The following is a 144,179-nucleotide window of genomic DNA, read 5'->3' as shown; positions in this document are numbered from 1 at the left end:
GTCCCCGGTGACCCCCTGATTGTCCATGTTTTTGCTCCCCCCCAGCTCCCTGCCAGACAGTCCACATTGTTGTTCCCTGGAGCTGGGAGGGACATGATCTGTTTGGGGGTCCCTGAAGGCCAGGTTGAGAAACACTGAGTTAGGTATTCCCAATTTGGCCACTAAGGGTGTGTGTGTGTGTGTCTCTATATATATATATATATATATATATGGGTATGTATACACATAGGGAGCATTGTGTGTTTTCCTCTTACATTGTCCTTGTTAGCAAGACTAGACTGACAGCTGTGTCCTTCCCAATGAAAGCAAAGTGTCATGTTTTAACATTGTTTACATTGTGGAGGAAAGCCATACAAATGCTTGTGATCCCTAGTGTATGACAACCTGACATTTTTGCTTCCCGGGTGTAAAATATTATTGAAAGCCGAAAGAAATGCTCCTTCTGCTCTGAGTAGGCGTGTGGTGAGCCGGCCGGGCTGCCCCTGTACTCTGCCCCGCCTCGCGGGGTCGCTACCGGGCCCTCCCCACCTCAGCTAAGCAGGATCACAGCTGGGACCTGTACATATTGTGATATTTCTCAATAAAGAACAAGAGTAATGGAAAAAAACATGTTTCACAGCTCTAAATTGCTAAGAACCCAAATGTTGGTGCCCCATTTCAGGGGTTTGGACTGGAGCAGCTGTTCTTGACTGTCCAATGAACGGAAGATTTGGGTGAAATGAAGGAAGAGTGCAAGGAGGAAAGCGCCATGTCTATACGACTCTCATTGCCAGGCTCTCCAGGTACCAGGAAGTCTGAGTAACGGAGTGGAGTGAGCGACTCACAGGGGAGACTCCAGTAAAACTGCTGCCCCATTTTCCCTCAGTCATAAGGGCAACTGCTGTTCTTCTCCTCCTGTTGTATCACATTTAAAAATATAGTGAGTCCGTTGGTCATACCTACAATTACATTTACATTACAGTGTGTCAATTACAATTACATTACAGTGTATCAATTACAATTACATTACAGTGCACCAATTACAATTACCTTACAGCGTGTCAATTACAATTACATTACAGTGTGTCAAAGGTAACTATGATGCATATCAGTTGGCAGTAAAAATAAAGCCATAGAATCAAGGGTGATTGCACATAGTAACAATAATTTCAGGTGTGGGCTTGCATTTAAGAATCAATATTGTAAGTTTATTTTCATTCAAGGAGATGCATCTATTTCCAAGCAACAAACACTGAACTGCTGCATGGGCTGTGATTCGGGGATCAGCGTGGATTAAAGTCCCAAGCTCTTTATCTCCAGATGAGAGTGCTGTTCACTTCGTTGAGTGTTCCATCTTTAACCCCCTTCTTAAAAGCACAGGATGGAGTGACACGGCGTTTACCTCCGCCGTAATCAACCTGCTTGGCACCCGTAGACGCGGATGGAAATGCGCAGGTGGGCAAAGTGCCTTTAAAGTGCTATTTCAACTCGGCGTATCAGAAATACGGCATATCGTCATTTGGAGCTCATTCTCGACCGGACGTCAAAGTCAAAAGCCATCATTGGCGGATTCATGAGACGCTCGCCCAGAAAAACAAAGGCTTCCGCTTCTCCATCCCCATCTCGCATTACATTGCACTGACCTTGGCATATGTGACTCACTGCTTTGCAGTTTTGGGCCAAAATTGAAGAGCTTAGACATAAAAATAAATAAAATAGAATATAAATTGCCTCTGCCACAGAAGCTGCTATCAGTGGAAATATAACGGCCGTGCAGTTTCAGAATTTCAGTTTAGCGTCCGATTAAGGTAAGTCCTGGCATTTTATTCCCTACATCACTATGCTCCATAGCTTTCAAAGACTGCCGGGTAACTGCCTATTATGAAACAGTTCCACTCCACTGACCTCTCCAATAAAACTTTTCATATCCTTATAAACGAACTAGATTGCCGTGTTATAAACATTTACACTGCGCTAACAGATCATCTCCGCACATCAGAATTGGCTAAATTTCTTTTTCCCAATGAATATATTGAAGGAGATTAGAGATATGATAGCTTTTCAGATTGCTGAACCCAAAGAAATTAGTTTAGCGAGCGTTTACAGAGGCTAAATTGGAACCATTAAATAGTGGATTAAATTGATGGTACTTTCATTGTCTGTCCTTCGGTATCGCTGTAAAATCAATTAACCGTCACTCTCCCATTCTCAATAAAGTGTGATTGTCACTTGGAGGGACAAATGGGAGAAGCTGAGTATCAGTCAGAACAGGATGCCAACTGGAAACAAATTTATATATCTTGCGTTTTTTTGTGGGTGGGGGGTGGTTGGTGGATAGAGCAAACATTACTGGCGATTGTGATTGGAACTGTTCTTGTTTTCATCATGAACTTAATGAGCATGGAATGTGTTCTATTAGTCTGAGGAACTGTCGGACTCCATCCGGCCGGAGAACTTCCATAAATTGCCGCGCCCCTGGGCTGATAAAGCAGGTGCCTTTATTGATTCTTTATTATTGTATCTTCTAAGTATAGATGGTCGTAGAGAGGAAGCTGTTACAATTTCAAACAATCTCTGAGTTGTGTATGAAAGGCTTTACCTTTGCCTGTTATGATAAAAGTAAAGCAATACTTTATATGTATTTTTTAAAATACATTATGCATTATGAGACTTTAAACCCATTAAAACCAAGCCCTCCTACAGATTGAAGTGCATTATCTCCAATTCAGTTTTTCTCTCCCTATAAATCAGGAAGCATTTATCTATTTCCATCATTTAAACTAATTCATATAGAGACTAAACAGTATGCTTCAGATGACACTATATTAGTCATTTAATAAATTGCATTTCACGAAAGAAAGGCTGCCTTAAAATGCATTTGCCAGCAATTAAAATCTAAAAGCAATATCACAAAAATACTCTTTCATTTATTAAATGAATGCATTTCTGTCCTTTTAAAGCTTTGAGAATCAGCCCTGCTTTTCCCAGGCTCAAATTGGCACGATGTCACCCTGTCCTTTGATAACTGATCACTTATTACTGTTATATTTAAGCTCAGGGGATGTTCTGAGACTGACTATTGTCTAACTAAATTTGAGCGACTCCATTATACAGGAAAGACACTAATTTACTATTGGACAAAAAATTGTGTGTTTTACATTTTTTTATGGAGTACAACTAGGACTTACAAATTGCAATTATATTTGAAAATAGTTTGTTCATTCTTTTTAAAGATAAAGCTAATATTGTGTCATTTAGGCCCTGGCTTTGCTTTGAAAAGTAATTTTTAAATTGAGGTTTGTGTTACTGAGGATCTAGAACACTGAGACCCTAAAAGGAACTTCACAAGTGTGTGTGTGTGTTTAATTTTGAAAGGGAAATATTAAGCAACCGTGATTTAAACTATTCTGTTGTAAAGCTTAACACAGAGACTCTTGTAAAAAAGATTTTTGTCTATGGAGTTATAAGTTGCTCCTAAGTTCCACAGATCCTCGAAGGATTTGTGTCTAGATCGGAACCTGATTAGTAATTACTATGAATAACATCTTTCTGGATGAAGTAGCGCTGCCGGACATTGCCACTGTGCCTCGCGTTCGCATGCAATTTATGGTAAGTGCCTGGAAAAGGGGAACATATGCACACAATAACAAAGCTCTTGACGCTGTTTGTGACGCACGTGCAAAGGCCTGCAGTCCACTGTGTCCCTTCCATTGCTCAATGGTGGATCTCTTGGTCTCGCCTTGCTCTGTAGTCAGTCCCCTCCAAGAAAATGGCATGATGAAAAGGAACATTGAACATGTTACTTCAAAAATACTTACATTGAGAAATAATTTCCAAAAGGCTCTGGGAAGAATCTAGAATCTAGAAACTAATTTTGTGTTGTGTTATTTGAGAAAATTGCATACTTTTATGCATTTCCTGTTCAAAATGTTGCAGACATATTAGCCCATGTTCCTACTGTACTGTGCTATAATTTTAGTAGCTTATATTTTATGGTACAGGAGGCAGGTTTTATACATAATGTCAAGGAAATACAGTAGGTAATGTTTAAATAACCTACACACAGGTTGATGTCTTTTAGAATATAGAAGCAATAAAATATCAAAGAATATAAGTAGAAAACAAAGCAACAAATTAACCTTTGTTTCATCATTTGCATTGCGTGCACTCAAAATATTGTATAAGCACCATCACTGCCAACAGGCATTGCTAATGAGCACAATGTGTTTAAATTATTTCACTGGACTATGGGAAAGTAATGTTTTCTGTACTACACAAATACACGCCCAGCCACTGAGGTAAATGAACTGGAAACTTCTCTGTGTCAAAACGGCACCGGATGATCTGAGCATATACTTGGTCTTGGGAGGGTATTTGCTGCCGTATGGTATGACCCAGAATTCCTCCAGGCCTCTGACACGGGAAGCCCGTGCAATGCGAGACACGATTATGAATGCTGCATTTTCTGTGCTAAATGTAACATTGGCAAGTGCTCCTCATAATTGAATTGCAAGGCTCGCGTTTTGGCAGCCCTGCCCGTTGAGGGGTCTCCGCCGATTCTCCCAACGCTGACACCGCTGAGTCGCTACTGCTGCCGCCGCTGCATTGAGGACTCCTGCGAGTCATCCTGGCACGTCGGGCCGCTGTGAGGCAGTGCTGAGCCCGGCGCTGTACCACTGTATGGCGATGGCCTGATCACCTGACACGCCGGGCCCTGTGACGCGGTGTTCAGTGGCGGGATGCTGAGCCCCGGTGGCGTGTGGCCCGGCGCTGTACCACTGTATGGCGATGGCCTGATCACTGTTCTAGCAGACACCGATGATTTCTTAATGATGCCAGAGCATAGCAATAAACGTGCTAAATAGCTAAATAATAAATACTAACCAAAAAATCAAAAAGGAATGTGCATATGTACATATGCATACACACACATATATACTCTAGAAAAAAGGAAGAGACCACAGCCCAATATTTTTGTTTCATTAGTCATTTCTCAGTTTATATATATATATATATATATATATATATATATATATATATATATATATGGAGCCTGGTTCTTCCCTGTTTCTCATTAATTAAGGGCTTCTTCCTTGCTTTATGGGCCTTCAGTCCTGCTTCTAACAATCTGAAACAATTTAATATGAACTGTCCATGCTGTGCACTTCACACCTGAACTTAATGTTTCCCGTTCCTTTTGAAGGTCACTTGAGGTCACCCTCCCATTCATGTCAGATAAGTTAATGGTCATCTCTGGCATTAGAAAGTCACTTCTGCTCTCTACCTGGCTGGTTTCTGGTCGTTCCCAGTGTCTCCTTCTTCACTTTATTCTTGTGTACTGCTGTCTTAGACATTTTGAACCTTGAAGCAGCCAGACACAGTGTAGACTTATGCCAACAGAACCACGATCAAACCAGGATTTTAAAATGCAGACATTAAAAAAAAAATGTAGAGTGGTCTCTTAATTGTCTGCAGAGCTGTATGTAGTAGTTATAGTATAAATTGTATTTGCAATAGAAATTCTGTAAAATACTAACTAACGTGTTTCTGAGATGATATTGAGATAATAATGATCATGGTGATGATGATGAGTGTGAGAGGTGTGTGACTCTGTGGTCTTCATGAATTTACAAGGTACATGTTGCTGTGAGCTGTGCAAATGATCTGTGCTTCCAATTACAAGTCAAATACCATTGTTCCGAAAGACACACTTATTCAATCCAGTAAAAGTGAAATAAAAAATATTGTGGGTGGGAAAGGAACCAGGAAGGAGAAAAAATCAGGTAGGGTGAATGGCAGCGAATCAGAGAGTAAGTAAACAAAGAACTGAACTTCAGCATCCAAATGCAGGGGGCCAAGGTGTTGCTGTAGGCAATGACTTTTACATATCTCATTTGCTTTCTACTATTTATTAAAATGCAGATTGTAATTAGACAATTTTTAAATTGATTTCTAGAAGTACTTTGGAAATTGTACCAAAACACAAGTGCTGCCCCTAAGGCACAACATCCTTTATAGCAATTCCACGTCAAGTTGTTTTGACGTGGTAGATTTTCGAAAGTGTCTCTGAATTTATTCTGGAAATTCTGGCATCTGTAGGACTCAATGTTCTAATGGAGGAATTTAATAGCAGACGGAGGCATGGCCCCTACACATGGCAAAATCATAAACACGACAATTCCATCGCTTTCGAGGAGAGCAACGCAAAGACTTGCCGGACAGTTTAGCTACCAGCCTGTAGTTTGCAGGATAGGGTTTCACCTGTGATGGAGGAGGGGGGCGTTTGACAGGGTGGCAGTAGTGGGGTGGGGGGGTCTTCAAAGGGTCAGGGAATAACTCAGGCTGCAAATCGTCCCTGGATGAGAAGGTGAGAAGGGGCCTGAGTGGGTTTTCCCATGAACCTGGCTGACCTGGGGGCCGGTGGCAGGTGCTGGGGCATCATTGCGAGGCGACAGCTGATGTCCCTGGGAGAGGCGGGACCAGGCGCCGTTCACAGGTGCGACGCAGATGCCCATCCCGCGATGCCGCCCCTACCCCAGGCGGCCAGCAGGCCCGCCCTGCCTCTCGCTGAGCACTCACATCTGTTTCATTGTTGCTGAGGAGCGGTCTCTGCACGGGGGGGTGTGGGGGGGGGGGCAGATTGCAGTTTGTAAAAGCAACGGTGGTGTAAATAGTCTGGGGGGAAAAGAAGGATGGAAAACAGTTTTTGATGGCGCTAAACGAATAATTAGATTTTAAGACGGCGCGAACAACTTCGAGAATGGATCGCTCTTTTTTTTATTGACTCGCACATTTTTTTTTCTCGAAATCTGAAAAGGTATTAAACATAAAAGGAAGAGAAGAAGCGAATACGTACTTTAAACATTAACACTCCTCTTCAGAGCGCTGAATTTTTTTTAGGACACATTGAATGATGAATTATTGATTCTATTTTCTGCATAGAGATAAAAGTACCATTGTGCTTTATATTGTTTGATATTCTAAGAATAAAAGTAATATCTGTCCAAAGAAGAGGGACAAAAGGTTAAAATCAAGTAATGGGAAATCTGTTTGGTTAGGTGAGGACTGTAATAACTCATTGAGCCTAATAAACTATAACCAATTTAATCTGAGACTTATCAGACTGAGATTTCAGCCTCTTCTGTTTTAATTGGCTATTTTGTAATCCTGGTTCCCAGCAGAGCTGATGGTCTGTCTGTCTCTCTCCAGAGACTTTGCATAAAATTGGTTTGAAACGGTGTGTCAGTTTCTTTCTGAAGTGGCCATCTGGCCGGTGGACTGAAGTCTAGGATGAAATCCTGACCCACAGAGAGCGTGTGCAGTAGCCTTCAGCTGATTTGCCCATTCTGAGCTGACAGTTATATTATACCAACTATCATCTGCACTAATGTTTTCTCTGTTTTCAGTGGCTTAGTTCAGAAGCACTCAAAATTCTCATATAAACCTGTAACAGGAAACAGACAAGAACAATAATAATTATATCAGTAATACTCCAGTATTTACATAACCAATAAAGGGGTCTATCAAGCCTCTTGTTCCTCTCCATTTAAGATTTATTACATAGTTATAACGTACTCTTTACATGTTCAAATAATGCAATACTGACAATTTCCTATGTTGGCAATTAAATGTATTAATGTACATACAATCTAGGCCCAATAAGCTCTTTTGTGTGTTTGGTGTTTTTGTTGGGCTTCTGATAATTAATGGTTTTATCTGTGGTTTTACACAGCTAAGAAGTGTAATATTACTGCAAAAAGATGGTTGCTAATAGTCCCTTATAGTTGTAATGCAGAACAAGGGTCCAATGCAAATCTTTGATTTTTATTTGAAATGTCCATTTACTCAAAGGAAGGGGATTGAAAGGTTTCCTATCTAGAAGTCAAAAGGCTTCTGCTATTTTTAATTACAGCTGCCGTTTTCCTGTGCAGACTGGAAAAAGCCTGAGAAAGATAAGTTGGGCGAGCTGTCCCAAGATGACAGAAAGGGACTGATTGTTTATCACCCTTTAAAGGGCGAGAGTGCCGGGGGTCTGAGCGGTGCGAGCCGGCGTTGGCCCACACCGCTCCGCAGCTTCGGCTCACTTTCCCACCGACTCAGCTCCTTCACACAGGCTTGGAAGGCTTTATTTCTGTAACTAATTGATTTCTTGCCAGTCTGCTACCTTCCACCGATGCTGTGCTTATTACCCTTAACCAGAAGCAGGTGGGGCTCTCAGTAAACACTACCCCCTTCCTCGGCCCACCCCCTGAGAGACTTGCAAGGGGACACTTCTGAGCATCCACTCGCAGCTCGATTAAAGAAAACTTTCACCCAAATTCATAATCAATGTAAGAAGGGAAGAGAGGAAAACACTGAAAATACACGTCTCAGCAAGAGGTAGGAAGTTGTCAACAACTCCCCGAGACATTTACCTCCTGCTGCTCAGCTCTGGTCCATACAAAGCAGGACTGGAGATACTGAGGGCCTAAAACCCACAACTGGATCTAACGTCTCGTTTTGCATGAGGTCATTTTTGCTTACAGTTTTACAGATATTGTTTTATGCTCATCTGTAATTGAGTATTAAATACTGTACAAAGATTTGCACTGAAACCCGCTGGAGCGGCAGCTTTGTTTGACAAATGCTTCACGAGAGTCACGTCTCTACACTTAAAACGGGGAACCCCTACCCCCGAATATGATACCTCCATTACACCCGCTATTTGTTTTGTGTGCAGAAAAAACTGTTCACCTGTGGACAAAAAAAAACAAACAGCAAGAAACATCTGGCAAACAAACAAATGAATGAAAAAAAGAATGGGTCTCTACAGCATTGTACTAGAGAGATCACCATGAACCGCAGGAGATAAGAATAATTATTACAAACAAACCAAAAAAGGCAAACAAAAATGTGACATAGGACCATAGTTCCCCAATTTGAGTGTTGGATTCAGGCCCTCCTGGACCAGAATTGGGGAACCTTTATCGAAATATCATATATGTATGTTATACAAGACATATAAAGACCTGTGTTTGTAACAATTTATGCCTTTTAAACATTGTTCAGTTGACTGTGGCCTAATATTGACAAACTGACCATCAGCAGACATACTTACAGCCCCAGTGGTTTCGTTTGCCAAAGCTTCCTGCTTTTCAGGGTTATAATGCATCCGGTTGTTACGCCATTGGACTCCAGATCCGCCATCCAGCCCAGCACTTCCAGTACGCCCAGCTCAGCTCTCCTGTGCCCTGCCTCACCTGAATATTGAGATCACCTGTTCCTAATTAGTCAAACACATTCGGACACCCTCTTCTTCCCTTTGAATTTTGTGAGGTGTTGTGCACTCATCATTACTGGACTTTCAATGTTTTGCTTGACTGCCTGTTCACTGATTTGTTTCCGTTTATTGATTCTGATTTTGGATTTCGTTTAGCATCCTGTTTCGCCTGCCTGTTTCTTGACCGGTTTCTCTTATTAACTCTGCATTTGGTTCTACAGCTTAAACTCTGTCAGCTTGCCTGGTTCTGGCTGGTGTTTTGACTACTGCTGTACACTGTATCAATAAAGAAACCTCCACCATCATTATAATAATGTCTATATTCTAATCATATGCCAGAGATACATAGAAGTATAAACTAAATAAAAAAATAATACAATAAACGGTCATTATCGGTCATTAAGCATTGAGAATTCCCATGGTTCAGATCCCGATTCCTCCAACACACTGTAAAAAATCTCATATTTAATAATAATAATGCATTCGGATGGTTTTTCTGGCAATAATTAACTGGATGACAAAGTGCACATATGTCCAGTGCTTCCTCCCCTGCCAAAGTAATCAAGAAGGACAAAGAAATTCAAGGTTCACTTGCGGCATTGTTAAACAAATCTGGTTAGCATTGGAATAACAGTCTATTTCCTTATATTATTATAAGCCCTTTGTGGACTTGACAGCTGTAACCATTCAGTACCAACTGGCTGGACAGTACAAGCTATCTGGGGAAAAAAGAAACAATGCCGGCATGTCACACAAACAGCAGAAGAGCGATCCGTGATGCGTCTGGATACGTCCCGGTTTAAGCATCGTTAAACACACATTCCGTTGTTCCGTCTTGCAAGGGCCCCAAGTCCACTCTTGCTCAACTGGGAAAGCAAAGTTAAAGGAAAATACTGCCCCATGTGAATACTGCCCCGGGTAGATTTATTTATTTTATTTTTTTTATTGAGAGAGCCGGTAATAGCTGCATAAGTGAAAGTATTCGGTCTCGCATTGCCCTGGAAGTACATAGCTAATGTGTAATAAAAGCACTGAACCAGTAGCGCTATCATTTCATAAAGCTAATTCACCACAGGCTAATGAGGTAATTAAGACCCTACACTGCTGATCCAGGCCTATCAGCCAGGTTTCAAATCAAATAAAGATCCATTGATTTTTCAGTGTGGATGCCAGCTAAGCTGACGACACGTTACTAACTGTCACCCAGAATAGAAGGGAGGGAATAGGGGGAGCAGACAGGCCCACTTAGCCCCTTTGTATCGTACTGGAAACTGTTTAAGGGAGACGTTGGCCCTAAAGTGATTAGACTCATCTATCTTGTCCTGACAGATTCCCATTATGCAGGTGACTCTTTCATTTAATTTACCCAACTTGTTAACTGTTCACTGTTTAAAGCTGTAAAAAAGGCTGACTTTGAAAGTCTACCTCCAGAGCATTAAATATCCATCAGATGGCTAAAATTCACAAATAAGTGGATCATTTTTGCTGCACGGCCAGGTCCCCCGGGGATGTCCATTGGCGAGAGTGCGGGGTTAAAAGATTGATTGGGAGTTTTGGCTGCTTTCCAGCAAAAAAACGTATCAAGGAAGAGAAAGGAAGTGACATCAGACGTTTGTGACACAGGTAAAGCATGAGCTGGTAATGCAAACATTTCTCTTTGTGAAGAGAGAGAAACTCCGCCGTTCAGTCCCCCACACACACCTCTGCTGTGGAAACATGGAATGACTCTTTACACCTGATCCAATTACAGCAGAAGGTAAACAGGCACAAATGTGTTTGCTCTTTGTGCTCCTAGAGCTGTCCGCTTTATGGGGGTCAAGGGGGTTAGAATTCCAGACGTTAGTTTTGCTATTACTACCAGTATTGTGGTCTCACAGTGGTATGACATCTATATCATTTTAATATCTGATTAATGGAAATGCAAAATGATGATGCTTATTCTTGTAGAAGTACATATTTAAATTATATATTATATACTGCATGATAGTTTACCAATTTCTTAGAACTGTGAAACCGCTAATTGTTATGTGATAATCAGATTGTGTTAATTGAAAGTAGTGTACTACAGCAGCGATGCTCAACCTGTGGGTCACGACCCAAATTTCGGTGGCGGCAAGTTCTGAACTGGTCGCGAGGAGTTGGAAATGTTAGTATTTTAAAACCAGCAAGATCCTATGCTGATCCAGGATCAGATTTCCCAACTCCCAGGTCTGCAAATGCTTAGCACAAAACTCGTGAACACTCATCCAATCCAAGCAGCCAAACCACAGATGCTTAATTTAAAATTCATTGGCGCATCCAATCAGATTTGTGCAATAGGAATTGATTGGCGTAAAACGCAGAGTGCACTGCCTGCTTGATCATACCGTTAATTTAAACCTATACCTGATATGGGGTAGCGACTGAGCTGGTGTGGTAAAAATTGGGTCGCGGTGCAATAAAAGAGAACCACAGTACTGCAGTAATATTCTGGAGGCAACTTGTTTCTTTATACATAAAAATTGTGCCATAACTCCCGGAAAAATCAATCAACTATATGAAACACGTAACAAATTCCTGTCATTTACACTATAGGACAATTGTGTTTTTTTGTGAGGAACTTGCTATACAGAGTTTGGGGCAGGATGATGATTTGAGGTTAGCTTGGGTCAGAATGGGCCAGACAAACCCCGATCATAACTAAGCACTTACAACAAATGATTGCACAAGGATGTCAAATATGAACATTTACTTTGGTTCATTTAATGCCTAGAGCATAAATACTGGGTTAGCGATAAGTAGTAAATAAAACACAAAAGAACACTCGGCATGATAGCTAAAAAGAGCTGTATCAGAAAACGGAAAGCGTGACAAAGCAATTTTCGACAAAAATATCTGAGGCACAACCGGAACGGCACGTATGCATAAAATAGCAAATTGATAACGATTAAAAGCGGATTCAAAAGATAGGACAAGATAATGTCAATAGATATATTTAGAATTTGTAAGCAATTACAGAAGCAGTGTGACTCCCGTGCTTGTGAACAAGCTCTTAAATATGACGGGGGAGACGTTTCGACACTCCATAAATATCAGAGATAGGGATGATCAATTTCCATGTTTTATCGCCTGGCCACATCTGAAATGGAAGACAGTGAGGTTTGTTTTGTCGCTGCTGTGAGAACCTGTCAGATCCCATCCTGATCCTGCACCCTCTAATGTATTACTCATATAACTAGTGAACCCGTGAGGCATAAAATTACTGCATTCGAAAGGTGATTTATGAATCTTCCACCGTCTGCATTCAGAATATGCTTCTGATTGCCGTGCATGGAAGAGTCGCGCAAGCAGGCAGGGGCTTCAGTCCCAGTGCCGCAGATGAGGAAATAGACTCCACTCTCACGGAGAGGCGAACTCAAACAAACTCGTCGATAAAAGTCAATAAAATGTTGTGTCTTTTTATACCTCGTGTGACTGAAATGTTTCTCGGATTCATTCTGGATTTCGTCAAAATAATTATGCCGGCTAATTTATCTTACAGCACAAAATAAAACTGCAAATGACCACCGGTGTTTCATGCTGATGTGTGCATGCATTGTAAAATAAAAAAATTAACTGACTTTCACGTCCTAGAGTCGCTGCAATGTAACGTAAATGATAATTATCTTTGGAATGAAAATGCTTCCATGACTCCGGAACATTTTTTAACAGTTGCGACCCTGTGACCTGACAACTTCCTGGGATCATTTAATTTAGCGCGCCATCTTCTTGAAGGAGGGGGAAATCAGATGCAAAGTACTGCATCACTGGACTCAGCAGATTTGAAATAGGCCTTCACACTGCCAGTTGGGGTAGACCTCACGAGACCCTTTCTGGACTAGGGATGCATATCTGAGTTGTCCAATATGACAGAAGGGGGGATACTTTGGAAGCAGGTTATCTGGATCTCGAAAGGTAGGATGTACGTCTCTGGGGGACTGTAGAAGCCCAAGACGCTACATCAACACCCAAAGCAAATCACTTTGACAGACCTGAAACAACACCAAACAGACTCAGTAATATCATTGGGGGATTTTTTTTTCCTCTTCAAAGGCAATGAAAATTTTCAAAAGATAGAGGTCAGTGAATAGTCCATTCCTCCGAAATTCCTCCGCCGAGGAAAAACAGGAAACATTTACAGAACAATTCTGCATGTAAGCAGGTCAAACTTTTTTTTTTTTTTCGCTTTAGTTTGTCACAAGTTGGCATGATCAGAAAAGGTATTCTTTCATTTGTTTACTTATATATAGGTACGTTGAAATGCATTTTAAATCCCGTCTTGCTGTATCGTACAGAAAAACAAAGACAGCTGGCTACATAAGAGATAGGAATTCTTGTAACTGTAACTGACCTAATTTTTTTTTCAGGCATTACAGGTTCAAGAAATAGAGATCAAAGGTGATCAACCCAAATTCTTCCTGTGTGGTGTAACCATATGACTCAACTCCTATGATTAACAAGAGGAGAGCCTAGAGCATTTGATGGCACAATTCACAAATTAGCCACTCCCAGCTTTATACTTCAAACAAATGACCTTGATTCAGCTATATATATATATATATATATATATATATATATATATATATTACTCAGGATTCTTTGGAGAGCTACATTTGTTGATATTAAAACCAAAGAAGGGCATCTCATGTGCATGTTCCCAAGGATTAAGGCGTATTAAACCCCCAACCGTTGATAAAGACCAGTAACAGGTGTTTAAGCATCACCGAGAGAGAGCAGGCAAAAAACGAAAAGAGATTGTCGGGCTGTATAAATCATAGACCTACTCTTTCACTGTCGTGTACATGCCCCCTGCCCCACATTGATAAATTGTCTGACAACTGCTGCGGAATCGTTCAGAACAGGAGACAAAAACCTAAATCTGACATTATGGAGTGTTGAAAGGAAAAATGTCTGTTTTCATAACCTACCACAGCTATAATAAACACCAGGATTCACATTAACCTCCCCTTCTAGGCACAATAACTGGCTTTGTGTTGCATCAGGCAGGTCGTGTGCAATTAGTGCACAAAAATGGTTTCTCCTTCTCCTTACACAGTACAATACATTTAGCACAGGTCTGCAAGCTTTTTATGCTTTTAGTGGGAGAATTGAAACATCAAATGGAATTTGCTCCCAAAATCAAGCAAAAAATACTCTGAGCCAAGTCTAAAGGACCTGGTTTCAGGAAACCGTCTCCAGGAGATCCAGGTCCATGAATGTTCACATTCCTCTGCCAGTGACAGGTGGGATCTCAAATATTTGGCGGCGTATTTTGTACACTTCGAAGCTGGATGTGATACAGAAAATCCTTCAAGGCAAATTACAATAGGATTGTGAAAAATAAAGGAATGGAAAAATTCAACAGATTATTTTATTTATTACTTTTTTGTCACCATGAAAAGGATTTTAAAGCTTTTTTTTCTAGAATAAAAAGCCTATTTCACTGCAGAATGTAAAAACTTTATATAGGTGCACGACAAAAAAAAGTAGTTAAATATTTATTTTCCTTCAATTTTTTTTCCCTAGGCTGGCTGCATACCTTTAAGTGTATACTGTTAGAAAGTAATATTTCAAAGACTTTCGCGGGGAGCATATATTATCCCACTTTTTTAAAAGTGCAACAATTTAGTGGGTTAGTGCTGGTTTGTTGTATGCATGCACAGCGAGAATTTCAGGAAGATTTTTTAAGAGGCTTAACCTAAAATAGGTGTGTAGAAAGACTACACACTATGGACTGTGAGGGATTTTGTTTCAGGACAAAGTCAAAGGATGAAATGAGGACCAACCACATCGGCATAAATCATGCACGGCAGTCAAGAAGCTGTCTGATTGATAGTAATTGCCTCTAGGATTTAATTACAGTTAAGTACGGGCTGGAGAGTTGGCCACCACTCAGGTTACATATGGTACAAAGAAAATTCGGGGGCTGAGGTGGATCTTAAAGTAATTATACACAAGACCATGTGAATATTGTTTTTCATTTGATTTTTAATGAACGAATAAGTGTGGCGGCCTATCAATCCTGCCCTCTGCTAGGAATTCCTGGGGGCTGCGAACGCGCGACTCGGCCACAGCGGGGGCCTAACATGCTCCGTCATTAATCACGCCGTTGACAACGACGACAACGACGCAGACTTCCTTCCCCGCGTCCCGCCCGACGAGGGGCAGCCGTCCCGCCACCGCGCTCGTCCTGCCAGTCACCTGGAACTGCTCCCAGCTCCCCCAAACAGCATGAATGGCCATTAAGTGGCACGGATCGCCGGGAAAGGTCTGTAAACTCCGGATGCGGCGCGAGAGGCTCGCCGTCTGCTCGTCACACCTCCGTGCCGCCACGCCGACCGAGAGGAGTCTTCTAGTGCAAAACGCAAACAAAAAGCCTCTCACAACAAAGATAGATCTTCCAGACTTCCTAGCAGGTCTCAGACCAGACCTCCTCACCATAGAAATCATCAAAACATCACAGTCCAATGACTCAAAGCACCATCTTTGTTATTACTGAACAAATCACCAGGAGGGGCCCAATCTTAAATTATTGCCTTCCTTTAATTACCAAAAAGTGCAAACAGCTCAAGGGAAAATATATCTCGCTAAAAGAAACGTTATTTGGTGAAAGACACAAGAAGCCTATTTAACTACCTGTATTATCGAAGCTGTTTCCTTTATCCGTCGTCTAAACAGATTAACACAAACAAGGATCCGCAGAAGCCTTACAAGCCCTGAATTTAAATTTAATTGTTTTATATTCTCTCTCTTTGGTAAGGGCTGTGAGTTTGAACAGATTAGTTTGTCCTGGTGTGTAAGTGCCCTAATTTTTTGGGGCATTTTGGTCCAACCTTCACAGAGGTGAACTTGTTCATAGAGAATATAAAACATTTTAATAGCCGAGCACGACTTAATTTCATTCCTTGCATACAGAACATTTGTGAATAGAAATGAAATGTTTTGACGAGAGTAAACTACAACATTTAAAAGGTTTATCCAGAACTTAACCTCGAACATCAAGCCAACACATTAAAAAAGAATTTACAACAGATAGAAGCCAATAAGCGCATTTGTCATTATTGAAAGGAGAAAGTGTTTATGTCATCTTAAATGTCAAGTTGGTTGATGGTCCTGACTGATGTGTTTTTACACATTCCAGGGGAAATAGTTCTCTATATTTCACTCAAATCTCTCTGCCATGAGAAGTGTTCTTTCCATTTCTTTAAAAAAAATACATATATGCCCTGATTAGCATAATAGAGTAGAACCGAGAAAACAGACAACTGGCGTATTAAGTTATCAAACAATTTGCCCCCAGAGCCAGATATAACAGTCTTGTTTTGTCATTTATTTCAGACGCTTGCTTTGCCTTTTCCACCCGGAAAGGAGCTGAAAGCTTAAAGGCAGCTGATTGCGGCATGCACGCGTGGGATTTTACAGTGAAGGCAGACAGGCATCTATCACAGTTTTAGTGAGAGATTAATAGGAGACGTGTGAGGGCAGCGCATCAGATCCAGCGCGAGGAATCAGGCATCGGGACGATCGGGTGGCGAGAAATGGGACGTTAAGCGGAGGCTGGAAACGTCCCACAATAAGCCAATAAGTACGGTGCAGTCAACTGAATGTCCCCTCGGAGCATTCTTGTCACATTTTCTCCAGCTTGTTTCATTAATATGGAATAACAGCTAAATATCTTATGTGGTTTCCAAACATTTTGTTATTATGGGAACTTTAGAAAGAGACGGCTCACGTTGATTTCCAGATTTGAATGAATTAGTCCCATTTAGGTTTGGGAAAGAAGTGGTATTTTAGCTGAAAGGCAGTTACAGTTTTTAGAGAAGGAGTTAACGTACATTGAACAGCGTCACGAAGTGATGAACCGGAAGCTTAGGACTATACTGCAACGGTCTAAGGAGCACTGCATTTTTCACTGGGTGCCACTGCCGTTTTGGAGGCATTTAACTCAATGTCTCAGAATTATCGCTCCCAAGTAGAGAATGCTTTAATGAAAGCGGGATTATGCCAGATAAATAAATGCAGACTTTCATGCTTTAATTCAAAATGTACCACTAAAAGGAATAATTATGCAGTTATAGTTTAAGAAAAAAAAATGTGAATACAATTAAAGACCGCCCATTTTATTAATAGATATTGCAAGATTACAAGTTATATTTTGTCATAAAAACAATTAAAAAGTGAACAGACAGATTTAACTGGAGAAAAATGATTCTAACATTAGCAATTAATGGTAATTATTGATACAGAATCGCTCTGGTCACGTTGAGGGTATTAAAGGTGATTGTTATGGCAGGCGTTGTCAACATCATCAAGCAGCTATCTTGGCCTGCATAATAGATTATGAAAGCATTTCCCTACACAATAGTCTCCTGCCTCTTTATTTAACCACATTCCCACCCCATATTCTTACTTTCCCCCTGATAACACCCCATTAACATCACAATGGGACATGAATAATGGGTCAGCCCATCTGGCAATAAGTCAGTGCGAGTACAGACAATGCTATCGACAGGAACAAGCCATCAACAACCGGGAGGAACAATGCGAGGCTCCAAATCCTTTACCTCTGCTTGAATAATGCATCCAGGGTTTAAAAAAATGACATGCTACATGCACGCAGGACATCCCTGGCAGGCTAATCACGCGGTCCAGTTTCAGAATTATTCACTGGCGTCAACTGAAAATTACTCACACTTAACCTTTTCATCTGTTTACTGCCTGCCGACCCGATTTAATAAAAGGGGGATTCCCAGCTGTCCTTACAACAGTCTGGCACCACTAATATGTCTCTGTGTGTGTATATATATATATATATAAATGATAGCATGCCACACCTTCATATCACATCTTATTTCCAGTCCCTGGCTTCTTTTTACCTCACACTACTGAAGAGTCTGCAAATGCTTGACAGTTCATGTATCAAGGGAGACTCTCAAAGCGTTCCTCTCCCTTTTTGAAGCGTGGGGTAAGTATTTAATTAGTTGACTAATTGTCTGAGTAATTGGTAGACAACGTAGCTCAAGGAGTAATCAATCTCAACAGGGCTGTGTTCTATCACATCAAAGAATCAGTAATTAATGTTGTTGACAGTGGGATGTTCGAGAGCCTTGGGCCCATTGGACTGCATGGTTACTCAGCTTTCTTTCATAGCAGACTCTCTGGTGGGGGGGGGGGGGAGGGGGGGGAGGGGCTGCTATGGAGCACTGAGGTTGATGGGAAAAAAAGGCCAGTGTTACAGAGTGTTAAGGCTTGAGAACTAATATATTTGTAGCTCTTGATCCTTTCCTTCATATTCTTTTGCCTTGTGCCCTGTGCTTTCCGGGAGAAACTCCAGCACATGAATGATAAAATCACTTCCAAGGGAAGCATGAGCCAATGATGCACAGTGACTCTCAATGGGGGGCATACAGAAATGCACTGAGGGACCCAGAATATATCACAATGCATCTGTCTCTGGAATTCTGGGAAAGGGGTCTCCCCACAGAAGTATTTTTGCATTTTACCCAAAGCAACTTGCAACAGAAGAGTTACAAGTCAGGTATGCTCCCTGGGACTTGAACCCACAACCTTCTCAGTATCAGCACACTGCTTAACAAATTCAGCTACAGAAACCAAGTAGCCGCTAGTACTGAGGATCAGGCGAGCAAGCATCGGAGTATGCCATAACCTGACTCGCTCCGTCATTCAGAAAGACCGGCCCACCATTGATTTGTGCACGACGGAAGCATTCGAGTCTCTTGAGTGGGAATCCCAGGCTCCAGACTCACACGCTCACAATCAGAAGACACACACACACCTTCCCATGTGGCTGACACTGTAAAGCAGCCTTCCAGTGCTCTCCACAGGTGAGGTCTTTCCTCAGGAATGGCAGATGTAAGAGCAATTCACACTTAAAATGAGAGCCTCGTGGCAGATGATTCACAGTAATGAACTGGTGTTAAAAAGAAAAGTTCCTGGTCAAGTAATTAGTTCTCTGAATGTATCATCATGCCGCCCTAATTAAAGTGAATATTCTAAGCTGAATATTACATCATTATTTCAAATAACTAGCCATGTGGTATTTACATACTTCTCTGTAATCTTTATAGTCTTCCATAATCTTCATACTTTTCTTAATGTAAGGCAAAATCAACAAACTTTATGTTGAATTGTGTGGGAATCGAATTTTCTAGACTTTTCCTAAATGATGACTTTCCTAAAATCTATTGTCCTTTTCGCTGTGTGGAGTAAAATTCTTCACTTACGAAAGCAAATTTCATTTGACTAGTACATTTCACACATGGTGGTAACTCAAACTGTTTTACATGAACATCGCAAAATGCAGGTCAACTTAAAACCACAATTTAAAGGACAGATTAAAGGCTCATTAAAAGACAATTAATATACTTTTAAAAGTATTGAATGTAGTGCAGATATGGAGAAAAAAAAACCTGCTGGCATGGTCGTGGATTTTGCTCCTCTACTTAGAATATTTATTTATATACTGGGTTTCACAGGAACCCTAATTCCTCCAAGGGTCACCGTCTGATTCAGCAGGGAAAGGCTGCAACATTATTAGCAGCCGATAGAAAAGTGAAAAGTTCCCTTAAAAAAGCAGGTGCATCAATAGTGTGTCCTCAAGGATAATTACCTGCCGGCCTTTGACATCCGTCAATGCTTCCCCTCTCCCTCGGAGCCCTGTGTTATTCCACACCCGCATAATTGCACGATCATCGGCGCTTGTTTTCCGCACTGTAACAGGTATCGGTGAGGGCTCTGTTTTAGTCATTAATTGTGCATCAATGTGATTATTGTCTCCTCCGGTGGGCTCTTTGCCTGCGTATCTCATTAGCAGCGGCCTGGACGCATCCCGGCACTGAGCCGCTGGGAATCACGGCACTCAACCTCCCTTCTTACTCAACCGTCACACTTCAGAAGAGCTGGAACGGGATGTCGGTGAAGCCCAGCAGGAGCCGAAAGCCACCTTGGAACACGTGCAGGGGACCTCTCAGGGTCTAGGCCAGGGCCCTCTGCCTTGGGAGCCACAAATCAGATGTGATTACTCCCCATCTGCAGAAAGCACCGGAGAGGTTCGAGCAGAAGCGGAACGGGGCCGGGGAGACGGTTCACCAGCTGACCCCCACACAATCCCAACACGTGCTCCTTATCATCGACTGTCCATTGACTCTGAGTGAATCAGCGTCAAAATGATTATATTTCTCTTCAGCCGCCCCCCCACCCTCACCCTCAGACATCTGAAAATGCATTGAAATAGCCATCAGATCTTTTTATTCAGCATTTTGCTGTGTTAGCTTTGAAAAACCAATCCATTCCATATTTCCAGTAGGATTTTTTTTTTATAACATCAGCATGTCCCATTGTGGGAATTTTTCTTAAGTTTTTTTTTGCTTGGTATTGTCCAAATGTCAGATGACAGTAGACTAATTAAAACTAGTAACTTGCACCTTTGCTACAATCATCAATTCAAATAGAAAAATACAATTAAACACTAGCTATCCTTATCTATGTATAAGGATTTACCCTTAAGTCATAACATCAAGAGACCGATACTTTCTTAAGTAAAAAAATCACATATATATATATATATATATAGTTTCTTGATTTTTATAGAAAAATTATAGATTTTATTAATTCCATGGCCAAACAATCTGCTAACGTGGTGAAATAAACTAGATTTTTGTATGAATAAATATACTTGATCGAGAGTTTCAGCAGGATAATATGATGGATGCATAGATATGTCATGCGTTCATCTTAAATAGCAAAAGTTCCGCTGAAAATACAAATATAAAAGTTTAATCATTTCGTTGATTCTCAAAAGGACTTTCTCTAAAAATGATCACAGACTCAAGGACTGCAAATAAATCCTGACTGTCAGTTTTTGTGCCACTACGCGGACACATTTGTGGTATCTCTGCCTCCTTGGCAGAGTGATTGACAGGCTCAGGATAACGCCATTCGCTCGCTCTGTGTGTCTGCGAAGGTGTCATTGTGGAGACTGTTGTCCGATCTGATTAAGCAGATATTTTTCAAAAAGTCCGATATTTTTTGTATTCCTCAGCAGCCGGTGATAAGTATCTTCTCCAGCAGATTAAAATGTCTTTCATTGCGTGCATGGATTCTGAATATTGATTAAATGTACACCAAATGTGGAACTGCCCAAAGAATGGAGTATTTTGCATTGACTTTATACACTCAGGGGGAAAAAAAACAAAATAAAACCACTTTCTATTTTGCTAGGAAATCCCATTAGTAATACTAAAGGTCTCTGCTGACTACAATGACACATACCTTAACAGGCTGAAATTGCATACTTTCAATTAACAAATCATCATCTTGTCTTACTTCAGGGACACGAACTGTGCATGTATTACTGTACTGCCCCTTGAAAATAAAAGGGGAACGAAAACCTTAAAAGGTCATGTAAGATCAGCCAGAACAAATAAGCGAGTGGCTTGTTTTATTAGATAAACATATAAACACAGTAGAAAGGGGCCAGCTTTAGGACAAGCTCTGTTTATAACACCGTAATCTGTCTCCCCTGCACTGTCCAGTGGTGAACCTTGTCTTGACAGATTGACAGATAAGGTTAATAAGTGCCTTCCCTTTCTCCTCCAGGCTAATTAAATATTAATCCGTGAGTTTGGGTCAGCGAAAAATAACAAACAATCGGCAGGATGAAATTCATTTAATTAATTCTCCTGTGCAGCTTTGGAAACCAATTAAATTCGCCATTGTAGGTCTGCACAGTGCAGAGAAATGAGATCTCCTTTGTTTTTAAGATTCCCTTTTCCCCTCTCCCGCCCATCCCCCCCTTCCTTCTTCCCCATATTAAGTTCTGAACATTACCTTTGACCAGTATATCAAATGTTCAAGAAACTCATATCTGCATAGGAAATCAGAATATTCATAGAGTAATCTCAAGTTTGACCAGGAGTCAATTAAATCATAAGCACCAGATTTCTGCAGCTGACTTAAGCTTTAATTTACAACACTGATGAAGAGTTATACAGAACAATATGAATATTTATTATAATTAAGTTCTTTCAGTCTTACTTATTATTCAATATATTCACATTTCCTAGCAAAGCGTAGTACACTATTCTGCCGGAAATTGGATTCAAGATTATAGTTTAGGCCAAAACTTACAGGATTTAGTATTAACCTGTATTATTTATTATTTTCATTTATATAGTCATAAACTGATATCGTGTTAGCCTAACATCATCTTAGTTTTGTGTGGGAAGCAATAACTATAAGCTATAAAATATTTTATTGCATAATACAAATGTTTGCCTCAGCTTTTAAAAAGAAACCGCTACGTTTTTGTTTTAAACATTATAGCCAATTTTCAGTGAAACGTATGATATGAAATTGTGTTGAGTGTAATTACCGTAATATTTACCATCTGGCAGAAAGACCTGTAGAAAGTATGCGTGTCAGGGAGAGAGAAGCATATAAAATATACAGCCTTTTCGTAAATTCAATTTTCTTTTAGCTATACAACTGTAGCGTGAACAAAATATCTGAATATAAGGTATTTCACCCTTATGGGAATAAGTTCAACTTTAAACTATTTGCAGAAGTAGTGACTATAAGGGAATACTACTACTATAAACGGTCTTGGAATAGGCAGATTGTAAACTAATTTCATGTCAGCTAATTTGCTATCGGCGTATCGGTTGTTATCGTTTTAGGGAAATCTTAAATGGTGTTTCCATCCAGGACGCAATCCCAATGGAGGAGCCACTGTGACATCACAGTAGTGCTGTTTCATCAACAAATAGAACGGATGTGAATGCAGCCGAGAAAGAATCAGCTGTCAGACACACAAAAACATTCTACAGAATACAGGTCACCAGGCCATGTAATGCATATTAAATTAATTATTAAATTCATTAATTCTGGCTTTACGTTATACAGTATAAGTGCACGTTAAAAACAAGCAAGTCCATTTAAAAAGGAATTTTACAACCTTATTACAATAATATTTCACAAAGCATTCTTCAGGCCCCCAAAATATTAAATTGTGCAACTATACATTGGCCATACAGTATTTTGGCAGTGAATTTTGGCAAACTTAACTCTAAGTTAAGAGAATCACACAAGGCCCAGTTAAATGGAAAACATTGATTTTATAAATCATGTTGGAAGTGAAGGGAGTTAACCAGCCAGTGAACTGTATTTATCATCAGCATACTGACTTGTCACGTTGGAATTCAACCCTCTAAGCCAGAGTTTCTCAATCTGGTCTTCAGGGACCAACAGCTGGTCCATGTTTTTGATCCCTCCAAGCCCCCTACTAGATAGTCCATGTTTTTGCTCCCTCCGAGCCCCCTACTAGATAGTCCATGTTTTTGCTCCATCTGAGCCACCTACTAGATAGTCCATGTTTTTGCTTCCTCCGAACCCCCTACTAGACAGTCCATGTTTTTGCTCCCTCCGAGCCCCCTACTAGACAGTCCATGTTTTTGCTCCCTCTGAGCCCCCTACTAGACAGTCCATGTTTTTGCTCCCTCCGAGCCCCCTACTAGACAGTCCATGTTTTTGCTCCAAGTAGAGTCTGTAGGTCCCCGAGGACTGAATTGGGAAACATTGCTCTAACCAAAAACATTTTTGCACACCGCTTTCTTTAATCTCAGGCAACTTGGACGTCTCTGAGCCCAGTGGGCTATATCCAGTGCCTATCCCTTCCGTATGCATGGCGGTAATTGGATTTGGGGTGTATGCACTGAGGACGTATCATACAGTACACTCATTTGCACCATTTAGATAGCAGCCAGCTCTGCTATTCCGGTGCATGTCAGTAACTTTTAACTGATGTGTCCTGGGAAAAACAACAAAGCCTCTCACAGAAAGTGGATAGGAGGGAAATAGGAACTTCACAGAGGGTATAAGACACAAGGCAGGAACCACCCTGGGTATGAGGCCAGGCCATTGTGTGGCAGCTGCTACGGCAACAACAAAAAAAACAACAATAATAAGAAGAAAAAAGAGGAATAAACATTATTTATGAGAATGAATATCTATATACCCTTATAATAGAGCTATTCAAAACTCCTGTTTATTTTTATGCTGTCGGGTTACTTTTAAGTTCTCGGGCATGGATACTCCATAACGGCTTAAAAAGTATTTATGAGCTTAAACTTTTCAGGTTTTTCGATCAATTCTTTTTATAGCATGGGAGGGAAACCATGAACATGAGATTATACCACAACTTAGAAGTCAACGCAACTTTAATATACCATTGCTTCGAGGGGGGAGAAAAGGCAAAATATGCATGAGTAACATGTATGGGTCACTTAATTTCAGGAGAAAGTTACGCTTAATATCTCGTACCATACTGTTTTGCGTTGCTTGATGTTTTTCCTACACATTGTATAACCCTGAATTACTTCTCTAAACTTCTCTAATAAATTCATTTTTTGGCCAAAAAAGAATCGATTATTCAGGGTTGGGTACATCATAAAAGCATTGTTAGGACCCCAGGTCATAGGGCCTTGTTTAGACAAACTTTCCACATGGCTTTTGAAGAGACGTTCTGATTTGCTCAACGGAAAGAAGTCCCGCCTCACTCAAGGAAATGATTGGCTACTTATTAAAATAAAAGAGTTGAACAAAAATCCCCTTTTACAATTCTGCATTTTTAAAAATATATGCATTAAAATATAAAAACAAGCAGCTAGAAGATAATTGGATGGGTGACATAGGATTGCTCACGAAACCACCCTAAGAGATATCGGGGAAAAAAAGCTGAAAATGCAACCTTTCATGGTTATCACTAATTCATATTATTTGCACATTTGGTAATACACCTACACAAATGTACCTTAATAATTACTCATCTTAAAATGGCATTGATGGAAGCCCGATTCTCCCTGCGAACATGTTCGTGTGCTTGGTCACACTCTGGCAGCCTTATCATGTTCTGTCTTTCATTATTTCTTATTTCTGTGAACAAGGCCGTTTCTCTGCAGCATTCCGTTTTTCATTCGTCTTTTTGTCCTATGCCGTCTTCACATTGATGCGTAGTTTTCTAATTTCAGCTCCTCAAATCAGCGTGTAACAGCGGCTGCCCGTGCGCGCCGCATCCCCAGTGCCGTTATCTCCTGCAAAGTGCATTTATCAAATCCCACCTCACCTCACTATATATATACATTAAATATTGACTAAGTAGCACTTGCACAGTATGATGAACATTTCCACACTTCCTGGCCCTAAATGCATTTCTCGGGGAATCACAGGAAAACTGTGTAATTGACTTTACCTCTAATAGTATGGAACAAATTCAGCTAAGGAAAAGAAGTCCACAAACTTCACTCAAAAGCAGGAAGTCAATTTGCCTTAGATTGGATATGAGCACATGTCTCTCTCTATCCCCTTAACGGCTTGAAAAGTTTAATCTGCAGAACCTGCCGCTATACCAACAGCCATACACATGCCCTGCATATATATGCTACCTATACACACAGAATATATATTCAAGGCTGATACATATAGTCATGTGGACAAATCAAATAAAAATGTAATAATTTATCTTATTTAAGCACTGCGTACTGTATAGTGATTTTTTTATTCAATCATTCACCGACTAAGAAAAAATGAGGCCCAAGTGTTGCCCGGCAGCCTAACAGAAGCCTATTATCACTGGAAATCAATGCTTCAGTCAGCATAACATGCAAATGTCTGGCGCGCGGCTAAACTGATTTCAACACGTATTAAAGTGGATATTTTTACATGTAAATAGGTTTCGATCTGAGCCAGGCGAAACTGTGTAAAATACGCCGGAAATGCGGTACAAATGTGAACATCTATCTGCCAAGTTACAGTTCCTAGTTATTTGCCGTATTCTCTTTGGAAAGCGGGCCTTTGGCAGCTAATCCTGTTTTTAGCCTCACCCTTCTTGTATCAGACTTTCAATTTCACTCACTACTTCTTTTGTGCGTGTTTCATTTGATCTAGGTTTAAAATTCAGAATCTATTCAAGGATGTTTAGTTCGCTTCATGCTGTTGTGGCGAAACCTTATTTATATATCAGATTTAGTATTGCTGAGCACTCATTTCCTGCGAAGAGGAATGTAGATTCAACTGTCCTCAGTTCTCCCCTTTATGATAATATAGGTTTAAAATGTAAACAGGAAGGCTTTAGTGATTTGATTAGCCGAAGTTTTGGCGTAGTACTTTGTTAAGGTCTTCCCAGGGCTTCCGGCTCTTTAGACCCAAACTCTATTTTGTTGTGCCAAATTATAATTTAAATGGGCTACAGCCGACGCAGATGGTTTAATTGTTTTAGAGCACTAATTAAAGACTGCAGTAGAAAGTACAAGACCATTTGGAGTATTGTAGTGTTGTGAGGCGGGGTCTTATTTTGTCCCATGTTTTGAAACCTGACGATAATTTTTTATTTTTTTTTACGTTTTTTAAGAAATGTTAAACCGCTTGAACAAGACATTAAAATCATAAAACCTAAGTGTTGTCTTACCACTGCGTCAATGGATTTTATGTGAATTTATATGATAACTGTCTACTTAACTAACAAAGTGTGGAATTCGGTCAGTCCTAGAAAAACATGAGGAAGCAGTATGTGAGAAACGGTAAATGGAGGGAGTAAGAATGATCCGTGAAGGTGTGAGTGGGACGTCCTGGTGTTGAGTTGCCCCTGATTCTGTCTTTCCCACCGACATGCATCCTCGGAAGACCTCCCTGGGAAATCACTTCAAAGTTCAGAGTACAAGTATTTGTTTGAACTCTGACTCGGCCCACGGACCACATAGACTGTTAACGAGATTAATGGCAGAGCGGGCAGGGCGGAAGGGAAAGGGAACAGCTGCGAGCGCGGCCGAGCATGGGATAATCGATTGTTTTCACCAGGTACCTTAAGATGGGAGAATACATAAAGAAAAACAATGAAGCGAGATGCCAGGTGAACGGAAAAGGAAATGCGAGTGATAATCGGCAGTGTGGAGAAGCTACGCAGGTCGTTTCATTCCCAGCCTGTTACGCAAAACGTGAAGTCAGCATCCATCGGATTATGATTCCGTGCTCCCGCAGGCAGCAGAGAAGATGTAAAACAAAAGGGATGCATATGTGCACTGCGCGCATTCCAAAGCGTCCGCAGTAGTTGTGTACAGGCCCAACTGAAATGCGGCAACTAATTTCAGTCAGTGTTTAAGATATTTATTTTATTTGTATCATGAGAATGAAAAACAGATGCAAATTATCCAAGAATTGCGTAATTGAATATTAACTGTATGCAGTTTTCCTATATTCCTACTGTACCTTAGACCATGTTAGTAGAATTAATAAAAACAAACAAGATTGGGAAAAAAGTTCATGAATGTATCTAAGCCAAAGATGTTAACAAGTGATTTGTTTCAATCATTATTCGAGAAAAAATCACATCATCCTGTAGCAGAACAACAATGGGCAGTTACGTATAATTACACAAAAAGTAAATAAACCTTGATTTCTGTCACTGAAGACTATTTTTTTTCATAATATGAATTTCACTATGGGAGTTTATTTCCATGTTCCTAATTTACTGCTTGTATGTCAGAAGCTGTACCCTTATCATTTTGAAGTAAAACTATTCCATATGTCTAGTGCTTTTCATTATACACACCTCTCGTCACGCATAAAGTCATACATTAACTCGGCACTAGAAGCAGCTACCGGATTTATTTTCCCAGCAGATGTTTGAGTGCCGGTGTTGAGAGTCTCTGAAAACTTATAGCTAGTGGATAATGTGCGTCTTTATCTATCTACTGCATCACCATTATCTGCTATTATCATAACATCAAAGAACAAAAACAATAAAGTCAGAAAAAAAGCATTGAATGCTGACTATGACTATGCAATCTATGCCCAATTAAGAGGAAACACCGCTTAAATAAACATATATCAATAATAATTAAAGACACACAATCTATTTTTGACAGCTGTTTAATTACATAAAAATAAAGGAATAATTAAAAAGGTAAATTAGGAAACCATAATTTAGAAGTGTGATTTAATTGAAAACCTTATTTCTTTTGCATATTCGACGAATCATATAACGATATCCTTACCGCATTAAGGATAGTTAACTTGTTAATTTAATAGGTGTTGCCCTCTTAATACATACAGACTCATAAAGGAATTACAGCACGTTGTTCTTCTGAATTGAGTAATTTGATTCTGTCTTGATATCGTTCACATAATTCCAGTTAATAAGGATTTGAAAAGGAATGAAGACCATTAGCTGGAAATCTAAATAAGCACTGGAATAATACAAGCCAATTGGTCTGTTTTTTCAGTACGCCAGGTGCTGGGAAGCCCAGCACTACCACTGTAATCTCACTTGCCAATTTCAGTTATGTTAAGTGGAAAAAAGAGCATTGATGTTTCTTAACTGCGCTACTGTGAATGCTGGGTAGTCTAGGTTTGTGTAAGTACACTCTGTGATGATCTCACAGCGATGAAATCGCCTAATGATGCATTTATCAGAATGTATCCCTGTCATTAAGCAACACATGACTGTATTGATTCTAGTACAAGAAACTTCCTTGTATGTACATACTGTACATTACGTATACTTTATATAGCAGGGTGGCCAACTCTCACACTCACGCAAGAAATCTTATGGCAGATCTATATAATTCCATCATAAACCTAAAGTTGGCTACATCTAAAGCGTTTGCAAACCCTACAGATTATTTACAAGGTAATAAAACTGTTATATACATGCAAATGTGCGTTCCGGAGTACAGACTTGTCTCGAACTGAAAATCTCACGCCAACCAGCTGACCAAAGCCAGTGACCCTGATACAGGATTCATCGCATTTTTATGGCCCTTGAGATGCTATCTACAATTCTAACCTTTTTTTTTTCTATGTCCTAAATTGTTAAAGAAATGACTGCTTCTGCATTCTTACCGCACTTTGTGCTGATGAATTCAGTTGGCCACCATTCAGACACCCATCAAATCAGTTTTGTCAGACAGGAGCAGATGGAAGGGAACCATAGCAAAACCCTCACTGTATATCAGCAGAAGTGAGGCTGATTTAATTAGAGGTCATTAGCATCCGTTTTTTTGACAAATAGATGGAGATAAGAATCTGAGTTGCCATTCGGGGTGTTAACTTTGCAATGAGCAGGTAAATGGTTAACTGCCAGCTCCTTTTATCCCTTCGGCTTTTGGGAGCGTTGAGTGTTCCAACTTTCGCTGCGATGGGATTGGAAATGCAGCTTCACTTCATTAGCATAACCATATGCAAAATATTTCATGTCCAGAAATAAGGAATTAAAGCGACAGTCTGATAATGACTAATTACTTATTTTTTTTGCACTTTGTCCACTAGAAATGCCTGAATAGGTGGATAAGCTAAAATGATGGTTACCCACCTCGAAATACCAAGAACACAGGATGACCAGGGTTGCCGACTCTCACGCATCTGAGCCTTTAGACTGTCGTGCTCACGCAAGAAATCTTACAACAAATCTGTGGTATTCCATTATAAACGAAAATTAAGTGCATCCAAAGCGTTGGGGTGGTGTGCAGAGCCTGTAGACGATTTACAAGGTGATAAAACTGCTTCATACGTGTGCATGTGTGTGCAGACTTATCTGGAATTGAAACTCTCATACCGGCCAGCCGACCAAAGTTTGTGGAAAAACAGAAAGTGAAAAACATCACCATAATAAGAGTAAATATAAGGACTTACAATTGTTTATGAAGGATCATCATGGGCAATCATCAGACCTGGGGCTATTACTCATGGAGATCATGCTGGAGAGTCTTATTGGCTGTTTGTGACCTGCATTGCTTCTTGCAGCCCAGTTCAGACCTTCCACAGAAATCCCATCTGTATCCCAGTCTCTGGTCGTCTTTCCCACCAGATGTCTTCGGTGCCCTCTCTATGGCAGTTGCACAGAGGTCAGGGGAGGGCACCAAGTGCACAACCCCCCAAGTCTCCCCCAGCCTGTGAAGGTTGCCCTTCGCATGCATAGGGCCTGTTTGGGAATGCAGCGTTCAGTGGGATCATATCCGCCAGCCCTGGCCGGGCTGTGTGTGCGTTGCCCCATTTGCTGTGCTAATTGTTTTTGGACAAGGCAACCTGAGACGGTTCCCGGAAAAACAGAAAGCGGAGAGCATAGAGGCAAGCCGAGTCCAATAAATTTTCGGGGCGGCGGATATTCAGTTTCCGTCTGGGGTCTGTCGGTCTGTAAAAAAACAGGTGAACTGGAAAGACAAACATCCCAGTGTCCTGCCCTCCCAGCAGGAGAGAGGGACCCCTGCACTTTCACGTGCGGGGAGAATCAACCTATCAAAACAAGCCGTTGGCAAACAAACGCCGCAGCTTGCCTGACTAGCTAGTCGGCTTAGGAAATTGAGAGCGGCTCACTTACACGCACAGCAGGGTCCCAAATAGGGCCTTGTATACGGCTGTGAGTCTCTTTAAGCCTCGCTTCACGACATTATCAGTGGCGATGGCATTACTGGTTGGCCTCGCTTTGTTTCGTTTTGTTTTGATTGTGTCTTTTCACAGCTTGTGAAGCTATCAGAGGCACGGTGATGGTTCTCACGGACCATTGGAAACGCGCGGATGGTCTTCCCTCCTCAGTCTTCCCTCTTCGTCCGGCTGACTGTTAACAAAGCGCTAAGCGGGGGGGGGGGGGGGTGGTGGTGGGAGGGGGGGTCTGCCTGGAGTATGTTTAAAACCTAGTGCTGACCCGTGGATTACATTTAAGTCGCCTGTCCTAATTTAGCCTAAGTGCAACTTGAGGCAGCGCTCTGAAAAACAGGCATTAGGGGCGGCACAAGTGTAATTATGAACCGGGTCAGATGGAATATTTTAGCAATATCATTACTGCAGCGCGCTTTCTGTGGCAGTTACTGCTCTCATTGTGAGGCAGACTTTTGCAAAAAAATATTTTCATTAGGTGCACTTGGTGAGCTGGATGCTAACAGGCTGGACTGTGAAGCTTAGGTGACCCTAATTAAAGGCTTTATGCCATTAAAATCATGCATGTTAAGAAACATCAATCTGCATTTGAATGTGTTTTACGTTAATGGCTTTCCAGGGTGTGCTGCGGAATATTAACTCTATTTTGTGTAAAGGTTTGCCCATAAATAGGTAATTAAAACGACAGTCTGATAATGACTAGTATAGGTTACTTATTTATCCACTTTGCCCGGTAGGAATGCCTGAATAGGTGAATATGCAGAATACAAATGGAAGCAGTTTTTGACTGTCATTTCTAGAAACGTTACTGAACCTATCAGTATGAATTTAAAGGCTGCTAATACATTTTATTTCAACTATGCTTTTGTTTCAAGTGTGTCTTTTTTTTACGGATTTATAAAAGGAACTGCCCTGGGAACGCTGCTTTTCATACCGGATTTTCCTGTGACATTACGAGGTTAATTTGTATTGGTTCACAGTTAAAGATTGATGGCTTGGTTGGGAATTTGCATTCATCACACCCTTTGCAGACAAAAATGATTGATATAGCACCCCATTAAAAAAGATGGGAGATCAGGAATGAACAGTTTAACCTCACCACGGCAACATCCACGGTAACGAGAAGCTTAGCAGCTACGTCGAATCGCTTGAGAGAGTTTTCGTTGGAAGCGTCGCAGGGGCGCTCATGGTGAAATGGTCAGCCTGCGAATGTATATCCAGGGTTCCAAAGAACTTCATGAAGATGAATATTTAGCATAATGGCACTTTCCAAATGACAGGAGAAAAGATGAAAATTCTATGTCTGTGACTAACCAATGGCATTAAGTGCACAGAGGCATTCTGTGATAAGTAAATAGCTGACTTCAGTAGAATCAGTTAGTAAGAGATCCATCACCCATGACCCAGACTTTTGGACTGTGTATGAAAAGTAAAAAAAGATCCTAAGCGAATAATACTAATAATAAATTAACATTATAAATCATAGATTTAAGTTAACTTGTTGTTCGAATGAAATCGAACAACAAGGCTTGTTATAACTAGGACCAGTTATTCAAATTCTGCAAAATTATATTGAAAAATACAGAAGTTTGGTTACATTAAAATAAGATGCATAATGTGTCCTTAAAAGGTCAATTAAATTCCCCACTTTGCTAGCCAATGTGTTTGTCATTGCTCTGTTTAAAGGACATTTCCGCGGCTTATGTGCTAATGGACTCCCCCACAGTTAACATACGCCTTTTCCTGGTAGCTTTCACAAGCCAGTAAATGTGTAACTGCAGTTTAAAAGCACTGGGGTGTGTTTTACAATGAGTGATTTAACATACCGTGTTTTTCTGCCCAAAACTCCGAAAGGCTGTTTTTTTCTGTGTGTCTGTGTTGTTGTTAATGGGTTAGCACCCCACCGGCTCGTAAATCGCGTGCGTGGGGTAACTTTGGCATCGCTCTTTGATCCCACTTCGCTGTCTTGCTAGGAAGAGGAAAAGGAAGGGGAGATTTTTCATGGATTAGTATTTGTGCGGAGTTTTTCCTTTCCACTCTGCTGACATCCCGAGATCTCTGAATAATCAATCACAGCGCCTCCCCCTTCTGCGCTCTCCTTTTTTATGGAGTTTTTTTCCCGAATGGAGATTCTCTGCCCCCCCCCCCCCCCCCCCCCCCATGCATGCTTTAGAGGCCACACCCTGTCCTGTGTCCTTCAGGCTGCAGTTACAGATTTTGAGCTGAAATTCAGTCTGTAAGCCTAAACTTCTGGTGAGAAGAGCATTTGCACCTTGGCGAAAGAGAATTCTCCTTTGCATTGCAGCAAATTCTCTGGCTTTGGCCTTCAGACTCATGCCAAACGTGTGTGAGAAAACCGGAAATTTCCGATTTTAACCTACTTTAGGTCAAAACTTTTTATAGATTTTATTGCCTGAATGTGTTGCAGTTTGGCACAGAAGAAAACAACGTACACATAACAGAAAGGGAAAGTTTACAAAACTAAGAAACTAAGAAAGAAGCGCAGTAACAAATCCATCCTTTCAGTATTTTTAAAATTTAATTTAAAATATAATTACATTTCTGAGGGACAGAAATTATCAATACCTTGTAAATATTGTGCCCAGTTAAAAACAAGGATGACCTTTTTTTTACTACATTGGGCCCTGTGTTTATTTACTTACCATTACATCAAAAAGCAAACAATTATGGAAAAACACTTTAGTAGATGAGCTATTAATGAACAATTATGCCACAATGGTTAGAGATTCATATTACCCCAATTAGAATAATTATATTGGTTTAAAATGTATAAATTTAGAACCACAATCTGTAACACTTGAAATCATTACTGTTGTTGAAAGACTGATGTTATTTAAATACTAATGCAAGATGTGTTTATTTGGTAACAGGTTGCAATAGTCTGGCGATACCTTGTTAATTAGCTCACATAATACCCAATGAAATTCATTTATCCCATAATGGTTGTATTTTCATTGTGTGAAACGTTTCTTCCTGGTACATATGAAATAATTTGGAATCGCCGTTAGTTTATGCTAAGTAATCCCAGTTGCATGAGGTAATGTTATGGGAAATTATGCTTTTATATTAAACACACCTAAAACATGGATCATATATGATTCCGTTTATTAAAGTTTTAAGTACAAGATGCATTTTTGTTTCATTGTCCTTTTTCTGATGAGTTAGAAAAAGATTTGTCTCACTGCATCTTTATGCAAAAACTACACAGATCAGCGTTTAGGATTTCATTTGAATATAAAATAGCTATAAAGCACAAAATCGTAAAATAAAAAGGCTTGAAAAATAAAGTACACCTGTTACCATGTCACTGAAAAGGAAGCGTTCGCCGGAGAGGCCAAAGCCATAAGTACAGCAGAGTCTGCTAGCCGGTGCGCATCAACAGCAATATCCATTCAGCTGCACAGTCTCCTGCTGAAACATGGCAGAGGAGATGTGCTTTTCCATCCTGCGCACTGAGCCAGAGGTTAGCTCTCCGCATCAGCTGTAAATGTGTTAAACTGCCAGTTTACCCATTTGTGCAAACAAATCATGTGCCCCCCCCACGCTCTTCATTTAAGCAGGTGGTATTAGTGAGGACACCAAGACTGCCGCTATGCTGACCACAAGTCATTGATGAGTCAGCATTTCAAAGGCAATTTTTCCCAAGTGTCCGTTTATGGTACTTCCCTTCTCAGCTCTCCAGTTTCCATACCCCTCTGCTGCAAAACACAGTTAATCTACAACATCTAACTGGAACTTTGGTAGATACTGCCCAGTTTGTAAGATCACAGTTTACAGACCTCTGTAAACTTTACCTTTACCTTGCTAATCCTATTTACTAAGTAACGGGCCATTAAAAAAAAAATGCGGGCACATAGTGACGAGAATGAAATGTGTATTTTCTTTTTGCTCCTAACTCAACGTTCTCTAATTCCAAGAAGATAAGGTTAATGTGTATAATTTCACATCCATCGATTCTCATGGTATGTCACTAGTCTAAAATAAAGTGTATAAATGTTCAAAGGAGTTCAAAATATGAGTGTCTAGCTCAAAGCGGTTGACACACAACTGTCTTTGCAATAAATCTTGCTAATCCATTTTAGCATTCACAGTATCAAAAATACTTCACTTTGGGTTCCTGTGATACGCAATATTAATTCACGGCTCAAACATTAAATGCAGAAGTACTGTAAGCAGATTTTCTACTGATGGGTTTAGTTTTTTTTCCTCTCAAACATTTCATCTGTTGTCCTTGAGGGGATTCGCTTGAAAAAGCAAATAAATAATTATTTCAAATGCATGCCAAGTTTTTTTTTCCTGCATCTTTGTTAAGGAGAACAAGAAACTTCTCCATTTCCTGTCAGACAATCTTAACTTCTAGTGGAGTTAAAGACTAGCAAAACGCTATTAAAAACAGGAATTGCTACTGCATGCCATTCGTTTCTGGAGCTTCTTAAAAAATGGTAAAATATGAATAACGATAACAGTACCAAGCTGTTGTACTCCCCCATAGTGTGTACTTGGCCATTGTGCAATAATTCCAGTTACTTCTGAATCGGTTATTGAACAAATAAAGCATCACATGTTGAGCCTTCAGGTCAGAGTTAATTTACCCCCAACTCTCCCCTGCCTTCTGCGTGATCTCAGTCCTCCTGTACGGCTGACTTCACTCATTCGCTTTAATCGCTCCATTTATTCAGTCAGTCTATCTGTCGATGATGTTTGGAGAAACAGCACAGGAGAAACTAACAGGAAGGGAAATGATGCCGAAATGGGTGGAGATGGTATGGTGACTGTAAAGATCTGGTGCAGTTAAACACACAAATTCCCATGTGGTACATACGCCTCTGCAGGTTTGTCCATGGGAAATGCATGGCCTCAGAAATACATCATTTAAATCAGAAGCATTTCCCCGGGGGGCTTGGTGGAGGCTTTCGCCGCAGTGATGTCCGGACCACCTTCCACAAACGCGGCGACTGCAGTAAAGCGCTTTTCTGCTTTATTCTCATTGTATGATTCATACAAACTCCACCTTATAATATCGTCCAGCTTCAGCGGAATCACAACACTGGCTGTCATCCAAATACCATTAAATGCATGAAGAAAATGATCTTGAAAGGGTGTTATTAGAACTTAGCCTTTTGAATCGATTACTGAATCCTGTTCTGAAATACCACCCACATTAATGAAAATTCAAGCATATATAATTTCCTTATGGAAAGACAGTTATATTGTATTATTTGTTTGTTTTTAGAATCCCAGTTTGCTTGGATCTGCTTTATAATGGTGCATAAGTGTGTTTGTGTGTGTGTGTGTGTGTGTGAACAAACAAATGACACAATGTCCCCACAAGGTGATGAATACCCATTTAAAAATCTGTGACTACAATGAAAAAACTAAAAATGCAAAAACGTGTATTTTGTTTGATTACTTACGGTTATGGTTAGGGCTGGGTAGGGAGTTAAGGTTGTCATAGTTAGCGTTAGCATCTTTTCCATAGAAATGAATGAGCAGTCCCCATAGAGATATGTTTACCCAACATGTGTGTGTGTGTGTGTGTGTGTTTGTACATAATGGATACATTTAACAGGACGCACCAAGAAGTAGAATAAGCATTTTAAAGGTAATTTTAAAGGTAATTTTAAAGGTAAGGTTTAATTTCATATAGCTGCACCACTTAAATGTTTAAAGGTACTGAAAAACTTTAAATTGTCACTGTAAGTATTGAGTCTAACAACTTCTGCCCTAGACTTGCATTAAATTTTAAAATGCTTCAATTTGGCAGATCCAATATTGAGTTTTATTAGTATTATTTTCCTCATAGCAAATTCTTTGCTAAATTCTCTCCCTCTGATGAAATTAAGATGCCCAAGGCATGTAAAGGAAGCTCCCTCATCTTGAGCTCACATGAGAATATTTCCATAGATCGAGATCATTCACCATTTCCTACCACAAGCAGGGAGGAAAAAAAACAACCAACCAGCAAGATGCTGGAAAGTAGGAATAATTCTTCCTGACACTGCAGCAGAAAGGAAAGTAAGGATTCATTGGATTTGCACATGCAAGTCCATGGTTCAATTTGTGTACGATATAAGTCGAAAAAGTTGAAGAAGTCTTGAAAAGAACAAAGACGTTCTGTCTTTTCGACTGGTGTGTATTAGATGCGATCCAGTACGAGTCTGAAATCTAGTCCCGCATCTCAGCAAAGCAGCTGTAATATCAGCCTTGTTTTTTTGGTCTTTTTTTCCTTGGGAACGTGTTATTTGCTGTTACCTCACTTCATTTGCATAATGTGTCTGATGGGGTATGAGCAGTACGTGGTTTTTCACAGCAGTACCTTCTATGCCTCAAATTGAATAACGTTCAGGGTCTCAGGCTAATAAGCTCCTATTAAGTTAAACAGTGTCTTTTTAAGGAGTATAAATATCAAGAGGCAGCCATCCTACTTGAGTTTTGTAATCCAGATCTAATGCATTGCTCCTCCTGGAGCACTAAGGCAGTATTTTAATGTGAATTTAAACCCTCATCTTTTAAAACAGGTAGATTTTGTAATCATATTGAAATGTGGAGACGGCAAAGGCGAACATTTACAATGTCAATACCTTCAGTAAGGAATTTCACCTATAAACAATTAACAAACTCTAATAATTCTAATAATTCTAATAAATAAGTCTAATAATTGGTGATCTCAGGTAAAGTAAGGAGTATGTGCTAAGTACAGCACCTCGCTGCACCCACCACACAGCGAACCACCTCAGGGATGAGAACCCAAGTGACACCTCAGCACCACATTAGTCCAAATGGAACAGTGTGAGTTTCTTCCTGTGGCTGCACTGCCAATCCAGCCACCAACCCCCAAACTTTCCCTGTAAATTGGAGGACCTCCTTGCAGGACTGGATTTAGATTAACGTCATTGCCAGGATGAAGCAAATTCAGATTATGGGTTGATCTCAGCATGGTAATAATTATTAAAACAGATTAATCTGCAGTAAACACTGCTGAATTCGCCACACTCGTGAAGTTATCACTGCAAAGTATATACCACTGAGGAAATGTAAAAAACAAACACTGTAAAAATAATAATGGGGAAAAAGCATACAGAATGTTCACTACAGCTGTTAAAGGTGATATTTATTCTGTCCATAAATAGAAGTTTTCGGTGTGGTTTTACGGTGTCAAATAAGTCGAAACTCGGAATGGAAAGTGATCATTGACACTTCTATGCAGATGCGCATCTATTAAACCAGAATGGTGGTTGGCCAGTACATTGACCTCCTTACATTGACCTTTCGCAGGATGTCCATCTTCTCGACTGCTCAGCAGAATATGTTCAGCTGCGTTTGTGATGCATTTCGAACTCCACCCATCCTAATTCTGTGTTCTCACAATTCTCTCACTGAAGTCAGATATTCAATTTTCATATTTGGCTTTAATATCATCTTTAAAGTCAACAAGTACTGTTTATTTTGTTGCTTAGATGCACAGGTTTGCTAGGAGGCGCAATGCAAAGGCCTTCTCTCGGTGAACTGTAAGCCATTGTAGAGTTTCAAACGTCATGGAAAAAAAATGTATAGAAGGACTGTCGAGATTTAGCCGATGTTAGCGGTTAGCATTGCCGACCGCTCCCAGGACGTGACGCAGGCCTCCGAAACTCCTGCCTCGACATGCCCCCAGAACAGTCCAAGGCTCTGCGAAGTGCTGTCGCCCGTCACTCCGGACTTCTGGGCTTTCAGTCGAGGCGTCGGAAGAAACAAAGAAATAATAATAAACGGCAAGAACGAAAGAACACAAATTAGATATCAAACATGCTGGAGCCCCCCCCCCCCCACTTCCTGCATTCGTTTGCCACACTTCTTTTTTTTTCCTGAAGAGGACTGAAGAAAACATGTGCTCATCCCAAGGCTGCGCTCCGGAGGTGTTAACTAATCTCCGATGGCCAGTCTGCGAGCGGCTCTCTCTAATTGCTCCCCCAATTTCAGTCTGGTGTGAGAGCAGCTATTGTAGCAGCCTCCCAGTCGTTCCTCAGAGGTTTCACACCTTCATTATCACTCTTTATTGCAGAACCTTCCATGGGCACTCAGCACCAAACAGCCATGCCGATAAAAATAGAGCTTTTTTTAAACCCCCCCACCACCCCCCCCCCCCTTTTCTTTCAGTGGTTTCAGTTTTAATTACCAACGTTGAGCTGGAGCTGGCGTCCTCAGCAGGCTGTTTTTCGCTAATTAAAGTGAGGACGGAGTTTATTGAAAGGACACCAACTCCACTTTCTCATCTATTATTAATGGGGCAAGACAAATAAATTTTGCATTCAAATGGCGGAGTCCGTCAAAGGCGGAGCCACACCTAGAGGAGCTTCCAGGCAGCCGCTTCCGGCGGCAGCGTTCCCCGGAAAACCCACCTGTGCTTAAGTCCGCTCTGCTACCGACTGGGCCTGACTCAGGTGCGTGAGCGTGTAGCATGTGGCTAATGCTAAACGGCTACACAGACCCGCTCTGCCTGCGCCGCCCGCATGGTGTCTTGAACAAAATAAAACCTAACGCACAAACGAAATAATGCTTTTATCCTTAATGTTCCCCAAGACAAAACATGCCTTCGGATAGTTATCATTTAAGCCATTTATTATTAATACCTTAATTTATAATAGTACAGACGTCATATGTCGATTTTGAAATATATTCTTAAAATAAAAGTGTACTATTGTTTATAAACTGAGTACCATATTGCCTTACTCAACGCAAAGTTTGTCAAAGTTAAACTGAGCGGTGTTTATCAGCTTCAGGGACGCGAAGCAGGTCACAGATGGGACACAGGTTGAGACCCGGACAATAAAAATCAGGCAAGAAACGTGATAACTACAGTAGACGGCCGTGCAGATGAATGTTCTCCATGACCTCTGGGCCTCGAGCTTCGCACTCCAGGACCACATTGTCTCTGCCTCCCTCCCCGACACGACAGCTGGGCAGGTACCCTGATTGTAGGGCTCAGAGTCCACACTGGGCAAGTGACAAGTGGACAATGGCGAAGACAGCTGGGACCTCTGCTGAAAAAACAGCCTGTTAAACAGCACCACGCTTAAATACGCCGCTCTTTATTTACTGTCCTTCAGCGTGTGCCGTAAAACTGCCTTTTCCCCATCAGTGTGTCCCTGTAGTTCCTCACATTTGCATGCATTTTATCATTTGCTACGGTTTATGTGTTTTTAAATAAAATAGAAGGTGAAAAGTAATTAAAAGCCTACTTTAGTTTTACTTTGTCATAGTTATTAGTCAATGTAAGCATGTATATGGCCTAAACATTCTTATTGTTATAATGGTCTGGAGAAACAAATTACGAAGAATTGAATATTGTACCGTTGGAATAAAAACATCACTTTTTAAATACAAAGAAATATTACAGTAAGTAGGTTTAAAGCTGTTGTGAAAACTGAATGACTTTGTTTTGATCTGCTTCTCCGTCTTACCCAAGGGTCTGCACTCCCCTCCACCCTGCGTTTTAATGAATATAACTCCGTACATTAATCATGTCACTTTTATAAGCAGTGAGAATAAAGATGGCCTGAACATTCTACAAAGTGAAGCTCTGTTTTCCCTGTCAGTAATTTTATGATTATTGTTAACTATTTTTTTTTTTATTTCACTTAAAGGTATTTTTGAAAATCTTGTTCTATGTGCAAGCACTACCTATTTTAAATGCTTTAAAATGTGTGCTTTTTATATAGTGCATACTGTAGTATTGCGTAGTATTACGTGAAAGGTTTCCTATGTGTCTTTCGTGAAAAAAAGGAGTATTTAATACTCGTGTTGTCAAAAGAGCATACAGGCAGTCCCCGGATTAAGAATGTGTGAATTAAGCACAACTTGTACTTATGAATGGACCGCCATAAAATCTGGGTTAAATATAACGGTTCGTAATAACGAATATGCACACTACTTCGTGACCCTCATGAAAACATTCAGTGGTTCTTCAACTTGACCATTTTTCAAATACTTGTATACTGTCTAATACTGATCAGATCCAATGACTTCTACATGAACTTATTTTGGGATTTGTTATTGTATATGTATATAACAATTGCTTTTGTGATTCTATAAATTAATAATGTGTGTGGCTACACAGCAAGAAAATCTGTCTGGGATACTTAATAGTAAGACAATAATAGCATAGTGAAGATCAAAATAGTCCTTCGTGTTTTCATATTGGCCAGGTTCCCACAAAATTAGTCATTCTTATGAAAATATTCCGCTGACACCACATAGCATAAAAACGAAGTTCAATCCGTCTTTAGGCCAAGCAAACTTTCAGACTTTTGTTCTCCACTTGTCTGGCCAAACTGTTTACTTCGACTCTTAAATTCAAGAACAAAATATAACTTTCCAGCCCCTCCATCCCGTCCACATTATACTCGAGTCCCTCTCAATTCGAAAAATAGATTTTCAATTACCTACAAAGTGCCTGGAAGCTTTTACATTTTAGCACCTGACCCCAATTGAGCTGAGCTTTCTTCAGCAAAATGACATCCTTAACTCCTATGTTAGTGTTCCCACTTACACTGTAATTGGCTGCGATGGTGGCCTTTCATCTCTGAGCTCAGCCTGGAATCCCGTGGAACATTCCAGGCCTCATTGTGTCGACAGTGGGCTTTATATGAAAAAAAAAGAACGGATGTGTGCTTTTCTTGGTGCAAGTTGTCCACTCCAGCCACATTGGAGGGAAATACTATTGCCACTGACACCTCTTGAGGAAGACAGCAGTGTGAAGTGTAAGATTACACCACAACAGAGCTTCATAGGTGAGAGCTTCATAGAGCATTCATAATGCATAATAAACATGGCTATAATGTGTTATGCCTTTTAATAAATAGAAGACAGCAGTGTGAAGTGTAAGATTACACCACAACAGCCAGATGCACAACAGCGTCCGGCAAAAGCAGCAGCTCATTTGCATGCAGTGTTTGAAAACAGGTTTCCAATTAAAAATGTTCCGTATATAATGGAATGCTACTTCTGTGTTCTGTGAAAAACACTGAGAAATGTTTTACGTGAAATATTTGACAGATTTTTTGTCTGGTTTCCTGACACTGTCCTAAACTGCTAACGTTACTGCAAGTTTCAAGAGAACAATGCAAATTTCCAGGCATTTCCGAACAATATATAACAATAAAACTGTGAAATACTTACAGTGAACATAGTGGGAAAAGCAGGTTTTTTTCTGAATCTGTTTCTAAGTGTAATTTTCACATTACCAAGATTCTACCATGGTGGGCACCGGCAAATATCAGACACACTTTTACTTTTTTACCTTTATTTGAACAAAAAAGGACAAAAAAGCATGTCGAAATATTCATAAAAAAAATTCAGTGATTTCATTTCTGATGCTGACCCAACGGGTTGGGTAAAGCTGGCCACTTCCAGACAAGATCTAACAGAAAAACAGCAGAACCTTAAAAATAACCAGAATTATTTCATTAAGCACTGAATCTGCATTTTAAAAATACATGTCTCTCTGGTGGGGATTTTTCCATTATCCAGAGGAGAGGATGTAAAGGTCAGGGACCCTAATGCCTTATCAGTAATTCACCATTGCCTGGTTATTAAGGGCAGCTTACGCAGTGAGCGCTGAAGTACCGCAAGGGGTTAAGGTGAATTGATTGCCTCTGGACATGTTAAACATGACCCTGTGAGGGCTCCACTCCGAGCGTGCCAGCAATGCGCCTCTCTACTCTAAATAATCAGTCACGGCAGGCCTTTAATACAAGCCGGGAGCTCGAGGAATTACCTCCAGGAGATGTTTTCCATCACCTTGAAAATAATCAAAAACCCATAGTGTGGCACGTCTGAGGCACGTTATCGGACCGGGAGCAGAAAGAGCTCACCTTCACACAGTTGCTTCAAACAAACACCGCCCGTCCGGCGGCCTGCCTGGTTGGCCCGCTCACCCGTAATTGTCCGGAAGCGGGCAGCCAACGGCTGTTGTCTAATGACGCCCGTACATAAAGGCTTTATTTATCGTACCTCCCCCCCCCCCCGCCCCCCCCTCCACGCACACACATACGCACACACATACACACTCACTCGAAGGTGCCAGCTTGCATGTCGGGGGCTGCCGAAGGATAATTATGGGGGAACTTGGACCCAATCTGTCCGCATCCACCCCCCCCCCCCACCCCCTCCCCCTTAAAGGGGAGTTTCCCTTGATTAGGCACACTCTTGCTCAGGGTGCTGTCCCCACTGCGGATGGCAGTTTTAAGTCCATCAGATGGACCTCAGCTGCCAATGTGTAGCGATGAATTACATGCTATAAGAAAGTGTTGACAGGAGCAGCTGGACATCAGAGAGTGATGAAAAGAGAAGGAAATTCATTGAGAACTCCAACAGACTGACCAGGGCAGAGAGGGAACCTGCCATCTGCTGGAGGCAGGCAGAAGTTCAGCGTGGCCTGACGGAGGGGAAGCAGTCTCTGTGGGCAGCTGAACCGTGGCTTTTGTTTACTCAGCTCTACATTTCTACGCTATATTACAGCACTGGCTGGCTCCTTTATGTAATTTTCCGTCCCTTGCGATGGTATTAATTAGGGGGTTGACTGTGGCCGTCAGCAAGTACATTTCATTGGCTAATTCTTTAAAAAACATATCGATAAGAGAAGGATGTACACAAGACACAGATTAGTGCTTCAAAATATCTTCCTGTCCCAAATGTAATGCTTTGTAAATACATGTTATTTGAGAAATAATTGATTGATCCAGCCGTGTTGAGTGTCATTAATGTTTTATAAATTGTTCATGTTTATGCAATAAGTAAATGTATAGTTGAGTAATTCGACTGCGACACCATTCGACAGTCTTTATATATTCAAGAACAAATGAAAGTAGTGCAGATAGATAGATAAATATAAAGTTTTCAAATATACCTTGCAATTTAAATGTGGAAGGATGTCTTATGGTGTTTTTTTGTGCATTGTGTTTATATTTTGTCCTGTAAAATAAAACTGAAAGACCCAGGTGCCTGAGTTGGTCTGTTCCAGAGCTAAAATTGAATAACAAAAAAGGTTTAACACGTGCTGTTCCATCACCTCCATATGGTAAAATATGCTAATTGTTCCTGTAACAGTTTTTACAGGGATGGTGGAAGAATATCAGAACAAAACTAGTTTTAGATTATGCGACCGTTATATTGAATCAGAAGGAGAATTACAGTAATAGCAGGCACACACATTATTACTGTATGTTATTCCAACTGAAAATGATTTGTGGAAGAGGCACATTAGTGAATTTAATGGTGAAGTGAGCCGTTGATTCCACCAGTGCCCCGAGGTCAACGGAAGTTCTATTGGTGTGATTTCACTATCCACTATATTAATGAGTTGCCTCAAGGTGCAAATGATATTTTAATAGGTGTTATTTAACTAGAGTGGCTCGAGCACACACAAAAGCGTCCATATCTTCAAAAATAATTCTCCTGCTTGTTAGAAAAAGTAATTAGATTGCATGAATTCTCATACTAACATGCTGAAAATGTGCAGGGAGTTGTCAGTTTGGACTTTCTTAAAAATAAATAAAATAATTTATTATTTTAATATTAAATGTATTATTTTATTTCACAGATTGAGTTAATGCATGTATTTTCCTTCTGCTTGCTCTGCGTTCATTAAATGTGTTTCTTTATTTATTTCAAGAATGATGGAAAACCAAACAGGCTTAAACCGGTTTTAACTTGGATTTTTCCAGTAGTTCGAGCCTCCGTGTGCTTAATTTACAGCGATTTAATATGGCACACTCTCTCTTCATTATAATCTGTTTTTTTTATTATTTTCTGCCCCCACTAACAAAAAAAATTGCAATAAATTTGTCTGAATCTTTCTGTAAAAACACGTCTGGTTGAACACCAGACTCGTCAAAGACACCGTGTTATTTGAAAAAGCAAAGACGAACTGTAAATGTTTACTCATACAAGTGTATGTCACAAATGTGAATGCTTAAGAAGAGAACTGCTGTCGCACCAAGCAGAACTTGTGGGTCAAGAATAGCTACTCTAGAAATTACGAAAATATACTCAGTGACTGTGTTTGAGAATGAGCCTCATTTACGCACAAGAGAAGGCCTCTTTCAGGATCCTTGACATCAGCCAGTACTTAATTAGCTGTCATCAGCTGAGCTCCACTGAGGAAAGAGACTGACTAATAATTAATGATAAAACTCTGTTCAAGTACAACCATGGACAAAAAGGAATTGTGTCGCAAGGTGCACCTCTCTTAAATATGACTGTTCTGTTCCTCTTCTTACATGTGACCTGGGAATCCAGCTTTCTGTGCAGAAGGGAGATAGAGGGACAATTTGCACTCCACTCCATCTGCTTCTCTGCTGGTCTGTGCTGAGAAGAGAATATGAGTCTGCAGTCATGAAAATCAGCGGAGAATTATGCTAACGAAATTAAAAAAAAAAAAAAAAACGATTTGAGAGCAACACCCTGGGACAGCTGGACATCCTGTAGGTCTGCTAATGCACTGCTGCCCTCTGCATCCGTAGTCTGAGAAGATCCGACAGTATGAAGGGAAAAAACGGAAATTACATAAACTCATGCATCGCTCTGCTACAGGAAATAACAGTGTTTTCAGTTTTTTTAAGTAGTATGCACTTTTACATGGAGAATGCATTCTTTAATCATGCATTAGGGACTATCTGGAAGTAGCAAAATGATGGTGGACAATGAATAATCTTCCTGAGTTTCTAATGGGTAAATTAACCAGCCCTCTTTATGACATGTGAAGTATGACTGTGCACCTAAACTGAGTGTATATTGTAAAATCAATCGCTTTATTGATCAGCAACTAATTAGAGGTAGACAAACAATCTAAATGCACATATGCTGGCTCTCTTCGTTGCGCCAATACTCCATGGGGTGGATAAATTTGGTGACAGATGATTTGGGGCAGATAGGGGATGAGATGGAGGTATGTTATACTCTCACCACCACTTGCAATTGGCAGGAATTCCAGGCCTCGTTTTAAAGTGGCACTAGGAGCCAGTTGGAAAATAAACAGTCTGCTCTATAGCCCAAGTGGTCTGCTTGCGTTTTTCTACTCGGCTATAGTTTATAGACAATGATTCTTTTTATCACAAGCCGCATACATATATAAAAGTGTGCATTAAAGGAGGCCCAAGCAGCATCCTGAAAATGACCATTATGCTAAATCACTCCACCCAATGAAACTGTAATAATGGTGGTGGGCTAGCATACAAGCCAGGCCATTTGCTACTCTGATTCCAGTTAATTCAATATAAGACGTATTAAAAGATGGCCACAAGATGGGCGCAAAAAATTAAGCTACGATCACTGTAGTCGTAAGGACAACAGGGTCGTGGCCAAGAGCGGTTTGAAAACGAGACCTAACATCTGAGCATGTGCCAACCGAGGTCAAAGTTCAAGACCCCTGGCCATGGAGATCAGGGCAGGTCCCAAGGGGGGGGGGGGGGGGGGGGGTGTGTGGAGAAAAGGTCACAACAATATGCTCATTACAGAGGACGTGCACCCCTTTAACAAATCACTGACCGCCTTCATTCAATTACTTTGGTCCTAATAAGGTGGAAGTAGATCGTTTAAACAGCCTGAGCCTAAAAAGATCGGGTCTATCTCTGAGCCTTATTTGTTTTTTATCCTCTTCTCCCTTCCCATCAGCCACTGGGCAAATGGGAGCATAGAAAATCCCACCTGAAGTAGGATGTAGGCAGGGTCTCCCCTGGGGATTAGGGAGCTTGGTATGTATGAGAAAGTAGGCCTCTGTGCTGTTCATTTATCGACATGGGTGGGATTATCGGTTCAGAGCTTCGTTTTACAGTCAGTCAGAAGCAAGTCGCGTGAGAGGGATACTCTGAAGTAAAAAAGAAATTAATAACCCTCCCCACAAAAGTCCCATAGTTCTTAAGCTGCTCCAAGTGCCCGTCCTAACTTAATTGGATTAGCTCTAATAAGTAAACAGAGGAAGTAAGGAAGGCATTGCACTGATAAAAAAAACGGAAAATACTGGTGGAAAAAAGACAGAAAACAATTGTGCTCTCGTGTATGTCTCAGGCAGATGTCAGCAGCCAATTAATGCACATTCACTAGCAGGTGTAAGGCGAAATGTAGACGGGGGTGGGGGGGGGGGGGGGGGGATGCACTTCCTGAATGTATGTTTTGCCCTTTTAATAATGATGTGATTAAGTGTTAAACTTGGGTGGATGGTAGGAATCGAACCTCTGGAGGCGTGAGCCAGAGGCTTGTTAATTATTAAAACGCTTACATCAGCCAATCACTAGCAGTTACTACCATTAATTCTGTTGTAATTTTAAGTGCCCAAACACAGCCACTCATTCCCATTAATCAAAATGATTTTATTGTTCTTGATCTGCTCGCTGGGACTTGTTTAATGCATCACCCTGCTTCAGGATATGCTTTGCTGCTATAAGGATCTGCATTTTCTCATTACCTGCTTCTCTTATTGTAAGAAAAAAATTAAAAACACATGTAAGTAATGTAAAAATGGTGTAAAAGAAAGACACTATAGAATGATCTGTTTTACCTGCAGGCAAACCCCATGTATAACATGAACTGATAGAGACCCACTTAAAACCAGCAATATACTGTATGATATATGCTATTACTGCACCATACATACCCAACTCTTCATCTGCGTATCTTGAGATTAATTTGTTGTCAAGTTGAAAAGAGATTTTTTTTTAAAGTTTTCATTAAAAGTTTGGACAGATTTGAAAACTACTCAGTAATAATTGTTTTTATCATTTGTGATTATTCTGTCTCAAATATTTAGCCTAATTGAAATGTAGCATAAAAACTTGCTCCCTCCATGCATGCAGAGGCACAAACTAGGTCCAATACTGCAGATTAAACATGAATCCAGCTGGGAAGAAAATAATTCCTTAAATGAGATGATTGGCAAAACTGTGGGCAAGGAGATTGGGGTGAATCTCGAAACCAAGAACACAAAGACTGTGCTTGTGGTCTAGGCAAGACCGGTCTTGCTACCTTGCCTTCCAAGAACAAACTTGGGGAGCATTGGATTGGATTGGATTGGTCTTGTTTGGCGAGGATGCAACTGATGCATCCTTGATATTTGGGACAGAGCAAGACTAACATCCAGAGATTTTTACCATCCTCTGTACTTGTGTTATTAATATTGGAAGTGGACTTCGGCAATGGAAGATGATGTAAAATGGGTAAACGAGAACACAAGTATGGTGAAGTACGCATGCTGAGACTCACCCTGGGAGTGGATTGTTTATATGACAAAACACAACTGTTAGCATGTGTCACATGCAGTTCCAAAAATAAACCCAACTGCCACCCATCCATCCATTTTCCATACACGCTTGTCCTAATTTAAGTTACGGTTTTACTGGAAATGTTGAGCCAGTTTCTTCAACCTGATTTACTTATATAGCACTATTTAAAGAAGCAATGGGGAGCCACTTCAACCACCACCCCTGTGTAGCCCCCACCTGAATAATGTGACAGCAGCCATTCGACACCAGTACACTCACCACACAGCAGTTAAGGTGGTGAAGGGGCAGGAGAGGATTCGCCAATTAGATACAACAGATTAGATAGGCCAGATTTGATAGGGCCATGTTGGGCACTTCTGCCAGGGCATGGGGTACCACCCATACTCTTTGAAAGGAGGCCCAAGGATCTTTTATGACCTCAGAGAGCCAGAACCTCCGATTTATGCCTCACCTGAAAGATATTTACAGCCCAGCGTCCCTGTCAGCGCACTGGGATCCACACACCACAGGATGGGTGCCCACATCCACACCTGTCCCTTCAACAACACAGTTTCCCTAGTTGGCGTCCCATCCAAGTGCTGACCAGGCCCAAACCTGCTTAGCTTCAAGTGGATTACCAAGTCTGAACTGCAGGTGGTATGACCGCTGACTATAATTGAATATATTTATATATTAACACACAAAAGCAATGAACACTGGCTGCAAAAATCACAGATACATCGATAGCTCAAACGACACTATGAATTTATGAATGCGGTAAGGCATACTGGTGGAGGTAATGTATGCCATATGGTTATATTGCCAAATCATTATGCTGATATCAGTTTTCAGACTGGAGTTTTGTAGAGTTCATTTAGGTCATGGGCATCTAACATCAAGGAAAAAGGGAAAAATTAAACATTCCTATTTTGGTTTCAGCAAAAGTATGGGGGCACATGTTATTACCGGGCCTTGAACAGCCTAGAATGTTATGATGGTTCTATAGCAATGTGTGGTGTTTTTTAAGCACGGTGTCCATCAAAATCTTAGACCAGTGACCACCATACAGTCCTGACTACCATGACGCTGCGTTTATCCCCTGCTGAGGGAAGCTATCTTTCCGGAAAGCAATGTTCCAGTCCATGGGGCAAAGACTGTAAATAGATGCGATAAGACACCAGATACCGAGCAGACACGGTTCTCTCAAGCATCACAGCATTGTAGGCCTTTTACTGGACCATCCGTGGAGATCCTCACAACAGCGGCATCAACCTCCGTCAGATTAATACGAATTTTGCCAAATTCCAGCAGAACAATTCCACGGCCGCCCTAACTTCACTGCACATGCTCGCCATGCTATCCCACCAGCATGCTGCACTCTGACAGCCTACTTAATGTCATTTTGCCGGTGCTTCCATTTTTACCTACTACCTTTGCATACAAATTTACACCATTAATATCCACAAGCCTGTGTTGACTAAATTACAGACATGTGGAGCAACACTTCGGCTTTCACGTGTTCCTGTTTCCTGTGTATTTCCACCACCGATTGAACCAAATAGTACAAAATCTATAGAAACACAAATAATGCAACGTATCGGTTCCTCACTATTTCAAGTCTAATTGCAGCCATATGCAATTTTAAAGGGTGTTCTACCTTCTAATGGTTCCCTGGAGAGAAAGAGGTTAATTGATGCAGCTGTTGATAGCTTTTACACATGATGCGGGAAACAGATCTCCCCAGTGGCTGTTATTAAAGTAAGTGTTTAATGAAGTGATAAACAGAAGCCTCTTTTGCTTTTCAGACTAAAAAAATGCCTGAACAAACATGCTTCTCAAAAAAAAAAACAAAAAAAAAAACAGGCTGCAGGTTTGAACGCTAATCCATCTGTCAGACACATAGAGCTGCTTCTTTGCTGTAATGGATTTCCTGTTTGTTAGCTTCTGTGCTGTTCGGCGTCTTTGAAAGTATCCTCAATCACAGTACCTTTGATATATAATCGTTTAACTGCTCCAATTCTATGAGAAAAAGAAAATCATTCATATATCTAAAAGACGCACACGGTAAATAGTCAATAATATCCGACTAGCTCACAATAGGCACAGGTAGAAGATTCTAGGTGATTTTAACTTTCGTAATATGGTGAATGGAGCATATGTGCCTATCGTTATTAAAAAAAAAACATTCTGACTTTGTTTCATATATGCCCATGGCACTTTTTTATAATTTTTCCTCATTTAGTCATTCTGTAATTGCTTTGTGTGTATTGGGAAAGCGGGGTGAGCACCTCAGCTTTTCATAATTTCTGCGTATCCATCTTAATTATGTATTCAATTACAATAAAATGGATTGTTCTGCCCTCACTTGTCCTATTTAAGGTCCACTTAAGAGATTCCGTGTCCTCATTGACTGGGTTCCTTTGTAATGCTTCAATACAATGCCAATGTCTATCAATGGCTTCCTACAAAGCCCTGCAAACACACAAAACTGGGTTTGTTTTGGTGCCCGACCTCATTGAAGAAGTTGTCTTTTTGCAGTCAAAGGCACAAATAGACGTAAACAGAACAGGAAGTACAACATGATTGGAATGGTTGAAAAGGAAAGATCATCTTTGAAAATAGCTGCCAAACGTGGAACTGATCCAGAACGCTTAGTTTGATTTTATTTTCCACAGCCAGGTTCTGCCGATTGACCTAAATAAAATGCATATTTGTAGCGTGAATTTCTTTGAAGATTGCATCAAAAAGTAAGCATAACTCTCATTGGGATTCTAAACATTTGTAATTCCATAACCCAAAACCATCAACGTGCAAGTATCCTTTTACTGATTCATATTATAAAATGTTAGGCATTGCAGATAATGTGTAGCTACAGACTACAGATAATTCACTGATGATACCAGTATGTGATTTCGCAACATGCATTAAGCAACCATGACATTGCAGACTGCATCAAAAATGTCGCATGTTACTTATTGCATATAGAAACATATCATATGGGTTTGTTTTGGTCCAGTTATTGACAGCCAGTCAGAGATGAGGAGCTGAATATTCATGAATGACATCACACGCCCAGACAGGCCTGGAGGTACAACTGACACAGACATTCAGGCTTAAAAGAAAGCTTGCTTCTTAAGATTTATTGAAACAAGATTTCTTTTTACTAGATGATTTGAACTTAAAATTAAGATTATGCTATGCGTTCATAGCTCACCACAGGCAAAATGTAAGGCGGAGCAAGGTGTGCAAGGTGTGGCCATTAAACATGGTAATGCCTTTGACTGGGTGTACAAATAATATATCTGGTACTTTTCACTGTTATCATAAACCCTCGATTTCAGCAATTAGGCGATTTAGAGAGAAAAGCTAAATTTGAGGGCTATCTCCAGGAAGAAAGGGGCTGATGCATCTGACCACGATATTTGTAGCAGAGTCAAAATCTGCAGGCCCCGAGGACACAGAGGCCGGGTTATGAAAGTCGATGAAAGTCGCGCTCCTGGGAGCGGAATGACAAGCGTCCGGTCCCCCTTACCAAGCCACAGTGCCACGCCGTCCCTGTGCTGTGCCCAGTTAGGTGGCAAATCCAGGCACACGGCAAGATGGGCACCTGTTCCCATATCAGCAAATTCCCGCTAATTCGGCCTCAGTCACATTTAAAGTACAAATAAAATATGTTTTTACTTATACTTCCAGTGTCTTTTGGCAGGCGCAGAACCAAGCAAAGACCCGCAGCAAAAATGCTGGGAGCAGATGACAGTAAACATCCAGCTCCTGCGTACTGAAGTCGTTCTGACAGCAAATTCATTAGTGGAGTTATATTTTCCCAGTTAGCTTCTCGCCTGATCTGTCAGCCTCCTCCATCCTGATTACCACGAGACACCAATTTCAAAGAGACATCTTAATAGTGATGTCAACGAATTAATTAGATGTGTTAATGAGCTAAAAGCAACCCAAATTAAATTAATGCAGTAATAGGCACAGACAGTGAAATTAGCTTCAATTTCTGTAAATGATTCTGAAGTGTACACAACATCTCAGTCTGCATGAACATTCCCATCCCCCAAAGCTAATCAAGAAGTACATTGCAATTAATTGCTTAATTACAGGCAGTCACCGCTCAGGAAAACCATGTGCCATTAAGTAATGGCTCTTATAGCATGAAGGTAGGCTTTATTCTTTTCGCTGGAAAAAAAATATGTATGTAATGGTCTTCGGGGAGATCAGGGGACCAAGTTCTGCCAAGACGGTGGAAGCTCCAGTTCTGCCTTTGCTGGGTTTCATCCCTCCAGCTGGAAGCTTCTTGGAGAAATTTTCGACAGCCAGATCCTACTGTTTTACTCGGGGTTTCATAGCTAATTGATTTGCCAACTACTTGGAAGCCTCAATCACAAGCACTATATACGTGTCATCACCTTTTTCCCTGTTTGTTTCCAGCTTTTTTTTTTGTTTTTTTTTTCTCCGGGCAGTTCTGGGCAGTTGGACTTCCCCTTTCATCAGCAGATCTCACTTGGCGGACCGCGCATTCCCGGGAAGCACCGAAGGCTGTCGGCAGGGTTCAGTCCAACACATGACTCCCAAGGCACATAAGGAAGCTTCTGTTTACAGACCGTCGCGAAACGGTTCAGCCTAAATAAGGATGAGGTGAAAGGAGACATGTGCAAACTATCTGTGAGGACATTTGTTCGAAATCCTACATATATAACCACAATCGCAATTTATACTAAATATTAAATAAGGTAGCTTGTTTTGCGTTAAAAATAAATGATGCAGAGTGAGGAAAAAAAAACACAAAAACAGCTCTAAGGAACTAGCTAAGCAACCCGCTATGGACGGGACTTCCCAGGGTCCTCGCAAAGCTCACCGCACTAAAAGACCCTAATTAGTCCCCACGCCCAGCTCGTGGCGGACTCCGAGGTAAGCACCCACTGAACAATTGCCCATTGTTGCGCACACATTCATCACGCCTGGCTCCTCCTTAACAACCAGCCGCTCCCCCGATAGACGGGGGGGGAGCCTGGTGTTGTGAGAGGAGGCTCCATGAACGCAGAACAGATGCTGAGCACGAGTGCTCCAACGCTCTCCCTGGTTTTTTTTTAAGACACATTAAAATGATAAAGAGCCGCTCTCAGACGGAGGGCCGCCACCCGATCCGGGAGCACGCGGAGGTGCAGAGGCCGCGGCAGGAAGGGGGCGTGGTGTCGGGAAGAACAAAAGGCGCGTAAACGTTGTGCGGCAAGCCACAAAGGGAGCCAGGCGGCGTGGCCACGCTCGCTCCCCGCGCCGAGCTCTGTCTGCGTGCCACCGAAATGTAATTCACACTTTCATTATTCCTCTCCCGATTTTACACGTCGCAATTAAGCTTCCATTACGCGCACGGGGCTCAGCGTAAACGATTATTTATTCTTCCATTAGCGCGAAATAACGCGAGCGGCCCCGGCTAGACGGCACGCATGAATCGTCCGCCGACGTGCTCCCGAGCTCCCCCTGCGAGAAGAGCAGCCGGCTCCCCCCACAATCCTCCGCTTCTGGGGCTAATTTGACCTTCTGCGGCGGTAGATAGCAGATTCACGTGTCGCTCCGAGATTTTGGCCTTTAATCCCGAGCATCCGCGACTGGCGCCCCCATTCCCTGATCTCCATCGCAGGCTGCCGCGCGCCTCCCTCCGTCTGTGCCGCCGGGTCCGCCGCCACCTTCTGTTGCCGCAGGGCCGCTTGGCAGATCCTTTGTCCCAACTGCAGGCTTGGCGTCTGGTCAGGACTGGGCCTCGACAGAGTCTGTTCACAGGAGGTGCGCGCGGTTATTGCGTTCCCCTTTAGCCAAAGTCAGGCAGGCTACCAACACTTCTAATTATACACACACACTGATGGACACACACACACGCACGCACACACACACACACACATATGACTTCTACAACCACAGGGATCATGTCATGAAGAGAGTAATAACCAAGCTGGGCCATTTCTGAGGTAGTCTACTTGCAGTCTACCTACACAATCAGCTTGATCCACTCCTCTTGTTCAGGAGGTGACCCATATTTTCAGTTGAGCTCGGCAGGTGTAATAACCGATAACACTTCTGACCAGCAATTCCTTAATAAAAAGTCAAACATAAGCCATAATGCTGTTTAAATATTGAATAAGAGGTTCCGTTTAGCCTGTAGGCTTGCTTTTTTCCCCTGGACTCCCACCTAAGGCAGTGACAACCTACTCCGATCCGAGGATCTTACACGGGAGAGCAAAACCCCCAGTCCAGGTGGCATCTCCCCCCCTCCACCCCGCCCCTGCCACAGCCCCCTGTTGTTTTGTATTCAGTTATTTACTAGTCAAAAAAGTGTATGAGCGAGCTGTGATTAACACCACTGGCACGGGGGGTTCCTTGTGTAAACTCCATCCTTTCGACAGGTGTAGGCCACAGCAGAGCATATGCCGTCAAGTTGGACGAGCTTTTCTGCGGAGACAGGCTCTGTTAGCGTTTCCTGGGGCACGACTCAGCTGGGAACAAGAATCACTCACAAACACCATCTGTCAGGAACAGGCTTACCTGCTAGGAACATTTAACTGAGGATCTAGGATTCCGCCTTCCTTGCAGAAGTCCCTCGAACCTTCAAGAGTGGGCCCCGTCAGAGGATACCTTCCTCGGTGGAGAGGACAGCGTTTCCCACTTTTTTCAACCCTCTGTGCGACACACCTCTGAATTCATCCCAATGCCGAGTGCCGAACGCAACGGGACGCGCAGCGTGGAATTAGGACCTGCCTTCGGAAAACCCCGCGACAAGCTGGAGAGAGCAAAAATGTTCAAAGTGTTTGACTAAATGAGGTTTTCAAATACGCTAATTATCATGCTGTAACTTTACTTTCCCTCGAAGGTAAATTACCTGCTAAATAAGGGAGCCGAGTTTCAATTATAAGCCTCTCCACCAAGTCGACTGGAGGAGCTTCTCTAGTAGTAGATGTAAAACACGTTGAGGAGAAAAAAAATTACACCATTGTAGAAATCGGCTTAACATGCATGAAATACGCCAATTAAGATAATTAAAATGCCATGCATAGTTTGGAAAAAAATGAAGCTGGTTAGGGACTGGTCTGGATTTCACTAAATTACAGCCTTTGGATTTTCGAGCAAAAAAGTACTTACGCTACGCAAGCTAAACCATTATCTAAGACAATGGCCCTTTCAAATAAGCGATAAATTTGTTGTTCTATAGCTAAAACACAACACCAGCAGATTGTATTTTATGTCCTTGTTTGACAACTGAAGGCAAGAATGCTTTAAATATTTTCTCAACTTACAATTCCGGAATGCATTGCACTCATTAGCACGAATCAGGAGAGAGGCCCTCTATCTAATGTTTACGTATCCACATAACAATGGATTCAGGCAGATGCATGCAAGGTCTTAGCTGCCTACAAAGAAAGAGCTTAGATAAAGCCATTGTTACAAATGAGCTTTCTACGCAACACAATTTCAGGATACAAAGTGTGGTAAGAATGATCACACTCAATACATATTCATTCCTTAAAATTAGAAGTATTTCCGAAATATAAAGTAACTAACGTCATTTTTGCCAACCAAATCCCTTGCTAAATTGTTAGCTGTTTTTGTTTTTTAATTGCTCGATCCTACTTTTTGGCTGAAAAGCAACACAGAAAATCCATAACTACAAACCTTTGTGCTTATCCCACTGCTACATATAAAAAGGACATTCTGTTTTGGGAAAATAAATAATATTACTAAAAGAAAGACTAGAACGAGTCATTGCCACGTGTTCCTGCATGAACAATAGTACAAAAACACATGAAATAAATAGCCTTGACCTTCTTCCAAAATCATGCCGTAAAAATAATTTTCAGGTGGTTAGACTGAGTTGGCGGAAAACTTTGCAGGAATGTTTTCAGATGTCCTATATATCAAGGAAACTAGACCACATTTGTCTGAGGCAAGCCCTAGAACAATCCCCTAACAGCCTTCTTCAAACAAGTATGGAAGCTCAATTATCTTATAATCCAGTTAAATATAAGACAAAACATAGAACTGGCTGGTCATGGCTTTTCTCCTTCCTCCTTTCACCAGTTCTGCTCACAAGTAACTGATCTGAGCAACATTCAAATATTTGTGAACAAAAAGTCTTTTTTCCTAAATGTCCTAAAGTTCCAATATAAATTTAGCAAACAGAACCTTCTGTTAGCACAAGACACAAAGAGGATATACATCAAATAACATCATTTTGTCTCTGAAGGCAAAATACAAAAGAGCATAATTCCTTTTTACCAGGTAAGCTACCAAACAGACATAGTTAACCAGAATGAGGTGCGCTGCTTTAAGTCTTGAATATTTGGTAAACTATAAGTGTAAATGTGTACTAAAGCTATTACGTCGAGTTGTGTGGCTAAAATGTATGATAGTGGTTTCTGTACTAGGTTTTGACAATAACTCCTATATTCAATATCTTTTCTGCTGTTCTCCATTACTGACCAAAGCAAAGAGGGAAAAATTCAGCATGATGGAGAATTCACATTCTAATTAAATGGTGATTATTTTAAAACTGCAACATAGCAATCTTTAGCCACGCACAAATAAATACCAGTCTTCATCTCCTGTACAAAATATTGCTTTGTTTTGATTAGTACATACTTTATACTTAGGCAAATAAATAGACTCATAAATGTACAAAAATAAAAATAGGAAGAGTACACATACATCTGTAATTGAGGCTGTAATTAAGCTTTAAACATGAATGCCAGCACAGAAGTATCTGCATACATTAACAAGTATAAACACAAGCTTTCTGAGGTCACTGGAATACCCAAAAAGTGTATTTACAATGTGAAATGTAATTATATTTCCATTTGATGGTATCCATTACATTTTTATTCAATTATAATACATCACAATAAAACTGGGACATTGTTAGGTTGGCCATAATTACCACATGGGAGATAAGTTCTTAATGTCTTGCAGCATTTAAGAATGTAGACTGAGTGGAAACACAGAATTGCGGCGAAGATGCCTCAGTCCGTGTTTCTTGGCACCGAGGTAAATAGATTAGGATTACAGCAGGGAAGGTCAGTACTGTTTTCTCGGCTGGGTCGAGTTTAAAATCTGCATGTTGAGAATTGTGATTGTGAGAAGGAAGGGAACGGAACTGTGGATGCCAAGTGTAAAGAGGGGGCCAGTCAATTTGAATTAGCTCCAGATTACCCAGCACTAATTAATATGTAAATTTCATGTTGTTTGTTAGTTGTGTATTACATTTTCTTACAGAGAGTGGCTTCTTGGTTAACAGGAATTTACTGTAGACTGGAAACATGCCAGAACCCTAACACCTCATAATGTGATATTTTTTAAAGTAAATTGACTAATATATGTCTCCTGTTGCTGTACAGAATGAGGAATCATGGGAGAAAAGTTAGTAATATGGTATTAGGCCAGATTAATTAAAGAGCATCATCACATCTATATTTGTAATTAAACACTTTAGCATAATCATGCAACACAGCAGGACTCCAAATGAATTAATTAAAGAAGCCAAAAATTAATTTATTTGTAATGTATTGTCAGTATGTTTTAATTTCAGCTGTTACCACGATTTAATTTCCTTATAAGTACAGAGAGGGCAATTCATGTTTATATTTTAATTGCTGTTATAGGAAACCGTTTTTAATCTTCGACAATAAATAAATGAACAAAGACGGGAAGTGTTTTCTTTGACAGTAACCTTAAAAACTCATTTATATTGAAATCTGATTTTTTTTTCCGTGCTTGCTGTTTAATGCTTATTTTACTTTAATAACAAGGCATTGAAATTCTGTCGATTCTGGCTCGCTGAACAGACGAGAGACGCGCCTCGACTCCGTCGCGTGCCAACTACGGCCAGCACCACGTAGCGCGTCACGTGTGCCCTAAACGTAGGCGTGCGGTGCGGCGGACACAAGAAAAAAAAAACTGCGACGTTCCCGTTGCCGGGATATCGGGAGCACGTGAGCGTGCGTGTGTGTAGGTAGGTGCGCGCGGGAGCGCGCTTGCGGGGTCTCGTGTGCCGGCTGATGAGGTGTCTGAAGTGAGTTAATTGCGTATCAGGAGAGCGCCTGCACTTTGCTCAGGCTGCCGCTGTGTGCTAAACCATGAAAAGGGGCTGAAACATAGAGACAGCTCCGCTCTGGCCCCAGCGGAGTCGTGTACCTTTTTCCGAGCGGGTCCAAGATATTAATTAAGATAAATCTACCTCAATTTTGAGAATCTGCTATCAAGTAATTTATCAAAATTATGTTAATTATTTCTGTAGGGCAGCAAAATCATTACCTCTTTCGTGTCTGATTTGTATTAATATTCATAATTTAATAATTCAGCATTTGAGCCCATCTGGTGTGGGAGCATCGCACCTTAGCATCACAGTGATGGAGCAGAAAAAACACGCGCACACACGCGGGCACACATCCGCTCATACACACACACACGCGCACAGACATATACGTTCCCCAGAGCATCGAAAAACAGCACCATACCCCGTTATAGTACAGACTCGGATCTTCTCCATGTGTTATATATGAATTGATTTGAAAAGAATTTATCTTTTGGATATTGTACAATAATAAAACCATCTGTCATCCCTGTCTCTTTCGTGCTCGCCAGGTGAACAGAGCTGAATTGACATTTTCTATACTTTGTGATTTTTACGCTGTAATTTGACATAATTAATGCCTACATTACTGCTGATAATTAAGCTAGTTAATTAAACTCAGAGGAGATAATTAAGGGGAGGCTACTGCTTGGATTGCTAATTGTTTTTGTCATTATTTTTGGGTCTGGCAGCTGCTGGCAGAGTCACAGCGCTCTGTCAGGTGACGGGTCATGTGACCATGGAGCCAGGGAGCTGTCAGAGGAGATGTTTATTAACAAACGAGTGAACTAAGAGACTCGTTTAGACAAAGTCCCACTGCACTGCTCTGCAGTAGCACGCATGTGCGTGGTGACAAGTGCGTTTGGTGCAGGGAGTGTTTTCTAGCAGAAGGTACTAAGGGCACCGTAAAATAATATTGAAAGTTTAACAAAATAATCTATGCAAATATGAAATTATATGAAGCAGAAATGTATGAATGTATTTCTATGCATTAAATCAGCATGAACAGCACCATCTATTGACTATGTAATTCTATGTACCTTCACATTATTTGTCCAGGAAGGGTGATTTGGTATTATTAATAACACTTTCTCTGAGATTTCTGCCTCTCAATTTACTTCACACAGCTATTATACCCACTATAATCAAATTAAGGCAATTTCAGACAACTTACTGTTCGCCAGTTTTATTCCAGCTCTAAAGTGCCTTTAGATATTGAGCTGTACTTGTTAATCTAAGACAGCAATGAGAGAATAGATCGAGTGATCAAAATAGACAACTAATTGTGACTTTTCAGTTGAAGTACAAGTGTTAGAAAGGTAATTACATTTTTGTGGAAGAATGAAGGCTGCAAATGTGGTCACATACACATTGATACAAATGTGTCATTTATTTCATTTTTGAGAATTCACAGAATAGTTCCACGAAAGAGATGCTGGCTTCCCAAAGAAGTAAATAAGGTTAAGATTCTAAATAATTCTCTGTGTTGGCGACTGTTTGGGATTGGTTCCCGCCTGCACCCATTGTTCCCTGGATAGGCTCAGGTACCTCCCACGACCCCGGTTTGGATTCAGCTGTTTCAGAAAATGGATGGATGGATGGATTACAATTTAACAATAAATGAATGTTATGTACATCAGAGTATGATATTGTACATTAAATGCTTACATGCATAACAGTTTACATAAACAAAGCATTTATGCATAAACTGCGCCCCCATTTTTTCCCATCAGAACATATATATAATTTTAACACATTGGTAAGATGCACTTAATAGAACAATATACCTACAATAGGCAGATATGCAGTTCAGATAACCTGACTCTTAATTGCCCTTTGTGACTGAATGGGCTTGAGTGTGCATACTCTATGGTGGCTTCTCTATATATGTAAGGGCTTCTGAAGTGAATTTCCTCACTGATTTGAATGGTGTATAATGAAAATGGAGAAAAAAAATAGCCAAGATCTCCCCATACATCAATTCAAAATGTACATCACTCTACTTTTAGCTAAGAAGCTTTCATTGTGTATAACTGCATATTGTTTACGGGTATAAGCACAGCACATGGAGGTGTAACGTATTAAGAACCATAAATGGTTTAGAAATGTGATGTCAGATTTTAACACATGGAAGAAAGTCCCTGAAATTTAAGAGTCATTGGGTAAACAAATGGTAGAATTTCAAAAATTGAATTTAAAATTACAATTTTATACATTTATTACAATATTAAAAATGACTTTCCAGGATGTTTTGTGTCGGCTGTATGAATTCAGAACTGATCGTATTGCGCTTGATTTAAGGAAACCCAAAAACGGGCAGAAACTAGGAAGAAAGTGCTGCTTGCTGTACTACCTGAGTCCCGAAAAGGATGACTTTCAGGCTTAACGGTCTCGCGGCATTCTGAGGAACAACAGCGCCTTCGCATTGCCTCAGAGCTTGATATATGCTGTTGTTGTACCGCTCTCCAAGCACAATTTGCACAAGCTTATCATGCAATCTGAGCAGAAAGACCTGTGACAGTGGATCTGGCGATCCAATATATCGTTCCAGGCGGGGAAATATTTCTCGCTTCTGTCTTTCCACACCACGTTTAAGCACACGATGGAGTTATGAAGTGCAGCAGGATCTTATCCGGAGGTCGCACTCTCCTATAAGTGATGTTATGCAGTGCGCCGTGAGCCCGAGCGTGTGTTAACTAACTGGGACCGAGAGAAGGTGGGAGGATCGTTCCCGTGAGCCAGAACTACTTTTTTTTTATATACGTAAGCTATTGTTGCTGCATGCTGGACGGCCCTTATGGCGACTAAAAGTTGTGGAGACTGGTGATAAGCCAGATATAATACGAGGCTCTAGCGAGGTGAACTTTCTCCAAGTATGAAACTGATTATACAGCAGGGGACACCAGCATTACGTGGTATAGTAATTAGAGCTGTAAGCGTGAGTCATGTCCTCCAATAGAAAGAATGCGGCATAAGTTACTTTATTTTTGGAACACTTCAGACATATAATAATTGCTCACACTGGAGGGGTTTTATTGTACATGGTTTGTAAATAGTTTTACACAGCATTGAGGGGCTGGGCAGTCTATGGGCAGAAGGTTTGTTCTGCTGCAGGACCCTGATTCAGCAGAAAATAAATTCACCTTTTAAAGCTTACTGACACATCATACGGATCCCTTAACCGACTTCAACTGCTGCTGGGGGCTTGTGGTAGACGGGCTGAGCACTGCCTAAAATGAGATTCCCATCCTGGTAGGTCGTTTCATAATGTGTTTCCCATAAAGCACATTTAGTATAATAATACAAAGACCTACATTTCTAAATAAAGCAAATGTTAAAAGGATTATATCTAAAATATCCATTGTAAGTGTCTTAAATTTTCGCTAAATGAAAGCGCAGAAATTTGGCAGAATGAGAGGGCTTCTTTAATGTTTAGATTAATAAGGCCACAGTCATACGTCCAGGATTGTTCCTGAAGGTGCCATCCTGATCTCAGAGCATCGCAGTTCAAGCTCACTGCTTATTTGGCGTAGTTTCAAAAGTCGCACTGAAACCATTGTCACCAGGAGAAAGAATTGGTTACACGGGGCGACACGTGAAGTTGTGTTGATTGTGTGTCATCTCCATATATGGCCCGTGGCCGCCGGTTTTCTGGACGTGCGAGCTGTAGCTTTTTCGGCTTTTTGAGAAGCGAGACAGTTGGACAGGGGTGTGTGGCGCGTGTGCTGAGTTTATCGGGGTGGCGTCTGTGTTGGAAGGTGCAGATGACACTTCAGTGCTGGCCAAGTGCTAATTAGGGTGAGGATATTGCAGGGCTGGGGCAGTGCGATTAAATTTATATTTGGAGGGGGATCTTGACCAGAGCACGCCTCTCATCTAAATGACATTTAGCCAGGATCAAGATGGTGCAGCTGCTTGCTGTTAACCCTTCCAGGATTACGACGCTAATCGAAGAGCGTAATCAGTCGTGGAAGCCAAGGATCCTTGTATCGCGTTTCGTCGAGTCTTAACTGGTGTTCAGTCCAATCTTCGCGCACCTCGTCAAGTTTGTCAGCACAATGGCGAATTGTGAGGATCTGGGAAGAGCGACTCCCGTAAGCCAAGGCACAAGCCGGCAAGATGTATTCGCTTAGCCTGACTGAAGAGAAAAACAATGTTGGGAAAACAAACATCCTGGATTTGTTTCAGAAGATGACAGACTGTCGGTTGCACATTCCCTGGGTACTTGAACTTCCCCCAGTATTCCAGAGTAACGCAATCAATGGCGGAGAGTAGAATTTGACATTGGGGGAGCAGTGGGGGCGTATATTAATAGTTTAAATGCAAAGACCAATTTATAGGGGAGGACGAATGAAGCCAAATATTGCGGGGTACATTTTGACCCCCTTTTCCAGTTCCCCTTGGTTCCTATGCTCTTGCGCACGATTGTTCGAAAGATCTACCAGGCTTGAATAGGCTTTATAGCTTCACACTTGCTGGAATACAAAAAAGCCTCCACATTTCCTTAAGATGCACCAATGATTATTCACTGATTACACAGTATTAGAGAGACGCGGACACCATGAAAAATATTAAAAGTGATATACACCGCTTAAGGATATCATGCTTCGGAGTGAGTGAAAAAGCTCAAAATCTTAATTGGAATTCCTGCGCCTTAATTTCTCTGTGCGTAAGGACAAGGCTATCCATCCCTATCTGTGTCTAACACACACATTAAGAAAAACGAGACCACGTAAAAGCTCAGAGGGACAAAATTATGTGAAATAAGAGATACAGACTAGTGGAGAGAGAGCCGCCCTATCAAACTACTCCAGGCAAGATAACGAGATAAAATATAATCAATCAATCCCTGCAAAATTCTTAAGTGCTTGATGTGTCCTCCTGAAAATTGAATCACCCTTCCTTCAAGGAAGTCAGATCTTGTAAATAATTGTAGGGGAAAGGGGAGATATTGAAAAATAATTCGATTAGGGTCCCTGATGAAGTTTTACATGGGCATTTGAAAGGCAAAACTAAAAGGTTTGGGGTTTTTAATTTTCAAAATGAGGAATATTATATCATTCAATTTGCAACAGAATAGTGAGGAATATGATTATGGCCTAATGTACTTTGTAAGGGTGTCAATTCTCTCCAAGGCCAACGCTGCACTGTAATATACCCATATTAACTGTTTAATCTACTCACCCACAGTCTATTTGTCTTCATCAGTGTTTTCAAAAGCCAGGAAATCAAGTTAGCTTTTTCTTAGCTGAAAGCCACAGATGACATAAAAAGTAGAAAAGCAAGAAAAAAGGGTTTCTAGCCAATCAAAAATATAAAAGCCATCTATCTGATAAAAAAAAACCTAAAACAATTCATGTTTATTTCATTTTGTAGAAGGAAAAAAAATGTTCCAGCCTAACTTTTAAATATGACCTTTCTGTCTGAGTCAGAGTTTTTCTGTCAAGTGAAATCAGCAGCGTGTGGAAAAGAACAGTTATATTTCACTCGTTTTTGCATTTAAGCGTGTTTGGACGGCATTTTGGACATCGTCGTAGCTGTGCGGTTAAGGCATCTACCTATATTTAAATAGGGGATTATTATAGCATGTACTAAATGTCAGTTAAGAGTGATGGCTTTAGTGATGTATTAGACCAGGACATGAGCTGTTGGCGGGGACCTGAAGTTCAGGTCCAACTTAGGTCACAGTCTCCTGGTTTTGAAGGCACCCCCACCCGAAAAAAACGCACTTTCTGTCTCCAGCTGCGCTGCTCAATTAAAAGGCTTTTAAAACTTGACGCGCACCATTGAAAGGGAAGGTATAAACAGACCTGAAAATATAATAAAGCCATGTTGAGTTTGGCTGCATCACTTGGGCATTTTGAGTTATCACCCCTGCGTAGGACACTCACGCCAGCATGAAATACGGGCCGCAGATGTCATCGTGAAGAATCACGGCTGTTAATATTCATAGCAACAGATGAGCACGGAAAACAGCTATGCTGTAAATTGAGCCCGGCTGCTGCACTGTGGAGAACTGACGCCCCAAATAACCGGATAGCAACAGTGGACTACAGGGAGTGTGAGGGAGGAGGTAGCCATCCAGCCTGTACTGCACAGTCATGGTGGAACGAGACACCCACTGGATGATTAGCAACGCTGATCTTATTTCACTTTCACTGACATGTTCGTTTCAACTGTTTACTAAAAACCAGAATGGAGACCAGACCAGATTTAAGAACAGCTTGCACCGAACCTGGCAGGCAATGTCAAAGCAAACCAAATCCTCTCATACTAAGTCCATTCATAATTAATAGGTCCCATAATGCACTGCAGGTTTTAGTGATATCCACCGATGAAAATCGCTGTCCACCCCCCTCCCCAGAGCATCAGTATTAGAGGTAATGCATGCTTTTACATTAAATTAAAAAGGAATGTTTGTCCAAGATGGAAACTTAGAGTGTAAACATATTTTCTAGTTTAGTAATATCTAAACCTATACAGAACCATTAATTTACCATTCCAAGTCCAAGTACTGCACATACTCGTACACACACACACATAAATATATGACAATTAATTTTCATAAGCAAATTTGAGCTTTTCTTATACATTGTACACAAAAGCAAGCGACCAATGAAATACTGTTTTACTGTAACAATTATACAGCCTTGTGAGATGGGCTCCAGACCCCCCCCCCCCCCACTGTGATCCTGACTGGGAAAAGCAGGAGATGGATGAATGTAAAAATAATACAGTGTTCTGTTGTACACTTCTCACGGTAATGATACCATCACACACACAGATGTGCTTTGTAGTAAACGATTCTCTGTAGCATTCAGCGACAGTCCATCTTAACTGGAATCAACAGGAAGTGCAAGTGCAGAAGGTCATTTTTATGAGAGATCACAACACATGAACTTTTTATTAAAGGCCATAATGAGACAAAATGAGATAATTGCGTATGTTTTTCATCATGTTTACTGTCATAAGGCTGTAAAACAAACAGCACTTCTTCCATTTTCATAAGCCATAAAATGAGCATTTCGATGTTCGCTCCTGGGAAGCATTAAACACTGCGAATAGGCCCTGTCTATATTGTGTACAATGTAAATTTGCAGCATCTTTCGAACACGCCATACTGATTACAGTCAGAAACAAGGTAGGTGTTGGCACTGAGATCAGTCTCACTGACATGCCCCCCTACCCCCCTTAGGTTTTGCACAGAAATGGGATCCCAAGGAATAAAAGAATAATTGAAAAACATTTACATGTCTCTTTAATTTTAATTATGAATAAACATATATTTCACAAAAGAATGACAATGGAAGGTTAATTTGGTGCCTGTGAAGGAGGAAAAAAGCTAAATGAAATCTGGATTAAAGAATTAGATTATTTAGATTCTTTCTATATTTGTGTGTGATAATCTCAGTGCTATGCACTCAGTCCTGTCTCCCCCCCCCATTATGCTACAACTGGCCAGGCATTCCTCTTAAGAAAGGCGACTTCAGAAAAGGTTGTTTAGCAACCAACCATATCCAATTAAAATCAATCTGAAGCCATAAAGTGCCTGCTTAACGTGGTGGCTCGTGTTGATAACAAGTTACTTGTAACTGAGCAGCAAATTATAGACCGAGGTTATACCATGGAAGACAGAGATCAGTTGTTTGTTTGCCTTATAATGACTCCACTGAGGCCAAGTGAATTAAACCGGCTTTCCTCTATTGATCACCAAGCCGTGTTTGTGAACGACAGGAGTGACAAGGCGCTGGAGGAGCAACTTTGGCACAGTAACGTTATTGTGCTTCCTGGCCTCTGCTCTCGGCAGCCATTGACAGCTGTGCGTTTGCGAGCCAATGTAACGGAATCTCACGTCGCGGGTAATATGCTAACAAAACTCCAGCTAGCTGGAGTAGCATGAATGCTAACACTGCTGAAAATGCAGGAGGCATGTAATGTCTCCCATATATGATTACAGAATCACGCAGAGAAGCTGCTTTTTCCAAAGGATTTTTTTATGTGAAACAAAAAGGCTTGGGACCGGTACACATTCACATTGTGAATAGCTACTTTATTGCGGAAGAGTGGTTCTTGATGGTAGGCCAAGTGCGGAAGAGTGTTCAGACCAAGTGGTCATATACTGTGAACAATTCTTTATGATTTTCACATCATTACTCATAATGACTTCATTGTAAAGCATTCTCACATCAAAGCTAAAATAAGACAACTACGTAACAGCCGATCCAGTTAGATGGGATTCTTTCTCTTAAAATAAACTCTGTGTTTCAGGCCACTTGACTACAAAACACTAGCAAATGTTTGTTCAGTTGTTCTCATTTCGTGACGTAAATCAAAACGAAGTACAGTATGACACTACAAAACCATCTATCCATCCATTTTCTAAACCGCTGATCCTACTGGGTCGCGGGGGGTCCGGTGCCTATCCCGGAAGCAATGGGCACGAGGCAGGGAACAACCCAGAATGGGCACATTCACACACCAGTCACTCACACATCCTAGGGGCAATTTAGCAACTCCAATTAGCCTCTGCATGTTTTTGGACTGTGGGGGGAAACCGGAGTACCCGGAGGAAACCCCACGACGACATGGAGAGAACATGCAAACTCCACACACATGTGACCCAGGCGGAGACTCGAATCCGGGTCCCAGAGGTGTGAGGCAACAGTGCTAACCACTGCACCACCATGCCGCCCCCACATTACAAAACCAATGAAATAAAAAAAAACATAAGAAGATATAACACCTCAATTGTCTTTCATGTCTTGGAATTGTTTTTTGCTTGATAAACAAACATTTTGTTTTGTAAACAGCTATAGGAAAATGACTATTTGCCTCGTATATACAAATTAAACGTTAGTGCATGCATACAGTATGTGCTTGAGCTATACCTGCTATGATGTTTTTTTATTGCTAATGCGTATTACTATAAAGAAAGATATTATACTAAAAACCAGGAAGAGAAGTTTTATATAGGACAAATGGGTTTATTAAATGGATGGATGGATGGATGGATGGATGGATGGATGATGGATGCATGGATATGTTAGTGTTTTAGTATAATCTGGAAAAGTCTTTACTATACTATACTATACTATACTATACTGGTTGTTTCATGTCATACTGCATTGGGACAATCTTACTAATACCTGTCTTACTAATACTATTTTTAATTGGAAGGTCAAGAATACTTTTTATTGCTCTTTTTTTCCATGACATAAAATTAATTTTTAAGTCAACTTTGTGATAGAGCTGTGGACATAAAGAGGCTATTTGCAATTACAGTGGCACAGACCTTGCTCGTCGAGACGGTCACGGTTTATTATAAGCAGTACAGGCCCGAAAATGCCGCAGTGAATGGAGGTGAGGCTGGAGATGCGATCAGACGCGTGCCGATACCCCCCACGGCGAGGCTCTGGAAGATGCCATCCTCTCACCATCATTCTAATTCGCTGGGATTGCTACTTAAGTACCGCTCAGATTTCCTCATTTAATCTCCAAGACTCATTTGGTTTCTGTCAATCAGCCCAGCCTTTTAAAACACATTATATATATTATTTTATTTTTTGCTGCTAAAGTGCCATCACTTCATTAACCTCACAGGGCTTGAGATAAGACAACAAGGTGCATCAAAGTGTGCTGCCGTGGAGTGGCGCCGATTACACAGACACGACTGGACCCGCCGGGAGAAGCCGCCCCAGCACAATAGCGTCCCATTAAACCGCGCTCTCTTTCAAAACCCGATTGATGTGGGAGGCAGGGAATCTTGGAAATGAACTCCATGAAACACTTAAAGTAACACAAAGACATAAAAGGACGGGAAAATCCAGCCTCATTCGTCCAAGTACCACCAGAATTGGTACGCAAGGTAGCCTACCACACAGCCAGCTCACACTCTGTCCCATTCCTCATTATTATTAATTCTTATTAATTAATACATAATGATAGTTATTATTATTATCATTATTCATGATGGCTATACTGTCTTTTCTACTGTGTGAAAAAAGTCACCTCTTCATGATCCAGTTTTGTTCACGTATCCTAATTTCAGCGCTGATTCAGCAACATCGTATCATTGGTTTTATTGTTGTTTTTAACGTTTAATGTGTTTTAATCCCTCCAAAAATAAAGCCTAAATCATTTTCCTTCTGAGTAAGTAACAAATCCCTTTCAGGATTCCGCTAGAAGGCTTAAAATGTCACATAAATGCCAAATCCAAGACTCTCGCATATATGTGGATTTTTAAAGATGATGTTCAGGCATTAAAGCTACCTGAAACTGATGAGGTTAATATTCTTATCGCAGCTTCAAGGTGCTAAAAAGGGGGATGACACCCGACAGTTATATAAAAACTGTACATTTCTGCATTCATAGGAGTAGTGAGGTCTTGGTTTAGCACAAAACAAAGATGGCTTCTTAATTGTAAAATCACATAAATGAATTTACACTCTGCAATGCAAATGCAGCTCCATTGGGATTTCAGTTGTCTTACTATCAGGTTTTTTATGTTAAGTTGTTGGTCAAAATCCCTGAGCTGATTCTACTGTTGAATCACAGTGGACTGAAGCAAGAAACATTCTGTAAGTCACCTCTCCAAATTATATCCAGCTATATAAAAGAACTTTGAAGAAGCTGTGCAAGCTATGAACAATGAATATTGTTTACACACTTCTGTTTTGAAGTGAGAGCCCTCGTAAACATACACTATATGGACAAAAGTACAGAGACACCTGGCCATTACACTTACAGGAAATTTAATCCCATCTCGGCACCAATATGTAGTTGGTTCCCCCTCTGCAGCTATAACAGCTGCCTCTCTACTGGGAAGGCATTATGGGGTTGAAGTCATGCACTGGCCAGTCAAATTCTTCCACTCCAAACTCACCCACCTATGCCTTTATGGGACATGCTTTGTGCACTTGGGTACAGTTAGGCTGGAACAGAAAAGGGCCTCCCCCAAACTGTTTCCACAAAGTTGGAAGCATAGATACAAGACACAAAATGTCTTGGAACTAAGGGGCCTAGCCCAACCCCTGAATAACAACCCCATAACATTTCCCTCCTCCATCAAACTTTACAGGTGGGACACTGCAGTCAGGCAGGTAACGTTCTCCTGGCATCTCCCAAACACAGACTCTTCCATCAAACTGCCAGACAGAGAAGTGTGATTCGTCACACCACAGAATACGTTTACACTGCTCCAGTGTACACCACTCCATCCGACGCTTGGCATTGCTCTTGGTGATGTGAGGCTTGCATGCAGCTGTTCGGCCATGGAAGCCCATGAAGCTCCTGACGTGGTTTTTTTGTGCTGGGGTTCATGCCAGAGAAAGTTTGGAACTCTACAGTTACTGAGTCAACAGAGCATTAGAGACGTTTACGCAATACGCACCTCAGCAATCTGCAACTTCGCTCTGTTACTTTATGTGGTCTGCCACTTGGAGGCTGCGTTTCTGTTGTTCCTAAACACTTCTACTTTGCAATAATACCACTTACAATTGACCATGGAATATCCAGCAGGGAGGAAATTATCACAAACTGACTTATTGCAAAGGTGGTATCTTATGACAGTACGACGCTTGAATTGACATCACCAGGATGACCCATTTTTTCACAAATGCTTGTGAACCTGACTGCATGGCTCGGTGCTTTATTTTATACACCTGTGGCAATGAGTCAGAATTAAACACCTGAATTCAATGACTAAGAGGTTCTGCCATTCATTTGTCCATATAGTGTATTGGATAATGACTAACACTCTGCTAACCAGAAATCAAAGCAATACTGTCATCTACATACCTGCAAAATAAAAAAAGTATTCAACTTCCATGTGGAATTCAGGAAAAACAAAGTGTACACCACTCACACAGTGCTCGGTCACAGCCAGCCTGTAGCCTTCCTTAGGGAGCAAAGAACATGAGGTGAAGGACACCCTGGATGGGATGGCGGCGCACCACAGGGGACACGAGGTGGAGGACACCCTGGATGGGAAGGTGGAGCACCACAGGGGACACGAGGTGGAGGACACCCTGGATGGGAAGGTGGAGCACCACAGGGGACACGAGGTGGAGGACACCCTGGATGGGAAGGTGGAGCACCACAGGGGACATGAGGTGGAGGACAACCTGGATGGGAAGGTGGAGCACCACAGGGGAGACGAGGTAGAGGACACCCTGGATGGGATGGCGGCGCACCACAGGGGACACGAGGTAGAGGACACCCTGGATGGGAAGGTGGAGCACCACAGGGGACACGAGGTGGAGGACACCCTGGATGGGATGGCGGCGCACCACAGGGGACACGAGGTGGAAGACACCCTGGATGGGAAGGTGGAGCACCACAGGGGACACGAGGTGGAGGACACCCTGGATGGAAAGGTGGAGCACCACAGGGGACACGAGGTAGAGGACAGCCTGGATGGGAAGGCGGCGCACCACAGGGGACACGGGGTGGAGGATACCCTGGATGGGTAGGCGGCGCACCACAGGGGACACGAGGTGGAGGACACCCTGGATGGGTAGGCAGCGCACCACAGGGGACACGGGGTGGAGGATACCCTGGATGGGTAGGCGGCGCACCACAGGGGACACGAGGTGGAGGACACCCTGGATGGGTAGGCAGCGCACCACAGGGGACACGAGGTGGAGGACACCCTGGATGGGTAGGCAGCGCACCACAGGGGACACGGGGTGGAGGATACCCTGGATGGGTAGGCGGCGCACCACAGGGGACACGAGGTGGAGGACACCCTGGATGGGATGACGGTGCACCACAGGAGACATGAGGTGGAGGACACCCTGAATGGGAAGGCGGTGCACCACAGGAGACATGAGGTGGAGGACACCCTGGATGGGATGGCGGCGCAGCACAGGAGACACGGGGTGGAGGACACCTTGAATGGGAAGGTGGCGCACCACAGGGGACACGGGGTGGAAGACACCCTGGATGGGAAGGTGGAGCACCACAGGGGACATGGGGTGGAGGACACCCTGGATGGGATGGCGGCGCAGCACAGGAGACACGGGGTGGAGGACACCTTGAATGGGAAGGTGGCGCACCACAGGGGACACGGGGTGGAAGACACCCTGGATGGGAAGGTGGAGCACCACAGGGGACATGGGGTGGAGGACACCCTGGATGGGATGGCGGCGCAGCACAGGAGACACGGGGTGGAGGACACCTTGAATGGGAAGGTGGCGCACCACAGGGGACACGGGGTGGAAGACACCCTGGATGGGAAGGTGGAGCACCACAGGGGACACGAGGTGGAGGACACCCTGGATGGAAAGGTGGAGCACCACAGGGGACACGAGGTAGAGGACAGCCTGGATGGGAAGGCGGCGCACCACAGGGGACACGAGGTGGAGGACACCCTGGATGGGTAGGCAGCGCACCACAGGGGACACGGGGTGGAGGATACCCTGGATGGGTAGGCGGCGCACCACAGGGGACACGAGGTGGAGGACACCCTGGATGGGATGACGGTGCACCACAGGAGACATGAGGTGGAGGACACCCTGAATGGGAAGGCGGTGCACCACAGGGGACACGCACACTCAATCATGGCAGGAACTGAATCCACAGGCCATTGCTGGGGTCAGTAATTGAAGGGAAAAAAATATGTATGATCTTTTTTTATATATTGTACAGCAAGCTGTTTTTAAAATGGCAATGGAAAGAGATCAATCCAAAAACCTCAAAATCAACCATCCATCCAACCATCCATCCATCCATCTTCTGTAACCGCTTGTCCAATTCAGGGTCTGGAGCCTATCCCAGAGGCTATGGGCACAAGGCAGGGAACAACCCAGGATGGGGCACCAACCCATCACAGTTCAAAATGTAACAATACAATAAATCATATTAATATTTATATTACCATAGTACTTGCTTTGTATGTCACACAACTAATTTTTTGTGTAATTAAGTTACATAGGAGATTAATAGCCCAAAGTGTCTCCTTCAGAAAGGAAATTTTATATACATACACATTTATATATATATATATATATATATATATATATATATATATATATATATATATATATATATAGCGAGAGAGAGAGAGAGAGAGAGAGAGAGAGAGGCAGAGAGAGAGACAGACATACATGTATAATTGCATGTAATATATTTTAAAAGTATGGTTTTCTGCATATACAGTGGATTGTTGAGGTTATGGACGCATGTCCAATGTGACAGAAGTGCCTCTGAGGTTACTGTGGTAGTTCTGCATTTGTCTGGCACACCGATTTGGACGGGTCCTGTGGTATTTGCCTTATAGGGACATCTCAGTGAGTCATAAAACCAAGAAAAAGAGGATGAGGGTAAGAGTTTCCAAAAACATCACACCGGGCAGACACACAGACATCTGTATTCGTACTGGACTGAGCAGACACTTTAGCGTAGCTGTACGAAAAATCCAGCTGTTAGATCATCTTCAATCAGTCACTTTATATGTGTCCTACATCACATACTCATAACACCATAAAATATATACATTATTTCAGTATGAATTAACATCTACACTCAGAAGTTACTTTTAAATTTATTGCCAGGCAATTCGCAAAAATGACTCACGCAGTAGAATGAACATAACAAGCACTCACCGGTAGGACCTGCCACCTCTCCTCACACTTACAGTCCTGACAGACTGAGAACATCAACAGCGAAATGCACCTCAAATCAATCATGCAATCCATTGACCTTGAACTACAGGCAAATAGGATCCTACTGTAGATTATGCTTTGGATGCAAACATCATTTAGAATGTGGTAAATAATTAAAGTTACAAAAGCTTCCCTTCCCCTCTGTGCCTTTGTCCCCGAATCCGCCTGCACAGAATACATCTCATTTGGTGCAAATATTGTGATGATCTCGATGATGAAAGTGTTGGCTGCTCTGCCTGGATGTACAATAATTAAAAGCAAGTCTCTTGTTTACTCGACAGTGCTAATGATCCTGATGAAATTACTTCTGGGACCATAATTATAGTAACTGGCTGCAGACACTACAAGAAGATTGGCACTCGGAGTGAAGCAGACACTTAAAAGCAATCCTCTGGCGCTAACGTCGTCTCCACGGCGACTCCGGGCCGCCAGAAGCGGAGCCACATCCACCGCTGATATATTACTGAAGCATTTTAACGTTCTCTTTGGAAATCAAGTTACTGAATTAGTGATGCATATATTGTCATTTGGTACTGATTCAGCAGAGCTGGGGATGGTACAGCTACCATTCTTAGCGTTAGCAAAACCAGCTGCAATAAGGACTAGAGAGAGCCTTGCTTACCCATCGAATGGCCTACATCCAGAGCGCTGTTCTTCCTGTCACTAACACGGATCAACATATAACAAAAATCGGCAAAATTTGGGGGGGGGGGGGGGGGCAATTGCCATTTCATGGGTAGTTACAGATAAAGGGAAGGTATCTTGAGTAATGATGTTTTGCAGGGAGAGAGCAGCCCAGACAGAAGCTACTCGTCATGGTGGGTTTAATCAGCCACTCACAGGAGGAATTGTTTTACTTATGAATATTAATACCCCTCTAAGTTGGGGCTATTGTAAATGCTATTTGTCATCAGGAGCTTCACAAATCAGGTCCTACTCCCGTTAAAACCATGTATTAGACACCCCCTGACATTAAAACCCTCGCCTTTGATTCCTAATTGCAGGAGCGCGAGCACTCGCGGAAGATGGAATGCAAAGCTTTAATTAACTCATATCACACATGCAACGCTTTGATTGTCACTTACCCCGTGCATCACATGCAGTCCAGCTCCCCCCACCCCCCGCCCCCAACCCATCCCCGCCATCATCCATGTGACAGCCAGGTCCTCTCTCCCCTGCTATAATGATGATACTTAAGACCACGGAAATGCAGCACATGCGAAAGCGACATTTTATAAGTTACAAATGCACCACTCCAGCGAGGAATGTGTGTCAAATATATTTAACTATATTGCTCTAAATTTTAACACTACAAAGAAAAAGACTGGATTTACTGTGACCATGAATGTATATACACAATGTAAACAGCAACATTTCAGCATGATCCTGAGAGGACTGTGGAAGTACAACGTTTAGATGCAGATTTGTTTCAACATCCGTAAACCAAAGGAGCTATTCCAAAGACTAGCAACTGACTTCAACAGCTCTGTGCCAACCGGAGCTGTATTCAATCCTGATCCATGACTCGCTGAGGAGGGAATCTGAAGCTTCAGTTTGGTGGCTCGATGAATGGGAATTACTGACAACTGCTGCTGCCCTCTACTGGCTGTGAGCATAACAGCAGTCTGGTGTGCTGTACTTACGAAACCCACCTCAACAAAGAAATCCATGAATTGGGGGGGGGGGGGGGGTGTAGCACTGATGCCCTAGGCATTAGGATGTAAAACAAACACAAGAGACCCAACAATGGCTGGTGAATGGTGGAGACAGCCCTCAGAGACAACGTTAATAATTGCACACTTACAGCTTGTAATATAATTCATTAACAAAGGTTTTATTTGACAGGGAAAAAATACATTATTGAGATAGATTTCCCTGACCATGAGAAAAGATTTACACCAAAATAAGAGTAAAAACCCTTACAAGAACAGCGTTATCATTGCAAAGTTTTCCTTTATAACGCCCATGAAATGCAAACACGTTGGAAGTGATGATTCAAGGCCCACATTGTACAACACAGGAGGATGTAATGAACATGGAAAATGAACTGAATAGCCAGTATAACAATTAAAAGTCAAAATGTCTTCTGCGTAGAGCTCTGGAATTTGCATCAGATACACAACTAGTGAAACATTAAAAAACACAGGAGGGTGGCCCAATTTGGGGCTGCAAAGTTCCTCTAGTTAACCCCATACTGCCACCTTCTGATTAAAAACTGCTACTAACCCTCCAGCAGTTACCTCCATCAGTCATTTCAGGGCCATTTTTAGTAAAGCTGAACTCTGATACCCAAATACCGTTAATGAGATTACATTTACCTGTGAAGCTTTTAAAAGTCCTGGGACATATTATTAAACATCATCACCGAAAAGTTAGTTTAGGGCTACAGTAGCTTAACTTCAGATCCAATATGAATCAAGAGCATACCTGTGATTCCAATTACACATTAGCTTTCATAACACAACTATTATAAGAGCACCATTGCACGTTATGAAAAACCACTTTGCATACAACATCTCATTCGTTTATAAATGTGTTTTAAATAGACTAATGGAGGAAATAACAGACACTTCCCTTCCGTTGTGGCTGCATCTCTCTGTGGGGTTAAGCATCGCGGGTGTTCAGCAACAATAATACATGTACTTTTTATTGCTGACAAATACTGTATGTATATATTTTTTACCTTTAAGGCCACACGAAAGCCAGGTCTGGGCATTAACAGCCAATTAAAAATTAAAAATAACAGTATTAAATGGTTTTTTAAAAACCCTCAAAAAAAAGATTAGGTGTATTAAAAATGTAATTTGATCTGCTGCCAACATTCCATTTTGCTAAGATTGTAAACATCTTCCCTACAAGGAAATGGAGGGAGCGTGAATCACCTAAAATGTTGAGCAAAGTCAGTCTGAGCCAACTCACTGAAGCAACAGAATTAGCAGCAGTGGCTGTTTGATATTCTAAAATCCCTTTAAATGTTAAAAAGAAGAGATTACCACAGACGACCAAATCATTCAAAATCACACATCTCTGCTGTGCCATTGTGACTAATTAAATGGAAATTCATTTGAATTTGTATAGGATGCCAAATATATATCAGAAGTTAAGGAAAGTGACACGCTTTTGCAAAGAACACATAATCGATGTCACCTACAGCAACCTCTCAAGCTGGATTTATGGACAAGCTCAATATTTAGGGCTACGCAGGCGTTTCCCGTCAGATAAAAACACTCAGGATGATCAACCAAGAGCCAAGCATTACAAAGATAGCAGTCAGAAACTGGACCATTGGAGTCTCTTTGAAGATCAGTCTTCCATTGTCTCCTTCGACTTTCAGCTGAATAACTTTCCAAAAATGGATTTTTTCTTGGGTTTGGGTTTCTTTATATCTGTTTCAGAAAAACAAAAATGTGACTATTAAATGAACAAATAGCTACACACATTTCTTAGATGTACAGTAAGAAAATATTTAAGCACTTTTTGTCACTGTTCATTGTAAGAAAACATCAAAGTGCTTCGACCTAATACTCCATTATAATATCTTCTGTTTTGAGAAAGATCAAAGTGGTAATAACGGAAATACAGATTTTCCATGAGATGAGAGCATACTTGGGTATCTGGCTGAACAGCCACAAAGGCCAGTGCCGAACATCCAGCACCCAAATCCTTTATATTAACAAGGACAGAAGGCGACAGTGTTTTGTTTCATGGCAAACTGACATACTGAACAGGAAACCGATTAATACGAAAAGACATTTGGGAATAAAGTGATTGTCTGACCACAGTATATGTGAGAGGTGAATTAATCATTACATTGGTATCATATGTCACAGAAGCTGCAATCTTCAGCTCCTTCCTGCTTTTATACACAATAGTATAGAACCTCTACCTATTGTCATAAAGCAGAAAATGAACCATAGGTCAAAAAATAACCTGGTCCGTGGGAGCCATAAATGGAAGGAAGACATCACTAGTGTAATACGGCAAGGTGTGTGACTACTGGCATCCTGCACAGTAACTAGCAAACTAAACCAGAGATGATATCTAAAATATATGGATATGTAAATCCAGATCTTTGATACACAGGTCTACAAAACAGAACCTTAACTAAAACTGTGAATTTACAGTTGCAAAAGTTATGCATTTCATAGTTCGCCGTTTCAAATCATGAACTGCACATAAATGCAACATTTGGATAAATTATAGAAAAAAATGTTATACGAGAAGCCGGCCAATTATACACAACAGCAGAAATGCATTTTCCCCAGTATGCGTTTTAATTAAAAATTAAATCATTCAAGTAAACTCTGGATGGAACTGGAGTCATTATGGGTCATTAGTACAAATGGAATGCATAACTGAAACACAGTAACAGCTTTAATAACTCAGAAGTACCAGGAAAAACAAACACAGATAATTTTTGTATTTGCTACAAGCTTAACATCTAGTGCTTTCTAGCAAATGGAGATTACGGTTGTCTGCGTTACCCAAGACATACTCTGTGATGCTCATCGATCTGTTATTGACTCACCAAGGTTCTTCATCATCTGATTCAACTGCTCATCCTCTTCCTCTTCTCTGGGGGGGTGTAAAGTCGAGAAGAGAAATCAGAAACAACTAGAACTATCTGGAAACCTTTATTGGTTATTTATAACCAAGAACGAAGATTAGAACAGTTAAGTGATGCTTCCATGAAGGGATACTGACATGTATATCACACCTATTTTACGTTTTTCCTTTTTATTGAATCCTTAGGTACATTTCCTAAAATAACTGGCTGCTTTTGATCTTTTGCTAAAAGCATTTAAGCTTGTTTATAGGGATGCAACTTTTCGTAAAGTCATGAGGACATCGCCGCGATCAGCTTACCTCAACCGATCTTCATCCAGTCCCTCTAAGATGGCGTTCCTGTCATTAACGATCTCCACCAGCTTTTCCATGAGCTCTACCTCTCTCTTTCTGTCTGCCATAGTTTTCAGGTGTTCTGGGAAGGAAGCAAGAACCTTACAGTGAACTTAGGAAGAGTCAGAGTTTACCTCTTGCTCACTTAAGTCCAAAGTGACCTGTAGTGTATACTATTCATTTCCCACTAGTACTGGTGAATTTATATTCTTGTAACAATTCCTAGGACTATGAGCTGCAGGTTACAGCCACAGGTACGCTGTACGTCGCACATCCCTCTGTGGCCTGCAGGCCTGGCGGGCCGGTGGCCAGCGAGTCTCCCCGGTAGGGCGGTGCACACCTGGCTTCTCCATCAGCCGCCGAAGTTTACCCTCCACCCCCGGCTGCTGCTCCTCCAGATCCTGGGTCTTCGCGCTGATCACAAAAACACACACACACACAAAATTCGATTTCTTTCACAAGTGCCATTCCTCCACCGCTACGTTTGTGCTAGATGATTGCGAGTTGAACGAAGAGGATTTAACCTGCCCCCGCCCAATCAATAATGTACTGCCTTTAAAGAAAACAGACATGCAGTGTTATGCAGTGCTGACATTTGTAGGTTTTCAAAACACAATGCTTTATCCAACACAATCCCTGAGGCCACACCCACTCGCTCCCTAAATGAGAAGGCGACATCTTACACGTAGACCAGCTCGGATTCCCGTCTCATGTAAACTTGCTTATTTCTGATAAGGTTGAACCAGTCCACCATGAGATCGTCCAGGACATCCTCATCCTCCGCTGAAACACAAATTGGCATAAATAGATGGACGTCGCACCCGAGAGTCACACAGAAACAATACCACCACAATCAAAATTCCCAATACTAGCAGATAGCCACATTTTTTCCCCAAGAGAATTACAGGTGAGGAAAGCGATAAAAGAAGTTCCCTGTCAACTTTTGGGCTGAGCCTCGCCAGGGAGGGACGCAAACAATGGGCGCTCCTGGAATTTCATTATTTTAATTGACCGTCTCCTCAGGCCCTTGCTTAGGCTCAATGTCATTAAGAACAATATATGCAGGGCTGACAACAAGGGCCACGGGCACCGTAAGGCTTTCATCAAATCCGCGTTTTCAAGTGGACAGGTGACGGCAGCGACGAGTCTGGGCACCAGGATGACATAGCTAGCAGGCTGGCAGTTTTTTTTTCTCCCAAGGTCACAGTAGGTTGAGCAATCACACCTCCTCCTCGTTGCGGCCCCCCCACACTATTTCCATCCCATACCTCAATCCCACAGAGAGAGGAGGCCACGAGGAAAGGGTGCCTTTTCACGGCATCCTCGCCATTCAGCTCATTTGGCTCGGGCGATTGGAAATTGAACCTTTTTTTTTTTTTGGGTCACACCCCTTCTGGCTATGTTGGAACCCCAATCCAAGCCCCAGATGGGCCCTAGCCTTGGCTCTCTCAGCTTGGTGGGGGGGGGGGAGGGGGGGGGAGTAGACCTCCCAGGCCACCCAGCGAGAGACAGACACACTGATGAGCAGAGGCCACACAACCCATTTAGGGGAGCACTGAAATAATACACTGTATCAAATCCAAAAGATCGCTTATAGTTACCAACTTACTGGGAAACGAGTCATCTCCTGGGGAATTACATGTCCTACAAATTACATCCGTCCCCCAAACTACCACGGCATTCCCCAAATGCTCCCCACCGACTGTCAGACTCCCAGAGAGATGGTGTAATCTCCATCGCCTTTATAAAGTCATCTCTATGTGTCCTTAACGTTGAGCTTCACGGACATCCCAAAAAAAAACGACCATAAAAAGATCATATATATGCCACTTGATTGAGACCCACTAAGAAAGAAATTATAAGAGGCTTTGTGGCAATATCATCTGGAATAAAAAAAAAGAAATGTTAGTTCTATTTTTTGTTTAAAACCACCCTTGTCTGTTCTAGCTACAGCCCTAAGGACAGCTCCTCTATGTCTGTCAGTTTTTGCATCCAAAACGCAGAGGACGCCTCACATCGCAATCAGGTCAACCTGTTCGCGCACCCCCAGTCCTCCCGAGGTCTCAGCTCAATTCCCGGGATGCCGGCCGAGCCGAGGAGCGCATTGCCCGGGACGCGAGGCGTAGCACAGTAATCAGCCGGCCGAGCTCCACGTGTATGTGGATATTAAAGCGTGACAGGCCTCGGTGCAAAACACAGCCCTCGTGTGCGAGTCTCATCGCCCCTGAAGCAGGGCAATCTGCGTCTCGGTGTCGGCTCCACTCAGTCAGCTATCAGGAAGCTGTTTGTAAAGATGATGAAGCAGGCAGTCCTGTTTGTTTATTTTTTTTAGAATGGATAAACAAAATGAAAAGCTGCACATGGGTGTCGGGGGGGGGGGGGGGGCATACCTTCCTCACAGCGACGGAGTCGTTTCTCCAACTCCACTCCATTCTTCTCCAGTTCATTTAGATTGTTCTCGATCTCCTCGAGCTCCTTCAGGATCTCCTCTTTGGGTATGTAGTCTGACTTGGACTAAAAATAAAATAAATCAGTTAAGCAAAACTGTAAAAAGATAAGTAACGACTGAAATTTAACCGGTTTGGGCTTTAGATTTTAAGGTCATGATTTGATATGCATAATGGATCAGTATATGGACATTAGATGTCCAACTTGGAGCCTTTAAATTAATTTTTCATAAATATTATCTAAGATTATTGGTAAAACCCCTGCAGGAAAGAGCACAGAGGAAGAAAAAAAATCCTTAACTAAGACCCGCATATGTTGTTGATGCCAATTAACTTAATTCTTCCAAGGCTTTGTCTCCGGTGCATTTTATCGAAAGATAATTTTGTCCTTCAGCTGTTTAATCTCCACTTCTCTAAAGACCATCCCCTGTTCTTCCATCACAAACACGTATCAAAAAGCCATGTAGCGTGCAGCCGTATAATTAATATGTTAAAACATACCTTAGGTGACTGGATTTCAGGCTTGGAGGTATTTGTGTCTGATGAACCCTTCCCATTTTTAAAGTCTGAAAAGATAATTGAATAAAACAGGTCTGGAATTAAAAAAAAAAAAGAGCGTTTTAACAGCTGATACCATTTATCAGCCTCCGTACAGGACGAGTAGAGCATGATCTGACTTTCGTCGCCAAATGCCAGGCAGCCACAGCAAAACAACAGTCCAAGGAAGGCGATAAACATTTGTTAGAGATTCCACAGTGCATATTTAGCTACATCCGAAGCACCCCCCTACAGTTTAACATATGGGAAGAACATAAAAACCGCAAGCAACTGTCAGTATTGCCTTTTACATTTAACAGGGTGGTCCCAAACAAAGGATGTATTTGCATTTGCTGTTGGCACCAGTAACAGACAGACCACTTCCAACAGTCAACTGGAACAAATTGTCCAAATCGGTCCTAATGAATACAGACAGTAAGGACTTTGAAAAGTCAATTCCCTTTCAGACAAGTCTTTCTGCCATTTTCAGAGGGTTACTTAATATATATATATATATATATATATATATATATATATATATATATATATATATATATATATATATATATATATATATATATATTTTAGCAGTCAGTTGCGGCATTTAATATAAAACGCACTGTTCATCTGAACCCATATTCATTGAAATGCCTGTTGCCGCTCATTTACAGCTTAGCCATAGCGTAGCAGATGAAAGAAAAGGTTATATGAAAGGGTCTGCACCGCCGCGGCTTATCACCAAAGCGCAATATAACTACGGTCGCCGCGATAAAGAGAAGCCAAGGGGGGAGAAAGCGAGGCCTTACCCCAACTTGCAGAGCCGTTGAGTGACGGTTCCGGAGACGGTGTTCTTTGATAGCCTGACGAGGCAGGACGAGAGGCGGCGGGGGCCGGAGAGGGCTGGGGCGGCACCACGTCTGTGGGTTTGTGTGCCGACGGCTCCAAGGGCAACCTGTGCTTCGTCTCGGCGGCAGATGACGACTTCTCGGAGTCGGCGGGCCTGGACGACGAGCGCATGGGGGTCGACTTGTGGATGCCAGTTTCCCCGTCTGGCACCCCGGCAAGCCGAGAATGGGAAAACGAGCTCGCGACCCTCGCAGTCTCACCTCGGAATATTTTTATGGGAAGTTCGAGTGGGACTAGAGAGCAAAGGTCATCGGGGAAGGTGGGGTGGGAGGAGGGGAGGGGCAGGGGAGCTCAGCACAGGGATCTCCTGCTGCGTTAGGGGCAGGTAGACATGCAGCACTTCCTCGTGGGGATGGGGGACAGGGAGAGTGACTGCATTCTCCACCAGTCAATCATAACAGAGGCAGGTGACGCGGACGGAAGCAAGAGGCTGGAGGATGGATGCAGAGGCCCAACTGTTAACTGGTAGTTCATCTTTCACTGTTTCTGACAACAATATATTAAAAGCCACATTTCCTCAACCCATGTGACCCCCAAGCACCCACCAGAGGTATTACATCAGAAAATACATACTTGGTACAAACATACCTTGACCCTTTTGATACAGGCTTCAGCTGCGACCGCCAGTCCAATGGAGACACTGAATTTTCAGCCACTGTTTAAAAAAAAGATTAAAATAGCTTAAACACAGATAAAAAAAAAAAACACATAACAGCACTGCACAAAAATAACTACAACCAACCACTATAACACAACTGACTTGTGCTAGTTGCACGGGTCTCTCACCTTTGCCGCTCGAGGACATGGTGCCCGCGGGTCGTGGGGCCTCCGCTGAGGTTCTCTTTAACCGCTGGGGCTCCTTGTTAGCTGAGATGCCCCCGATTTGCACAGCCGGTGCTGCCTTTACTCCTGCTGCACCCGGGGTATTCAGGGTCCTCCTCCAGCTGGGTATGTCATCTACTGAGGCACTGCTGGTGAACCTAAGGGGAATGGGTTAAACCGGTTGCGAAAGCAGAAATGGCTTTATGGAAGGCTAGGGTGCTTCTATAGCTGCTAAATCATTCTTATTTGTAGCCATTAATGAAAATGTACCCTTTATTATATACAAGTTATCCATTTCCCTTTTTATTTTGAACAAAGTTCAATGTTGTATCAGTGTTGCCTAATCCAGCCTTGGGGATGCAAAGATTTTTGCTCCCTCCAAGCTTCTGGAAGCAAAAACGTTGACTGTCTGCAGGTCCCCGAAGACCGGGTTGGGAAACACTGCCTTGTATTGATTCAAGTAAATTAATTTCACCTACATTCAATACACCTGCTCTGCTGGCCTTATAAGAACAATTTCCTCTTGCAAAGAACACAGCACGATCCAAAATGTATCATTATCGGAGGCAATGGAACTGATTGTCCTTCTTCTTACAAAACATTTCCTTGTAATTCAACCGAAACGAGGGCCTACATATAGAAACCTTTCGATACGTAAGGTAACCAAGATAACAGATTAGACTTTAGAGATAATGTGCTACAAGCCTAATGTTACCCTGACACCATCCCACTTCTCCGCTTCAATATTATGAGAAGCACCACTTCTCTGCCACAAGAGGTTAGTTCTCCTGCTGTTAAAAAGGGCATTTTCGTCCATAACTCCAATGCTAATCACTAACGTGACATTATCAGCGGTTCTTTTAAACTGCAATAATCCGACACACACATTGGAGACAAGCCACAGAATAACAACCATGCATCGGCCTGCTTCCAGCCATTGTTTGTCAGGATGGCCCTTGTGATAGATAGGACCTTACCAACATGCTAGCCAACACCTTACCAACATGCTAGCTAACAATGTATCTTACGTTAAAGAAGCTTTACGATATAATCACGCAAAAGAGGAGGATGGTGGCTTCTCAGCATAACTTCCAGAACTTTTCGATCTCCATGTGAATATATGGAAAATTTTTAATGACTTAGGCAATAGATTACAGATTTATATGCTACTATGGGTCAACCAAAAAAAAAAAAAAAAAACATACCAACAGACTCAACACTGGTCTGTTGAGGCTTATTTCTTTAGGCATGTCATGAACTTTGTTTCAGGTTCAGAATTTTATTAAGATTTAAGCCAAAAATAAATGGCCATCAGCACCAAAGTAGATTAACATGCATCTGAAATTCCAGCATCTCAAGCAAATCAGTAGATCAGTTTAAATCAAACACACAGACGTAGCCGTAGGAAGTTACCTGCTATCAGGAGGGGTCTTGCTGTCCAGTGATTTCAGACCTGAGCGGTAGAAGGCGTTGTTGTCATTTGAGCTTCCCTCTGTTATCTTCTTTGATATTAGCGACTTTGCTTTGTCCTTCTCAGTATCCAGGCTGAAGGAGACACTGCCAGGGCCCACGTTAGTAATTTTAGAGTTCTCTGGGGTATTGGGTGTGGACTGGAGGAACTTTTGGCGGGCCGCCTGGGTCTTCTCGGCCGACGCCGTCCATAGCTTAGCAGCGGGGGTTGTGTTGCTAGGCTTGGTGCTTGCCAGGCCTTGCTGGGATGAATGATCGCTCTGATTGGCGAGTCCCGACCAGCCAGATGCCACTTTATTAACAACCAGCCCCTTCTTTTCTTGGGCCACAGTAGGTGTTTTGATATATATCGGGTTCTGGTGAGTGATACAGACGAAGGTTCCTGGTTCTGGGCCAGATTTGTAAGTTCCGGAGAGGAGAACGTTAGAACACTCCTTACACCTGTGGAAAACAGAGGGTTTCCCTTACCTGGAGTATAGCGTTGGACATAAAACATATCGGATAGCTCAATAAGTAAAGAAATAACAAAAGAAAATCAGTTCTTACTTAAAGCAGTTCCTGTGATACAGCTTCCCATCCACCAGATGTCGCTGCACCAGGTGAACGTGGTTCTTACAAACCATACAGGTACTGTTCAGATTCCCCAATTTATTGCTCTCAACAAGAACCTTCTTCTGAAATAGAACAAAAAGATCTCTTCAAATGACTAATTTACAGAACGCAATTAAGCATTATTTTCATTAGCAGCATTATTACATATTAGAGGAAACACAAAACACAACAGAGGAATTCAGAGCACCTTAAAATTACATTTTTATAAACACGCAAATAAACATACGCCACTTAATTAAGCAAAATTAAATACTAAATACATAGTAACAAGAAATAAATACTCATTAGGAACACCTAGGTAGTACTGCCTCAGTGGTATGCGCTCATTCTATACACCATTGTGTACTGAGCTGTATAACACTTGTGGCCTTCCATTTAGCTTTAACAACTCTGGCAATTCTCCTGTGACCACAAAACTGCTGTCGACAGGATGTATCTTGTGTATTACACCATTCTCTGTAAATCATCCCAGGAAGGCGGCTGTTTCAGAGATGCAGGGATCCACCACTCACTGCACCGGCAATCACATCACATTGAAGAACACTTAGATCAGACAGCTAACGCCCTAATGTTTAGCCGTACTGTAACTGACCCCCTCGACTCGTGTGCGCTGCACATATTCAGTTGCAGCTGTGTGATTCACTGTTTGGAGCAGCAGCCTATTTGCATTAATGAGCAGGTGTGTCGGACAAACTAGCAACTAAATGTACATCGATACCAAAACATCCTACAAGATCAGTCGACATCACATTAGTGAAAGGCGGTAAATATTCAACAAAAGTCTTCTGTTACTCAGCAATCCTCTGATGTCACTTTAGGCTCCGCTGAACACTGCGCCCTGTAGCTCGAGGCAAGATACTCAGATACCTCATGACACACCCCTGCATTCATCCTGTTTAATTGTTATTCCTCTGTTTCCCCAACAGTAGCACACTAAGCAGAGTCTATTGTGACACCCAGGAATTCCCAAGATAGATAACTGGATATGCTATCCGAAGATATACACGTATACTTCAGTATACACTTACAAGAGTCACAAAACACAAATATGAATTCATAGTAAAGAAACAGAAAATTCTGCTTTGGTTCTCATACTAATGTTGCCCTGTAGGACTGCTTAGTGGTAAATCTACAAGTCAGCTATACATCCCAAGACTGACTGCCCCCTCTTATACTGGAATCGACAGCAATATGAATCCCAAACTAGAAAGAAACCGACGGCTGACAAAAATCAATTGCGTTTCACTGAAAGACAGATAAAACGTGCAATATTAATATCAGCAATATACGCTGGAGTAAGGAAAAAATATCATGGTTAAAAAGAAATTTTAAGCTGAAATGTCAATATACCATGACCCTTTACTGGATAACCAGTTATACAAGATGGACAGTGGAAATGACTGTCTGTGTAAATTTTAACAGTACGTCAGCAAAGAAAAACTTCACAATAATGAGAATGAGCACCTTGGCAAGGATTGGCTGGCTTGAAGTGTGGCTGCCCATCTATTGAAATTGTATTTATAACTAATTCTACAGTCCGGGAGCAATGTGGCTGAGCAGGTAGGGTGGTTTCCCAAGGCTGTGCGTGAAGAGCTCCTGTGTTTTGCCTTTGAACAGAATCTAACATCATTTTGCAAGCTCCGCTCACAAACACCAGTGGTTCCAGTAAGCAGGGCCCACTCTAGCTATAGACAGCTGCCTAGGGGCCCTAATTAGCTGCATTGCAGAGGAAGTGATCATCCGTTTTCTCCCTATTAAAGTTTTGCCTTGGGCCCCTGAGAAGGTAGAGCCGGCCCTGCCAGTAAGCCTGTGATTCATCTGTCCTTCACGTGTGACCGGATGGACCTGGGTGTGTGCTGCATGGCTAGATGACAGCGCTAACTGGCATAAAACTAATTATAGCGACAATTATCAAAAACCAATGGACGCTTAATACTCGGGACTTCAAAAACAAACACAAACCTCATAACCGGCATTTTGGTTTTGGCAAATGTCCGTTTAAGAACACTCAAATTTGTCTAGACTGTAAGATAGTCAATTAATATGTTATTTGCTTTTGCCTGAGAGAACGGCACATCCACAATGTCGGAGAAGCCAGACCGGCCGGCCAAGGTACTTTCCCCAGACAGCCCTGCTTGTTTAGACTTGATCATCTGCACAGTAGGAAAGGCAATGGTTTAGATTGCAGAACAATAAACTAAAAGCAACCTAAGTTCACAGGCTCCTAAACTCTCGATTTTTTTATCACCCTGCAATCAGAAGCAGGGGAGGGACATCTGTTGACAGGGACAACACAAATACATTTTCCTATCTTCACATACACAGGCAAGCAAACGCAGTGCAATGAAGCCTTACTTTCTCTGCTGCAAAGCTTTGTTGGGGTGGATTCTTTGAGGGGTTCAGAGAGGTGGGGGTCTGGGGTGGTTGGTTTTCTGTGGCAGGTTTGGAGAACGGTTTGGCGATCACAGGTTGGCATTTCTTCCCAGGTTCCTCCATGGGGTCCTCTGCTGGTCGCTTCACACCAGCCATACCCCCGACTGCAGGAACAGAGCAAAAGGTGATACATTGTAAAATATGGCAATGTAAGTCCACGTTTTCCGCTCTGAAATGATGTTGGAGAACCACTTTTTGATTAACATTTAGATACATATTATATATTATTTTGACCAGAAGCAGCTTCCTCCTCTAAATACTTGCACTGAAGTTGTTAGAAGAAAAAAACCCCAACCTAATTATATTAAGAGGAAGTACTGCTGAAATATGCCCAAAGTGTAGCACATATTAGAAAATTCCTTCCAAGTCAGTCTTTGTCAGGCACCCTATATTTGCATAGTACAGATCAACAGCAGCTTGCCTGCATACAGGAAGTTTTTGCTGATAATAACTGCTGTGTCAGTTGTGTCAACAAGACGTGCAAATATGGTGAGGTCTATTGTTGACGTACGATTGTTAATCTGTAGCCTGCTAATTCCTCTCACTGGCCTTTGAGCCCTTCAGCAAGTCTATAAACCAGAGGCTGATAGTGATTATTTAAAAATTTGTCTACTAGTAGAAGACTAAACAAACCACTCCAATTTGTATTTAAGTAAAAGCTTAAGAGCTGTGTTATTTTTACACACTTCAGGCAGTCTTCTTTGATTCCTTTTCAGAGGATCTTAAAGGCTGATGATGGGCAGGACCCTTGAAGGCATGGTTCGGGAAATCTTAAATGTAGCTACAATGGTGAGTCACATTTGATTGAATGCCAATTAGCAGTATGTGCCAGCTGTAGAAGAGGTCTGACAGCACTTTGATATGCGAGTTTAAGACATGGTGGAACAAAAGGGGTTCTAAAGGATCTGGGCCTGAACTTCAGGGCCTTGGTCCCAAATTCCACAAAATGATTGGAGGGTCGCTGTTTCATGGAGGGGCACATATGGCCGCTATGGTTATTGCGCGTCACTGGTTGCACACAGCGGTTTCAGAGTGGGGGGGGCGACGCGTTGGAGGATGTGTTCGCCTTTCACGCCCTCGTCCAATGGTGGGTTGGGGGAAGGGGAGGGACTTCAACTCCCAAAAGCGACTGTAGAGAGAGAGCTCCGACCACAACAAGACCGACAAAAGGAAGATGAAGTGAAGCAGGCAGTCCACAATTTTTTGAAAGTAGTTGTGAAAGTTTCGCCACATGTTTCAGGTCCAAACTATCACGTCTCACCAGTGCTGGGGAAGTTGCAAAAGTAAGTAGAGGTGGAAAGTTCAGGTCCAGAAAGTACAAATCCAGACCAAGGTTTTTTTTCTTTCTTTCAACCAACCAGTTGAGTATAAAGAGTCACAGAATACTTAAGTGGTTGGTTGAAGCAAAACCTTGATCAGGACTTCTACTCTCTGGACCGAAACTTTCCCCCTCTGTTTTTGATGGATTACTTTGGTGAGTAACTTCCCCAGCACTGTGGTTCACTACCACCATTTTGTTTTGAACTTCCGTCTTGCAACCAATTTGTTTGGCATGTGTGATCTGTATAATGGTAGTCAAGGCGGCAAAGGCTTGGACAGGTAAGCACTAGCGCCGACCTACACCGCACACCATGTAGGTGACAACCGTCTAAACACCCCAGGTAAGAAGTGGCTGCTATCCCCTGCATTTCAGTTAGAGAGGGAAGATCAGAGTAATTAGCTAGCTTGGTTCCACACTGTTTGTTTTTCTTTTAGTATCGCACAGGAGTGTATATCTAGACTAGGGAAGAACCTTCCATTTTATTGTATTTCTTCCTTTGGCGCCACCTGAGTCCAGCCCAGTCAGCTACCTAAAGCCCGACCACGTACATAACCTGGAGGCAAACAGAGAGGTATACATGTACGTATTGTGAATGTCATTGTACTTAAACACTTCACTCCCCTGGAAGGGAAACTTAAGTAGTATTTTTCTGTTGCACGAACACAGTGTTGCATGGTTTTTTTTGTTCGTACTGAACGCCTTTCACACGGGTATACATCCACTGGTTTCTGACCGAGTTACCCGCAGAGTTACCCTGGGATGGTAACAGTCGAACACACAGACACACTGCATCAGCAAAAAAGGAGGTGCTAGCTAGCTGAAGCTCACCAACGGGGATAGGCATGCTGCAAAATCTTACATGGGGACAATGTGAAGACCCAGCTCTTCTAAATGGTGAAGAGGCCCATGAGACAAAAGGACTGGATGAGGAAATGGGGAGATTTCATTGGCAGTCTCTAGATATTTCACGGCACAAAGCATTTAACAAAATGCTTGCTTCAAACTCATTAAGCAACAAGAATTAGTTCTCACTCAACACACAAACTTGCCTTGTACTCAGATAACCGGGTGCAGGTCTTTAGGGGAGTCTATCTTGCCATTCGGCTCTCAAAAATGGCCACGGAACTGAATCAGCACATCTGTGACCAAGTCTCAACAAAAAAATGTTGTGAGCTTCACAAAGCTAGAATTTAAGGGTGGAAAAACCTCTTGGGAAAATGTGCAAAAATTGATTGACATTTCAAGAGACCTCACAATTCCTGTTGTTCTGCATAGCTGAATAACACTTAGGGGATACAAGGCCCTTTCACAGGGCCAGGTAACCTAATGGTGAAGCCGCAGCTGATGAGCTCATATTTCAAGGCGATAGGGCCTCATACACACTAAACAAATCCAAGAGTGATGTCATGCACATGAGGATGACATCAATCCCCTTCCATAATCTCCCCGAACACCAAACCTAAAGATCACTGCAACATCGGGCAAATCCTGGTGCAGAGATTTCTGCCTGCTTCGTCCCTCAAAAAACCAGACCCTTTTCTATATAACATGGTCCAATATGCTACACTATACATGCCAGGGCTGGTATGACAGAATCCCAAGGAGGACTAAAGTTCTTGTGAAGGACCTTATCTTCATTGGATTTGATATATGATTAGACGTCTCCTTACTTACACACAGACTTAAGTGTATATGGAAAATATGTTGCAATGACACTAAAGTAGAATTCTACAGTTCATCATACTGAAAAATTTCACCTATATAAATTATTATAAAATGGGAGAAAAATAAGACATTGAGGCAAACAATACAAATATTCTACTAACATACTAGTGAATGCAGTTGTTATTTATGCATGTTATATAAACCCTAAGACTGAAATAGCATCAAAGAATTACAAGTATATAAACTCAAAAGTAGTTTAGGGAATTCTGCAATTTCTGATATAGTACAAGTGTCTTATGGAGATGAAACTACTCATTTCATCTTCAATGAGCATTATACTGCTTATGAATTCATGAAAAAATGAATACCTATTAAAAGGATTGAGAAATAATGCTTATTTGGGTTTATTTTTTGTTATTTCGCATCACACTCTGCATGCACTTATTGTACTTGGAGTTAAATTGGATATATATGAACACTACATGTAATTGTAATCATCACACCACATGCAGGGAGATGTCCTTACTTGGCGAGCGACCGTGGAAGTAGTTGTAGTACTGGGAGACGTAGGTGAGGATGCTGAGTCGATCTGGGACTTTAAGGTTCACCATGTCTTCTGCATCCAGCAGCGCAGGAATTCCTAGGCGCTCTTGAGCTACGTTGAAAGCCTGGGAGACCGACCATGACACATGGATCAAAACAAGACCATAGTGAGGACAATGACAGGTCAACCCCCATGGGTAATAATGAAACACCGATTCATCAGACCACATGTTTATGGGCTGCGGCAGGACACTGGAGTATCCAGGGGGGAAACACAGTAACCAGGGGAGAACACGCACGCACGCACGCACGCACGCACGCACGCACGCACGCACGCACGCACGCACGCACGCACGCACGCACGCACGCACGCACGCACGCACGCACGCACGCACGCACGCACGCACGCACGCACGCACGCACGCACGCACGCACGCACGCACGCACGCACGCACGCACGCACGCACGCACGCACGCACGCACGCACGCACGCACGCACGCACGCACGCACGCACGCACGCACGCACACACACACACACACACACCATGCCCCAGCCCTGAGGTTGTGAGGCCAGTGTCACCCACTGCACCATCATGTTATCCTACAGCTCAATTTTCAGCCTTCTCAGTTTGTCTTTACATATTATTAGCTATTGTGGAAAGTTATCCAAATATCGAAACGATAAATATATATAATCTACACAACTGAATGCCTGATAACAGATCATTTTTCTACAGAAATATCAATACAGCAGCTGTAGACACATTGTTGTTTTATACCAGGTCCCTGAGACAGCTACACGGTCAGTCCACGTCACCCAGAATGTTTGGATGAAGTCATGTTTTTCGCCATTACCAAAAACGACTAGTATCCAACAGTACGGACAGCAAACCTCTTCCATAACTAAAATCCTAATGACTACATTGAACAATAGCTCAGTGCAAAGGTTTGCCTTCTCTACTTCAGAACAAACACCTGATTAAATAAATCACTGATGTGCATTTTCTTTCCCAGTGATTAATGACTATGGGAAAACTCCCTGCAGTTTTTTTTTTTTCCCCGCAAGTGCAAAAGCACCCGGTAGATACACAATGTCCTACTGCCCCTCCTGACCCCGGCACAAAGGACTGAAGCGTTTTAGAAGGGTCCCAGTCTAAAACAATGTTCACGGAGCTTGGGAGAAAGGGACGGAGGCGTTGGGGGTTAGCGACTCACTTATCTATAGTGAATACTCCCTATGTGCCAGTGTAAACCAGCCAACAGACAGACTGTTCCCATGTAGCTAGTGGAAAAATGCAATTAGAACCCCTCGCTATTATCAGCGGAGGTGACAAAGACCAACGCCTGTAATTTCAACCACACACTTAGATTCATGAAAATTAATACACTGCATCTCCTTATAAAAAAAGTGATTTAACTGTCTGCATTTCTGTTCCAACGGTGCCTTATTTAGATACATACATTTATATATTTAGCAAGCATTCCTGTCCAAAGGGAGGAGAGCTTGGGGTCAGACAGCAGGGTCAGCCCGTATCCCTGGAGTAGCTGGGGCTAAGGGCTTTGCTCAAGGCCACAACTGTGATATCACTCTTCTGAAAGCCATGGGATTTGAACCCATAACCTTCTGGACAGATCAAACAAATTGAGATACACACTGTCCCGATTATTAATCTTGGTACCTTGTTTTTTTAACACAAGCTGTAACATCCATAGAACGATGTGAATATTATAAATGCACAAAAAAAACAACAAAAAAAACTGATTTGGGGCAAATTCTGAACCAGGATTTTGTCCAAACCGAAGTACAATCTTTTTAAAGGAACTATTTGAGGAATTCAGCTCACCCTTTTAATCAGCCCAACATCACATTTTTATCCATAGCGATACTCACATGGCTTAGACCCAATCTAGGAGGTGACTAGCTAGTCCAAGTTTATACATGTCCATGGGATCCCGAAAGGGAACATCAGTACCAGCGAACAGGACCTTCTCAGTATATTTCACCATCGACTGAAAACAGATGCTTTTTGATTCACATGAACAGCCAGCACGCTAAATAGTGGAAACTGCCATGCTGGAGATTTGCAACTGCTTAAGACAAGGCTCTCCAAATCCGGCCCTCGATTCAAAATCCAGGCCTTGTTCTTAGTTCACCCAGGTTGTGAGTGTAATAATCACTGATTCTGATTGGTCAGAGGCTTCACACCTGGCTCACAGGTAAAGGAAGGCTGGAAAACCAGCAGTGCTCGGACCTCGGGGATCGAAATTTGAATAGCCCTGGCTTAATATATTATCATCTTAAAGATAACACGTGCTCAAACCACACAGATCCAATGTCAAACGTTGCCTGCAACAGCATGACCCAGTGAGGATACAAGAGCACAAAAATACAGCCTTATTTTTGGCCAATTACACAGGTGAGTAGTGGAAAGGGCCAGGACACTCACACCTATAAACACCGCAAGCTCAGATCGAAGCCGGCTCTTCACAGATGACTACACGTGTTCGTGCCCTCGCCACTGCGGTGAATCATGTCTTCCACTGTATTCCCTGAGGGTAATGCTCCTCCGTGCGAATAATACATGTCTGACCTATGAATAAGTAGTGCAGAGTTTTGGGGAACAGCCTCAGATTTATAGTGATAAAACACAGCTGTCTCTAATTCACAGCCTTTAAAACAACATAAAACCACAGTAAATATTTCCTGAAGTAGGTTCATCGCTTTTGAATTCAGGGGTCATATCGGTCCCTGCTTTGGTCACATAAACATCTATTGAGAATCGTGATGTACAACTAAATCCCGCTAACTGTAATTGTGCATTTATGCGTAGCTAAGGCACTACAGCATGTTTGAAAGAGTGGGGGGCTCCAAAATCAGCAGCTTGTAGAGGCAATAATGCAATAAAGGGAAATGCTCTGTGTCTCTTCCCACGCTGAAAGCTTTTGTTGTTTTTTTTTCCGCCACTCTCTCTTTTTTTCAAAGCCGGGAGGTTTTCAGACTTTAAAGCAAATAATTTTCCAGGGAAAACAGGAAAGTCTACACAGAAACACCACTGCAGGCTGCAAGGCTCCCGGCGTTTGCGCAATCGGGCCGGGGGGGGGGGGGGGGGGGGGGGCAGGCACCCTTCCAAAGGCAGCCTCACACGCGTCGGGAGCGGCGAGCGAGACGGAACGGCTGAGAACCCGAGAAGCAGCACCGCACATGAGAGAGAACCTGCACCAGGAACGGAGCCTGAAGTGAAACACAGCAACCAAGGGAAAGTAAATCTCTGCACCTGCCCTTTACCTTGCATCACCTGATATTCCCTTTCAAATCTAAGGTTCCATTCACACAGGGGACACTCATATCCCACACCTAATCAGCCATGCTTAATCTCCAGTTAAATGCGTTATACCAAACATAAATGAAATGTTTTACATTACTTTGCTTTCTTGCAAAAGTAATGACGTTTCTTGAATACTTCTATACAGGACAATTTACTTCGTTCAACATCCAATAAATAGTCCTCATTTCCTTCTACATTTAAACAATTCCACTAAAAATCATGCATTTCTCTGCATTAATGAAACTGAACAATGGCTGACTGCTTCACCCATACAATCCTATGCAATAGCAGTGCATATGCAGTGTATTATTCATCCAAAGATTCACAAAGATCTTCTTAACTTTCCCTAACTCAACGGATCCCCTGATTTTCCTAACGTACCTGTTGAGTCAACAAGACGTTTCTCTGTAATTTCCTCATGAGTTACCCAACAGGGATGAAGACTAAAGGCAGCACACATCTTAGAATGCTGCATATAGGAGGGAGCTTATTTCATCTGTATATACAGAAAGAGCCCAATTGACTCATATTAACATACAGTAAATAAAAGCTTAATCGCCCGCAAAGTGATGCAAAATCTTGACAATATAGAAATAAATGTCTAATTGTGCCACAGGATAAATGTTTAGCGTTTAAAAAAAATGGAAAAAAAACAGCGACTGCGTGAGTCATGCAGCGTTTGCGTGTCTGATGGCATAGGGTGGTGACCCTACAGTCTACTGCAAGGCACGTGGTCCTATTACCACAGCACTACGGTGATGGAATGACATGCTAGAAATGTCTGAAAGAAATACAGAAGTTTCTGGAACACTTCGGAGTTAAGTTCATGACCTCCAAAAGGATGCATATCCTCACAAGACGACAACCATCTAAAGGATTTTTACTTAAATAGACGCTGTTAAGCTGTAGAGGCGCTGTATTGAAATGCTGTCTGTAGCGATTCTGGTATCATTGATACACGGTCACCCTTAGTAACAACAGTGCACTGGGCTGTAGACATTATAACCACAACACTGTTTGAGAGAATCTCTCTGTCTGGTATTTTGTTAAATTCTTAAATAAAATTACCAGTTTGTTGTTTTCGTAAATATCTTCTTTACGAAGGGAGTCAAAGTTTCTAAGGAGAAAAAAGGTGGAAAATTAGATCAAAGTTGAAACAAGAATGAACTAATTTAGACAAAAAAATATTTGATGCTGGTAAATCCAGGTCAATGTAAAAAACTTGTTTTTGTCCCTAATAAAATGATCCCTTATACAGTGCCTAAAACTGAGAAATGCGGATTGTCATCTTACTGGAAGACATTAGTCGTAAGATTTATTTTCACAAATAAACTTTCAACTTGAAACAGAATGGAATTTTCACTAAAGACAGTGGCAAGTTTCAGTGTTTTGTCCACGATAATGTCTAACAGCTGTCACACTAAAACAAATCCAACTTTCCGGAACAGTGAATTTTTTTGTGAAAAAAATCACGCTCTGGCAGAAAGAAAACATTAAAACTGCCGACCCACTAACTTTTCTCCATTTTCAATATATTCGTATTAACTCACTTATAAATTCTTAATGTTGCGTCTATCAGTTACGTAGATATTTATTTGGTATAATCTAGTGAAAAAGTTTGCCTCAAACAGGGGCTACTATTGGATTTTGTTGCTTGTAACTATTTGTAAATGGGTACTTCTAGCTGCTTTAAGTTTTGTTTGCATGTTTGTTTGGCTCCACTCACACAAGCCAGCATTATTTCTACAAACAGACGTGCAGAAAGGGTGAACGCCTGATGCTTTTCCATTCTTTATCCGATCAGACGCATTTCTTCCCGGACAGATTAATGTTAAACAAAGACGCCGAATCACGCGATTCCTTACATGAGGTCCGGTCTGTGTTTGTGGATAAGGGCACAGAAAGCCAATCCGTCCCTGAAGGAGGTCGTCATGTTGGTGATGGACACATCCCGGTAGTCCTCACATTGGATTCGGCACCACTGTTGGAGTGCCTTGACGGCAGCCATCCCTAGCAACAAAAAAAAATCACCGCGTTTAAAGCGTCAATCTGAAGTTTTACGAAATTCAGCGTGTATCCAGATCACAAGTTAAACTGAGTTAGAAATAAAGCAAATGCAGCGGCAATAGCACTAACAAGCATCACAGACGTACTACTGATATCACTATTCGCTCGCTCCGCTACAAAATGAAACAATACAGTACCTGGAAAAAGTTACCGTCGTGGCGTGTTATGGGAGGAGCTAGATTATCCGAAAGTGTTAACAAAATGTTTAACAGGAAGCGAAAGGAAAAACTACTATCGTTGCATTAAAGTTACCTTTGAAACAGGCAAAAATCAGAATTTGATTAATTCCAGATGTGTTTATGTGTGTATAGTTTTATTTATCCCATCACGTGATCACGGGATATTAAATATTGTAATATTTCTAAAAACTGATAATTTAAATTATTTTCTTTTTTTTCGTTTCGCTAGACCTAGAAACAAACGAAACGGGAAATGGTACATTGAACATAACATTGAATCACATACCTATGCAATACAATGCAGGTCTTGCGTTTCTCAATGAGAAATACGTAAACAAAATTCCATTGACGATAATGAGCGGTCCACTTAGGAGTGACGCTGCCTTGGTGACCTTGGGTTCATATTTTCATTTGAGTTTTCCTGACTAGAATAACCCTCGAATATTTATTGAGGGAAATTGGAGAATAATTACTGTATGTAATTACTGTACTGTAATGTATATCTTATGTTAAGTTCATAAAACGCCTGTGTAAATATAAATTACTTAAGTTATTGGTTGATACCTGCATATTACGACACCTCAGCATAAATAAATTTCATTAGAGTGATATAAAACCATGTTATTAAGCTTGTGTAGAGCATGATGTCACTCCCCGGTGACGTCATCGTGATGTCTAGTTTCAGAAATTCCCTTTTAAACACTCTAGATTGGATTTCAGCCAACGCCCTTGTTGAATATATTACTCTGCTATTTCAACAACAGAAAATAATGATGAAAATACAACCTTTCCTCTTCCATAACCAGTTCTCCACTCCCGGTTCACAGTGAGTCTGGACCCTATCCCAGGAAACAGAGGGCATAGCACAGGATGCCAAAGTGTCAGAGGGTAGACACTGATTCACCTCAACCAGATGGTTTTGGGCTGAGGAGGAAACCAGCGCACCCAGAGCAAGCCTGCAGACTCCACATGCACATAGATGGGATGGGAATCAAACTGACACTGGTGAAGGAGCGAGGCAATTATGTTGTTCCATTCATGTCAGTAAACTAATAAATAGTAAACACGCACATGTGTTTTAAAAATTCTTTCTAGAAAATGAAATGCTCTGAAAAAACTATATATCAGGACCTATGCTGTGCAATAAAACCTTATTAGGTCTAATTTATATAAATATAGAAACAGAGTATCAACCATATTAATGTATCAATGTGTAATTCACACTGAGAGAAAACAGTCAATTTGGTTTTTTGAAGTATTGACAAAATAAGGAACGTAAACATATTTCTGTGTAACAAGCTAACTGCTTGTGATTGCTTCAGTAATTATAAGCAATTCATAAATCAAAGTAATTTTAACAGTTGTGGGTGGTCTGGAGCTTATATCCCCAATACAAAGTGTCGGTGTGATGCAGGGCACAGACACTACAGACAGTTTGGAGATGACAGTTACCATAACTGCAGGGGAAACCTATATGATACAGGGAAAGCATGCGAACGTCAGATATAGTGGAGGCAGGGATTCAAACCCACACCTCTGTTGGATGAGGAAACAGTTCTACCCACTGAGTCTTTGTGTCTTACTTTGAGGCCATCTGTAAACAAAGGAACATGAGCCAATTTCTTTCCGAAGACACGTCTAAAATCCAATTCCGCTCCCATGTAACCAAAACTCTGCATCCGAAGAACAATATGCTATATGGTCCATTGTTTTTGGGAGCGCACGGAATAAACAAATTTTTCACAAGACATATCCAGCCAGACAGATTTTACTGGAAAACTCAAAGCCAGAAATACCTCTAAAACTAAGAATATGTACAAAGTACTATCTGTGCATCCCATCCCAAAACTTGTAATTCACTTGGAATTCCCATAGCAGACAATTCCCCAGAATGCATGGCGGATACACGGCGTTAGCTAACGTGCACTGCTGAATTCTGTAAGGACATATTGAAATGCTGCGCCTGTTTGCGTGGGAGTAACTGCTATGCGCGTCAATGAAGCACAATCAAAACGCCTTTACAGTGAGGAGACAAACCAGTCTCTGACATTTCTCAGACTCGCACGTTTGTATTTTTCCATATGTAGGAATTACACCTCGTCTGTAATGTTACACTTTTCATTAACAAATCCATTGTTGTTGAATTGAACAGACAATAGAGAGATTCTCAGGAAAAAGATTGCAAAAAAGAAATCACTCCTGATTATTAGAGCACCACTGTTCCTTGACAATGCAAGAGTGACATCAAACCTATTTTTAAAGGATTTCAGTATCATTACTTCTTCCGAGAACAACTCAAATGTTTGTATGCTGTTTGTCAGAGGGGGGCGCTCATGCATGGGATATGGCACTAAGACCTAAATGTATTCTAGAGATGGACATGTTATTTTTACTCTTCCAGTAGGTTATTTGCCAACATTTCCAGATAAGTAATTTACTAGCATGAAAGATTTAGGGCGTGACTATGCTTTGATTAATTCGTTTGAGTCTGTTTTTCTTTTGCATTAAAGTAAATGTAGTGGTGTAATCTGAGATTCCGCGCGAATAGTTGGTAGAGAGGTTTTTCTTTCAGTCTGCTGAGCGTCTCTGACAAGACGGAAGGGATGGGGTTGTTGGCGAGGCGCAGCACAAACAGGGTCTGTGTTTTCAGGAGGTCAGATCCTCTCGCCTCCGCTTCAGTGCCCCCCCCCCAGGATAGGCTCTGATTCAGCAGAATGAAATGCGTCAGGCGCCGAACTGCTTTTCCCACCTCGGAGGGGAGCACAACGTAACACGATCGAGAGGAATACAAACCCTCCCGGATGCCACATATGGAAGAGGCCCTCTACTGCGAAACAAAGACGAATATTTTGCTCCCTACCTAAATCAAGGCAATGTCCTGCTGTGTATATTTTATGTATACTACATGATTTTAATTCTTATATTTTTACATGAACATTAGTTTTTTTCTGATTAGGTCTGCTTTGGTTACCTACCATGCAGTGTTAGCCTATGTAGTTTTCTTTGCAGTCGTTTTTTTGGGGTTTAAGTCGTGCATTACCGCTTTCCCGTTTATGTGGGGTAAAGGCAAATGAAAAAAAAGCTTATTAGAACACTTCTTTAAAATGTAAGTTATTCGCTTAAAATGTAGGTTATTCGTTTATTAAATCTGCTTTTTATAGTGCATACTCATGACATACATTTTCAGCAGATGTATTTTTTATTTTTATTCTTTTTCACGCCGAATTTGCTATAGGTTGGGGGGGGGAGAGTTCGGTCTACTGGGTCAAATTTAAGGAGGTCTGTAAATTGATGCAATAGGATAATTTTCATCCGATTCACGCAACGCAAAAAATAAAGAGGACAGGGACACCCGCTTCTTGGTTCTTAGTTACTTATGTGATCACGCATTCGTGGGGGGGGGGGGGATGTTTTCATTTAGGGGTCCCTGGCTCAAAAAATTATACAGAGCATGACGTTTTTTTCCGTCAGCATTTTTATAGCTTTTGCATCTGATCCTACACACGCACACACAACTAGTGGGGAAGATGAGGTGTTAGGTATTAATGTGGCACCTTCGTTCGCGAATTGCACATCAGCAGAAAAAAACAAGTTAACAATTTCACAGAAAGGTATCTTACAACAATTAGGGGAGCAGGAGCACGTTCACGTTGAGGAAGCCGAGCACGCCCCTAGCTGGAGCCGTAGGTGCGTAATCCCTCTCAGATCATTAGCGACGCTAAACAAACGCTAGGTGGTACAAGGGGCCCCCTGGAACACAAGCACTAGATCCACTCACTAATCAGCCACGAAAAGAGGGAGATTGTCTATAGCTAATTAATTACCTCCTAATGAAAAAGGCTTCACGATGATTTATTCATTAGTGCTTTTGAGCTGCAGAGGACAAAGGTACGCGATCGTAGAAAACTCAGTCTCCCTAATTTTGTCCGGCTTCTGTCTTCTATTTAAAGTGTCACTATAAAAAAAAAAAAACAACTGTCCGAATGACTGCTCGTTGTATTTAATGATGGCGTGTATTATGTGTGATTTTGTCAATATAGTTTTCTCGTGTTTGATTTACGTCTTTTCGTAATGTTTGATTTATGTTTGTATCTTCACGCGAGTTTCGAGTTGCAGAACAAAGACATACGGCGTGACTCACTGGTATCTCTAAATTGGCTGCATTTTACAGTTGTGCGTGATCATAGTGAGGGATTGCACTCTGGCCTTGTGCTCTATGCCACCTGAAACAGGCTCCAGCCCCGCCTTATAACCCAGCAGAACAGGAGTAGGTCATGATAGGAAGATAGGTGAACATTACAGTGTGTTGTGACAAATGGTTTTATCCATCCATTTTCTGAAAACACTTGCCCTGTTTAGGGTAGCAGGGGGTCCGGAGCCTACCCCGGAGGCTAAGGGTGCAAGGCAGGGAACAACCCAGAATGGGGCGCCAACCTATTGCAAACAAAGGGTTTTAGTTATTATCGAATTCCAATGGTTCAATCCCAGAATGAGGTTGCTATTAAATCATAGAACATTGTTTAAAAATACATCAATGCATCAAAAAGCATTGGATAGGGCTATAGTGAAAATGAAACACACGCCACACCAATTGCGTAATCCTTTATAAAGTAGTTCAGAAATAGAGGGTACAGTATCCTTTCGAAAACGAGAACGAGCACCACCTACTGGGCGTGAACTTACTCGCATTTGTCATTTTTTATTCATTATATTTATTTATTTTTCACTGCGGTCAGGACGGCATCAGCCTCGCGGAAAACCGAAGGATTTCTTTCCATAATGGCCGTTTTGGAAAGAAGAGTGTCAGCCATTATTAATTATAACATTTAAATAGCATAATAACATTTAAATGTTAAAATGTTGAGTACACGCAATCATTTTTATATACAATTTCTAATAATGTGTTAAATATTCCAAATAAGGTCTTTAACGATTTTAGGGGAATTACAAGATAAATATTTAACACGTATATAAATATTTAAGATGTCTAAAGTTTGAAAATATTATATTTTACAAACTTTACAACCCCCCACCAACGACAACATTCGCTAACAACTGGGAAAATGGCAAAGAAAAAAATACACCAGGTTTCAGTTAATTTTAAATATGTTAATATTTCCTGATTTTTAAATTTTTATTAATTTTATTTCATTGGACAGAAAACTCAGCCTGTATAGCATAAACTCATGTTATGTCTTGATTAAAAAAATAGTAATTTCATAACTGATTGATAAAGATACCCAGATTACTTTAGTCCACAATCAAGTTATCCAGATAAGTATAACCTGCTTTGAATAAAAACGATCGCTAAATACTAAAATAATAGTAATAAAAATATTTATAATAATAGCAGCACGGGACATACATATATAAATTGGTACATATCAGCTGCATGCACGTGTCCCAATGTAAATGAATGAAAAAGTAATTTATGTTGACAAAGGACAATTTAATATTGAATGTTCTTTTTCTGTCCATTCACGGAGTTTCAGACGCAAGTCTTAAAAGGGGGCAGGTTTGAGAAGGTGTTGGCGGTGGGGGGGCCGCTCAGCCCTTGCCCATGTCTGCCGGCGAGGCCTCTCTGTGTGGACGCCGCTCCGGCGCGGATTTAGCGCTGTAGCCGTGGATCTCGGCTTCGTGTTCCCTGGCTTTGGCCCGCAGCTTTGCTATGCTGCAGGATCGAAGCTCGTCGTGGCTGGGGTCCGTAGCCACCTCCTCCGGCACCGGAGTGTGGAACGGGTCGCTGGGGACGGACGGAGACACTGAGGCCTGGGATGCAGTCTGGGGGCAGTTCCTTTTCCGCTGTTTCCTGTCCCCCAGCTCGCTGCTGGGACCCTTAGCATCCTGGTCTCCGTTGTCCCCTTTCTCTGTTGCTACTTCGTTTTCCTTCTCCGACTTCCGGTCCGTCTCCCCCCCCACAATTTTCATCTGCCTCCTCATTTTGGCTCGGCGGTTCTGAAACCAGACCTAAACAAACCCAGCATGGTGAGGTGTTACTGTCTGAGCATGAGAGAGCGGTCAGGACCTCGACCACAAACTCTACAGACGGACCATTACAATCACATCACATGACCATGGGTGTGTTTAGTAAGTAAAGTAGCTGGGATACAAGAAACAAAATGCATTTCTTCACCATTACATATCCATGAAAAACACATAAAACTGTTCTCTTAGCGGTGTGCAACTCAGCAGGTTAAGAATCTATGCTCATGGCCAGTTGGTCAAGGCCTTGGTGCTGGATTGTCGGCTAACTCTGCTCTCTTGAGCCAAGCTTTCATCACTTGTATATAACTTTAGGTAAAGTCTCTGCTAAACAAACAAACAAACAAATAATGTTGCATGAATCTGCTAACCTAAGTGCCAAAGTCCTCTTTGCATACCAAAAAAAAAAAAACATTTACTCATTCCCATCATTAGCTTCTCAGATGCAAAATGATCTCTGAGTCACGGGAGCCAAGTTTTGACATGCGGTGTCACAGCTCCACACAGAATAATTGTTTAATTAAAGTTCTCAATATTACCATCTTGCAAATAAATAGTAATTCCTGTTAGCGTCATCTGGCTCATTTAATAATTCGTGATAAAACAAAAAGGAAAAAAAAATCATATAAACACAAGCATGTATGTTTGTAGTGGCTTTAAAATTCTGACAACCTTCTGTCCACCTGCGTCGGCCCCATGGATCTGGAGCAGCCAGCGTCAAACCCAAAGAGCTCCCTTGGTATATAAACATAGGGGCAGCGGGCAGGATGGCGGGCAGGGCGGCGGGCAGGACGGCGGGCTGAGCGCGGAGAGGCCGCTACCTGCACTCTGGCCTCGATGAGGTCTAGTCGGAGGGCCAGTGCCTCCCTCATGAAAACGTCGGGGTAGTGAGTGGTCTCAAAGGCCTTCTCCAGCTCCTCCAGTTGCCAGCTGCTGTAGTTGGCCCGAGCTCTCCTCTGCTTCACTGGCCTCAGCTCTTCTGGAAATCACGGAGAACCCCCGGCAATTAGGCCCACGCCAGCCAGTGACGGGCGTCTAATTGCTCCAGATTGGATAATTAGCAGTGCTTTCATTAAGGCCAATTAACAAACGCAGGGAAACTGAAGCGGCAATCAATTTATACTCATGAGCCTTCCCGCTGTATGCGTGTGCTTCCATTGTCAGAGTCAAAAGGAGGGTGGTAATTTCACGCTAATCCTTTTCTCACACAAACAAGTCTGGAAATAATTTGCTGACCATATTTACAGGCATGGCACAATTTAATTATTTCTCCCGATTGGATTTAAACCACCAGCACCCAGAAAAAAATCATTATGTCTTGTCTAACATTCGTCACAGGTGCCATTTCCACATCATTCACACATATGCCAAACATGTTTGTTATAAGTATGATAGCCTCAAACAGATCAGTGCTGATTCTGCAACAAAAATATTCTTTAGAAGTGTGCTGCAAGTTGTTATGTCATTCTGTTGAGTTCTTTGTTTAGCGGTTTGGGTTCTTTGGTACACATGTTCCTTTTAACTGGCCCGACAAAACCAGCTGCGATCATTATTGCTAGTTTGTTACTGATTAAAATTTGAAAGCTATATCCCACAGTTGCATCGCCCCAGTTGACACCCACCTTTGTAATCTGTAATTCCTACAAGGCCGGCTGCTTGTGTCGCCAGGAGAAGAGCCTGCTTGCAGGGTTCGGGCTGCAGGTAGCTCTGGAGGATCTCATAGCTGACCAGAGGTCCCGGGATGACCAGGCTGGAGATGTGCGGAGAGCCCAATCTGGTCGGGAAGGCTGGGTAGAAGTGCGCCGGGGACGAGTGAAAGATGGCAGGGGTGAGAGCCGACATCAGCTGCCCAGGGCTGAACATCTCCGGAAGGCTCCGGAAGCTTCACTGAGGATCGAAGGCCCGAGCTAAGAAAGAGCGTGCGGCACGCTCAGGACGAGGCGAGTAATGAGGACGTCGCACATGCAGATTGTGAATGCAGATTAGATACTGATACAGAGACGTGTAATACAATACAGACACAGGATCAAATCAAGTGGCATGTGCAGGGAGGCTCTTCAGCAGCTAGGCTCTTATTGCACAGCCCGATTCAAGAGAAACACGCAGAACAGCTCTAATATAAACTAACGGTGCCCCATTTCTCAGAAAAGCTTCAGGTCTGCATGTAGACAAAGTAATGCAATAAAAAATAAGTGTAAATCCATGAAAATCAAGTGGAAAGTTTTTAGTGGGAAGTCCTTTTAGCAGTGGGGCAGAAGGTAACATTGACTGCCGCCTTGCAGAGAGAGGTGTGAGACGCGGTCCTCCTTACCTGCTCCTTCCAGTCCAGGTACCGCCTCTCCTGTGGTCACATGACCTCACCAGTGTCTACAAACTGAGGACAGGTGAGGAGGAAAAAAAAAAACGCTTCAAAGACAGATCCTCCATCAACTAAGACGTATAAATACAATCAGGGAGCAGAGATAGAATTTCTGAGCAAATATTCGCACCAATTCATCATTCTCTGTGACCCGATTAACACTTTGGCTTTAGTGCAGCGGTCCCCCCACCCGAAAAGGTGGAAACACAAAGAATGGAGGTAATAAGAGTGAAATCTTTGGGCACTTATGTGAAAGACTGGCTGTCTCCCTAATAGAAACAAAGCAAGAGTATTTTTTTTTTAAATTTCCAATTGGAAAAGACATGCCTCCTTTATGTTTACCTTTGGCAAGTTCAGTCCCATTTGTTTTGTATTTTTTCTCCACTAAAGTGGGAAGAGCATATTTTATCACAAGAATTATTTGTATGATTTCATCAAAATCTGTTATATACTTAGATACATAGTCTTTAAAATAAACATGCATACTATCAAATATGAAGACATATTACCCTCACGAGATACTTTTATTGTGTGCAGTTTGTTCAAATGTAAACACATTTACCGGATATGTTGAAAAACACAATAGCTCTACGTAAAATACAGAAAAGTAAATTATTTTTTTTAACAGCATGACGACTCCGTTGTTTTTTCCCCCACATCAATATAATATTGGAGCCAAGAGATAACAGATTATTGAAAGTAATCTGAGCTTTATTTCTGTTCCTGGATGAGGAGAACTCCGTGGTGGAAAACAATCAGACAGGAAGCAGTAATACGATAATTAGAAAGGCAAACTAATTTGACTTTATTGCCCAAAGAGGTTTCCTATCTTAATGACAGGGATCCGCTTGGGTGAAACTCACACTAGTTATATCAGGACTCCGATGCTGCGAGGACGAGATTCTACGTGTAAATACCACCTCAGCGCGAACCAGACGAGGCAGCAAACGGGTCTTCTGTTTCCAATGCGGCAAAAAAAATACCACTTAATCAGTCGCGGAAAACACTTATGATAAAAAAAAATCGCCCAATAATGCATGAGAATACAGCAATAAAACGCCACGTGACATGGGTAAGACCTACACTCTTTCCCAGAACAATACATCTTGGTTTCCAATTGGTTTCCAAATGTTGCTCGTTAGTAAAATAATAATAATAATAATAATTATTATTATTATTATTACTATCAATAACAACAATAACAATAACCAGAATCAGAGTCAAATAGGACTTTCTCACGTCTTCCAAAAAAGAAAGTATCCAATTATTTTATTTTATAGATGCATCAAGTTATAGCCTTCATGAATGAGATCCGGAGTTTAATTAGAATCCTAATTAGAGTTCAATGTGTTGTGATAATTAGAAATATTTGCAAATCAGTTATAATAAAACAATCAGTAGATATTTGGCGTTTCATAGCCTAGAAGTTGTAAGCCACCTGTGAAATCTGTCAAATTTTTCTCAAAATGCAGCTTTGATAGCGCACGGTCTGTGAGGGGTGCCGGCGAAGAGTGATGGAAAGCGGGCTGTCTCACACGCATGAGTGTTCATGAGTGACGGTCCAAAAGGCAGCACCGGTGTGTCGATTAGACCGCATCAGCCAGTGAAACACGCCCCGGTGCTTAATCGGATCAGACAGCACGCTGTTGTCACTGCTGTCACTACTAACCGACAGGCCAAGCTGGCTTTGATCACTTCGCGTTGCACAGGCAGCTGGACTCGAGTCGAGTCGCAGACATGCGCGGTACTGGACTCCCATCCCAGCCTAATGCACTGATTCATGTTACCTGCAAGCAACAGCCTCTCAAATACGAAAAAAACAGTCATCGTACCTGGAAACCGCAATGGGATAATTCTGAGCTTGTTTTAGAAACATGGCTATACCTGATCGAGCTCAAGAAACGAAATGCATAGAAAGACGTCATTGAGGCTGAAGTTGGCGCGATGAAGCTCTCCGTTAAGGTGTTCTAAAATCGAAATCAGATTAGGTTTGACGAACATGTATGGTCTGTTGATTACAGAAGTAATTAATTCATCATCGGAAAGTTTTTCTCCAACAGTAATGACAGTTTTTGCTTCCAGCAATTACGCATTTTAAAAAAAAGAAGAAAAAAAAACAATTAGGAACATAAAGGATACCGTTCTGCATTTCAGGTACCATGGGAACTATAATACCAAACCAAGCAAAACACTATCATTATAGAATTAATCACAAAGATAAACACCGCAGGAATGTAACGCTGCAGAAGATACACTAATGTGTCATTATATAATAAGCAGCTTATTTTCCCTCTAGAAGCTCCTTCCTAAATATTACCGTAAACCTCCTAAAGTGAAGGTTGCTGGGTTAGGTCACAAAAGAGGATATCATATTTCTGAACATGATACTTAACCTGTATTGCTTTGGAAGGCTGTAATTAGGATAAAAAAGTCACTTTGAATAAATGTATAACCTATGCTTTAAAATAATACGCTGGCGGTTTAGTTAAACATGTTAAATAAGCATTATGTAGACGCTTCGGTAGGCTTTAATTAGGATGTATATTTACAAACAGCAGCTAAAAGGATTTGGAAATCACCGATAAATTCCGGGTATAAATTTAATGAGGTGCTGAAGCGATGCAGCAAGGAACTTGTCGATATTTATCAGTTTTACAGATATCTATTTGTAACCCACATTAAGGCTTAAGTATCAGTGTAATACTACGGGTTTTTACTACAGTCTTTACGTAAACATGTCGACTTTTATTTTAATTTAGGTTTTGCCTTGACAAATCCTGGGGGCCTGTGCTGCCTGTATAGACTCCAGGCTAGCAACCTTAAAGACGATAAGCAGTTCAGAAGATGAATGGATGGATGGAAAATAAGGAGGATATATTGATAAAACTGACCATTTTCTTCACAATTTAGATGATTATTGTTGTTGGAATACAGTGGATGGCTGGATGGAGAATGCGATTTTCTCTTGGTTCTTGCAGCTGCTTGATGGAGGTTGGAAGAGCAGCTATATCTTCTGGTCAACATGCAAATCTCCATAAATTGAAAATTGTAAGGAATAAATGACTTCACTGCCTTGTAATTCATGTGGAGTCGAGGGAGAGTAAGACTGGCATCCTCGCTGTTAAATTGGGCATGCGTCATTAGCTCTTAGAGAGACTGCTACAGTATGCAGTTACAGTAGCTTTGTGTTCGCAGCCTCTGTCGAACATCTCTAATGCTCTGCTGCTTTTAAACAATGCAGCCTTTTTCTCGTGATGCGAGGGGCAGCTGAAATTGCACGCTTGGTTTCAACCCATTTCTGACACTGTGTCATAATTTAGCGGGTCTAATTGCTTTCAGCGCCAGAAAGAAATGATTTATGCAGCGCAGCATTGTAATACTGGTGCTACAGGCATAGGTCTAGGCCAGGCCAAGGATTTGACACAAGGCCTAATTCTTTTTGAGAGCCATTCTCAGAGCACCATGTTACGGGGCTAAGCGAAGGAGGCCTGTCGTGTGTGTTTTGGAATAAACGCGTGAAAGACAAGCATTAAAAAACTGACTCGGTTTCACAAACTTGCCAAGTCGCTGAGTGTCGCCATTCTGTGGCCTTCAGGGAAGCAGTGAAATTAGCATCAGGGGCTATAGGGTAGCTGTCGAATCTTCGGAAAGTGCGGACACACCCCAGCAGAAATGACAAAGAGTTGTGACATAGCACCCCACCCCCCCCCCCCCAATCCCCATTGCCTTCACCACCTTTCTTTCATTCTTGTAACTATATCTGCCAGTCAGCAGGTTGATTGGTTTAGCCCTGGATCACTGGCAATGAGCTAAACTTGAGAGCACAGGCTGCTTTTTCATGTCTGGGCCTTCGACAGAAACCGGCAGCTGCCCAAAAACAATCACACTTCAGACTTCAAAGGTGGAAAATGCGCGGAGAAAAAGGCCGTTTACATTTTTTCACGCCAGCCAAGTTCAACTCATGCGTGGAAGCAAAAGGAACTGAGACGATATAAGTGGAAAGTGGCAGTGAGTGGAGATGGCGGTGCAAGCAGGTGTGTTCGGGCAGGTCGTGACTTATCCCAGTACAATCTGACCTCAAGAGTGCCGTAGTCACCAGTCAGCCCATCTGCTGGTCCTGCCCATGTTTATGTCAAGCTGCGCTAACAGTGAACCGACATCCTCACTGCAGAAATATTGAATATCCCGATGGCTTCAAGGCCCATCTTCTGGCATCCATCTGGTTTCATCTTCGAACAACTAGTTAGGTAGCATCTTGTAAAAATAAATAGTTAAATAACAATGATTGTGAGAGCTTAATAGGTCTCATGTAGAATCGTTGCTATTGGATAAATATTCTTTTTCATGTCTAGTTGGTAGCCGTGTAAAGACAGTGCAGTACCATTTGCTGCCTACCAATGATCAACAGTTCATTCTTTTTTTACAACACCTGGCTGTGATGGAGTAATACTTGTTAGAAATGTCTTAGTTTAGGAAATGGGAGGTCACTAAATTTTGTAGCTCTTGAAACAGCATTTTGATGAGCATTATGTTTAAGCAACATTTGTTGTATTTTCGTCTTTCCAGGATTCTTCATTAGCAAAGACTTCAATGAGGCCACTTGTTTCCACCTGTTTTTGGATGTTTTATATTTTTACTGCACTACTTTGTATACACAAACGTACGAGTAGGAAATAAATATGTCCATTCGTGAATCCACAGGAATATATGTAAATTTCCTGCCAAAGTCTCTTCCGCTTGTGTAAAGCTATACGGGCAGCTAAAGGAAGTACAGTCCAGTTCCTCGTCGTTGTGTCGAGGGGGGGCTTATGCCCAGTGTGTGCTTCCTACCAAAGCAAGAAAAAAAAAAACCTCTTGGTCCATTCCAAGGCAGAAAAGCATGTACATATGGAGGCACTGGGAGAGGAGCAGCATGTTATGACCAAGCGAAAGGGAGAGAGAGACGTAGAGAGCCGACAAGGTGATAAAAGAGACAGGGCCTGTCAGCGTGTCACTGCCCCATCAGGCTGCTCCAAGCGACCCCGACGGAGGAGAGCTTCTCACAAGCTGTCACTCGGCCCTGTTCCGCCCCACTGCTAACCAGCCAATCGGTCGCTGGCTCCATGCCCGGAGTGCAGACACAGGATGTATCTGTTGCAGGCTGTTGAAAAAGGAAAAAAAAAAAAAAGAATTAAAAATGTAGCATGTTGTGTAACACCAAAAGGTGCCAGGAACAGTAATAGGACACATCAACCACTAAGCAAATGATGGCATCAACGTACTGATCAGGCTAATCATCATGTCCCTTGCTGAAGGGAGGGATCTTGTCTCTCTTCTTTTCAAGCCAGATGACGAAGAATGTCTGCTTTGAAAACATGTACTGACTAGTTTTTAAATGAGTCTGAAAATACTGCCTGCTAAGACAGTCTTAGGGGGAAAGGCAATGCTAAGCTAAATAGTGCTAAATAATGTCCACATTGTTCATTAAAAGGCATAATAGTCGTGAAGATTATTGGTCAATTTATCCAGAAATTTGTAGGAACTGCTTAGTGTGTCGTTTTAGTTATTTTATTAAGATATAGAGGATCTGAGGTGAGCAGGGAGTGACCGATCCATGAAATTCCAGTTATCGGTTACGGCATTTGGGAAGCGGAGTAGGGAGATGGCTTAGTGCGGACAGCCGGGCCTCTCGTCGGAGCCTAATGTCTCAGCAGTCTGGATATCCCGTCAACCGGAGCGGGTCACACCCCCTCCGCTACCCTCAGTGTGGGTACACCTCACCCCGGATAATATTAATCCTCACTCGGAATAACAAGAGGCTCGACGCTGCTTCCCGTACCGAAAGCTGATCCCAGCAGAAGAAGTGAAAGAGTGGCTCCACATCCTGCATCTGGGAGACTCATTTGTGTCTTTTAACAATTAGCAATGTGGCTAATGCCCCTGCATGCCTTGTGCAGCTCTTCCCCAACGGCAGAAAACACCTTGAGATTTTACGGCAAATTGCTCGGGACTGCAGCATTCGCTCACCTCTGAGGGGGGGGGGACAGGTGAACGCACCGTGACAGGGAATTTCCCCTTACATCAGCGGCCATGACTGCACCCTGGGTTGCCAGATCAATTCAGAGTTCTTCAGATAAGTAAGGACATTGTATGATTTATAAAATTATAATTACTGGCATTGCGTACACGGTGACCACCACCACGCGCCCTGTGCTTCCTGGGATAGGTTCCAGGCTCACCATCTCACCATGACCCTTTCCTGGTAGGAAATTGATGGATAGTAATCATAATTAGAATGATTATATACCACTAAAGGATATTGTGCTGTATAGACTGAAACAGGAAACATATTTGTTTTTGATCTTAATCTTTCCAGTCAGATGTGCCCATACACACTGAGCAGTCTGTATCAGATTTTTGTGGTTTACCAAGTGAAAAGTACTGTTACTTTAATGCATACATCAGATGCGGGATTACACTGTTCCGTCTACTACGAAAACAGAAACACTCTCACCTTAGATTGTAAATCTTAAACACACACACACACACACACACATCGTGTCATATTGAACTTGGGGATGGTGTGTGGCTCAGTGGGTTAGTATGCTCAGTAGGTTGCTGGGTTGAATCCCATGGTTTGCAGAGTGATGTCACCATTAGGCCCTAACCCCAGTTGGTCCAGGGAGTGACTGACCCAGCTTTCTCAAATGTACATTTCTTTGGATAAAAGCACATGTTATATAAATATAAGTTTAACCAGTTTCCTGACCACAGAACTGAGAAAACGGGCTGTGTGTGTTTGTAAAGGACACCTGTCACTACACCATACCTACGCGATCGAAAGGAATCTGACATTCAGATATTAGTGGATCATCACTGACTCTACAATAAAGCACTTTTATTTGTAAAAGCACAGGAAATAAGCGGTAGATCTGAAGGGGGAAAACCATGTCTGAATAGACACACGAGCAGCAGCCTGAGCTACGTTTGCTATGCGGTCGGTGTCCCCTGCGTTTCCGAAGAGAGACCCTGTGGATGAACACCAGCGTTTACAATGCAGTCACAGACTCTTGGGGTTTATAGAAAGACAACAATTGAATCAAAGACAAGCTCAGCCTATAATAATCACATAATATAATGTAATATCTCTCAACATTAAGGAGGGGCACCCCCCATTCACTCCAGAGCACTGAATAAGCAGACAGATGGTGAATTCAATATAAATTATGATCACAATCATGTGTAGAAACCATGGTATTATGTTCACATTCCTCATAAGCACAGGTTACTTTGTGTACTTTTTCAGTTCCATGCATGGAGGTTTTATCCGTTATAATAATTTTAAGTCCTACATTGAACTCCTTAGTCTGTTCTTACAGTGCTGACATTCATAACAGTTTGCAAACACCTATAGAAACTGCAGCCTTTTACATACTTAGAAGTTTCATAGGCACTGCTGTTAAAGCCCTTTCTTAGTGGAACATTAGATGCATTACAGATGAGTAAAAGAGGAGAGGAGTCCATTGAATTCTATGAGTAGATGTGCAAAGGGCCCGATATGGAGATACATTATAGGCACTTAAGAAATCTGGATTCTTTCGGTAAGTAAACATAATAGTGTGATAATGTAACTAGAGGCAGATTTCTGGATGAATTGTGTAGCATCAGAGACAGGGGAGCAGGCAGGCGGAAAGAGGCTGCTGAATTTCTGAGGCAATGGGCATAGCAGCAGCGGAAACAGGCCGCGGCGCTTAGAGAGCATGTTAGCAGGATCCATGCTGCGTATGACGTCTCGTGCAATGAAAGTGAAACCTCCTCCACCTAATTAACGTTCAGTGGGGCCTCACTGACAGCTTGACACTTTCACTTAAGCGACATCCCGAACTTCCATCAGAAACACCTCTAATCTCACTGAGATGGAATTCCACGCTGCTCAAGCTCTCGGGGAATCTCATCGAACCCTTTGAATGTCATTTTAATTCAGTAAAAATATTGCGCGTATAAACATTTTTATTATTGGGCTATGTTTTGCAACACTGCAAGTGTAAACTGGATATCACTCTATGGTAGGTAAAAGGCTAGTGACTAATCATATGCAGATAAGCTATTAGGATGCAGTTTTTGACTATGTTTATCTGTGTAATTAGGAACATGCAATTTCATATAAATAATATATACGAGTAGTCACTAGCCTTAGAGTGAGTGGGGCTCAATGGACTGTGTTGCTTTCCAAACCCAGGGGCTAAGGAGACCAGGCAGGACAGAGTACAACATCGCCCCCTTGTGTTCAATGACCACAACTGACTCAGAAACTGAATTTGGGGGAAAACTACAAGGCTTCGGCTGCCATAATGTTGTTTAGGTGAAGACTGAGAATTTTATAAATAATATTTTACCATAAGATAAGATAATATTCCTCCTGCCATTTTTGTCTCTTAATTGCTGGCCCAATCAGGATGTACCCCAGCCTTTCGTTTCCTGGAAGAGGCCCTGACGTCCCCCTCCCTCAAACCACGACCCTGAGGGGAGGGGTAGATTGTTTTACTGTATATACATTGTTTAATAACAAATCTGTATTTATAACATTATATAGTAAAATGTTGTGTATTGAGGGCCAGATACATATGTGATGAAAATGCATCCATTAGACTTATGTTTCACAGGGGCATGAATAAAAAGAAATATACATTAAAACATGTTTATTTTAGATACAATCATGCACCTTAAGGAGCTGCAAGGATATGTTAAGCACCAGAAGTCAATGTCTAATGCGTATCACAAAGCGAGTTAGACTAACCCATTGACTCCATGGTGATCGGACCAAGACTACAGCGCAATGGTGCCACAATGAAAGTCGCTCATCCCAGCGAGAAAATTTAAGGCTTAACGTAATGCTACTTTATTCACCTCGGCTCGTGTCCCCTTCATGTAGCCGACACTGGTTAATCCAAGAGCCAGAACAAGAGCTCCGTATGACGAGAGACGCATTCATCCCATACTGAGCTACCATTAATGTTTTTTTGTGATTCGGTTTAATCTGGCTATGCATTCACTGGGCAACTGCCTCAGAACAGAGTTCAGCGTTTCTCAGAATATTGTAATTATTGCGCTAATGTTACTTGACCTTGACCAAAGTTTCCCCATAAAATCGTGGTTTAAATACCAAAGACAGATTAATGAAGTGAGTTATGCTTCCTCAAAGAGCCGTGCTTCAAATCTATCTTCCGCGGTTAATTTGGACGTAGCAATTCGCAGCGAGGCCAAGCACAGAACTTCTGCCTTAATCCTCCTGCCTTTATTAAGCGACACTCAGCTATTAACGAGATCACAGCTACAGCGAAGAAGATAGGGCAAATTCTGCAAGTTTTAATTTCATACCAACAGACATAATTGGAGTGAAGCACTTTCTTGGCCCCAGTGACTGGCCCCTCCACCCTTCCGGGAACAAGTTGGATTCAATACTGTTCATGACTGTGGTGATTGGTCACCTGACCATTATTTACCAACGTCAAGTACCAATTTGTCCACTTCCTCTATTAGAGGAAATGCATGAATATTGTTTTTCCATGCCATTAAAAAGTGCAGCTGTTTGTTGTACATATATATTCATATGTTTCAATTTCATCATCATGTGTAATTTGTACAAATGACATTTTTAGTAGCATGCATTCCTTAGACTGTCAGGTAATAGTACATGGAACAATAAGAGTAAACAGAACATCACTAAGTAAAGAATGCAGGAATAGTAAGCAACAGAGCAAATGAATAACACAAAATAACAGATCATTCAAATGCAGTCGTCTCTATTTCGGAATCATCCAAGAGACAAAATGCATATGCAATAAATGTCACATATAAAAGTTAAATGTGGCTTTCTGGACAGGATGTTCAACAAAACCACAAGACAGAGGGATGAGAGGAAGAAATTATGAAATTATCACAAAATCGTAACAAAATGAATAAATGCTAAACTCTGAAAAACACCTGTGTCCCTGCAGACAGATGGGCAAGTGGTCTTCAGGATTTAAACAAAAATGTCCTCCTCCAAAGATAAATCCACAGCTAGAATTAGAGGCAGCTATGTTATGTTGTTGCTGTTCAGTTAGAGTACACAGCACGTCGATCGAAACCAGAAAAGCAAGACTATGCCAAGCCTAGCTGCAATATGACAGAAATTGCCATAAGTTTCACTCTAAACAAAGAATTTCAGGAAAACCACACAACCCTCACTACCTCAGAGAACATCCTGAGAAGAAGCTATTCACTACTAACAATTTACACTGAAATAAAAACACTTACTATTACAGAGGAGGTGTAGATAAAAATAAAAAAGTATTAAAATGAAACATTGTCACTGCCCAGTAACAATGCTGGATGGATGGAGGGATGGAAGTTTTCATCAATCAAATAAGAATAGAAAAAGAATATATTCAATGCATACAAATTATTTCCTGAAATACATGTTATTTATAGAGGGCCAAAAGCATTGTTGAGAACAGGCCATTTTTGTGTCCTCCAGGCCCATTTATTCTGTGTAATACCAATTGTACAAGGCAATATGCTCTATTAAACAATATGGTAACGACAGCCAATAAAAAGTCAAGAAATTAATTACCTGGCAACTGCTTATACTAAGATAATAGTGCATAGTGTTCAGTTATTCTAAATCATGTTATTTCATTTTTATCCAGTACCACTGTGCCATATCTTTCCATACATTCCCACAACTTAATCATAACTAAAATTATAATTATATAGAAGTCATTAGCAAAAACATGGCTTGAGAACTAATATGGCCGCCACAGTAGCCAATCGGACTTGTTAGCTCAAAACCTGCCACAACAAACATCATCAAAATGTTGCAGGTGTTTTAATAACTGGCACATTATGCATAGCGTCAGCAAATCTTGGTCAGTTTGCATTAAGCCGATCACTACGTGTATTTCACTGAATTGTTAATTTTCTAAAACAATAACATTGTTGTATTCTCAATTTGCATTCATTTGAAATCGTAGAGCCTGCCAACTTTCTACACATATACATACATGCACACACATACACACACACACAGTTGTGTAATCATATCTTTTTGGGGACCGCCCATTCATTTCTATGGGAAAAATGCTAACGCTAACTAAGACAACGTTAATCCCTACCCAGCCCTAATCATAACCATAAATAACTAAACGAAATACAAGAGTTCCCATAAGGTAAAAAAATGGGTATTTGCTACATTGTGGGGACATTTGGTCTCGACATGGTAAGGTATACCTGGACCACACACACACACATCCATTTTCCAAACCGCTTATCCTACTGGGTCGCGGGGGGTCCGGAGCCTATCCCGGAAGCAATGGGCACGAGGCAGGGAACAACCCAGGATGGGTTATATATAAACACTAGCACATTGATATATGCTATGTCATTAATGGCCCTTGGATTGAGACACAATGCATCATTAAAGCTAATAGGTACGGCCTCTGGCAGAGGGTAACATTACATCGATATTATTACCTGGGCGACAACACGCAGTGGTTACAGTCTGACTTTCTTGTAACACACGTACCCCTGGTGGTGGGATCAGGAAAGGTCACCTTTTTCCGTGCTAAAAGGAGCCTTTGCTGCTGCTTCAGACAAGCAGGTCAGTCTAGGGCAAAGCAGCTTCTGTCATTATACTTGCATTTGTCATTTTGAAGATAACATCCAATTAAGGAATGAAAACTGGACTCTTTTATTGAATAAATATGCTGCAAATACACGTATGTATTACGTGTATATAGTTTTATGATAGATCATTAGTGCAAACTGAAGACATGACATTGTATATTTTTGGATTAATAAGACACAAGTACCTAAGGCAATCGTTTAGTTAAGCCTAGCAATGTATTGATGTAGCTGTCATATTTCACATTTAGTTATGTGTTTTGATTACGTCGTTTTAAAATGCACTCATTTTGAGATAAGAAGCTTAAGATAAGACAAAATTTAATTAAACAATGTAGTTTCAAAATACGAGTTTTTTAAAAAAGAGGTTTTATTATCATACATTCTGTTTACTTGCAGACAAACAGGGACGTCAGCCCACGTTGACTTTAGTTTTTTAGTTGACGTTGGTTTTAATGCTTGCGTGCATAGTTTACGTCAATCTGGAGGATTACAAGCCATGTCCACCAGGCGGCAGCGCCAGTAAACCTTCTTGGTTGACTCCCTTCGTTTCTGGTATCACTTATTTGCATGAGGTTGTGGCGAGAAATGTCTTTTCGCTGCATGTCCACCGCGAGTTGCTGATTTTGTAATACTGCTGCAGCATTCTTTATATTCGATCTACTGCTCCACATCGCACTGGTATTTTGCAGTGCCACATATGACGTTACTACCTCATTTTGAATGTCGCATTATATGTTGTTAGATATCTCGTAGTAATTTTTCGTACTTAGCATTACAGCTGCGCGATAATGGAAAACAAACAAAAAAAAATAAATGAATATTGCAATATTTTAAAGCGGGGCGGCATGGTGGTGCAGTGGTTAGCACTGTTGCCTCACACCTCTGGGACCCAGGTTCGAGTCTCCGCCTGGGTCACATGTGTGCGGAGTTTGCATGTTCTCCCCATGTCGTCGTGGGGATTCCTCCGGGTACTCCGGTTTCCCCCCACGGTCCAAAAACATGCTGAGGCTAATTGGAGTCGCTAAATTGCCCATAGGTGTGCATGTGTGAGTGATTGGTGTGCGAGTGTGCCCTGCGATGGGCTGGCCCCCCATCCTGGGTTGTTCCCTGCCTCGTGCCCATTGCTCCCGGGATAGGCTCCGGACCCCCCGCGACCCAATAGGATAAGCGGTTTGGAAATTGGATGGATGGATGGATATTTTAAAGCAAAAATAAGTTAAGTCAATTTCTCACAAACATGTCCGTGAATGATTTAAACAGCAAGTTTTTCTTGAGACTGATCTCCAGGCTGGTGGTAAGGCTGTCTTTCTGGCATTGCAAGGACTCTTTGCTTCCGTTTGGGAGAGGGGCATCATCCCATTTGACTTGAAAACAGGACTTATTGTGTTTATCTGGAAAAGGAAAGGTGATTGCCTGGATTGCAGTAACTACTGGGGGATATAGCTGCTCTCAGTGGCGGGTAAGGTCCTTAATTGCTAGGGTCGTCTTTAGTAGAACCCATGATGACTTGCTCTCCTACCAGTGACCGGAACAATCTGGTTTTACGCTTATATTAGGGTTTGGTGTGTATTGTTTTATAGACCAAAATTTCAACATTTCTACGCTTCAGTGTATCGTAAACAATGCTTTTCTATTTCAATTTCTTTCAGATACTTATAAAGTAATAAATAAATAACATGCATTGCTGTTTTTCAATAAGTTACCAAACAGATGCAAAATTTAATGATTAATTTCCACCTGGCACTAATCATGTCTTCCTTTACAATACTAAGTCTTCAAAGGCTCCCCAACGAAACCCATGCATTCCCACACAAGAGACTCCAATCTCAAAATGTATAAGAAATTTACAAACGACAGGAGGCCATTCGGCCCATCATATTATATTTGTAGAACTTTCTAATTTTTATATTACGACACAAAAAATTTTGAGAAATTTCAATCGACGCAGGTAGTTTTCCCTCAAAAAAGGATATCAGGACTGTGTCAGCATTATACATTAAATTATGACGTATCTGAGTAGCCCAGAATGTCCTGAAAAAAACATAAAGCACATGTGGCTAATTCATGTACATACTCATGTACTCATTTTAGGCAATAAGACTAAAACTGTCAAAAGTTCAAAGGGTTAAAAAAAATCACATGCTACTTACTGTATGTTACCCTAACTGTACTGTATATAAATTGCTCAGTCACAAATGGTGACAGAGTGGGAGTGGTGGCCTGAGGCCATCAGAATTGTAGACCAGCAGAGGAAACAGCCTGGTGGTCAGCAACAGGTCCCCACCAAGCCGCAGAAGAGGAAGGGCTGAGGCCAGGGGGACCCCCACCCCCCGAGCCTGCTGGTCACCCAGCGGTCGTCAGCGGCCTGGCTCTGCCAGTGGTTCCCAGCTGCTCAGCATGTCCACTGTCCTTGGAGAGGGATCACTAGTGGCTGCTGCCAGTCCTTGCCGACTATGTGGAGGATTTGGTGGAGGACTGGTTGTGGTGGTCACAGGGGTGGTCAATCTCTGGGAGGGGGGCAGTGTAGCACCGGCTAGACTATTCCATGTAGTGGTGTCCAGTAAGTGCAATGAGCATGATGGCAAAATGTAACTGGCCCTGCTATACCTCCCTTAGGTCATAAGGGGAAATGACAGGGGAGAAATAACAATGCACTGGTAATACGTATCATGAGTGAAGCACATTCACCTGAGATATACAAGAATGGTGATCAGTGTGCTGTTTATTTTACAGTGATTTGAACACAAAGGTTTTGGGAAAGGAACGAGTGTGGTGCCATAGAAATGAACAAAAGAAAACCAGACAACACTTCCCGAAAGTGATGCCTAAATGCAAACTGAAACGAAAAGAAAACGAGAACCTAAATATAACGATAGAAATGGCACTCGTCCATAACCTAGCGTGTTTACGCAAAAAAAAAACCTTCTATGTGCCGTGTACTTTCGCCTATCTTTTTCCCCGAATTATTGCTGTATACAAATGATAAAGATCAAGATAAGATTAACGGCAAAAAAACACCAACACAAAACTGAGTACATTAACCTTCACACAATTACACGAAAAACCACAGCAATCAGCTCTCTTTTCTAAGTCTCTTCGGTCCGCATGTTGGATTCCTCTTAAGCTGATGGTCTTCGTGCTCATTGGCCGGCGCAGGAGACAGACCGTTTGACAGACGGGAGACACAGCTATTGGGACGGTGGACACTGTTCTGGGTCTTCTTCATGGCGGGAGACAGGGCAGGCAGATAATGAGGAGACTATACAGTGCGATGGAACGCCGACACCAACGAGGACATAACATACCCCTTGTGTGTGTTATTGTTAATTCTTATTGTGTTCCCGATTGTCGTGGGTACCCTTGCCTTTGTCATATTTGAACCCTGTCTGATCCTCACGTGTCTTTAGCCGTTGTATAAATTACCCACCGTCTGTGTGCCTTACTGTCCCATATCAGACCTCCTTGTATTTCGGTGTCATATGTGCTTCAGTAATTGTTTGCTGCCTGATGTTAGTCCTTTTTTAAGGGCTTAATAAAAGGGTATTGTTTTTCTGTGCAAGCAAGCCTCCTCATCTTTTGCTGCCGTCGCAATGCCTTGGTCCGCCACACACTACAATATATTTTTTATTGAAATAGCACTAGGCTTCTCATATAGACCATTGATCCTGAAATAACTCTTTAAAACAGCTGTTTACCACAAGAGGGTTGGGGTAGCAATACAAATCAGCGGAACTGGCCTGCATTCCTGTAATTGTGTTTCAAGCTAGCCTCAGGTCAGACCATTTTAAGTGGATACCTCGTTATCTGGTATTAATTTAAGCTGTCTGCGATATAGGGACTTATTCTCTGTTTTTTACTGATAACTAGAGGTTGAACTCCAAAGAGAGGAACTGTGATAAGTGATAAATAGGACAAAATATCAAGGTATATTTCGTATATTTTAGGAAACCCTATATTAATTTCAAGATTCAAGAGTTTATTTGTGCAATAACAATCCTACTCTACATGTCCTTCTGCTAAACACAAATGAACACAGCACAGATCAAAAGTACAGATTCCATAAGGTGATACTGCAAGTTAAGGTGCATGTACACTAACACATATACAATTATAATCATGTCACAATAAATATGTAGACACAGTGCAAAGTAAGAGGTGTTTGGTGAGGAGAACCTTTGAAGTAAAGCGAGAGGAGTCAGCTGACGTGGTTTGGGCACCTGGATGAAACTCAAGTTAGCTGTTCTGGGAATGTACCTCCGGGCATTGACCTCAAGAAAGGCCCAGGACATGCTTTGGGGGATTATATCTCCTAGCTAGCCTGGGATCCCCTGGAGGGAGGTCAAGCCTTTGGCCACTGAGAGAGAGGTGTGGTCTGACCTGCTAGGCATACTTGTCACTGAGCTCCTCGACAGGAGAAGGGGTTTGCAGATGGACGGATGGCTAGTCAGGTGGCTGATCCTAGTACCAGAAGGTCACTGGTTCAAATCCTGTGGTCAGTAGAGCAATTTTACCATTTCATCCTTGACCTCCTTTGCTCCAGGAAAGCTGTCTGACTCTGCTTCCTTACTTGTGTGCTGTTTTGTCTAAAAGTGTCAGCTAAATAAATACATGTAAATCAGACAGAAAAAAAAGTCTCACCGGAATGGGTCGGCTTCTCTGTGACGGTACATGCATTCTTTTCTCTAGGTGACTGGTGAGACAGAGGCTTTTTAATGAAGTAAAATCCCAACTACACAAGAGAGATTTGGTCTGCAGTACCCAGAGTGAATTAAGATTTATCTTCTAGAAATGTAGCTACTAATTAAGCAGAGTTACAATGGCATATAATTTTACTGAGCGCATATCCTTTTGACCCTGGCTAATTCTGTGAACCCTCCAAGCTAGCTAGCTTATTGTTTGTCATGCATATTCCAGACAAGATTCACAATTCTGATGTGTTATTTTTCACTGGTAGTCCGGCTCCATTATAATTCTGTTCTGGGGAAGGTAGGTAGAAAGTGTTTGGTTGAGTAGACGTTGGTCTCCCCATAACCACCTCTTGACTTGTTGTAACTCAATGACAACCTGACATCACTGCCATATCTTTACCATGCACATATAGTTCATGTTGAATTACATTTTTTTTTGTTTTATTGTATAAATGATCACAAAGGATTCTTCTTCTTTCCTTTATGTTATAGAAATGTCAACACATCTGTACCTCTGCCATGTGTTAATAGTGCACCATAAATCTCCAGCGCAAACTGGAGAAAGCCAGCGGAAAAGGGGGAACGTTATCAAGGTCATTATTTTAAAGCTGAAGACATCTTTCAACACATCCATGCAGCAGGACATGAAGCAAATGGCATCAGGTGAGCTTTGGCCTGACAGGCACAATATGCATTATGCATGTGACTATTTTCTGGTATCTGAATATAACACCATACAAGCATGTCGACATCTCATAAGGAAATAATGGAAGCCCTGCTCTGTGAGGGAGGGGGGGCAGTGTTGCCATTTAATAGCACCACACCTTACAGGGTGGCAGCACTCAGCTTTAGAAGAAAGTCAATTGGCAGGAATGTTATCTAAAGACTTTTTGGGGCAGCATCAACACCCACACAAGGAATGAATGTAATGACCTTTAACATACATATATGTAATGATCTTTCTTACAAGCTGTTACACGACAGCTGTCCTCTTCCATGTGGAAAGAGAGGAATGCAAACTGAAGTGTTTCTTGTAAGGGGATATGTGTATATCGGTCTATGTCTCTGTGTTTTGGTTTTGGTCTCCGTTTAGGTATGAACATATCAATGGAGGCTGATGGCATACAAAAAATTGTGGGAATAAGAAAACAATAAATTTTACAAGATTACAATGCTGAATTTCTCCAAAGAAGAGTACAACAATGTACTCCCAGACTGCCCGTTACCCACTGCTCCCATCTAATCCCTGCTCCTCCCACACCCCAACCTCTACGATTTCTAGAATTACTGAATGGATCAACTGAAAAAGTAAAAGTCAATAAATGTGTTTTTACCCCAATGATCCGAGTTCTGGTTGTGACACATAACTGTAAAACTATACCTTTTCATTAATTGCACATTCTGTTAGACAATTCCAGTTCAGGAATAAAGGGCCGACAGCAAAAGTAGTGTGATTAAACAAAAGAAATGCAGTTCAAGCAACACTTAAGATATAACAAATTCCTGCATTGGTCCAGTGTGTCAGTCTTGGCCGGTATTTAAACAAAAAGCGTCATTCTGCTGATCTGCTAAGACACACTTTTCAGGTTTCACCACCAGCCATCCCCCCCTTGCTTTGGGTCTGAGTGCAGTTTTGAGGTGATCTGTATCAGGTCAATTGGGTAGGGGAATTTGGCTCAATCATTACCTTTACCTGGAGTGTGCAAAGGATGAAAACGATCTGTCAAACACTTTATGAGTTATTACACTAATGCTGGGTTCTCCAGTTCCAGACCTTGAGGCCAGTCTGTGATAACGCTTGCAAATTTCCCAGCTCTTTTTTCAGTTTCTCACTTTTAATTTACTTTTTTTCAGTTCCTCACTTTAATTTTGGGTTGGTCTGTGTCGTAATTTAATGATTTTCAGCTTGTCACCCATAACGTGCCTCTGCAAAGTTTGAAAAAGATCTGTTAAATACTTTTTGAGTTATCATCTTAAGGGGATCAAGTGTATAAAACCAGCCTTCCCTTTGCTATTACTATGCAGTGCTGCTGCACTTTTGGAGTTATCTCTCTCAAAATGTAATCAATTTCAGTTTGTTTCCCATACAATGGTTCTGCAAAATTTGAAAAACATTTGTCAAACACTTTTTGAGTTAGTGTCTGTGGCAGCTGTGATGGTGGTGGCAGACCAGTCCCAAAAGCATCTGTATCTCCATCTAGGGAATACAAATAGAGGAGGTATCTGCTTTTCCTGACTAATACTGCACTGCAAACAATGGCATCATCTTATCAGGGTTGGACTGGCCATCTGGCATTTTCCCAGTGAGCTAATAGGGTTGTGCACTGGCAAAATTGAGATCTACCCTCACCGCACCCTCCCCCCCCCCCCCTTGACGGGCAAAATTCATCACTGGGCATCCATGGTGGGCCTGTATGGGCAAAAGCCAAGGGCTGATTTTTAATGTCAGTCCAACGCTGCATCTTACTATTGTGGGAACCATTTCTCAAGCCTTCACTGGGTATTGGTAAAGGTGTCAGCTGTCAGAAAGATCTCAGTGCTTCTATCCATGAACCTCAGCACAGAACCTGACACATCTGACCACAATGAACGCCTGTACTGGTATTTTTGAGTTAAGATCATACCAAAGAAACAGTTTAATGGAGATGTTATTCATACTGACCTCGTTTTTCATAATCTGATTATTTTTTTCTATTCCCATAGAAAAAACTGTGTGGCTCTGGATAATCTTGGTGTCACACACCTTACTATTATTATTCATTCTGATGTGTCTTCTGATGCACACTTTATCACACGTATCAAAATACGGAACTGGGAGACAATGGGAAGTGCTGAGCTCAGCACCTGAATCCAGCAGCAGGCAGTGACCTGGCCCCATACTGAAAGTCCTAGGGAGGACTATACTAAACCTTACTGCTTTACCAGATACACAGTCTTATAAATAGATAAAACCTTTTGTTTAAACGATGACCTAAAATTGTTTAAATCAAGAGGGTATAGCTTCCTCCTAAAGACATTAAGAGAGTGAGAGGTGTTTGTCTCGGAGGGTTAGGGTTAGGACTTGTGGTCGGAAGGTCGTTGGTTCAAATCCTGGGGCTGGCAGACTGATGCCACTGTCGGACCTCTCAGCAAGGCCCTTAACCCCCTCCCTGCAGGGGTGCTGCATGCTGGCTTGTTTTAAATACTTTTTAACTAAAGCGATTTAGTTACCTTTCCTCCTTGATAGAAATCATTTTAGGAAAAATAACCCAGTATTAGATGGTGCCAAACTTTAGTGCAATTAACTTGAATCATAGAAATAGCCAACAACACTTCATTATAACATTTAGCAGCAGGTAGCTACAATTTTCACTCTATGCCTAGGAATATCATTATCAAACTTTTAAACCGATAATAAAATACACAAAAACTAAATATAAATATAACGTATCTTTAAAATAAGACTAATAAAAACAAATAAAATCACACTGATTAGAACTAAACTGAATTTCAAATAATGAATGCAAATAATATGTATAAAGATAAGAACTAAATTTCAAAAGTAAAACTATAATAAAACAGGCATTTGTACACCATGGTGGACAGGCATCCCATTAAGAGCGCTCTCTCCTTAGTGCCATACACAGCCTGGGAAGAGCCGTGGGCTTCCATCCAGCCCTGTACTGGATGCACAGCAAGTAGACGCATGGATAGGTATCATAAAATCCCTGAATAAACAAACAAGGAATGGAAGCTATGATAAGCTGAGAATATTTCTAAACTTCTTAAGAAATCTTAAGCGTTTCAGCTTCTGGATTTGATTGAGTAACTCAAGGAAAAAAAACAGAGAATAAGCAGACATACCTCTTGTTCTGGCTTTTACCAGCTCGTTACACACATTCACTTTACATTATTGCTGCTGAGATACTCCAGGCTTAGGGCGGACTTGCTCTGACTCACTACCTAAGTAAGCTTCTTATTCTTATGGACCGCGATGAGCAGCCTTGCTGCCAGATCCGGGCCCTGGGTAAAGCAGAGGCACATTAACATGGTCACAGGGCTCTGGGCTTCAGCCGAGTTAAGCCTGTGCCTCGCTGGGGAGAACTCAGGAGCAAAGGCCTCCCATTCGACTAGAATGGACCCAAGATATTGAATTTAGAATTTGGTGATCAGTGGTCATTGTTGACACACCACAGTACACAGTGCACAACAACGAAATGTGTTCTCTGCATTTGACCCATATGTGACGTTGTGACATAGCAGGGGGCAGCTAATTCAGCGCCCGGGGAGCAGTGCTTGGGGGTGGTTTCAGTTACAAAGATTCCCTAAGCATTGTTTTATTGGTTATTAAAACTAATGGCTGTTTCTGTACAAAATTGCCTGCTATATGCTTAAAACAATTGAGACGGTGACATTATCAAAAGAATCATGAAACTTTGTTTTCGTATTTATTTTTTGTATATTTTGATGGATTGTTAAACTGCACACTTTTCAAAAACAGCTGATTGTTCCAACAATAAATTATTCACAAGCAAATACGATGCAGAGATTACAGTAAGACAGTAAATGATTTAAAGCCTTAATTTCTGGAAATACCTTCCATTTCGACTACTTGGATTTTTGGGGAAAATGCAGAGGGGTTGCCATAGAAATGCTCCCACTGCAATAGTGACTCCTGTCTCTGGGCTAACTCTCAGCTGCAAGATGGCCCTCCCTCGGAATAAGATAACAAAAAAAAAAAAAAACAAATGCCATCATTTAGTTTGCCTTTATTTTCCACACTCATGCATCCACCCCTATACCTGCTAATGGTTTAATCCTGCTAAGGATTGTCTGGTGGAAGGACAGTAAGCTGATGTGAACCCAGGGGGGGATGCCAGTCCATCGCAGATTTTCTACATTTATTGTTAAAATACTATCAGTCACAAACCTACAGTGTATTATTGTGGAACATTGTTGGGCGTTCACACCTACAGACATCTGGGCTCTCAGACAAGAGTCATGATTCAGCATTAATCATAACAAATGTGTACTTGATGAATGATTGTTTCCTTAGATACCATGTCTGCTGTAGAGTTTTGCCAGGAAATACACCGTGTGTATTAATCAACTTGGCTTCAAGAATACATCAATAGCACAAATTGAAATTAAATTAATTAGTAGAGAAGTGATCCGCCCATGCCGCCCATTGACAGGGGCGGCATGGTGGTGCAGTGGTTAGCACTGTTGCCTCACACCTCTGGGACCCGTGTTCGAGTCTCCGCCTGGGTCACATGTGTGTGGAGTTTGCATGTTCTCCCCATGTTGTCGTGGGGTTTCCTCCGGGTACTCTAGTTTCCCCCCACAGTCCAAAAACATCCATCCATCCATCCATTTTCCAAACCGCTTATCCTATTGGGTCGCGGGGGGTCCGGAGCCTATCCCGGAATCAATGGGCACGAGGCAGGGAACAACCCAGGATGGGGGGCCAGCCCATCGCAGGGCACACTCACACACCATTCACTCACACATGCACACCTACGGGCAATTTAGCAACGCCAATTAGCCTCAGCATGTTTTTGGACTGTGGGGGGAAACCGGAGTACCCGGAGGAAACCCCACGACGACACGGGGAGAACATGCAAACTCCGCACACATGTGACCCAGGCGGAGACTCGAACCCGGGTCCCAGAGGTGTGAGGCGACAGTGCTAACCACTGCACCACCATGCCGCCCGTCCAAAAACATGCTGAGGCTAATTGGCGTTGCTAAATTGCCCATAGGTGTGCATGTGTGAGTGAATGGTGTGTGAGTGTGCCCTGCGATGGGCTGGCCCCCCATCCTGGGTTGTTCCTTGCCTCGTGCCCATTGATTCCGGGATAGGCTCCGGACCCCCCGCGACCCAATAGGATAAACGGTTTGGAAAATGGATGGATGATCCATTGATTCACTGTGACCAAACTCAATGTCTGGGACTCCAGAAAAGGCATTGAATTTCAGTTTCTAATTCTGAGGTTGTAGGTGACAGATAAATTCTTTTTAAAAGTGCCTCTAGTTTAAAGTCAATGATGATGTGCGTATGTTTTTAAAATAACCAATTTTACATGTCAACAAGCACCTAAGTAGATAAATTACAACGCAGACATTATTTGTAATTGTTTCATTTCAAATGGCAACGGGTAATTTAAAGTTGTTGTTTTTTTAACTATTCATAATTACGGTTTTGTCTCTGTGAATATTTTACATTTAAATGCAGTTTCAGGAAGTAAAGACAGACACAAACATTTAATAACCGTCTCACTAATTACGGGTGATTGTTTCTTTGGAGCGTCGTAGAAAGCCTGTGATCCTTTGCGGGTAGGAAAGAATATGCAAGATGATGAACTGGTGCCCTCTAGCGGTGCTAAAACTGAAGCTTCGCTAGCTAAGTAAAATGATGCAGTAGGGCGCACTGCACGCGCGCCAGTCCTCTGGTGCGCTGTGTCACTCGATTCAGTCGTACAAACAGATCAATAAGCTTCCCGAGCTCATCGACCGGAGGAATCAGGTCTTCTGTTTCGTAGGCTAATTTTATTTGCTTAATGGATAAATTGGGGTACTGATGCTGAATAATGGAATAATTAGTCAAGGTGCAGATAACTAAGTACCCCCCTCTGGACCCCAAGGACTGTTGTGTACCAGGCTTAATCCCATGATAGAAGTGCACTGGATTAGGGTCACACAGTGGAAATACGGGGCTGTGTGCTGCTCCTGTCAGGCTGTTACCCTAAGGCAGTGGTTCTCAAACTCGGTCCTCAGGCCCCACTGCCCTGCTTGTTTTCCAGCTATCCCTGCCCTACACACTGCCGATTGCCTGGATCAGGTGTGTTCAGTAAATCAGAAGCCAAAAGACAGCTGGGACTTGTGTGTGGGGCAGGGATAGCTGGAAAACAAGCAGGACAGTGGGTCCTGAGGACCGACTTTGAGAACCACTGCTCTAAGGTAAGCATTTCACTACCCCTGGATACCAAGAAAACAGTTAATATTGCAGATGGGGCCAGTGGAGACCTTAAGCTATTTCACCTCATATGCTCATATGGATTTGGAGTCTCTGAAGCTTCTGCAACCCATAATTTAAATAATTAGAATAAATTTACCTCTAATCAAAGTAATTGGTCAAAGTGAATGTTCTAAAGAAGGAAATGACAACAAACAAAACCTCAAGGGATTATTTATTCATTTACCTTAGGTGATAATGGGTATTACTTAAGGATAATGGACAGTATTCTGTTTAAAAAACACTGAATGGTGCCTTTTGATATTTAAATCTGGCACTGCAAGTGTGTGGAACTCGCTTTGGAAGAGTCCAAATTTGTTGCCCTTTCAACATCTACCACATATTCAAGTTATTTCTCTCTAAAAGTCTTGAGTAAGAAAACTACAGTAAAACGCAACAAAGGCTGACAACACGACAGTGACAAAAGCACAACGACTCCAGTAAAACTGTACAGATTTAATGAACACTGCATTATGCCATTTGATTAAAAAAAAGACATTAAATTAAAAAGAACAAGCCTGAAATTTTATTTTATTGCTAGTCAAACAAAACATTTCAATTTAAAAATTCAACTCAAACAGGTTTAGTGCAATGAAGCATAGAATGCTTTGTTATTTGCTTAATTTATACTCGAGTACAGTTCAATTGTCATGCATGAAAATAAAGCATCACACCATAGATAAACAGGGAGACTGATAGCAGACGCTAATTGGCTCCATGTGTTCACTGCCTGCCGTGTACCTGTCGGAAAACCTGTTCAGAGCATATATACCACACAACCACACACACACACACAACCACACACACACACACACACACACAAGTTACATTAGTTAATACATCCTTAAGCTGTTCCATTGATTCCCAAAGTGTCACTTTGTCAGTGGGACTTTTTTCACTATGTGATGAACTGCCAGCAGGAGAGATTTAAGGCACAATGTAACTACTGCAATTCTGAGACATGGGGCTGTGTTACCTAACACCTAATTCTGCATCTTGTTCCTATATGAACAATTTCGCAACAAAAGCAAAAGGAAGCAAAAACAAGAATGGAACTTTTTATGTAAAACATTTCACAGTCGTTGGTTTTGCCCCCTTTATACCCATACAGTGTACATTTAGTGGTCCTTAATAGTGCAATAAAGCTCAGAAGCATAAAAATCAACAGACCAAATATACATATAATTACTATTATAATTCCATGAACGTTACCAGGTGATTTTCACACAGAGCACAAGTTTGGTAATCAGAGCAGATCCAGCAGCAGAGGATATTATTACTTGGTTATGCCCAACAGCCACCTAAGCCCAGCTGATTGTGAAGTTCTGGCTCAGGTTGACACCAAGATCTCTCACGGTTAAAACCTGGACACAAAATAAATGGCGGGGATTTAATGACTTATGACCGTGTCTGGTTGAATGTACACAGTCATTTCCTCAGAGCCAGGGCTGACCCTGCCACCTACCTGATTCGCCTTGTATGTAAAAGGGACGTCCTGGAAATTCAGAGTTACATTTGTCGGTTCCTTTTTCACTCCAAAAAAGGACACTGTCTCCAAAGTGATGTAGGTGGCCTCTATGTTCTCATGGAGCACTTGTGATGTCATCACATTCTGATGAAGAAAAAAAAAAAAGGAAGTTGCACATTACATAGCCTGTCTCTGTAGTGGAATGTCACAACGTGCAGGAAGTACAATCAATCTTCACAGTCAGGCAGAGTTTAATTTCTGTCCTGCTAAAAATATATCGAGTTTCCAAAAACACAACAGTGTTGAAAAATAGGCCTCTACGGTGAAGGCTGTGCCATTTCTAGCTAGATGTGTGTTTTTCCCTGTTTTTGTTTCAAAGATATTTCAGTGAGGTCAGCACATTTCTTAAACGATACTTAAAATATAAACTCTCTTGTTACATGGTGGGTCTGGAGGTTTGAAAAACAAGAACCTAAGAAACACTGATATTCCCAAGACACACAGGTCAGTGACATGCCAACTTTCGCAAACAGGTTAAAAATATATAACTATAATTACACAGTAATTCTGAAGATATAAATAGTCTCTAGATTAAAATGATATTTTTAAGTGCAGAGATTTAGAACATGGCTATGTGCAAAAGCCTTAGTTCAGCCAAGTTTCAGTGACTGAGTGCCGTTGTTACATGCGTAACAACAAACGAATAAAAAGGTATAACAGCATGCAGGTCTTGGAACTAAACCTACCAATTTACTCCAGTCTTATGTATACTTGGGTGTTTATACACTTTTTTATCAACATTTAAACCTTTATGACTAATGCTGCCTTTTACATACATATATACATACATGAATACCTAAATATTTAACATGTTATGGTACGTAACTGATACATGGATCTATTTTGTGAAAATGACAAACTGCGAGTATAATGATTGACTGATTCTGTTGCCTTGTTGTTGTGATGGGGCAGCTTCAGCTAACCTCGGTAATGTGAGTGACCCTGTCCCACGAGGCTTCAGCTAACCTCGGTAATGTGACTCTGTTCTATGAGGCTTCAGCTAACCTCGGTAATGTGAGTGACCCTGTCCCATGAGGCTTCAGCTAACCTCGGTAATGTGAGTGACCCTGTCCCAAGAGGCTTCAGCTAACCTCGGTAATGTGAGTGACCCTGTCCCAAGAGGCTTCAGCTAACCTCGGTAATGTGAGTGACCCTGTCCCACGAGGCTTCAGCTAACCTCGGTAATGTGACTCTGTTCTATGAGGCTTCAGCTAACCTCGGTAATGTGAGTGACCCTGTCCCAAGAGGCTTCAGCTAACCTCGGTAATGTGAGCGACCCTGTCCCACGAGGTTTCAGCTAACCTCGGTAATGTGACTCTGTTCTATGAGGCTTCAGCTAACCTCGGTAATGTGAGTGACCCTGTCCCAAGAGGCTTCAGTTAACCTCGGTAATGTGACTCTGTTCTATGAGGCTTCAGCTAACCTCGGTAATGTGACTCTGTTCTATGAGGCTTCAGCTAACCTCGGTAATGTGAGTGACCCTGTCCCAAGAGGCTTCAGCTAACCTCGGTAATGTGAGTGACCCTGTCCCACGAGGCTTCAGCTAACCTCGGTAATGTGAGTGACCCTGTCCCAAGAGGCTTCAGCTAACCTCGGTAATGTGAGTGACCCTGTCCCACGAGGCTTCAGCTAACCTCGGTAATGTGATCCTGTCCTATGAGACTTCAGCCTGATCTCGGTGACCAGGCCAGTAGGCCCCTGTCAAAGTGCCAGCTTCAATTTGCTTTACTCATAATGCATTAAGAGCCAAGCCATGCCTGACATGGGAATTCAGTACTTTGCATAATCATAGCACACAAAAAATTAAATAATTAAATTAAATATGAATTTGACGACATAAGGCAGACCCGGGCATAAGAGCTGGCTATTTTTCCCACCCCACATGATCATTCGAAAAAAAATATATATTCAGATCCATGGATTTGAACAGATTTTTGCCCATACATTTTTCACTGAATTAATAAGTACATGACCTACGAAAGACACACTCGTTCTATTGATTACATGTTTTGAAGGTTCATGCAATAAAGTAAAATTTATCAAGTCTAACTAACTTACATGGGCCGTGAAAATAAAATCATTTAAAAATGGCCCCTCGACACGAAGCTTGGATTTGGGCCTCCACAGAGAATACCTACCCAGGGTACCTGCCTGACATGGGGGGCTGTGTAAGGCAGATACCTGGGAAGAAAGCAGCATTACAGCCTGGGGTTTTTTTTACATTATTTTCAATTTTCATTTGAAATCGCATTTAGTTTTAGCTATAGTTATTGGTGTGGTTTTATTGTTTTTTTTAAAGACAACAGCTTTTAGTTTTTATGTGTTTTAGCTTCCGCTTAAGTCGTTTTAATTGTAGAGATGGATACATTCAGCTTTCAGTCTGATGCTCCACATACTATTAATGGTAAAGATAAACAAGTCATTAATTCAGATAAACAGAATTAAAAAAAACACTAGCAAAGTATTTGACATTTTTTTCATGTTTTGATTCTATTTCAGTTGGTTTTGGAAGTAATACTTAGATTTCATCTGGTTGTAGCTTTTCTTCTGCCTTATCTTATTTCAGGTTATGAAAATGTGTTCTTACAGTTTTAGTTTCCGTTAACGAATACTGCGGCAGAAAGTGAAACTTTCTCGGAACCAAGCCTGACAGACCCAGCCGTCTCTCCCTGCTAACACACTAGCACGCTATACCGTACCTTGGCCACGTCGAATACGACGTAGGCGTACTGGTTCGTCTCGTAGGTGTCTATGGTCTCCCCGTCGTCCCAGAACAGGTTTCCGGAGGCGGTGCCCTCGTCCGTCAGCGTGGCGATGAGGTGGAGAGGCTGTCCGCTGCTCACCCAAAGGGTGGTGTTGGCCCTCTGGGGGAATGTGAGCCAAAATGAGAGGGATCTTGGTTGGGACCGGCCATCGCGGGGACAAGCAGTCCCGCTCCTACCTGTCTGGCAATGACCGCTCCTTCACGTAGGTGAACGTTGATTTTATACAGGGGAGCATCAAGCTTCACCTCCTCACCGCTGCTCCTTAGAGAGTCCCCCTGCAGGGACAGCGGGGAAACCCCACGGAGCATGCTGACACGACAGCCTGGACCTTCAGAAGGCTTCCCGATTCCCAGTTCAGTGTCTTAATGGTGCCACATATAAACCATCAAACTGATACGATGATTTTTTTTAGCTACTTTTGCGGCAATCTGAATTGAAATAGAAGTAAGGGAGAGACTGGAAGAAAATATCAAATAAGTTATGTAGGCTTAAAAGAAGATAACTAGATATTGTGCCATTGTTTTTCACTTTTAAGATTGGTGGGGGGGGGGGGGGTAACAATTTCTCAAAAAGAATTATCTATTTGAGAGAACCATTAACATAAGTGTGCTGTGCTTTCCTTACCGTGAAAATGTCGTACCACAGCCCTTTGGGGAAATATCCAACTACATAATTGACACCTTGCTCCAAAACAGGAGTCACCAGCAAACTCTTCCCCAATAGAAACTGGCGATCGATTGCATAAGTCTTCTCGTCGTTTGGAAACCTGAAATACAAAACAATAAAAACCATCCCCATCTTCATCCAAACTGCATGTCACGCACCATTTGGATAAAAGGTCATAAAAATGTTGCAATAATGTTACAACACTCCAAGAGAAGTACAAAGTATGCAGTTCCATTCAACACAACTTCCTTATTGTACTGTAAACCTTTCTATACCTTTAAAATGTATGAGGTATATGAATGCTTTAAAAATTTACGCTTCAAAATTTTCAAATTTTCAGAACGGCTTTCGATTTCAAACACCCCTAGGATAAACAATGTAGAAAAGGGGCTCTTGAGTGGATGGTGCTGTGCATGTTTGGGATTGGAGTTCACTGGGAGAATTCACAACCATACATACTTCGAACAGTATCTGATAGCATGACTAATAAACCCTGAAACCTTTCTGTTCTTCAGTACACACATATGGTAAATGATTTATATGAAAATTCCGTAATACTGCAGTTAGAGCTGAAAAAATAAAAAGAAAATGAAGTTCTGAGTAACTCGACCCAAACAGTGATGCAATATATTACAAGGTTTCTGTAATAAATAAAACATTAACCCCCCGAAGAAAGGCTCCTACCCCTCCCCCATGGCCCTGAACTGGCTAAGTGGGCAGAATGTGGATGGATGGATTTACTAGAAAAATATAAATCCTATTGCAGCTACCCTGCCAACACTGAACGGCAGTCTCACTCGAAGAGCAATGGCCGGGCCACGGTGCGTCCGTCCATGTGGGCGTGGTGGAAAAGCGTGTAGAGCAGCGGGAAGAGCGAGTAGCGTAGCAACAGCGCCTCCTGCATGGCCGTCCGCGCGACGGGGCTGAAGGCGGTGGGGTCCTGGGCCTGTCGTGGAAAAGCACACCGGTCAACATGCACGACAAGGATGGTGGTGTGAGTTCCACAGCACCACCCACTGGCTGCATGGTGTAAGGCGCACCTTCTGGTTGATGGAATTGTGATTGCGGGAGAAAGGGTAAAAAGCTCCAAGCTGTGTCCACCGCACACACATCTCCTCGGTGGTGGTGCCTCCAAAGCCGCAGATGTCTGCCCCCACTAGTGGGACACCCACCATGTTGAAGGTCAGCATGCCTAGAAACATTGGGATGGAGGAACACGCATATTGATTTCTGAAGCCTCTGTAGGTGATCAGCTGTCCTGCCGAGCCCCGGCATGGTGTGGGACGCATAACGGCTGCTCACCACAGATGGACGTGTGCAAATCCTTCCACTGACTCTGGTTATCTCCCAGCCAATGTCCCGAGTAGAGTCCCTGGCTGGGGAAAGTCGAGCGTGATATGACGAACGGCCGCTTTCCCAGAATCCTCTTCAAGGCACTGAGAAGACAAAAAAAAATATGCCAGTTTGAAGTCGACAGTGAATTCTCAATTTTGTACTACCACACACAACTCTGCACGGTATAAATATGTGGATAACAGCAAACTTCTTACTTTGGGGAGAATTCTGGAAAGGACAACAAAAATCGATTTCAAGCACGTTAAATGCAGTAAAGACACTGACCTGGAGGAAGCTTTGGCCTCCATTAGACCGTACAAGCTGTGGAGGTTATAATGAACTGATGCTTTCTGCTGGGCAGAAGCACAGACTGTTTTGGCTCTGAGTGCCGCACCAAGAACCCCTAGAAATGCCAAGGGAGGATGACAGCTGTTACAGTCACCTGCCTTTGCTGTCTACATTCAAATATACACAAAATGACAAGGCTGGCTTTTAATGTACGGGAATATTAAGCTGCCTCAGTCCCCAGGTGGGCCTAGAAACCCACAGAAAAGGTGGGGTTTCTGCCAAGAGAAGCTTTCGGTTCTGAGGCCCAAAGCTCAGAAAGTTCTGCGGTAACCATCTAAAACGTTAATACTCTCCACTTCTTCCAGGAGACCTTACAGTCTAATTAAGCTCACCAGGTGTGTACGGTGGGTTTTCCAGCTCATTGGACGGGCATCCCTTCAGCGATCCGTCCACGAAGTTCGAAGGCTCATTCATATCCTGCCGGGAAGTGTAGAAAATACACATTTCTTTCTTATGGCTTAGAAAACTAAAGCAAATGCAGAGAAAAACAAAACGACGTTCACTTACAATCCACACTCCGTCAAAGGGAACTTTGGCATGAAACCTCTGCAGGTTCTCAAACCACCATTCATGCGTCTCCAGGTTAGAGAAGTCTGGGAAAGCAGTGAAACCGGGCCACACCTGAGACACAGCAAGAAACCGTCAAGCCAAGCAAAACCTGATTCAACATGGCTGGTCAAATGAGGGCAAAACAAGGCAAACTGACAGGATCTAGCACTTCAAGGAGGTGCTGGAGAGTGCTGGGTGAAAATTCACCAGCTGGGTTTATGGCTACTTGGTGATTTCAGTGCAGCTCTTCCAAAGACATGGATTAGGCGGTAACACAGCGAATAGCCAAACATGTTTGTGTCAGACTCGATTTCTGAACAAAGGAAAATGGACGCAGAAAACACAATGCCCCTTTTGCACAACAGCTAGAGTTTAGAGAAGTTGGAAGTATGGTGTGAATCATAAGACCACGAATCACAAGATGCAAGATTTCATTCCAAATCAAATACTGTCATTTTTTCCCTCAAATAGTTAAAAACAAGCGTGGGTTTCTACGAGAAATACTCCGAGGTAAAACCCCAAAGCTCTTCTGAGAACATTTCAAAGATCATTTCACCATGACTTGCAATAATTCTCACTGCCAAACAGCACCTTTCCGATCAAGGTTTGCCCACTGGAGTCATTGATGAAGACGCCTCTCTTCAAGCCCTCGTCATAAGGCCAGTAGGAGCCGGGCTGCTGGGTGCTGCTGATTCCTGGGTCCTGCAGCACACAGACAATGATCCAACACAGCAAACTGGGAAGGAAAAGGACCGTGACCCAATTCTAACTCAAATTCTCTAACCATGCTTTGAAGAAAACTAGAAATCTGCCTACATGAAAAATGGAAGCCATGATGGCATTTTAGCATAGCTCGTTTAAACTATGCTAAAAAAAAACAAAATTAATGCTTAAAGATGTAATAGATTTTGAAGGAGGACATTAAGAATATGAAAAACTGTACAGACATCTAAAATAAAACCCTGCTTCACTTATTCCTACCAGGATCATGACGTAACGTTGTCCGTGACTGTGAAGGTCTTTCACCATATCTGGCAGGGTCGCAAAATTCTGAGGGTCGGTGGTGAAATCCAGAGACTTGTCCATGTAATCGATATCATTCCACTGTACGTCCTGAAACACAAACTCGTGCTTAGGTAAACTTGAGGCAAGAGGAGAAATCAGATGAGTAGAATAGCAATTACACGTCATAACCGAGAAGTACCTGAGGTATCCCATACTTCCTCATCGTCTTCACAGCGTTCCACGTGTTATCACTGGAATTATATCCCCAGCGACACAGGTGATAGCCTAATGCCCAGAAAGGCGGCATAGCAGGAAGGCCTGCACAGGGAATTAACAATGTGACTTGGGCTGAGTCAAGATCTGGGACACACTTTTGTTGGGTCTTCCGCAAAGACTCACCAACAACCTCCAAGTACTGCTGCACTACCGAGCTGGGATCAGGGCCCAGGAAGACGTACAGATCCAGGATTCCACCGACGGTTCGCCAAGTGAGGGCAGGAGCCGGCTGCAGCACCACATCTAAAGGAGGTGTTTGAACATTTCTTCTTACACTGGTGATAAATCAAGAATTCTCCATCGTACTGCTAAGAAGCTGCACTTCCAGAGGAAACAACACTGTTAATATAACTGTGCAAATCGATGTAAGGGGACAATTCTCCAATTCACAACTGGTAACATACCCTTTTACGATTTGAACTGCAAATCAAAACCAGGTCCCACCAATGTGGTGTGAAATTAAGGGGTCAGGGGAGAAATTATGCCAGAGTCTTCGGCCCCTTTCAGATGAAAATGAATGCTCTTCATTTGCCAAACCTTTCTACCTCCGTTTGCTGTCCGGGAGGGCGGAGGACTGTATGACCCCAGTACGATCCCCAAGCCGTAAGACCCATTAGCGCACGGCTAACACGATGACTCACCCATGGCATTGCTGTTCAACAGGAAAACTCCATGAGCCAAACCACCTGGCTCCATGCCCAGGTAGAAAGGATGAACGCCGTACAAGTTAGTCTTTTCCTTTCGGAGAACATTAGGCAAAAGGAAAAACATTACCGCTTCATTAACTTCTGCAGCAGCTCTGACACAACATGATCAAAAACAGTCTGTTTGGGGCAGCTGGTAATAATTCCAGTCTTGGGAAAACCTGAACATATAGCTCTTTAGTAAAGAAATCAGCTATGTTTCTAACGGGTTAGACAAAAGTTCAGCAGTCTCCCACGACTGGAATAAAAAAAAAAAAAAAGACCTCCGTTCTAGGGAAAATTAAGCTAAATGTAATTAAGTGATATGATTCTCTTTTCCTAGGGGGCACAGGTCATGATCAGAAAGCAGCGTTTCCCAGTTCTAGTCGAAGAGGGTTTGCAGAAAATTACCAGGTTTAGTTGGTGCATCCGAGTAGGGAAATCTGCAAACTGTGGTGCTACAGGACTGGAACTGGGGAACCCTGTTGAAAGCACTAGCTATAACACCATTTTACTTTTTTATGTAAAGAAAGATGCATTCTCTCAGGAGATTCATATCTGCATCCATGACTAATAAAAGCTATTTACATTTCACATTACACTGATTTATTTAACAGAAGCTTTAATCCAAAGTAATGGGGTTGATGAAGCAGAATCAGTCAGCTAGTCCCCAGAGTAAGGGGGGGTTTAAAGGTCTTGCTCAAGGGCCAAACAGTGACATCACTATTTACCACCGGTGCAGCATCTCGAGCCCACATGGTCAGTGTGTTCCATTCGACGTCATGCAGAAAGGCAGCTCGATGCTCCCCCAGGCCATAAACAAAACGCGAGGGCAGGGAAGTAGATATTTGTAAGAACTGGTCTGCATAGAACAGAGGAGCCACGCTGGTATCAATCCTGTTAAAAATGCAGAAAAAATGAAAGGTCATGAAAAATTTATGACAAAAAAAAACACTAGAAAATGTAAAAGTAGCATAAAAAATAGCAATTCTTACAGCACAGTTCCAGTAGTCGTCCTTTTCACTTTCAAGCCAAAGGGATTCTTGGAGAACTCCACAGTATAAAGAGGACTGGATGCTTTTTTCGTAGCGTTGGGTACAGAGATGGGGACTTCAAAGCGGCGGGAGGCAGGATCCGTAATCTTGGATAAACATGAGGCACAAACAAATGATAAAGTCAACTGTGCAACAGCAGCATTCAAGTTTGGAAACATTAACACCAAAGAGATCCTTGAGTTGCATCACAGATATGATTGATTGGAGTGGTAGTAGGTGTAGGCAGATACCGGTAGGATCTTACTTTCACATGGAGGCGGGAGTCAGTCTCAAACATGACATCTAGCTGGACGGTCTCAATGTCCATGGGGTAATAGGTCTTCTCTGCCTTCTTCAGCTGTGCTGTGTAGCCGAGGCGAGTCTCATTCAGCGCGGCCACCGAGTACGTAGGGAAATCCGGGGAGTAGAAACACCAGGGGATGCTGTTCTTGGACGGAGGATTCTCCGGAGATACCTGGATGAAGCAACAATTCCTAGCCTCGCAGAGGTCCTGTGTTACGACGATTCTCTCTGGGTAGCAGTCAAAGCGCCAGTTCTCAGGGATGGCGCTGCAGGACTGCGGAGAATTGGCCACCCCATCCGGGGCTCGTGAAGCTGAAGCTGGAGCAGGAGGCAGAGGTCTGTGGGGAAACTGATTGCTTGGGTTGTGCAGCCAAAAAATGGTGCCAATTAGCCAGACACCACAGACCACCAGGAGCAGAGCTCCCAGGGCCATGAATCCCGACGAGCTGGAGCATACGGACTGCTTCTCCAGCAGGGGGCTTTCGGGGGGGTTGTCTTCCACCCGCTCCTCCAGTGGCTCCTCAGCAGATGCAGAGCCAGAAAAGTACACATCCTCTGGAGTTAGGAGTTTGTAGGATACCATCTTGTTATGAATCCTAGGCAGCTAAACAAATGCAAAAGCTGGATGCATTAAAACCAGAATAAAACACAATGTTTCTCCAAAATATTTTTGAAGGATCTTATAAACGATTAATCCACGTTATCCTTGTAATTTAAAAGAGGGAACTACATGTTTTCCTCTTAAAAACGATGTTTTTCCCAAAATATATGGATATATATAGAAAATACGTTGCTTTATTATACAGAATGCATTCACAGACAGTTATGCATTGAGTAGGTATTTTGTCGGGGTGCTGCTACATAACGGAGGTTTCCTGCAGCATTCAGATATCTTGTACAACGCGACGTGCAGTATTGCTGCAGCCACAGCCATAAAGCAAGAGAGTTGTTCATGCTGTTATTTTTTACACTGGGCTTATAACTGCTGACCTTTTCCCGAAGGAAGGCATGTGACTTTTCTTAGCTTCCAACATAAAGCATCTGGTAAAGAAATTTAACTGCCCCGCAATGTCCTTCAATGCTGTTTCTCACGTACAGCAGAGCATGTCATGTAGCGAAATGTCAGCTCCTGTCTTTATTATCTCTAATTTTTATCCATTCTCTAAGGTTATTTACAACTGGATCCTCCTACGATGCACATCACCTGCCTTATGTATGAACGCAGCACGTAGAGTACATCGCTAACAAAGCTATTCTTACTTAGCAGTACTAGCAAAACCGACAACTACATGAAGTAATTAAGCAAAAGGCTACGCACGGCGCACTCAAAACTAGACAGAAACTCACCGCCAGAGTATGTCTAGCTGAACAGCTCCTGTTCTCATTTAACTCCGCTTAAAATAAACCATAACAAATGCAAGGACAGTTTAAGTTTGGTTAAACATAAACGAATGAAGGATTATTGGCAGTCAAGATAACCCCTGCCGCAACGACGGACCTCCGGACGGCCAAAAAGAGTTTTCCTATGCGCCAACGCAAAATGAATTACGTCATCAAAAGCGTTGCAATTCTTTTGTCCATCTACATATTTTCACATCGGCAAGGCAATATAATAAACATAAAGCCGCTAGAATAAGTAGGTAAAACTTTTATCTGCGCAAGGTCCTAGTGTAGGCCGACAGGGAAAAGGGCATCTAATATCATTTAACTATAATGACTGAGTTTGAACATGTTGACATCCAATGAAGTTTTCATATACACTACTCACAATAAGTTAGGGATATTGTGAGAGGCTCAGTGGATGTCATGCATACGGTGTTTGTTACACTTCAGACATTTTTGGGATAGGGAGGCAATTGTATTGGGGTGATAGACACACCTAGTCTTGTGTTTTCCATGTAATGGTCTCATTGTGTACTGGTGTGCCTTATTGGGGCCAATGCCACAAGACAACCTTTTTCAATGTGGGATCAATTTCAACAGTCTGTGGGGATAAAAAGCTGGTATTGTCAGCAAGTCATTCCAAGTTCATCAGTCAAACAGCCATGAACACACGACGTCACTTCATGGACGACCAGCGCCACCTGGCCATGGCGCCTTCGGGTCGGTGGCAGGCAGTCAGATGTTGCCCGTGAACTTGGTGTGTCTCAAAGTGTCATCAGCAGACTTGCATCAAGACACAGAACTACTGGCAGAGTTCAGGACAGACCCAGGAGTGGAGCCCCACGAGTGACAGACCGCAACGATGACCAGTACCTAAGGACCACTGCACTCAGACATCGTTATGCGACTGCCACACAGCTGCAGGCCCATTTACGAGACGCGCGGGGTACTACGGTTTCCAGACAAACCATTCGCAACCGACTCCACCGCTTTGGCTTGAATGCCAGACGACCGTTGCAGGTGACTCAACTGACACCAAGACACCGCCGTGAACGTTTGCAGTGGGCACAAGACCATGTGACCTGGACAATGCAGCAGTGGTCTACCGTCCTGTTCACTGATGAGTGTCGGGTCACCTTGCACAGAAATGATGGCCGTGAGTGTTGCTGGAGACGGCGAGGAGAGCGATACACTGAGGTCAACATGGTCCCCAGGGTTTGCTTTGGTGGAGGAGGTGCAACAGTCTGGGCAGGCATCACCAGTCAGCGCAAAACAGATCTGGTTATTGTCCATGGCTCAGGCACTGCACGTTCTTACCTCAGAGACATCATTGAACCCATCATCATCCCCCAATTCCGCCAGCACACCCCCAACTTTCTGTTCTTGGATGTTATTGCTCTGCCACGTTGTGGCAGAATTGTCACAGCTCGACTTCAGGAAGTTGGAGTGCCTCATATGTGGCCATCAATGTCCCCTGACCTGAACCCCATAGAGCACGTCTGGGACCAATTGAAGCAGAGACTGGATGATCGTACCCCACCCCCATGTGACCTGGCAGAACTGCAGGTAGCACTTGTGGAAGAGTGGAACACATTGCCTCAGGACAACATCATGAGGCTAGTGAGGAGCATGAGACGTCGCTGTCAAGCTGTCATTGCGGCAAATGGAGGAAACACCCGCTATTGACATTGTCAATTTTTGTTATTTGGGGCTGTCCCTGTTATTGTCAAAATTTTTGGGGTAATAAATATTAAGCTAATGACAATGCTGTTTCTTCTCTACATTATTAATAATATCAAAGGGAACTTTTACATATTTCATTAATATTCAGAGCAAATTGGAGAAGCACTCATGTACATTACAATATCCCTAACTTATTGTGAGTAGTGTATTTTAGCAGATGATACACACACTAAACATTTGAATAGGCAACGTACAACACCTACAAAAAACTATATATTATTATGGATACTGATTGATGGACTTACACGTGTTTGGTTATATGTATAATGTCTATCTCACTTTATGCTCATTAATCATAAATGACTGTAAGTTGTGCGGTAGTGTGTAGTCAGTAATTTCGTTATTTTCTCCTTATTTAACGTATTATAGCGCTGGGGGTGCCCATCGGGTATGCTGAAATGTCAATAGCTGTGCGTCTGTTGTATTGTTATTGCATCGTATCACGGTGTCATGTATATACTGTTTTATGTTATATGTTGTAAATGCAGTGTGGGTATTTGGTCCTTTTAAGAGCTAGAAATGAAAAGTGCTCTCTTGTTTAGAGTGTTTCGTTGTGTTTCTGCCGCTGTAATGCCTTGATCTGCCTGGTCTCTCATTACTATGTAAAAATATTGGAATTGTTGGTTTTATGAATAAAATAAACACCAGGGGTTTACATGCAGCTAGGAATGGTGTACGGTCAGCTGGTGTTCATTGAGCAAGAAATATGTACTGCTTTTCCGCGTGTTTATCACTGCTCCAATTTTCTTAACCGCGTTAAATCATCTGAATACTGGGAACGCAATGAAATTGTAAATTAAAGTTTCAGTTTGTGTACATATCTAGTACGTTACAAAGATGTTTAACTTAGTGATCTGCGGTCAAGTGGACTAGAATTACGCTTAAAGATAATATACATTTAGCATTTTTGCTATTAGGGTAAAATGGCGACTTGCCAGTTACCATGATAGCTGTAAACCCCAGGGCTGTGGGCTCAGCACCTGACCCGATCACGCTGTGTGTGGAGATTACATGCTCTCCCTTCATTGCCACCCACAGTTCATAAAAGACGTGATTAGGGGATCTGGTATCTCTAGATTAAACAAAGTGTATGACTGTGCATGCCTCACAGTGAAGTGACATAGTAGTATGGCTGATGGGTGGATGGAAAATGAAGTCTATCTTAATTAAAGTTTGGAAATAAATATCTGTGGTATGGTAGTAAAAAAAACAATACAAAAAAACAGTAAACCCCAAGGCATTCAAACCAGGGGCGATTCTAGGGGTTGACCCTAGGGGGTTAGGCCCCTGAAGAAATATAGGGGAGGTGGTACCCTGCTCTTGTGGTACCCCCACCTCCCGAGTTAGTACTAAATGTATATATAATTATTTTTCAAAGGGGTTGAAACAAAAAAATGGCCGCGGGGGGGCAAATATGGTCTAGAAATACTTGTGATTCACAGTATCTTAATCAGGACACTGAAGTCTAGTTATCTGTTGCTGCATTCCATTTACCCGGGAAGTCGGAGCTGGGAATGACGCCACACTTGAGTTAATTGTGTTCTGGTAGAAATCAGAAAGCCACTCAACAATACCAAGAACCGGTTCCAAAAACCAGGATTTCCTGCTTAGCCGGATAACTTGCTGGATTTAAGGCGGCCCAGTTTAAATGGTCTTTATCTTTGCTCATTTACATTTAGCCTAGACTACCTTAAATTTGACAAGTTATCTAGGTCTGCTTTCTGAAACAGGCCCCAGTTCTAGCCTGGTTAACTGTTAGCCATTGTTAGCAATTCCAGATGATAATGCATTATGTAGCATCTGGCGCATACAGACACCGTAGCAACATGTCCACAGATAGCGGTTGGACAGTACTGTGTGTATGACCAATTTAATGAGACACAGATAAGACATGAGGGGTAATAAACAGTATAAAACTACAACTTTCACTTCTGGTCATAATTCAATTCTGAGTTCAGTGCTAGAGAGGATCCTCCGACTTTCTGAGTCGGAATTCCGACTTCAAGCAGCATTGCAGTTGAAAATTCTGACTTGCAACTTGGAGATTCTGACTTCCCAGTTCAAATAGAATGCATAATAACGAAAATTTCTTTTGTATATGCAATTGTACCCTCAAAGTGTCACGCCCGGCTCGTCCGATCCTCGCGTGTGCCACGCCCCCTGATTATCCACGTGTGCCTCCCCTATATTGCCCAGCTGTGTCCAATTATTTTCGCCCAGCCCTGTCTATTTCAGTCCGTGTCTTGCCTTAGTTCTTTGTCCGTCATTGATGTTTGTCAATGTCAGTGCCAGTATTCCGTCCCGTTTTTTTATGCTCCTTAATAAACCCCTAGTTTTCCCCGTGCTTTGCCTGCTCGCCTGCTTTCTGCCCGCTCGCCTGCCTGTGCGATCACCCGCTTTTACCCAGTGATCCTGACACAAAGTTTCAAATTGGTACTTTTTTTTCCTGACAGTGTACACAGGGTCATGTGGGTCTGGAGTCCATCCATCCATCCATTTTCCAAACCGCTTATCCTACTGGGTCGCGGGGGGTCCGGAGCCTATCCTGGAAGCAATGGGCATGAGGCAGGGAACAACCCAGGATGGGGGGCCAGCCCATCGCAGGGCGCACTCACACACCATTCACTCACACATGCACTCCTACAGGAAATTTAGCAAGTCCAATTAGCCTCAGCATGTCTTTGGACTATGGGGGGAAACCGGAGTACCCGGAGGAAACCCCACGACGACATGGGGAGAACATGCAAACTCCACACACATGTAACCCAGGCGGAGACTCGAACCCGGGTCCCAGAGATGTGAGGCAACAGTGCTAATCACTGCACCACCATGCTGCCTGGTCCGGAGTCTATTCTCCAAAATATCTGGAACATAACTGGATCAGTCTGGGTTGGAGGCCCAATCTGACATGCATTCATGGGTCTCT

At 42.1% G+C, this 144,179-nt stretch overlaps 3 protein-coding genes and 2 long non-coding RNA genes across 9 annotated transcripts; 1 reads left to right on the top strand and 4 right to left on the bottom strand.

Annotated features, from left to right (window-relative positions):
- Positions 1–74,551: 74,551 nt before the first annotated feature.
- On the bottom strand, positions 74,552–96,346 carry LOC125742330 (MICAL-like protein 2). Of its 4 annotated transcripts, none has more exons than XM_049014237.1 (17): positions 96,253–96,346; positions 95,586–95,730; positions 94,789–94,837; positions 90,377–90,518; positions 86,787–86,968; positions 84,366–84,493; positions 83,763–84,260; positions 82,314–82,507; positions 82,116–82,182; positions 81,428–81,621; positions 80,586–80,650; positions 80,028–80,151; positions 78,321–78,420; positions 77,978–78,051; positions 77,605–77,719; positions 77,267–77,313; positions 74,552–76,124 (listed from the first exon to the last, which is right to left on the bottom strand). In XM_049014237.1, exons 2-17 carry the CDS (start codon positions 95,726–95,728, stop codon positions 76,069–76,071), a joined length of 2,178 nt encoding a protein of 725 aa, XP_048870194.1. In that variant the 5' UTR covers positions 95,729–95,730; positions 96,253–96,346; the 3' UTR covers positions 74,552–76,068. The 4 variants fall into 4 exon arrangements, with proteins under 4 accessions (XP_048870194.1, XP_048870193.1, XP_048870192.1 ...); XM_049014236.1 differs by lacking the exon at positions 96,253–96,346 and adding an exon at positions 95,925–96,053; XM_049014235.1 differs by lacking the exon at positions 96,253–96,346 and having other exon boundaries at positions 95,586–95,917.
- Positions 96,347–101,282: 4,936 nt separating this feature from the next.
- Positions 101,283–104,212, bottom strand: si:dkey-43p13.5 (visual system homeobox 2). Of its 2 annotated transcripts, none has more exons than XM_049014489.1 (3): positions 103,571–104,212; positions 102,770–102,927; positions 101,283–101,933 (listed from the first exon to the last, which is right to left on the bottom strand). In XM_049014489.1, exons 1-3 carry the CDS (start codon positions 103,809–103,811, stop codon positions 101,514–101,516), a joined length of 819 nt encoding a protein of 272 aa, XP_048870446.1. In that variant the 5' UTR covers positions 103,812–104,212; the 3' UTR covers positions 101,283–101,513. The 2 variants fall into 2 exon arrangements, with proteins under 2 accessions (XP_048870446.1, XP_048870447.1); XM_049014490.1 differs by having other exon boundaries at positions 102,770–102,924.
- A 5,476-nt stretch (positions 104,213–109,688) lies between these two features.
- Positions 109,689–121,931, top strand: LOC125742420 (uncharacterized). Its single transcript, XR_007398100.1, has 3 exons — positions 109,689–110,423; positions 121,134–121,304; positions 121,735–121,931. It is a non-coding gene; the product is annotated as an uncharacterized LOC125742420 (long non-coding RNA).
- A 6,145-nt stretch (positions 121,932–128,076) lies between these two features.
- gaa2 (alpha glucosidase 2) lies at positions 128,077–139,642 on the bottom strand. Its single transcript, XM_049014348.1, has 20 exons — positions 139,475–139,642; positions 138,090–138,731; positions 137,786–137,931; positions 137,522–137,687; positions 136,749–136,845; positions 136,231–136,350; positions 136,031–136,149; positions 135,808–135,939; positions 135,418–135,528; positions 134,785–134,898; positions 134,610–134,694; positions 134,215–134,332; positions 133,897–134,030; positions 133,635–133,786; positions 133,392–133,540; positions 132,553–132,694; positions 132,105–132,203; positions 131,863–132,027; positions 129,101–129,247; positions 128,077–128,999 (listed from the first exon to the last, which is right to left on the bottom strand). The coding sequence occupies exons 2-20, from the start codon at positions 138,708–138,710 to the stop codon at positions 128,937–128,939; spliced, it is 2,880 nt and encodes a 959-aa protein (XP_048870305.1). The 5' UTR covers positions 138,711–138,731; positions 139,475–139,642; the 3' UTR covers positions 128,077–128,936.
- LOC125742413 (uncharacterized) lies at positions 129,260–131,856 on the bottom strand. The gene is made up of 3 exons (XR_007398094.1): positions 130,712–131,856; positions 130,626–130,668; positions 129,260–130,586 (listed from the first exon to the last, which is right to left on the bottom strand). It is a non-coding gene; the product is annotated as an uncharacterized LOC125742413 (long non-coding RNA).
- Positions 139,643–144,179: the final 4,537 nt, after the last annotated feature.

The sequence above is a fragment of the Brienomyrus brachyistius genome, chromosome 5 (genome assembly GCF_023856365.1).
Source record: "Brienomyrus brachyistius isolate T26 chromosome 5, BBRACH_0.4, whole genome shotgun sequence".
Classification (NCBI taxonomy): domain Eukaryota; kingdom Metazoa; phylum Chordata; class Actinopteri; order Osteoglossiformes; family Mormyridae; genus Brienomyrus; species Brienomyrus brachyistius.
Note: the sequence above shows the minus strand (reverse complement) of the source record. Positions and strands in the feature narration are given on the sequence as shown.

Coding starts and splice junctions, on each gene's coding strand:
- LOC125742330 (XM_049014237.1), bottom strand. CDS start 95,728: ATGGCTGCCGTCAAGGCACTCCAACAGTGGTGCCGAATCCAATGTGAG. Junction 90,519..94,788: donor TTTACGAAAACAACAAACTG/GTAATTTTATTT, acceptor TCGGTCTCCCAG/GCTTTCAACGTAGCTCAAGA. Junction 77,720..77,977: donor GCGGCTGATGGAGAAGCCAG/GTGTGCACCGCC, acceptor CTTCCTTCCCAG/AACACCTGAAAACTATGGCA.
- si:dkey-43p13.5 (XM_049014489.1), bottom strand. CDS start 103,811: ATGTTCAGCCCTGGGCAGCTGATGTCGGCTCTCACCCCTGCCATCTTT. Junction 102,928..103,570: donor AGGAATTACAGATTACAAAG/GTGGGTGTCAAC, acceptor CGTGATTTCCAG/AAGAGCTGAGGCCAGTGAAG. Junction 101,934..102,769: donor TCATCGAGGCCAGAGTGCAG/GTAGCGGCCTCT, acceptor GGGTTTGTTTAG/GTCTGGTTTCAGAACCGCCG.
- gaa2 (XM_049014348.1), bottom strand. CDS start 138,710: ATGGTATCCTACAAACTCCTAACTCCAGAGGATGTGTACTTTTCTGGC. Junction 137,932..138,089: donor ACTCCCGCCTCCATGTGAAA/GTAAGATCCTAC, acceptor TGTTTATCCAAG/ATTACGGATCCTGCCTCCCG. Junction 136,351..136,748: donor GTTGAACAGCAATGCCATGG/GTGAGTCATCGT, acceptor CACCTCCTTTAG/ATGTGGTGCTGCAGCCGGCT.